General features: G+C 36.9%; 1 long non-coding RNA gene across 4 annotated transcripts; it reads left to right on the top strand.

Annotated features, from left to right (window-relative positions):
* The first annotated feature begins 79,562 nt into the window (after nucleotides 1–79,562).
* Nucleotides 79,563–138,804, top strand: LOC130256373 (uncharacterized). 4 transcript variants are annotated; one of them, XR_008841100.1, is made up of 7 exons: nucleotides 79,608–79,958; nucleotides 109,660–109,772; nucleotides 115,466–115,584; nucleotides 134,518–137,151; nucleotides 137,806–137,874; nucleotides 137,957–138,028; nucleotides 138,113–138,804. It is a non-coding gene; the product is annotated as an uncharacterized LOC130256373 (long non-coding RNA). The 4 variants fall into 4 exon arrangements; XR_008841099.1 differs by having other exon boundaries at nucleotides 134,518–137,874; XR_008841098.1 differs by having other exon boundaries at nucleotides 79,563–79,958; nucleotides 134,518–138,028.
* Nucleotides 138,805–144,179: the final 5,375 nt, after the last annotated feature.

Here is a 144,179-nt window from a genome sequence, read left to right as displayed (position 1 = left end):
AGTGTTGCTGCGAGATCGAGGCTTCAACCACACAGGTTCAACTTCCAGTGTGTCAGAAATGAGGCATTTGGAGTTTCAGTGTAGCTGTGTTTGCCTATTGTGGTTGCTAAGCCAGACACACCAAGCTCCAGTCACTATTTTCAGATTTGCTCTTCCAGAGAAAAAAAATAGACCTCACTCTAGGGTGAAAAACCCCTTGCACCAAAGCAAAATTCTTAAACTGAGCTAGAGAGTAAGGCCAGGAAAACCTGAACAGGAAGGAATAGCTAGGTGGCCTCTAGACATTGGCTTCATTGGCAGTTGTTCCACAGAGAATCTGTGATGCCCATAAACATTTCTGTGAATGCAGGATTTGTTACAAGTGCATCTTATATATAAGACATGTCAAAATGATATCATTATGCATGGATAGAAAGTATAAATTAAATATTTCAAAAAAGGGTCAGAGAGTTCAGTTCAGAAAATGAAGTCAGCTGGAAAATGAGTCCTGCTGTCCTTGGAATTCCTGAACTATTAGGTGAGACAAGCATTTTGAGGCAAATAGATGCTAAGAAGGCAGCCTGTTTATATTTAAAAAACTCTATCTTGACAAGATAAAAATTACGTCAGTTATATATAAGACACTCATGGTTCTTTCTCCAAGTGAAAGCCAATGCCTTAGGAGTGGTTTGGTTGTGTTGTGCTCCTCAAATACAAATAGGAAAACTCTTACTCAGTCAGAATGCATTTTTTTTTAAGATTTAAGACTACAGTGTCTTTGTGTAACAAGACATCTTTTTTTTTTTGTGTAACAAGACAGTCTTTTGCTGTGTATTCCTCCATCTTGAATTAATTTCTACACTTTTCATAGCCAACAAACAAACTCCTAACAAAAACTGCAGCATATGAAGCGCAGAACTATACTATTGTATCTATGTTTTCATAACTAAGGGAACTGTAACAATACTATAACCTAAACCAAATCTAAAATAGCACTTCCCAGATGGTGCAGAAGGGACAGAAATATTCTGTGAAGCTTTCCAAGGCTTACTATGCATGAAGCCATTTTTATTTGGTGGGGTTTTTTATAGCATAGTGTATTCAAGTTCAAATTTTCTCTCAAAGAGCTTTTAGATGTCATAGCTAATACAGAAAGGTGTTATAGAATCTGTGGTCTTTGAAACTCCACTCCACCATTTAGGGGCAAGAAGGCAAGAAAGTAGTTCAACTCATATATTTTTATCTCTATGATATAAACACTTTGTGAAATGTTTCAGCCTTTTATAAATCAGTCCAAGAAAACGTAAGAAGTACCCTCCACGGGGTGCCTGATCATCCTCACCATGTTTGCCATGGAAAATTAGGGTTTTATTTGTTTTATACAAAATCTCTTAGAAATTATCCAATTTAAGTAGGATTTAAAAGCTGTTCCACCTTGATTGCTGAAATGAAAAATCAGGTGTCAGCTCTTGACCAGCATAATCATCTTTTTCTTATTTTTTTTTTTAAATATTGCAGCAGGGCATGCAAAGTTTTTCTAAGGACTGCCAAGTAAAAGTGAAGTAATTGCCTGATGGTGGTGATATTTGCAAGACCTTTACAGAGTTCAGAATTAGCTTCTTTCCAGGGGAAGGCTGTGAGAGGTAAGAAGGATGACTGAGGTATGTGCTGGCCCGTAGGTGGGTGTACGGCACTGGTTGATGCACTTGGAAAAATCCTCTAAATGCTCATGGAAGCCTCCCTCCAGAGGGCATGTAAAGAGACTCATGATTGATGAGAATCCTAATTAAGTTCCATCTGATACTGAATAACTTGTCCTTTTGAGCCTTTCAGATTTAGCAACATCCTAATCTTCTTTCAGATTCAGAATGTATTGCTGTATTTTTAACCTTGATACCTCACATGGGTTTGGGCAATGTGGATAGGAATGTTCAGTGGCTCATGCTGGAGAAAAACATTGGGACAAGCCCCTGGTTAGACTTCTGTTTTGTCACCTGTTTGAACTCATTCAATATGGCAACTTGATTTCTCAAACTTTTGCACCATTCTAAGTTGAAAGCTTTATAAAGCACTATTAGCACTGTTTTTAATACAGTCCTGCAAATAAACTGATCTGACAAAAACTTATTTCTCTCATCCTCTGTTGAGCAATATTATTTACAGTAAGTACCATTGTTTCAACCTGTATTAGAATTTTAAAGGACATTCCATCATTTTTCCCACACCTGAAGTCAGGGGAATAACACTTATAATTACTTGACTTATCCCATTTAACATTTTAAACAATAGGATGTGAGATTTTTTTCACCCAGGCTTCTGAAACTTTCTCCGTTTTCCAAGATTTGTTGAAAATAAATACTAGCAGTCAAAAATACTCTATGAGACACATCTCCTAAAATACTTGGGGGGAAATTTCTGTTCACTGTTGACTTGGGTGATGATTAAAAATTCTCCTGGATAACTTAAAAATTGAAAATATTTCATTGACCTATCCCATTAATATATTATCTCCTCCTTTCCTAGTTACAAAATTGAAATATTTATTGAAAACACCTACTCTTCCCGTTACCTGTTCATCTAGTAATTATATATATAATTGACTTGTTCCTTTAATTTTAATATATTACCGTTGTCTAATGACTATAGACTTTTTCTAGTTTTCCCCTCCCTTCTATTAGCCTTACTTTTTTTCAGTTTCATTTGCTGAATTATCCTTCTGGATTTAAATACTTCCCTCCTACCCCATATGTTTCTTCTTAAATCCGTATAAGGTTTTCTTTCCTAGATTTGAGGTTTTGGGTTTAGGGATAGAAAAGTAAAATCTTGCCAACTACTGCCCAAGTATAATCAATATTTATATTTTCCCCTTATGACTGAACTCATAATCAATTACAGATTTATGAGTATTAGGAGGGATTTTATTATACTCATATATATCTCAACTAATCATTTCATACTCAGGACAACCACCAATATTTAGTTCCAAGATCATTTCCTACATAAGCATTAAGATGAGGATTACTATGGATTTCCCATGGAAGATGTAATGCTTATCAAGTCAGGAAATTGATATTTATAATTTACAAGTTTTGAAAGAAATTCCAATTCTCTGGCACAGAGGTTTGTGTCTGAAGGTCCACGATCATCCAGTCATAAACATTTGACACTATGCTCACAGGCAGGTTTTTCTAGGCATGCTCTTTGTTTGTGTTGGTGTTTGCCACAGGTCCCCAAACCTTCTGCATGCTGCCAGCAAGAGCACTTGGACAACTAATCTATGCTCAGGAATGTATTTTCCAGCTAGTGAGGAATTTGGACCCCTCTGCCAAATAGCAAGCTCTGATTGTACAGATTTAAGTACTAGCAAACAAAGCTGAACATATGCTCACAAATGACAGATTCCAAATTGTATTATTACCCAAACCCATAACAATGAATCGCTTCTCACATCACAGTGCCCTAAACAGTTTTGTTCCCAATATGTTGAACATAAATAAAATAAAATAAAATAAAAAAAAATAAAATAAAACCTCTCACCCCCTAGACAGACTCCCTCCAAAAAGTCTTCTGTTGTATGTAACTGACCTCCTTTTCTCAATCCTACAAAAAAGGTAAACTACTGAAAATTTGTTAGGAAAACTATTAGAATGAGAATTAAAATTATTTCACCAACAGTTACAGCTACTCAAAACATTGATAAATTTGGTCATTAGCTTTGCTGGATTTTGGTTAACCATGTAAAAACCTTTTCCTGTCTTTGCAAAATTTGTTATTTTCTGTGAATTCAAAGTGATGGGTAAGCATAAGTGATCATTACAGAAATTTCCTGTTCAGCTTGGTTGCAGACTTCCGATTAAGCGGATCATTCTTTTCCATCCAGACCAGAATACTTTTTAAAGACAATTGCTTCTGGTTTTAGAAAAAGGAAATTTTATATGGGCTCTCCTTTACAAAGACTTGTCCAAATTAAAGATCTCAACATTTTGAACCTCATTTGTAACTAAAACCTGAATAAAGGGGGATGATTTCTAATGACGAGTCTATGTTGGGTTACTCTTGCTGCTGAATTACATTCATTTTTTTTTGCCATAATCTGTGTATTTTCCAGTGACCCGTATGACATCTAGGTCTGCTGCAAGACACACAGCAATTCCAGATCTTATCAAATATGTAAATCTTCATTTTAACTCTGGAAACTGAGGTTCACATTTGAATGCTTCACAGAAATATGCACTTTCAGCCATGGCTGCAGGCTAGTGTTCCCTTGTGTAAGTCATCCATTTTTAGAACTAACTGTACAATTAGGTGGTTCAAGTCATGCAGAAGATTCATGGAATTTGTGCATATTGCTCATATGAGTGGTTTTTTATGTTTTTTGTTATTGTTAAAGCATTTATTTGTTCAAAAATAGATCTGAAATGCAGATAAATAGCTGTGTTGAAATCATCAAGGATTGCAAAGGAGGCCATGTCAAAGGACATTTTCCTTGGGTGACTGAAAGTCAGCATGGTACATAAAGCTAAATTACAAAAGGCTTGCATTAATCAGTAAACTGCAGTATTTCTTTTGTTACCACAGCATTTGGCAAACATTTCTCACATTAGGCAATTAAAAAGGCAATAGCACTGTTGTCTGGGAACTTTGGAAACCACTTAAGTTCAAAATTACAAATTAAAACAAAGTCTAGAAATAAAATAATTATCTTTTTCTGCTTTTGACTTCTGGTCTCACAATCAGAAATCAGGGATGTGGTGCATCAAGGCTGCCTGGGGGTCACTAAGCAAAGTGATTTCAATTAACAAGTGCATACGAGCAGCTTCTACACCCAAACGAAAAAAGACACCAGAGCATTTTTTTATGAAACTGGAGGATTTAAACTGCTTAATAAATATTACAGTCTCAACAAGTCCTCTTTAATGATATTTGAAGAAACAAAGCTGTGTGTAGCTCTGTGTAGAACACTGACAATACTCAAACCAAATCAAATTTTCAAATGCAATGTACTATTCTGAATATCAGTAAGAGGAGTAATCCTGTGTTAATCCTGTGTTAACCTTTGTTAATTATTGATGCCAAGTATATTCTAAATATAAACAGAGAAATGAGTGCAGGAAAATAACTTTTTTTCTATACAGCCTCTAACCTGAGCAGCTTTTGAAGTTCTGGCATGTCCTGCTTCTCTAAAAGGACCTTTGAAGGTCCTTGGCTTTGACCACTTTGCTTACAGAGCCCTCATCCAGTAAGAGATTAATTCCATTTGGATGATACCTGAGAGTTTCTGAAATGTGTTCGAATTCCTGTAAATTATGGCAGTGTAGTTTCAGATAACTAGGAAAATTATTTAGGATAATTGCCCTCAAGAAACCAGACATTTAACTGAGTCTCCAGAACAGGCTTTCTTTGTTGATTTTATATGGCAACCTAATGCTAGGTTCAAATTTGATAATTCGGATAGTTTAATTTTAAAAGCTACTGATCACTATGAGAGTACCTCATGCTTACTTGTTCTGAAAGTAAGGAAAGTAACTAGAATGGAAATATTTATCTGCCTGCTTTTTAACATCTTGCACTTAAGCCTAGAATTTATGTCATATATCTCCCAAGAATGAGCTGTCTTGCATTTGTACTATTGTCTTATCTTTCCCTCTGGCCTAAAAATAAAACAAGAACAGTAACCACTCTTTGTAAATAGTACTTTTATCTATTTATTGGAAATGGAAAAAAAAAAAAAAAAAAAAAAAAAAAAAGAAAAAGCATTAAGAATGTTGTTTCCATCCTTCCTCTTACCTTGCTCCTATTAGCAAAACCATTCTAGATCAAAGCTTGGGTCAAGAACCCGGGATGAAACAAGGTTGAAACCCGTATCTTTTTTACAAGACAACTCATCAAGGCGACATGCTTTATGGTCCAGGCCACGAGAACTTCCCAAAACACATTATAATTTATGAAACAGTTGGAGAGGGCCTGATGGGGGAGTCAGCCATGTCCCTGAGTCCTGTCTGCCCAACAGTTGAGGCTGTCACATCAAAAATCTCTCCCTTCCTGGAGCACTTGCCCGGTTCAGGGAACACAAGAGGATGGACAGGTTTGGCAGCAAATGGGCACAGCTTTAGGAATGCACATGACTTATCCCACTTTTCTTCACAGCCCCTCTAGCTCTTTCTGCAGCAGCAGCAGCTCTTTAGAGGCTCTTGAAGGATCCTCTTGAAGGATTTAGGTTTTCACTATCATATTTTCCCTGTCCTGCAATACTTTATTTCCTTCCTATTCACACTGAGCACTCAAATTCTCTTACTCCAAATTTTTAACCTTTTTCCAGCAGGAGACTCCTGTAGATGCCTTTTCCCTGCCTAGGTGCCTCCTTCTCTTTTATTGGTTAACTGAAAGTCTGAACCTCAAGGTGAGTTTTTTTCCCTTCCATTTGCTTTTAGCCTGTGTAATCCCAACACAAGTCTAATAGGGAAATGTAAAACCGGATCTGAGCTGTTTTTAATACAGTGTTGAGAGGTGGAGTTGGCTGGAGTTCAATTTTGTGCTGAACAGCTCACTGTAGCTCAATAAAGACTTGTGTCTGTGTTTCTGTTTATATGGCTGGAGCAGAGCACAGAGTATGCTTTTTCATTTATAATCATATGGACATAAGACAAACACCTCTTAGCTAGTAGAAAGACAGGTCATAAAATGAACTCCCAGGAGTCTGGAAACCTACATTATCAGTCTTTTTTCTACTGGAAACAACCCAATCCAATAGAAGTTTTGTTCATGGAAGTTTGATGTCTTAGCAGAGTCTAGGTGACCTGGGGCATACCCAGCATCATGTTTACTCAACACAACTATTTTACACAGGAATCAGCCACAAAACATGAAAAGAAAACAAAAAAGATAAGCCACAAATCGGGAGCTGTACCTTACTCCACAGCAGTGTTTTCTACACATATGAATAGGGAAGAAGGATGATTGGGACTTAAAAATTCAGAACAGCATCTATTTGAAAACCAGATTGTCATGCTTAATGCATAAGGCCCTGCATATTGCTATATTCAACAAACACAAAAATACTTTGAAAGCACATTCCATGCCTGGTTTCAACATACAAGACAGAGGAGTAAGAGTCATATGTAATTGTATTGTAGCCTCGTTTGCTATGGCCCAGTGCGACCTCGTGCTACCCTGCCCCATAAAAATACCTGCCCTACTTCCCCTCTGACTTGTGCCACCAGAGTCACTTAGAGTCACCCCAGCTGCCACAGCCAGACTGCTTAAATTTCGGGCAGAAACACTGAGAAATGGCGGAACACGGGAAAATGTTTTGCTGATTATAGTTTAGGACAGCCTCCCAAAGACATGCTGGTCTGGCAGGAAAAACTGTGCCACACCTACAGAGGATTACCCAGGTCATGCCAGAGAACAAACCCACTCAACACTTCTCAATTTGTCTTTGGAGCAGGTTGTGCAGTGCAGCTCTCTCTGCTCTCATCCATGTTAAACACAGACTCTGCTAAGAATTCCTGACACATGCATATCTGTCCTGAAACTACCCACAATAGGGATTAAAGAGATGTACAATTTAACCTCAATTCATAATCCTGCTTAAATCGGGAGCAAAATAAATCACTAGGAGCAATGACAGCACTGTTCTTAGTGCTCTGTATGTGACCCAGACAGATCCCTTTGGAAGAACAGGAAAGGCCTCTGCATCCACTAAAGGAGCATGCTGAGTGTCCACAGAGTCCATGCAAACCATGCTATGGACAGCTATCAGAGATGCACTGAGTTGACTTTCTCAAAGAAATAAACAACTCAGTAGACCAAGTTGACTGTATCTCAGATATATTCCATATGCTGGATACAGCAGGTGTCCCTGGAGATACCCTCAATGGCATCAGCAACTGTTGCTTACTCACAGAGCCTCTCCCTTTCTGCTTTTTCATTATCAGTGTTAGCAGTTGTTTATTAACAACTGATCCCCTGACTCTGGGTGCCAGCTGTGTCAGGATGCTCTACAATCAGGATGCTCCATTTACTGGGAAAATTTACAAATAGAGTGTGGAAGTCATTTTACAGCTGAGACCACTGAAAAACTGAACTACAGGAATTCCATCCTTCTGGGAACATCTTAACATTTGCAATTTACTGGGCACTTGTGGTCAGTTCATGTCCTTATTCAGGTCAGAGCTGACAAAGCATGGAATTAATTTTTTTTTTTGAACAGTGAATTCCTTCTCCTCTTTTAGTGAGGAGATGGGATTTCTGTAGCATTCATACAGGCCAATACTAAGACACAAAGTTATTCCAGTAAGAGTGTTTATATCTGAACAAAAGGAGGACCATCCTGTTGTGCAAGGCACATCTGTCTACCACTTCCCACCCTGCCAAAATGAGTTCACACTCAGACTCAGGCCTTATAGGTGCCCCCTCTTTGCTTTTATATTAAAGTGCATCGTCTTATTGGGAGAGATAACTGGAATACTATTTCCTGCCAGAAATACATGGCTCTGAAAAAAAAAAAAAAAGATTTTAAGGAAAAGCCTAATCCCATTACAAGGTCTGATGCAGCTGCAGGGGAGATAAACTGGACAGCCATTTAAAAAATTTAGGTTGGTTATAATAGCCCAAGCTAATCTATTTCTTACTTACTGTGTTTTCTAATTCCTTTCCTAACACATTGCCTACAGAATTTCATGGCAAATTATTATTTTTTAAGCAACACTGTATGTTAGCAATAACCAGGATGCTCAGATCTGCACTTTTAGAACATTTGAAGGCACATTCAGAGATGAAGTTTTGCACCAAGTGTGTCAGATAGGGGATGGATACAAAGTTTATATTTATCAGATTTATTAATAAAAATAATTTCTCATAAATTTGATACGTAACCTGATTTCTATAGTTTTTAGAAATTATTGATAAAAAAACAAGGGCAAACTCACAAAATCTCTCTCATTTCCTCTCATCCACACTCAGCTGGTCTAGCCAGTAGAGTGATGTCTATTTTTACACTGGGGGACAGTAAATGGAAAGAAGCATTTGCATCACTTTGTGCTGGCTGGGATCACACAGCTGCCACTGCTTTAGTTTGCAGGGGACCAGAGCAAGACTCCTCCTCCGCCACAGTGAGTGAAAAGCAGAAAGGAGAGGTCTCAGGCAGCTCTGAGGGGTGTTGAGGCCTCTGCTGCATGTGGATCAGGGAAAAAGCCATGGAATAACAAGTTACTTTTTCAATGTCTTATTTAAAAGTGGGGAAAGACTTCTTTTCCTTCTTTATTTCCACAATATGTCATTTTGGATTTATAAAATGTGTAGGAAGAATTTGCCAGAAATTGCAGCTTCTTCTCCTGCCCAATAATGGGAGCATTTAAAAATTTTTTTCTCAGGAAATTTTTGGTTAATTTTGATCTACCCTTTTAATATTCCATTTCCAAACAGAAGCAGAGCAAAAGTCACAATTAAAAGAAAATTCCCATCTAAAAAAAATTAATTACTATTTTTACCAGACAAAACTTCTGGTTTTGATTTAAACTCCAACTTTTGTTGGCACAAGTTTTTCAGGCAAGACATTCCAGACAGCTTGAAATTTGAAGATAATTTGAGAATTATAAACATGACCACCTACCACATCTGTAAAAGCTACTTATTTAAAACTTTCAAAATATGAATATCTATCTATGCAAGTAAATGCCTATGGAGCAGACTTCTTTTTATCGGACATAACATTGACAACAGCTTCTTAACCAAGAAATCTTGGGCTCTCGATGGTCCCACAGGGGATGCAGAGGGAGCACTTTGTGCAGGGAAGCTGGAGTCAGCCTTGCCATGCAAAGGTTTCAGAAGCTCCACAGAGCAGCATGGACATACCTCAAACAGCCTGGAATAACAGAGACTCACTGCCCCTTGGCCCTCTCCTCATTTCCATGCTCAGCTTTTCCTTTTAAGCAGTCTACATATCAAGGGTTAGCAGATCAATTTTCTGTAAATACCACTCCTACCATGCAACTTTCAGTGTTATATTTTAAATCAAAATACATATTTTCATCCAGATACAGAACACAATTTAATGAAAACCTAGAGTCTTCCATTTCAGTAGAAGCATTTTAGTCTTCAAAAATCATAGAAAATAATTGCCAATGTCCACCTCAGTGCAGATATATTTCACTGTAATCCATCCCAATGCATTTAATTTCTTTCCTTTCTTTGTTCTGCCCTAGTGCCATTTAACTGTCTCCCTCTTTACACATATCCACGCTGCTTTTATATATCCTTCATCTTATAAAGTGTGCTTCACCAACAGGCTAAGTAAACATTTACAGTGACATATAACACTTACTGACAACGTCAAGCCAAATAGACTGTGATCCAAGAACAGGCTTGATTTCCCGCAGTCTCCTCTCCTCAGGCAAAAGCTTGAGTGAATACATGAACCCTGTTCTGCACCTTGAAGGTCAAAAGAATAGCTCTGACAAACCAACAGGGAAACAAATTCTGGGGCTGACAGATCTCCTCCAAGAACCGTCCGCCTCCAGCATCCCAATAACTGAACTTAAGGATTGCTAAGAAAATAATCCATTTATTAGGTGCTATCACAGCACAGAATAAGAAAAAATCACTGACTCCCAGATAGTGGCATGCAAACCACAGCCCCATGGCTTCTAACTAGCATTTCAAATTAGGCTACTTGCAGGCTTGGCATTTGAGAGCAGCTTCTTGTTGGTGTAACTGTGTTTTCATGCAATTGTACAGGCTTGGCTGCTCTGTCCATTATGATGTTTTAACCCCTTCAGCAATTCTAAGATATTTAAATATCAATTTGAATTAGCAAGTTGCAAGAAACAATCCCCTGTGTACTATCAAGCTGCTTCCCATTTTACTTTGCCTTAACAATCTCTTTTAACTCTTCTTGGATTCTTCCTTCTCTCAAAAAAGCACCACATTCACTCTCAACAGCTCTCAGCTGACTCTTTGATTGATTTTACAGAACTAATGATATTTCTGCAGTGGACTCCACAGGTTGCACTGGGAGGCTCCCCAGAGGAAGGTGCCCAGCATCCCCCCCATGGGCGGGGGGACTGATCCCATGGAACAGCACTGTGTTGCTCCTGGCACCAGGGGCGCAGGGACACACCCTGGAATTGTCACACATCAGCTGGCAGCAGGGGTAGCTGGGTCACATAGGCATCCCTGGTGCCACAGCTGTGGCCCCCCTCCACCCAGACACTGCAAGTTCAGGCTCCTTCTGCCAGCAGAGATACTGAAGTGAGAGTGTGAGGAAGAAAAGCTGATGTAATGCCTTCCAGGAAACTGATGAAAGAAAGGGGAATAAATGATTGGCTTTTTGTCCTCTTTTTGTCTCAGAGTCACTCATTTATATTATTAATATTGTTATTTTAAACTATTTAAGAGACAGTGCATCTGCACTCACTTCATGGGTTTCAGAAGTAAGGAGTATAGGATTTTTTTTTGGAAAAACTAACTAAGAAATATTTAAAAATCTTTCAGAAAGTCCCCATCTCTCTCCTCATTTGCATGCCACAATCTTAGCGTCTTATGTCAGAGTGGCTTGCTTTTTTTGGGGTATATATTTGTCTGTAGTTTTGTTAATGTGGTAAAATAATATAGTCCTGTACAGAGAATTCATTATTTCAAGGGTTGTCATATTTTCACTTACCTCTTAAAACAATGAGACCTAAATCTGAGTCTTTTCTGCAGTATAAATAAACCTGTATGTATCTTATGCAACTCATACCTACTGTTTTATTTACGTAATTTATTTTATTTCTAAGCCCTCCACTTTCATGATTTTCCCTAAGGTAGTAGTAGATGAGCAATAATTTTATTACAAAAGATGCTACCCATACTTCTATAAATTATTTCCACATTGCCAGCAAGCCAGAATGGAATGAGAGTAGAGTTGTCTGCTGTAAATTTAATGTAGCTGATTATTTTCAAGCAGATGGACAGAACAACAAATGCTGTAGCAAACATCCATCTAACCTGTCTGTTCTGAGTATTGCATTTCTGCAGCTCAATTTCATTTAAATGTTAGGAAATTCTGCTGTTCTCAGTATGTGCCAGAAAGCAAAGCACTGATCATTCCAGAACAGCCATTAATCCAATCTGTGGTCAAGGAAAGAACATTGACTTTCAGCTAATAATCATTCTGGCATTACAGATAACATGTTTATAAAATGAGAGGGAACCATGCCCTTGTATCTTGGTCAATGAATCCTGCAGTTTTATATTTATTATGGCCTTAAAAATCTATATTCAGACCCTTTTGTGAATCATCCTCCAAATTTCTCTTCTTTCTTTGCAATTAAAAAAAAAAAAAAGAAAAAAGCTTTATCTCCTTCAGTGACTTCTGCATTTCTTTTCCAGAAAGTCTATGAGGGAAAAATACCTCTCCAATGCACTTGGGACATCACATAAGTCATGCTATCCAAATAACTGACCCACTTCCTAATGGCTTTGCTTTTAATGATGTCAGCTTTTTTTTTGTTGTTCTTTAAAAGAAGAAAGCAAAACAAAACAAAAAACCCACTAAAAAAAAACCCTCCCCAAAAAACCTCAACCCAGCTTTAGTCATAAAACTTTCAAAGAGTTTTCCATATAGTGTCTGAAACTTTCTGGGTTAATTTGGAAGTTCAACTGTAAATTGCTTTTCAGGTTTTGGATTTTTGATTTTCATAACAGGCATGCTTTGCACAGTCCCCACATATTGAAGGGTTAAGAGCGACTCAGTTTGCACCATGCAAACAACTCTGGGTTGAACAGCATTTCCTTCAGCTTCACCTCTGTAAGATGGATTTACTCCCTTCCAAACCCTGCTGGCAAGAGCAATACAAATTTGCCAGAACAGACTGGTATGGCATATGCAAGAAAACTACAGTGACACTTTGGTCAAGCCTGCACCCTAAAATTCTTAGGAAAGATACGTAGCATTGGCTTTTTCACAGTATTCACTGCATTCTTTACAATATTAATTAAAAAAAAAAAAGTTTTCAGGTCTCTCCATGGCAAAGATAAATGAAAACAATATCTGAGTTCAGCAAAATTGGGGTTTTCAAGTTAATTTTAAAATGCCATGCCTAGAACATAGCCAGTGTTCTGTCCTCGTTTTTATTTAGAAGTAGTATACAATGCAACCTGCAGTTATTGTAAAGCTGACAGTTAAAAACTACCTCCAGTGGTCTGAAAAGGAAAAATTGGGGTGAGCGGGAGGGAGAATTTTGTCTGCCTGCTGGCCGGGCTCACACAGAACTGGAGGAAACCCAGCAGCAGCACGGCTGTCCCACAAAGTGCTGCATGGAACTGTTGGAACATCGCTGCTTCAAACCTAACTGGAGGGGGAACAGAGCGCTCAGTGTCTCTTTCCTTCTCCAGGGCTGTTTTCAGACAGCTTCACACCTAACCCGAGCTGGGGGAGGGCAGCCCATCCCCCTGGAGCGGCCCGGCCAGTCCCTCGGGAAGGATCCGTGTCACCGCGCATCCCGCGGCTTGGAGCGCCTGTTCTGCTGTCCTGCTCCTCCCGGCCTCAACTACCCTGCCCTCCCTCCCTACCCCTGTCCTAGAAACAGCTTCCTCCTCCTCCCTGTCCCTTCCCCATGGACAGATTCCTCTCTGCTGTCCTGCTGACCCCCGCTCTGCAGCCCTGCTGTTTGTGCAAATCTGTTGTTGGTGCAAACCACACCTGACAAATCCAGGGATGGGCCTGGAGCACACTTTGGGTTTTGGCGAGAGTTTTCTTGTACTGTTGCTTGAAGGCGACTGTGACAGCCATGTAACCCTCTACTTCTGCAGATTTGTGGTGGAAAAGAGATCCAGCATCTTCTGGCTTGGCTAAAAATATCCTATGAATATGTACAAAGTTGTTCATGGTGTCAAGTGTTAGGACTTGGAAAAAACCAAAATCATAGACACTGAGATAAAAAAATGTCAGAAGTATATCATAGCACTGATAATTTTTTGGTCTTCAAAGCTGTGTCTCCCCCACTTTATGGAAATTCTCTCTAGTTAATTTATCTTAGTACTGTCCACATATCACCTAGATTTCATTTCTAAACCAGTCAAATTACTGATAAAATACAATTCAGGGACTGAACGCTTTTCAGTCAGCTTTTTGAGTTGAATGCTTTAACTATTTAAAAATGAAGTGCATAAAGAAAAGACTAGTTTTACATTATCATAACCCTGTCACAGGTTAGGAGGTTTTGCAGGTCAGTTTCCCAAGGTAAGATAAGACATATTCAGCTTATTTTCATGCACTCTTTCCTTTTCCTTTTATTTTAGGCCATACAGAAAAGGAGAACCCCATAGTGTATCAAGTAAAAATTGAGCTCTGGTTCACATTCAAAACAATCATCACTCAAAATTTCAGTTTTGGGGATAATTCTACTCATAAACATGTCTGAAAAAAAGATAACATTATTTTAAAATAAGTCAAAACAAGAAGTCAAAATTTGAACCAAGTGGTATAAACACAAGGCATTTGTGCTGAGGATTTGAAAGAGGTACAACTGTGATTTATTTTTATGAAATCTGCAGTGCAATAATGTCATTGTCATAGAACATGGAAACTTCTTTTGTTAGTTCCTATATTTAGACAAGCTGTAGCCTACCAGGGGGTTGCCACAAGTACATTCTAAAATATCATCATAGTTTCATTTTTTAAATTACAGAACTTCTGTCATTTTAAAACTGCTATGAGTAACTGAACACATATTAAAATTTTTCTCAGTTTATTACAAAGAAAATAATGATAGATGGAGGTCATGGTTTCCTAATGTTATATATAATTTTAAATTGTTCAGTAAAGTAAGAATCTGCAAGATCTTCTAACCATCTCCTTAAGTCATTTGTCCTTTTACATTTCTTCTTCTGTTGTATAAAAAATGCATAAAGTTTCTTTCTACTAAGAGCAGCAGTAATTTCAGTGGTCCTTAGAGATCCCTTCCCACAGACACTGGGGCACACCCTGTATGTGTTCACATGCAGGTGAAGGCTGTATTGACAATATTACACTGGATTTGGCACCTCAGGCTCAGGCTGGGGTGCAGCCCCTGGTGCTTGGGGCCAAGAGGAGGAACAGGGTCTCTCCTGTTCCTGTTTCCCATCCTGGAGAGGGGTAAACTGTACCCCCCACCCAGCCCTGCTGCTCTCATCCCAGCAGCAGGGAGACAGCTGCCCTCCACTTCAGCTCCTTTTCCTTCTAAAGATCATGCAAGAGCCAAAGAAATTCTACTCTAGATATATGGCAAATATGAGCCCAAACAAAAGTATGGTTCAGGAAAACAAGAACAGTTAGTTTAAATGGCCACTGAATTAAAGAAGAAAGAGGCTAAGAAGAATATGTCAAAGTAATTGTAATTTACAGCTCCTGAGATTTTAAAATTGCAAAAAAACAGAGATGGTACTTTGACAGAAGAAACCAGAACTACTGTAACATGGGTAAAATTTCTCCATCCATGAGACTATTCACTTGTATTCACTCATTTTGTTGACTATTACTCATTTCACACAAGCTCATAATTTAAACTTATGTCATACCATTGAAAAAACCAACAAAACCCACAATCAAATTAAAAACAAACAAACAAACAAAAAAAAAAAACCAAAACAACCCAACCCCCAAAAAACCCAATACCCAAACAAACCAAATCAGACCAAATCAGAAGAGGAGCTTCACCTTTTTTGACCTGGTAAAGTAGAAACAGTGAGAGTTAACTGAACTTGGAAAGCAAGAGAACTGACTTTATTTCTAATCTGTAGCTTTTCCAGAGCCAAGAAAGGCAGAGGCAAAATACTCAGGGTTACAGATGACAAGTGACTGTGAAAAGGAATCTCTGGCATTTGAAATGATGGAAATAGCTAAGGAAAAAAGAAAGCTGAGGTTGGGGAAGAACTTTGAGTGAGATAGTGCCTTTCCTTCAACACTAAAGTAAATGTTCTTCTGGAAAATAAGAAACAAGTACGTTCATTTGTCCTCTCAATGGCAGAAAATGTCATTTTCTGTAATTCATTGATCTCTGATGGATCCTTATCTGAATTCCATGAGGAGGGCTCTGAATGCTTCACAGAAAATGATCTATTAACCTCCAGAATATTTTAGTGAAATAGGGCAGATAGAGAAGACAGAAATTACTGACAGATGTGACACAAATCATCCCTGGTAAAACACAAACTGAAGCCCACAGCCTAGATTATGTTACTGACTGCTGCAAAGCCACCCTTTCAAAGCCAATTATGCCACCAATTAAATACACCATAATGAGAAATAGATCAGCAGCTGTGGAGGTTACTTGCTTCTCTCTTTGTTTTTTTAATACACCAAACATCTCTTTATCATGCAGGACAGTTTGGGGAGGGGGCTGTGACTGGCAGGAAAAGGTACTCTCTCTGGTGAGCAGCTGAGGTTACAGTGCACATCTTCATACCCAAGGATGTACAGCTTCGGTAACACAATCTCAGGAATAAAACACCAAGTGGAAATAAATTCTTTCCAGCAGGCATAAGCAGACTGTATTCTTTTTCATGAAATTGGGAGTTAAGGTTGTTGCCTAAAATACTTTACAACACAATCTGATCAACAGGTTTAGCCCAACATTGACAACAAACTGAATGGTCTCTCTTATCTCTCTGTAAGGCTCAAGGGCAGCCAGGAAGCTAATTGAAGAACACTTTTGTCAAACCAGTCCTTAAAAATTAAAGGGAAATTTTTTTAAACATGAGTCCTACCTTCCTAAACTCTTAGGCAGAAGGAATGCACTAAATCTATCTGAAAATACAGATTTTAAAAAATTCAACAAAAAAAAAAGAGAATCACTGTCATGAAGGAAGTGTACAATCTAGTTAACATATAAATATACAAAGCAAGTCAAAAAGCTTGAACAGACAACTGTGCATACTGCCAGCAGAAAATCTCAGCATACCATACATACATCTTCAGTATCTTCAGGACTCATATGACAAAGTCACTGTAGCCAAATGAAAAAGAACAAATGTATAATTCATAAGGAATAGCTTTTTAACACACCAGAGCTTTTGGCTGTCTAAAAATAGAGTTGTGAAACATAAAAAGCAGTATTATTGTCCCTAAGAATATAGTCATATTTTGTTTTTGCTAATATTGTCTTCAGTAAAACCTATGGTTTGGAGCTCATTCCTATCTTCTGTAGACCCTTTTTCTCCTCCTGATTTATGTATCTTTACTGAAAGACTTTAGAAAGGAGTATGTTTACTAGTAACATTACTTTGAGCTACAAATTTATTTTTTTTATTATGGCACATATTTGACACACAAGTCGTGTGTCACAAAATGATCACAAATGCAGGAAAACATATCCCCCACAGTCAAATATTTCTCCTATGATACACCCTGTATGTAAGATAAAGCAATGGTTGAAAATTAATACAGCATAAGGACGGTCCAGCCTGACCTTTAGCTGTCCTTTGGATACATTTTTAGATTTCACCTTTTATTTTTTTCTCCACTCAATGTAAACATCGGGTATATAAGTGAATTGCAATGTTACTAAAAGAAATAATAAATTTTTAAAGTTTGTGAAAGAATTAGAGGACACAAGTGCTAAGTGACTGGACAAATCTGAACACCAGGAGCAAATACCAGAAAGGAAATACGTATGCACACTCTGGTAAAATAAAAATGCATACTTGCAAGATAAATTATAGATGATCTCACTTCTTTTTACCATAGTTGGCAGGTAGCTTTGAAAATGAAAATAGATGTCATCTAGCTGACAAGAAAGTACCTCTTATAGAAGATTAGACACAAGGACCCCGTTAAAGTTAAATACTAGAGACTTACATCCTCATGTTAATATACATCCTCCAAACCTGCTGCAGCCCAATGGATACACAGTAGCTCAACCCCAGAACTGTCAGGCTATATTATTTTCAGTACAGTAATTATTTCAGTGACCTACTTTTTCTGTGACTAGCTTCCTACTCTAGGCAAGAATCAAAGCATAAAGCAGGAAAGTTTTATTAATATTATCAAAGATTTCCTCTCTGGTTTAGACTCCAGACTGAGTAAACAGGAAAGAAACTTGATGTGGACATTCTTGGTGAAATTCTATTTCACACCAAAACACAGAGGTTACAGAGTGGTTTCCCCAATAAGAAATGTGCTTTTATGTTGATTCTTCCTCTGTTTTTATCCCGGATCTGGAGCAGCGCACATACTTTTGCCAGCTGAGGACCCACAACCCATACGAGAAATTGGGTGACTTAATCCAGCTCATTACTTTCATTTTAAGATGTACCTTCAGTTGGAGAAGAAGGGCAAATTAAAGTGGTCTCAGCACATTAATGCCCTTCATTTATTAACACAAGTTTACATTTCACTGTTACCCTAGTTTCTTCCTCACTTAAGGGAAAAAAAATCCATTATTGGTGCCATATAAGAGGCAGCTTGTTTCCCAGTTGCACAGAACCTCTTAAACTGCAAGAAAATTTTGGGCAAAAGAAGGAATACGGTTGGGAAAAGCTCTGTCCCTTTGTATCATAGAAGGGGTGAGATTCCATCCTAGCGGATCAGTTTCCTCCCAGCTGCTGCTGAGCACCATAGGAGCAGCTAGAACATCCAAACCTTCATCACTTTTCAGGCTGTGAAAACTAAGGACCAAATTTGTCCCTAAATAAATCTTTTGCATGTATCACCAATAGAAGTCTTAGTTCATTATTTATCTTCCTATGTGGAAAGAAGCCGCCGTCCCAGCTGCCCAGAACCGTTTCACCATCAAAACTGTCACTACTTTTAAACTTGCCAAAGGCTACTTCTCTGAGCTCTATTGTCACTGACTCATCAAATCTGAAATGATGTCTCTGACCTTTGAATCAGTTGTCTTATTTCTCTTTTGACACCAATGACAACTAGAGGAAAAATATAGATGAAACAGTCAGAAAATAACAGTGAAAGCAAGCTGACAATGCCAAATCCATCTAGGAAAGCATCAGTTCTTAAAGATGCTGAATGTTCTGTGTGAAATAAAGATGCTCTCAGCAGTTGCTGCTTCTTTGGAATTCAGTTGTTAAGCTCTAAATATTTTGACTAAAAAATTAAAAAGCAGAGGGATACCTGCAGCCTTCTCCAGTGACTTTCAGTGCACACAGAAATGCCAAAGACCTTGCATAAGAACCAGTTTTACATAAGGCTCAAATCTCTCACACACAGTGAGGTCAAGGAAGGAAATCTTATGGGACACTGGGGAACAGTCAGTCCTTTTCATCTGTCTCCCACTACTGCTGTATTCACTGCACCTAGGTAATTGTAACTCTCAAAATTCAAACTGTGAGGATGCCTCCCCAGGCAAAATAATTTAATCTGTCCGCGTCCAGTATATTTCCCCTTTCAGTTAAAATGCAAAAAAAATATTCAAATTGTATAACATAGAGCAATGTATAATTAACTTCGCACAATGCCCAAGGTTTTAAACTTGAATACTGATAAACACTAAGCTGGTAAATCCCTATTTGGGGTCATCCATCCTGAAATGCTGTGCTGAACTTTAAACAGTCAAAATTCACCCGAGCTATTGATCTGTATGATGGATCTCCTTTAGGAATTATGATCCCCTTTATGAATGCCTTTCAGCTCCCCAAGGCAAATGGAGGACTTGACTTTCACACATTTAATGGCTAATATTAACCAGGAAGGAAGGCAGCTCTTACATTTGCTCACAAATCACTTCTGAATAACTCTTCCTCCAGTGTCTGTCTTTCTGATTTTTGGTTTCATTGCAGTGTTTCTAAGATGAGGACATCAACCCTCCTTTTTTTTTTTTTTTTTTTTATTTATTTTTTTCTGTTTTCACTGGCAGAGATTATTAGAACACAGTAGCAAATATTTCAATAGAAAATAAAACACAAAACTCAAGGGACAGCCCTACCCCAAACTGTCAATTACAATAAAACACAAGTACGTAACAAATCTCAGCAAGGCAAAACCATTCTAACATACTGGTAAAAACAGAGTGCTGGAAAAAAAAGCAATTTGGTATTATGAAATGCATGAAAGGAAAAAAAGGGAGAAATGCCAAAGGAGGAAAGAATTTCTCCTACTTCTGTGACTTCTTGAATAAATGACCTATTTCTAATTTGAAGCTGGATTTTCTCAAAGAACTATGATTTTGTATAAGAAAGTTCAAACTGCAGATTAATCTGATATTACTGGCTATATTAGAGAGAAAATATGCAGACATAGATATTGACACTTTGATAATTACTAAATGTCAAAAATTAATGCCAAGTAGTAAAACAATATATTAAAAACACTGTAACTGCATGATGCTGCCTCAGAATATGTAATTAATGTACAGAAACAGTTTAGTACTGAATGAAAGATTTGTCCTCCGAGCTAAATTTGGTACCAGTGCATTCATACAATGTGGGATAAAATCCTAAAAGATAATTACTTGCTCCAAACATAAATTTTTCTCAATCCCTTTTCTAACCAGTCTCAAATTTGTCCTTTGAAGTTTTCTGTCTGTGCTTGATTTAGGAATTATTTCAATTTCTGTTCTTTGAGTCAGAGTCATTTAAGATTCTCACTCACCTGCTTATAGGCATTAAATTATATTTTACTTGATTTGTTGTGCTGCCCTTTTAGTGAAGTATATCTGCTAGTTGTTTCTAACAGGAGCTTTAGGATAACAATCTAGTTATGACTCACATTTTCAATGCAATAAACTCTATAACAATAATATTTCCACCTCTTACAGAATAAGAAAAGTGAGAGCGAGCATATTTCCCATTCAGTCTAAAACAGTCTATAGCTAAAACAAACAAAAAAAAAGAAAATCACAAACCAAATTCAAATATTTATTGGACTTGATTGAATTTTCTCCATTTCAAAGTTCTCAATACTCAAAACAATTATCCTGCATGTGTGTTTTCTCTAAAGCTAATACTAGTGACTTCAGGAAATGTCCATCAAGCTAACAACCACCATGGAACTGTAACATCTCAAGTTACTGAACAAAACAAAAAGCAACCAGCACATGTTCTGTACTCCGAGGGGATGGCGCAGATATTTGTAACACATTTCTGAATAGAGTTTACTCTTGCATGACTTTGGATTTTAAAACATATTTTTTCAAAATGCTATGGCATATAATATGTGGTTTCTGTAAGCAGCTTGAATTCTTCCTTTGCCCCACTTCTGACTTATTTGACTGTTACGCATTAAGCACTGAGAGATCTCAGTTTGTCTGTTTGAAACCCCTGTCCAAAGGAACAACCACAGATAAGCATCTCAACAAAAAGAAAAGCTAAATGGTTGGAGATTACATTATACTCAATAATGTGTTTCATCCAAGATGAAACTCTATTATTATCTAAGCAAGGTGATATTTTCAAATCTGTTTTAAGGACGTATACACCATAACAAGGCATTCAAAGCTCTTGAACATTAAAAATGTTACTCACTCAAGGAACAATTGGGACAAATATTGGTTGCCGGAGATAGTTAGCATTGCATTAGAATTCTTAAGGCCAGTGGCATTCTGCTTCCCAGGTGTGAAAAGAAAAATTCCTATAGGAACACTGTTTAAAACATCCAGATAATTCCAATTTTAAAAATTCCGTTTAAAGTTACTGAATTATGCAAAAGAAATAGCATCTACTTACCATGTCAGTTTGTTGGGATAGGAATCACACATTTCAGATTCAAATATTTTTGGTAAAAGAGGTTTCCAAATATGTAAATGCATTCAGAGATTCTGTGGAGACAATAGAGAGACAACATCAGTGTTTGTGTAGGGCCTGTTGTTTAGGAGTGCTGTAGAATACAGTTACAGTATTCCAGTGTTATTATATATTAGCCCTATGACAATTTTGAAAACCTCTTTATATAAAAAAATTCAGTATTTGGTATACGTATTTTTTATTTCATAGAGAGTCAGTCTGTCTCTTTTAGGAACACCATGTCCTGAAAAAAAAGCCTTTTTTTTTTTTTTTAAACAAAAGAACAAGAATTTTCTATTCAGCTACAATAATCACTTTCCATCTAGTACATTAATCAAAGAATGAGCAATTCACTAGGGTAACATATGCAGGAGCTTGCTTGTATATATTCATATTGTCTTCTGCCTGAAAAGAGTTAAATAGAGCATATAAATGATGAATACAGAGCGTCTTGGGATACAAAACAACTAAAATGGGTTAATTAGTGAAAAACATGCATCAGACTATAAGGCTCAACTGTAAACGTTACGGTTTTTTAAACCTATTATATCTGCTGATAGTATTTGGGATTATGGATAATATATATAAAAAGATGTTAATTTCCAAAAGGAGTTGATTGGAACATATTAAAGAGTAAAAAAAATATTCATTGTTTGAATAACAGTTCAGATGCATTCGTATTAAACATACATTAGCGAATGCATTTCTTTGACATGCTCATATATAAGCATAATACGTAAGTGACCTAGAAAATACAGACATTGTATAATCAATGACAAAATATAGAGACAGATAAGCGCTGAGATCTTTGATCAAATATATTCTTCGGCAAACAAACAAAACATGTTATCCTGACAAATCCAGTTCTTGGGAGCAGCGGCAGCGTGCCGCCAGCCCCGCCCTCCTGCGCTCCGCAGCCGCCGAGCCGGGCGCGCCCTGAACTGCGGTGCCCTGTGCAGGGCAGGACTCGGGCTGCTGCTGCTGCTGCCGGCTCTGAGCGAGCACTGCCTCTCCCTTTGTGCTTTGTCACGTTACAGAGAGCTGACCCGGCTGCTGGCATTCTCACAAACAAGAAACACACTCTCAGCTTGGTAAAAAGATGAGTTTTATACAGAGAAGAAATGATGCGATCTCTATTCAAGTGCCAGCAAGGTGTTTTAGGATTTTAAGGACCTTTTCTTGCTACCTATGAGTCCTGCACAGTGCTTTCATTGCAAATTTTGCTTTTATCTTTTTTTCAGGCAAATCAGTGAGATTTGCAAGCTGGCTGAAGCGAATACTAACACGCCATTGGTATTTAACTGAAAATGCTCTGAGTTTTCTCCTGTGATTCCCTGCTTGGTTTGCTGTTTGTGTCTGTGGGCTTCTGAAGAAACAGACACCAGAATGAAGGGATAAATCTCCTCCAAGGTCTGTAGTTGAAGATACTCCTGAGAGCCTGAAACTCACTAATTCAATATAATAATAGTCCTTTGGTTAAAACAATCTTCTGGAACTGAGAAAATTTACATTCATAATACTGTTTCATAAAGTCTTTGAAAACCATCATGACATAGATGTGTGGCTCCCTGTGAGCTGTAATAAACCTGTTAAATTTTTCTGTACAATGTACTCATGCAGAACCCTAAACAAGAGAGTGCAATGCTGATAGAAAAACCATGAACTTGTGACAGAGCAGTAAGGTTTGCTCCAATTAAAATAAAAGAATTAGTGAAGAATTTAAGAAATACTTGTGGTTCTTAATATCAGCATTAAAGTGAAACTGTGAAGTCTACTTTTTTAGTAAAGACTTTTAAAAATTATGCATTTTCTAAGTAAAAATGACATAATTCCAAACTTGTAGATGAAGTCTTGTCATATATGGATGTTCTTAATTTGGGTTAGGCAATTGGCATTTTAAATATGGGTTGGAAGAGGATATACCTCAGAGTATTCAGATAGAAATGTTAAAATACATATTTTATTTTGACAAGTAAAAGCTCTGTCAGAAGGTCTTTGATTCACAAAGCTGGAATACATTCATAGTTTTGAAATATGATCCTTTATCATATTCACTTGTTAGACAAGTTAATGTCTTAAATACAAACAAATGCACATCAGACAGAATCTGAGCCTGATTTGCTTGAGGGGCTGAAAGAATAATAATAATAAAACCCTATTATTTAGTAGATTTAGCATGAAAGGGAATGATTTTTTTCAATTTTTTCTTATTTGTCTGAAAAACAAATTCTACCATTATAGTGTGTAATACATGAGATATCTATTAATAACCGCATTCAATCTAACAAGTTTTTCATTCTAAGGTGTTGTCTCAATATTTCCTATTGTCCAAATATAACTGAGCAGTGGCATTCCAAGCAAATAAATTTCAGTAAAATAGAAATAAATTTGTCTGACAAAATAATTATGGTTTGTACTAAAATATTTCCATTGGAGAAACCAGATTTCAGCTGACGCTCAATAAGGGGCTTTATAAAGAAAACCACTAAACCTCTGCATTTTGTGGAAATGCCACCTTTTCAGCACTAACAGTATTTCAAGCCCTTTATGAATGCTGCAATAGCAGGCTAATTTTTTTTTTTTTACTCCTTATTTTCAGCCATCTTTGATATCATCCTGATAGATCCAATATAGCACTTAGGTTGGACGTTAGGAAAAAACTCTTCATGGAAAGGGTGACTGGGCATTGGAAAAGGCTACCAGGGAGGTGGTGGAGTCACTGTCCCTGGAGGTGCTAAAGGAAGGACGTAGGATGTGGCACTGAGTGCCATGGTGTGGCTGACAGGGTGGTGTGGGGTCACAGGTTGGGCTCCATGATCTCAAAGGTCTTTCCCAACCTCGCTGATTCTGTGATTCTGTACTCTATGAGTATAAAATCCATAGAAATTAGGAGTGTAGAAGTAGTCTGACTTTTTTTTCTCCTTCTCTCTAAGTAAATACCTTTCATTTCAAATGATTGAGTATCTGCCACTCCCAGCCAAATATGGCCTGCAGCTCCTTATTACACCCCAGGACACTTCCTTATGCTGAGTAACAATGGTGTTAGCTTTGTACCATCAGCACTAGCTAGGAGCTCTTCAGGCCTTCATATTTATGTTGTTGTATTCTTTCTTGGTGCCTTTGGATGCAGTTTGCCATACTCACTAAGGGATAACAAAATCACATAAAAGGTCCTTAAAAGTTCCTTGTAAAATTGGGCTGATACATTTACAACAGGGCTCAAAGCCACAAATTTGATGACTGCATTGAAGCCAGAGATGAACTGCAAAGCTCCTGTGACTCTATGTCTGAACAAGGTGCAGCAAGTATGGTATTTTGTGATGACAGCGTGTAATAAAAATGGATACAACAGAGCAGAAACCTGCCCGTGGAATTTGCATTCCTCAGGCACAAAGTCACCAGATACCACAGCTGTGGTACTGTCAACATCATCTTACTAAATACCAACATTCTCACTTTCCCATGACAGACAATCTTTGAACACAACACAGATAAACAATAGCCAGAGAATCCACCCATGAAAATTTCCAATACAGTTTTCTGTATGAAACTTTGAAAAATGGAATTGTCTGCCAATAATCTGTTTTGTTCCCAACCTTTAATATGACCTGTCTTGAGGCAGGATGTGTTTTATTACAGTATGAACAAACCCAAACTGCCAACAGATAAACTGGTGAAGGCTATCCTTCCTTCTGTGCTGTGCCCTTGTGTAGTCAGTTGTGGACTGAAATAAAGTACCAAGACTCCCCAAAAACAGAGCAATGAAAAGGCTTTCTCACCTCTCATTTTGTAGGAGAAGGTAAGTTTGATCCGTCTTTTAAGAGAAAATACATTTTAAAATCACAAATGTCATAGAAAGGTTATAGCTCCAACAGCCATATCACCTTCATCTCTGGTTTCTACTGCAATATTGTATACAGACTGGAGCTTCCATGAAGCTTATATAAAGACTCCATTAGTCTGATAAAAATATCAGCAGGTGTAGGAATGAAATCAGACAAAACATGAGGTGGTGTGCAGAAAGGTTCCTGAGGGTTTATCTCCAGTGGCAGAGAAACAGAAGGCATGTGGGCTCAGTTTGGCTCAAGCCCTTGTTGCTGTGCCGAAGTGGCTGGGGCCAGTTGCCAGAGGGGGTGTTTTACGGAGGGCTGATATCCTCAGGGTGGTTGCTTGACTGGAAACATCAATTATCACCTTGATACCACTGCCTTATAGAAGTCAAAATAGGCAGGCAGAGCAGGAGGAGGATTCTGAAGTGTGAACATACAGAAGCTTCCCTGCTGGTAGATTGGATATGACAGTAGGTTATTTCTGCAGCCACTGGAGGAAGGAAAATTCCTGTGTGCTTTCAGGAGAATTTTTGGATTGATGGAGCCCTATCAAGACCTTGTGCCTGCACATACACAGTGATTCTTTGGTGTTATTTGTCAGGCAATTCCCATACCAAATACAGAGTGAATTGAAAAATTTCCAGAGTTATCTATGGTCAATGAGGAGCAGTTGGGTTTGCTGTGCAGTTGCATAGGAGCCAAGATGTTCCCAGGCTGTACATTAGAGCTCCTCCCTGCCCTGCAGCACATCCAAACACAGATAGGAAATACTGGGGATGCATCTCTCAGTAGACAGTCAGGTAAACTCTCAGAAGGAGCTGCTGTGATTTTGAATCAGTGTTTTGGCTGTCTTGCTGTCTAACACTCCACATAGTTATCATCTCTGTCTCTTAGGGTATGTTTCCTCACTTTCTTGGTCCAGTAAACTAGTTTAAGTTATTAACCTTATCCTCATCCAATAGCTCTCCAGTTTAAACTGAAACAGCTCCCTGTCTTCCTCCTTTGGTGACTGAGCCTATGAAGTGGCCACTGAGAAAGCCAAAGAACAGGACAGCCCTCTGCCACTGCTCTTGGTCTTCATATAGGCAAGACAAGAAATTTTCATATTTGCTTGTATCTCAAAGAGGCCCCAGATATCACCAGAAACAAACCCATTCACACAGATAACTGCATCTTAAGGAGACAACTAAGTCTTTCTGGAACAGATTAAAACTTTACTGCAGAATAAAAGACCTAAATGACAATAGCTTTATCTTATTCTTAGCTAGAGACTTCCTTCAAGTATCTCTTCTTACATTTACCATTCTAAATGGAGGAACAAAACATAGCAGTCTACATATATTGTCTACTAGAAACCCTGCAGTTAAAAATACGACCAGGAATAACCCTGCATTAGAAAAGTAACTGTGAAGTTTGCCTTATTGAAATCAAACGTCTTAGCCACAACCACAAAGAAGTAGTCTGCATTTCCAGAGTAAAATTTTCGTTCAATAAGAAAATAGTTTCCATATTAAAAACAATTTATTTGCTGCAATCAAGTGCCACTAAGTTTCTTACAAAAAAAAATGCAAGAATCAATTAAATGCTAAAAAAAATAAAAGAAACAATCAGGAAACCAAGATGAAATGTTAACAGCTACAAACTAGAGTTTGGACTGTCCTTGTAGATAATATGGTCACATTATTTAACTGAAACATCATGCATCCTGCCACATGTCATTCCTTAACCAGTATGAATGTATAAATTATACTTACAGGATGGAAAAACGATTGAGAATCATGGATTTTGTAGTGACATGAAAATTACAAATGCCTTTTTAAGTGAGTAATAAAGTATGGGATTGAGGAATTTGCAATGGTCACTTAAGCTAAAAGGATGGCCATATGATGTGTTTACATTGCACAAGAGTATTATTAAACATATTTAGATAAATTCCCGTGTTCTCACTTTTTGTGCTTTGTCAGATTGCATATAAACTGTGATTCAAATAAAAGATGTAAAACCTTGTAACAACTATATCAAACAGCCTTGTAAGTAGCTGAATAATTCCATCATCTCTCAAATGTAACTTTCCCATTAGTGGTCATGCAACCTGATAAATTAGGGTGGCATGGTAGATAAAACAGTTCAGCTTAGTCTAAATAGAGTGCTAATCAGGGTTAAAAAATAGAATCAAATCCCAGTATTAATTCCAGTAATTATCATGTCTGAAGAAAAAAATCCTGTTGCTTTTTCATTATTTCATAACACCTTCTACTAATTACAGTAGGTTTCCATAATTTATATATCAGCAATATGGACTCTTGTCTGGGTACAGAGTTACCTCAGGAGAAACACGCTACCAACATATATCCAGTATCACAGAATCACAGAACGGGGCCGGCTGGATGGGAGCACAGTGGATTGTCCAGTCCCAGCTCCTGCTCAAGCAGGGTCATCCCAGAGCACATGGCACAGGATTGCAGCCAGACAGGTCTGGAATACCCCCAGGGAGGGAGACTCCACTCTCTCTGAGCAATCTGTTCCTTTACACAGTCACCTGCACAGTAAAGAAATTCTTGGAACTTCACATGCATCAGGGAAGTTGCCCCTTGCCTCCTGTCCCACTGCCCAGCACTGCTGAGCAGAGCCTGAGCACCTCCCTACAGATACTAACAGACGCTGATAAGGTCCCCTCTCAGTCATCTCTTCTCAAGGCTGAACAGTCCAAGCTCCCTCAGCCTCATAACAAAGATGCTTCAGTCCCCTCATCACCCTTGTCACCCTCTGCTGGACCCCTTCAAGAGCTTTTTGTCTCATGCTGAGTCCAGAACTGGGCATAGCAGTCCAGATGTGCCTCACCAAGACTGAGTAGAGGGGTAGGATCACCCCCCTGTGTGATGTCAATGCTCTTCCTAATGCACCCCAGGATCCCATTGGCCTCCTTGGCCACAGGGACACACTGCTCATGGACAGCTTGCTAGGTCTTTCCCATGGAGCTGATTTCAGCAGATTGCAATGCAGTAGTATGATTGAACCTGCATGCTCAGGAAGAGGACTAAATAGGCATCTTCTCTACTCCTCCTCACATGCCATGGGCATGAAACTCTATTTCACAGTGGTGGGATCTGTGCATACACTTCCAAGTAGGACAATGTGTATCTGCCTTTTATATTCCAGTCAATACAACCTGTTTACTAAATGCTGTTGGTTAATGATAAAGCATCTTTCAGAAGCTCTATTATGATCACTCTATTTAGACACTTTTGAATAAATGCAATGATCACATTTTAATTTGACAAGAGAAAAACTTGGTGTTTGCTACTAAATTTCCTACAGAAAACCAGTAGTCTGTTTTCTACCTCTCTTTAGAAATTTTTTTTATTGTCTAGACACACTAAGAATTTCTCTGTCCAGTTTCTCTAAATACAACCTTCTGTAACTTTCTGTGAACAAACTATTCCCACAAGAAATAACCTTTGAAAATATGTTTAACATTTTATCAGTACCTGACCAGCCAGAAAACTCTGTATTGACCTGAAATAGTTCAGTAAAGAAAACGCGAGTGTCAGAGAGAGGACACAAAGAAGAAAAACAGAATTCAGCAGAAAGGAGCATGCTTTGAGTTTATCTAAAAGCAACGAGCCAGAGAATGAAATCTTGTTGAGCTGCAGTTTTATGATGCTTGGAGAGAGGCACTTTTGTCAAGAGAGGGGAGGCTCTAGATTTGCTTGTAACAAACACTGTTCTAACAGGAATCAGGGACAGTTAAACACACTTGGCAAATTTTAAAGGATTTTAGTATGTCCTGAGGGTTTCCAATTTGGCCTAGCAATTTTATAATAAGCTGTAGAGAACCTTTTATCTGGCCTTTGGGTTCAGTGAAGTCACATCAAAAGAAAGAATGGATCATTTACATCCACTTGGAAGTTACCATATGCCTGAAACAAAGGTAGTACAGCACTGCTTTAACACACTCTCCTCAAGCCCCATCATTAGGATGAAACTTGTATATGTACATGTATAAAATCAAGCTCCAAAAATTTCACAGGCTGCCCATACTCCCCTTTTTCATTTCTGTTCACAGTCTGCAGCCTCTAGAAGCCCTCACACCAATTTCCATGGTTTTTACTCCCAAGCATGTGCCCAGCCACTTCAGCACTGGGCTATGGCAGGGTCTTTACATGAAAGCAATGAAATGCAACTGTCAGACTGATACCTTTGATAAAATGACTGATAACCTTTGTACTGTATCTGGACTCACCAAGAGGTCACTAATCTTACAAGGACCTTCTTGAGTCTGCATGCAACTACATAGGAGAAAAGAATGAAAGTTTTGGCAGAAATCTCTCTCAGGAAGAAGTTTAAATTAAGCTAGTTCACAGAAAAGCTTTTGGTAAATCAAAACTGAAACTTCAGATAAGGACCTGAAGCTTCTAATTTCCTTAGCTGTGAAGGTTACATTTTAAGGGACAGATTGGAAGTGATAACTCTGAGCCATTAATTTTGTCCATTCTCCAGAGGGAAGAATTAGCTTCAAATCTACTTGATCAACTGAAATAGTGATACTAAAACTAAATAAACTCGGAGATTATACTGCTCACAAGATCTGCATGAATTTTTATTGTTATTTTTTTTCTGATGTACTGAAAAAGTGTGGAGACGTTACAACATAATTTTCATTTTTCAAGCCAATTCTGGAATAAAATAGAAGAAGTATAATGCTCAGCACTTGAGGACTAATATCAAATAGATCACTCTGGGGACAACAACTACAAAAACAGAACAAAGATGATGTTTGAAATGATTAAACATTTGCTGGTGCGAAGGTGACTACAACACACTCTTCTGAGACATGCACAGGATGTAGGCGTTGAGAGCCACAATGGCCTTCTAGGACTAAGTGGGAAGGGAAACCAAACACTCCTGGTGCATCTCACAACATCAGCTCATAGCAGACACTGAATCACTGACACCAGGACAAAGCAGGATTCCTCTCTATACCTAGAGTCATGAGTCTAGGAGTCAATCTTTCTGTTCAGGTTCCTTGGTGGTTTTCATCTGCGAATTATTAATAAGGCTTGGTCTTTGTCAGCCTGTGTCTGATAGGTTAGATTTAATTACAGTTTCACAGTCTATTTCATATCTCTTCAAGTTATACTTCTTTACAGCCCATAATATGATTTTTATAGGTAAAAGTCTTTCATGAACTACAGCGAGATCTTTCAGAAGGATTGGAGACTTCCAGGGACAGAGAAGATTTCATACATTTGTAAGTAAAATCACCCAAGGCTTCATAATAAAAGTGAGGCAGGGTCAATTTCTGATGTAGGAACGTGTATCAGTATGAAAATAGAAATCTAAAGAATCAAAAGCTACAATTTCTATTCAGATATAAAATAATAATCTGTGTAACTTTAAAGAAGTAAATAGATATTATGCTAAAACTGATTAAAATAAAATAAACCAAAATAAATCTTGCTAACTATTACTATAATCAACTGTGACCTCCCTGAGATTCTCTCTTTGAATACAAAAATATAAATTAAAGGTTTTGAGAATTAAGAATAAACTATGGCCAGAAATGTTTTTTAAATATTCCAGGACATTTCAGAAAATGGTATGACATTTTCCCTAAATGCCAAATAAAACGAAGTAAGACTATGTATATCCATAAAGTAAGGCACGTAGTCTTAAAATCCAACAACTATAATTAAAAAATGAGCTCCTCTAAAATAGCAACAATTTAAACTGTGAGCTTATTTGTCACTAAGCACATGAGAAAAAATAAATCTCCAGCCATGCCAGTACTGTTAAATTTTCACAATTTGGAAATGCAGTCATCAGTTTTGCTGAAAAACAGCCACCAAATCAGGCTGTACAGAATGGCGCCTTTGTTGCACTTGGTATGCACTGACAAAAGATTAATTCTTTGCATTTTTAGAAGGACTGACTGCTTCAGAACAAACCACCACTATTCAAACTTGTCAGAACAAGCTTGCAGAAAACTAGATAAGAGCACTTGAGGGATCTGTACACAGAGACAGTTGAACTGGAAGTGAAGTTACATACACGAATTAACTATTGTGTGGTGCAGCTTTAATTACCTCAACCAATTCCTCAGTCTTGTTTGTAGCAGTGATATTCCATTTTCCAAAGTTCTTGTTTCATGTGTGTTTCAAGGCACACAGGTTGCATGCTTTTGGTCTTCAACAAAAACTATGCTGCTGTCATGTGGTGACAGGTACTTCAGATGGAAATACTAATTTCCAAGCTTGTTCAGATTTAGTTTCATTTTGAATGCAGTAACTTATGACTTTAAATACCTGTACAACACAATAATCCCGTACAACACATTACATTCAGCAAAGGCTACAGATGGAGCTTTCCATACAAAAAAATTGATGATTATGAACTGCACCTGTTTCTACCAACCAGACAATCTTGCACTGTAACTCTTGTGTTGTGCTAATAATTCAGATTAGTATTGAAGTGTTCTTACCCAACAGTTGGCACAAACTGGGGCACACATGTCCCTTGAAATGTGAGCCTGCAGCAGCCCAGGCACATGTGTCACCACAGGCATACTCCAGGCCCACTGGGCTGTCCAGCTCTGCACATAAGAGAGGAAGGGAAGTTCATATGCTCAGGAACCGCCTTTGCATCCCTGAAGCTCTGGCTAAAGGGGCTTTCAGGAAAAGTTTCTTCTCAAAGAATGGGCTAAAGGTGGAGATGGCTATTCAAGTGACACAGAAAGAAGAAAAACAGGAGAATTGCATTAATGTTGATGCTCTGAATCTAGATTAGAAAACAAGATTTAGAAATAAAGCATAATGACATTCACACAGCCAAAAGTACTATGCCAGAGAGGTCCAAGTGAAAATGAACTTAGAAGACGAGATGAACGGAAATGGTCTTTTAGGGGACAATTTGCAATAAAAGAACAAAAAAAATCCAAAATCATATAGATACTACTACTAAATAAATAGGCTTCTTGTGATATTTTCTGAAGTTTAATTACTTAAGTAAAAATAACAGCTATATAATCCTGTACAACATTTTTTTAGTATCAAATCATTACAAGTTTTTACTCTTCACCAAGTACTAGCTTAGTCAATTATGTATCACACATATATATTTAACTCTGATTCATATTTATCTGAGTAATACATACATTTTTCTACTATGTGGGTATTAACACATACAATTGGACCAAATAATAGCTTTCAAAATAATTCAGTGCATCAGCACTTCCACAAAATTGGCACTTCATGCTTATTTTCACACTTGGAAAAAGACTAGAAATGTCACTTAACCATCTGAAATGTTACATCAGTAAACTTCTGTAAATAAATGAATAACGCTGTCTTATGGCCAAAGGGAAGAGTCCTGCCCACAGAAGGGTGACATTAATAAATCTGCTACAAAGTAAATTCTGTGTTGGATTCTTCTATCCCAGCCTTAGGAGACAACATCAGACATTTCCAGAAGTTGTTTGGTTTCTTAAATTCTTGAGGAACCCTGATCTTAGCTATGAAAGGGTAATTTCCTTACATGGTACTTTTTAATATTTGTCTTACATGGAGATTGCTGACAAATACAGGAACAACAACATGATTAGGTAACTGCATTGCTTTTACCATTATAGCTATTTTAACAGCACTGTAAATGAATTATTATATTTTAAGGGTAAATTATACTATTCAAGTGTTCAAAATTCTAGATTCATGGGTGAGATGTGCTTCACAAAGATCTAATTGCAATAATACAAGTTGAAGCAGAGGTAGGTACACCAATTTTTTAAGGTGAATCTGTGTCCGAATTTAATACTAATAGGATTAATTTTTTGTTCCACTCTTATGTTTCATATCAATTTCCTCTTGTGATTGTAATTTGTTTTTATTTTGGGATTATAGTAACTGACAGCTTATTCATGAATTAGGTCCTACATACTGTTTGCGACAGCTGTAGACTTGAATCATCCCCTGTGTGAGCAAAACACAAATTTCATAGACGTGCATCAAACTGTGTTCAACCAAAATGTGAGATGACTGCTAAAACCACAGCCCCCAAGCCTTCAGCAAATGTAAAGCCTGTCATGTGAAATTCAATGTGGATCTTAATATGTGGTGTTCTATTGAGCTACTGTACTTGATTCAGAACTATATTGAGGTGTTAGAGAATAAAATTATAATCACAAGGCCTTAAGGGGGAAGAAAGAAAACAAGAATAAAGCAATTTATTAACATAGTGGTACTGAAGAACCTTTCCATATAATGTCTCTTTTTTGTTGTTGTAGAAGCCTATGACCAAATTTATTTCTTATATTATTTAACTGATCTCGTTTTTGCTACTCCTACAGTCTTAGCTGACACTGCTAGCATCTAAGGCCTTTGGAAAAAAATGGCATCTTGGTTCAAACATTAAATGAATTGGCTTAGACAGGAAAATAAAAAAAAAAAAACGTACATGATTTTAGTCATGGTGGACAAAAAAATCTCAGCAATCAAAAGGTTTACAGTAAAGCAGATTGGAAAAGTGCTCATGCAAAAGAAACCCAAGTCAATTTTCTGAAAAAGCTTGAGGGCTTTCAGATTATCACTTGAGCCTGAGATACAGTATACAAACTTAGGATATGGTATAAACTTCCATTGCTTTATGACTGCATTGAAGCTCACAAAAGTTTACTGGGGCTGAAAAAGTCAACACTTTCATAGCAAAACTTCCTCATTCCTTCCAATAAAGGAGGAGAAGCTAAGTGCTTTAATACCACTCCCTGCAAGCAGACGGACATGTTCTCTAAATCAGCCATTGCTTTTAGGTGCTGCAGAGAACTATTTGCTGCTTAGTTTTCCAATAGTCTCAGCTTTCACAACTCTGATTAATTTACTCAGAGCTTCTATAATTTAATCCCCTCAAAGACTGTGGGGGAAAAGGCAATTGAAAACCTGACAAAAATTTTTGCATATTTCAGTTTGTTTGGTATGTGCATTAAACTTTTAGAGATTAAAACCTATAGTATCATTTACATTACATTCACAGTTACCAAATATATTAATAACTGCAGAATACTTTTCAGCCCAGCAAGGTGAAGAGATGTAGGGATACCCGGCAGCATATCAAAGGGACCAGGGACTAAGAGCAGGGAAAGTGAAAGAAAACAAAAGATAAGGGCAGAAGGAGTTTAATGATGGGGGATGGAAATCCATTGGATTTACAGGGTCTATAAAGTTGCACTCTGGTGTTCATTGAAAAGCTTGCTTGGGTAAGCCACATACTGGATGGCACAGCTTCTGATAAGTCAATCCATTAAAAAATGCACTGAGCCACGCTGGATTGGTGATAGTAATAGCTGTGCTCCAGAGTTATTTCCATCAAAGCTCAATAATCACTAGCTTTAGAGCTGGAAAGCAGTCACAGACTAGCATGCATCACTCAACTCCACTTGTACAAGCCCAGTCCCTCTCAAATCTTAGCATTTGGCCTTTATTTCTAGAGTGGGTGGTGCTGAAATCCAAGGAGAGAGCTTCTCACATTGGGAAAAGTCTGGATTCAGAGCTGACCTTCTGGGGTCCTGGGCTTACATAATTTGTGAGCCAGTATGGAGAGGACATAGCAGTACTGAAGACAAGGATCACAGTACTACTGTTCTTTTTCAGCACCACAGAAAGGGCAATTCTTTAAGATAATGATAAAAACATTCCTTTCTGAATGTAAACCCACTGAGTTATACAGCAATTCATACAGGAAGTGGGAGGATTAAGGCCTGGGAGCTGCCACACTGAAAGGCAGGCCTGAATGGACTAGAGTAACAGAGCAGCTGCTTTATCCAGCAGCTCCATCACCTCTGCCAGACAGCACACAAGGAACGCTTCCTCTGCACCCATGCACAGGATGCTGTACCCCATCAGGCCCAAGGAGCAATACTACCAAGTCTGATTCAAAGCTTTCAGGCTGCCAAATGAAATTCACTCTCTGAGTGTACACACAGAAACTCCCTTCTCTGTCTCTGCTTAGAAAAACACCAGTGTGGGATTTATATAAGGTTGGGATTAAGAGAGATGGATAAAACAGCAACACATCCATCAGAAACTGAAATTAAGCCTCTTTGAACGTCTTAAGCAGAAAGGAAGTGGGTCACTCAATTATCTATGCTTAAAATTAGGCATTTAACTTATTTCAGCTTATATCAAATTCTTTAAATCATTCATGGGAATTGACCAATCATTCAAGTTAAATATCTGAAGTAATGAGAATTGGGCATCTAGAGACAGACACGTATCAAACACACACTGCTTAATAAATAGGTTTTGATTTAACAATCAAAGAGGCATAAAACTCTTTAAAGGTAAATTCAAATTACCAGTATTTTGGTGAGAAAGGCAATAAAATCTAGTAGGCTGCTCTTTTCTCAGGCCTGTGCAGAGAGCCTTGGCTGTGTTGCTCTGCCACAGTCTCATTACAACATGATAAGATAATAACAGAGAAATAGGAATGCAAAGTGTCAGGTATAAAAAGGTGCTCGACTTCAGTATAATGCTACGAAGGTGTTGTCAATAAAGGCCTAGTATATGACCTTATAATCTGTTTTCTTAAAGATCAGAAAGACCAAAGCCAGGCTAATGAGTACTAGTTTCAATGAAGTAAAGTATCAATTAAAACATGCCAATATTAACATATGCATGATTAACAATCACCTTAAAAATTGATTTGGTCAAGCATTATTTATTCCAAAACAGGCCTCTCTCAAAAATAGTCACAAAGCAAACTACTTATTATTTAAATATCTCAAATTTGCAGTTAACATTTATTTTTAGCTTTTTATTACATGAGTATTTTGGGAAGTATTTAATGAGGAGACTGTCCTAATGATACAAGTGTTCTTGAATTCTGTTTTTTCTTTCATTCAACTGTAACAGAAGCCAGCTGCTGATGTTAGATGTGGATTGGCTTTGATGTTCAGCAAAACATAAAAAATCCCCTTCCTACATCTCTTTCTAGTCCCATACTTTATGGCCACAGCGACCAAAATCCAGAGGGCCTCATATGTCTGACTTAACTGCTTGGTGGGGAGGGGTATGAAGCAAGAGGCACCTCTCTGCAGACAGAGAGCATTTTTCTAAAACCACACGGTTTGTTTGTATATCCTGGGAGGGTGGTGACAAAATGGTTCAATAGGACCTTTGTATTAAGCTTGTATTCCCCCTTGCTTCAGCACTCTCACTGATTGCTGCAGGACCAAGCAGCTTTTCTTTTCATCACCTATTCTCCCCCAGCACTTTCCCCAAGGTGACACATTAGCTAACTCCTGGGGTATTTTTCTGAAGAAATGTAGCTGTAGCTAGAAATAGGAACAGAACCCTTTGGCTGATATAAAAATCCCTGAAGTTTGTGTGATGCTTGGCTCAAGCCTTACAGATTGCCAGATTGCAGCCAGGAAGGCATTCCCCCACAGGGCTGCCTGGCAGAAGTGGCTCTATGGGACTCCCCTGCTCACACAGACCCAGCCTCGCATCTGAGGCTCACCTGGAAATTTCACTCAGCAAGTCCCTGCTACTGCCATGTCCTGTGACAACAGTAAAGCTGCTGAGTCTCCTGCCTTCTTCCTGTGGCACACTGTAATTGTGACCACAGATCTTTTATCATGGCTTTAAGCTTGTTACAGGGTATTAGAAGTGCTGTGCAGTCTCTGAGAGGAGGAGCAGACGATGTCCCCCGGGCCTCCCTGGATTAACTGCTTGTTACACAATTGTCAGTCTGACAGCCAAGTTGGTCCTTCTCTTGCTCGAGTTTCTAACTTGCAAATTGTGAACCCACCCTCTTTACAAGAAAAATACATGTTCTCAATTTTTTCATGATTTCATTCTTGTTTTTTCTTTTCTCTTGGCAGTACCTTTTATAGATACATTTTTTCTCCTGCACAGCAATTCTCTTCAAAGATAAGGCAGAAGTAAATAAAGCTTAAAAAACCCTAACCCTCAAACAACTCATTCTATTTAAACAGATAGCTTAAAAACAATTGTTAAAATGCCTATTATCCAATGTGAAACAACCTCGTTAAAAGGAAGAGCTACATTTCCTAACATCACACATATAATTTGCAGAAGCACAGAATTTGAACATGGAATCCCATCACATAAATTATTCATTTGTTGCCAAGGCAATGTAAGTTTTGAATAGTTGAAAAGTTAAAAAGGTTTTAAAGTTTGAAAAGTTTAGAAGCATTTTAAATACTTGCAAATGGATGTAAGGAATCAAGCTTCTCAGCAAGATAAACCATATGGATATTAAAGCATGTTTATGTTTCTGTCTGGAACTGTTTTATTTTGCTAAAATACCATTTTAACTCAGAATAACTAAGACTAATTTTTGTTGCTTTTCTCACAACAATATGAACAAAATATTTATCTGGCACAGCTTTATGCTGACTTCTAAAATGTAGGGGTAGTTTGGACATAGAACCTGAATACAGGTGATGGAAAAAAAACTGACTGTAAGGCAGACTTTCCTACTTGTGATAAGAAAACACAGCATCAAAGGACCTGACATGCAGTTTCCTGTTTGTTTAGTTCATTTCAGAGAATAAAGACAATAAAGACAGATATGACAAACATATCTGTATACATGATAACACAAGCTTAGCCATCCATAATTAAATGTTTTCAAGTCACATGACAATACCGTGGCAAAAAAATCAAGCTTGTACATTTTAATAGTCAGTCAGAAGAAATTATACTGATCTTTCCTTGCTACCCACTTACTTTGTATACAAACCCATAAATTTTGGTCCACCTTTAGAACATGCATTTCTGCAGCGGAAAAGCCACTTGCTAAATAAAATTCAAACATTTGTCCAGTGAATAATAAAACAATATGTTCATACAATGGTCAATACAGTGGTCAAAGAAATTCAATTTGGGTAGCACTACTACAAAACATTAATTGTGAATTTCTGTGTATGAAGAATGTTTCTCTAAGGTTTCTTAATGTAGATGTAGAGACTCTGCTGAAAGAACTCATTCCTCTGGTTAAGCGGTAACAGTCTAAGACCAAAACACAAATCACTTTTATTTGGCAAATGCCACTTAGGGGTATTATCTCAATCAAATTAATCACTGTCTACTACTGGTAAACAATGTACACCTTATGTACTATTCTTTCAGCAGAGGCCATGCTGCACTGCAGTACAGACTGCCTAATAATTTCCATTTTAGATGCAGAAAAGCTTCAGAAAATAATCTTTTTGAGGCCAATCTAGGCTAGACTTTTCTAGCTTGATCTACACAGGTAAGACTCAACCCCCTGAAATGATACCCAGTAAAACTTGGAGAACTAAGAAAGAGAAGAGCTGGCACTGCTGCACATTTCTCCCACTATACATTTCACATTCTGGTGAAGGTATGGCTGCATGGTCACCCCTCTGCCTCACTGTGTATTTGATCAATGCTCAGCAACAAAGCTCAGCCCCTCAGGCAGCACAGCAGGTGAGCACCTAAGTGTCTGCCTATAACCAGGTATTGAAACTTCTCCTCCACTCAATTTGTGCAGGCTGATACCAGGGGCTTATTCATTTTCTTTTCCAACTCTTTCCATTTAGACTATCAGCACAGAGACTCTATGTTCAATATTAATTATACAGCAGAATTTAATGGTCTTTCCAGACTTGTTATGTGCCTATTATAATAAAAGAGAATTTTATGTTTGCAGTCTTGTGAAGACTAAAGAAAGCTGTAGGTTAGATCAAATAGGAGGTTCGTTTAGATAACCTCTGTCATTACTTCCTAACACCAGTGAGCATGCTCAAATGCATCCAATAAATTCCCTAGAATCCTCACGAGGGTAAAGAGGAGTTTCCATGCAAATGTAACAGTTCAAATACATGAAAGATGTTTGATTCCTTTAGAAAAAAACAGCAAGTCTCTTTTCTGGATTTTTCTTTACAGACTATTTATAGTTCAAATGTACTTTCCGTATTCGCTTATTTAAAAGTAGAGTTTCTAGCAAAAGAAAACAACACATTGGGGAGAGGCACTGTGCTACATAATGAGTTTTCAGCTGAGACTTCATTTACCATACTGAACTAGTTTCACACAGTAAGCCAACCTTATGACCAAAGAAGACAAAAGAAAATCCCTTGTGGGTATGTAGCACTGATCAAGGGAGCTTCTTTTGCCAGGAAAGACAGTTTCAGCGTGGCAGATAGGGGGTTTCTAACTAGAAAGAAAATTGTGTTGGACAAACAATTCTGCTAGAAGTGCATATACCACATTGTTATGACACGGAATTAATATATTTTGTTCCATACTCTAGTGCAGCCCTACAGAACAAAAGAATATATTATGGGATAGACTTATATTTTATTACTGAAAGGAAATAACATCTTTACACTAAATGTTTTCAAGTTATATTATTTTATTCCACTTTGATAAACTAATGCTATAAATCATCCTTTTATTTAAAAAAAAAAAAATCTTTCAGTCCTTTGTCTTAAAATGCTAGATTTAAGTTGATCCAGACACAAAGACCCACAAAAACCTAAGTGATCCCAAGCTTTGTGACAGAATCCTCCTTTACAGCATTCCCATGGTAGAAGACAGACACATGTTCAGGATTTATCATTTCAAGCTGCTTCAATCTTTGCTGCAAAATCTAGTAAATTTTCAGTTAAGTTACTAAAGGTTTTTTGGGGGATGGGACATACATACACACACTTAGCATGGCCAACAGGGGAAACCTCTCTAATCTTAATAGAAGCACCGTCTGTACCACAAAATAAACCTGTAAAAGAGAACATAGGCTTTTTCTTGTAGGTCCCATATTGTTTCTGTAGCTATATCACAACAATTCTCTCTGTATTTCTCTCATCATATTATCATGCTGATCCTAGCTCTTGGAAAAAGGGAAATGCAGAACACATATGTGAAATAAAAAAAAATACATTATGTTTTAGATTAAGCCAATCTCAAGATGTTAAATCCCAGGCCTGCTCCACAGAATAGTAAAATGGGTATTAGCACCATATGAGAACTTTCAGTTCAGGACTAGACTTTAAATTGTAATGTGTTTTTCCTAATAATGTGTCTTCATTTGGTTCCATCTCACTTTTGAGACTGTCTCACCAACATTTGTTCAGAGCTGCAGTCACTGCACCAGTAGGAATTGCAGCTATTTTTCTGGCAGCTGCTGCTCCCTCATTTTATCCAATGCCGAGAGAGACCATGGCTCTCGTTTGTTGGGAGCCAAGCAGTCAGCTACTTAGTCTCTTGACCTCAAAAATTTATTGGGCTACAGAAGAAGTTGTTTCTGTCGACACCTTTGGTTTGGGCATTCAGTTAGAATGTGGATGCTTTAAACATTTGGCTCTTCCCTAGAAAAAAATTTGTTATAAATTTACTTTGCAGTATCTATCTGCCCCTTCTCTATTTTACTACAGCTGAAGAATGAAACATATGAGGTTTTCACAACTATTATTACCCCATGTCTATCTACCCACAGAAAATAAAAATATTTATGTTTTGATTGAAATTCTCCTGACAGTTTTTTATATTTTTAGTACAGACTTTAAAACTGGGTAGATCACCATATATTCCTTATAAGCACTTTGTACAACCACCTCCTTAGCCCAGTTTTGAGTGGAATATAAATAATAATTTTCATGAAATATTTGTGAAACCATACATACATATGTATCTCTTGAGAATATATGCTGAAGTAACTAATTGACATTCCTAATTAGAATGACGTAAAAGAATGTTATTTTGAAAAAAATATAATGAAGCAATTCTGTAGTATAGTCAGGAGAGAAAAGAAAATAATAGCACTACATAAAGTCAAATGTCCAGTTGAGTATGGCTAGCAAGAAACCAGGAATTGCCAGCATTTTTTTTGATGTTCCATAATTTGTAGCTGCTACACATCTAAAGCAAACGGACCTTTCACTATCAATCAAAAATAAAGGAAGGTTAAGAGAAGCAGGTCACTCATTTTCTGGATCAAAATTCAGACCTTCACTTGTGTTACCACATGTCAGGTATTTAACCCAACTGCCTTGGTCTCCTGGCCTCCTTTATTTCTCATCTCCTTAATTCCAGCATAACTCGCCAAAGAAAAGAGCTTCACCACCAGAAATTCAGTGTTCAAATAACCAAGAGTAGTGGTCATGGTACTGTTTAGTTAAAATACATCTCATATAGAATAGTTTAATTTGGAAAATAGTTCTGAAGATCATCTGGTCCAACTTCCTGCTCAAAACTGCATTTTGCTATGCTTGGTTTAAATATAGATACCAATGGCATTTTTACAGACTTTTCCCATCCTGTGTTTGATAGTTTGCTCACCTCCTCATCACTGTAATGATCAGAAATGACAGTTACAGAATGGGTCAGGTTCAAAAGGGACCACTGGGGTTCCTCTAGTCCAAACTACCTGCTTAAGCAGGAGTACTCTAGTGACTAAGAGTAAATAATTTCAAGCCAGCACCTGTATAATTGTGATTTTTATATCAAATACAGGATTTTCTTTATTCCCTAAAACATGGCAGCTGAAAGGGAACTGTCCATAGGTCTTAGACATACAAAAGCAGACCCATTAGCTAACACTTTACTAAGATCATGTCTAGGTTATGTGGTTTCCACAAAAATCAAACTCTTTTTGTGCCAATCACAAAAGTCAATAAAACTGTAAAGACATTATTTTTTCCAGTAACACTTTATCACAAGTTTCCTCTCCAAGTTTATTAGAATTATTAGTGTAAGCCAGCACTTTTCAGTCACTCAACAACTCTCCAACTGCTTCATTGGGGGATTAGGAACAGCTTGTACTGTGTTCAGAGGGGTCTGTATAAAGAGGAAATATTAGTGAAATTGGCTTCAGCCCTGTGTTCTTATCTTCTAAGTTAGAGCTGGCCCAATGCTTTATTACAATTATACAACTTTATTATTCCACAATATTCGTATAGCATTAAAATATATTAAATTTTTCCAAATTTCACCATTTGTATTGGAAAAAGTCAGAATTTTAGCTATGCATTTTCAAATAGCTTAAAGTGTCAACAGGGGACAACCACAAAACAAATTTAACTGCACAGAGTTTATGAGCAGTTTGCAAACAACACAAGAAAACTCTTTATCCTACCTGTTCAGTGAAACTAAGGAATAATTAATACATGTGCAAAAACAAGAGTACTTTCCAAAGAAGGCCCGTTAAAGCTTTTATGTTTAGTATTGGGGGGTTTTCTGTTTTGTTTTGGTTTTAACAAGTAATTAACCAGTCCTTTATAGTATCTATGAGATTTTAACTAATGTGTGTCAGCAGTTCAAAATGAAGAGTCTGTCTCACAGCCCAGCTACTCAGGCTTTGAGATTTAAATATGATCCACATAGAATTAAAAAAAAATAAAAGAGCTTCAACTACTAAAGTGTTGTCATTGTTGTTTTAAATGACAATTTAGTGGGATGGAATTCAAGACACTTAATTATCACATTAGTTAGCCAGATGGTTTATTTGAAATCCCAGCAGAAAAGTATCTGATTTTGCTTTAAGTTAGGCTCAACGAGTTAGCAAAGGCAAAGGACAGCAAGAATATGCAAGTCTCTTTTGCTTGCTTTAACAACTAAAATTTTGTCTGCCTACCCTTGTCTACATTGAACAATGTTTCAAAGGGAATTTATAGAAAAAGTGGCAGCCAAAGGAATATGAGTGTTCCCCAACCCTTCAGATACCTGTGGTCACTTAATCTTATTACTCCCCTGACACTAAATTTTCACCAGTTTTTCAAAGAAAGGGATTTGAAAGCAAACTTCCATAAAAAACACAGACTTGTCTCTAAACCAGAAAAAAAGTGGTTTAAATAGTATGCACCATCTCTTTTCTCTCCCCTAAATGTTTTGGCAACCAATAAGATTCCTCGTTGGATGACTTTATGGGTGGTGGGGAAGAGAGGAGCCATGCATCAACAGCCCCAGAGTAAGAGCTGGTGGTAGGACTTGGCTGGGCTGTGCTGTTTCAGCTCTTGAGCGGCTCCTTCAAATGGTCTCAGCATTTTCATAGGAGTTTCCATTAGTGTGTGCTCCAGACGTGAGAAGAATCCATCAATTTCATTTTCAAAATGTCATAGCATGTAATAACTGCCTTTGCTCAAACAGCTTCTCTTAATACAGAATGCTGAATTCTGTCTGGTAACTGCATCCTGAATAAGTTTGTCTTGGGGAACAAGTCATTATTCTTGGAAGATTTTCAGAAGTTTTTTGGCTTTCACAGGCTGCCTGAGCTATGGACAGATACCATCTGCTCATATAAGAATATACATCTCTAGTGTGTCATCGTACTTGTGTATGAAGAATACAGACACAGAAGAGCATCACTTCCCATCCCACCCCCACTGTGGAAGGGACAAAGATCTTGGTACTCATTTTCTTTTGGAGGTTGAATTAGAAGCGTTAAAATGATAATGACACAAAATTTCATTGCCTTTAAAATATTTCTCAGAAGACTCTCCGAAAACAGAATTAGTACCTGATGTACCCACCAAAGTGCAGACTTTGGCAGGACTCTTCTCCAAAGTTACAATACTGGTTCAGAATGCAGGAACAGATTGTTTGGAAAACAAGGCAACCAAAGATATTTCACATACAAGCATAAATACAGTGGCCTCCAAAAGGTTGTATTTCCAAGTAGAGAACTACCAAAATTTTTTTTCCTTACTGGAGATGTGAAGAAATATTAAATGGCTTGTTCAAAATTACATTGGTATCTTAGGCAGAGAAGAGAGTCATGTCTTGCTTCCAATATTTCAGACCACATACATTTTGGATATTTGCCCAAAGAAGTTAAATCCCTTGTTTTATGTATTTGCTCTGATGTAGCAATTGCTGAAACTTGAAACAAAACATAACAACCAACCTCAAAAATTCAAATCCCAATGATTTTCAATAAGACTAAAATTTTTTAGCAATGAAACACAAGTACTTTGAGGTGTTGCCCAAGAGGATCAGCACATGGAAATATTAACACAAGCTTAACATTAACTAGGATTTCCAGTAAAGACAGCATAGTCAATTTGGTTCTTGGTATCAAATAGCAATATCTGCACTATGGTAGGTATATACTAGCTCCATTACTTTTCTCCTTCACATAAAAAACAGATTGTCAGTATGAGAGAGAGTGTTTCTGGGTCACAACATTAAAGTCAAGCTAATGCATACCAAATGCATCATCATCTATGTATTTTTATAGTTCTGGGGTTGTCTGCACGGTAGAAAAGTTGCTTTTTCTAAGATTATTTTTGCAGAGGCTAAATATCATAAAGAACTGCCGACTATTCAGAGTTCTACCTTATCCTGTATCCTTTTCTTCAGCTGACATACGTGTGCTTAGACTTGTCTAGTCATGACAAAGCTTTTTGGATCACTACTGCCATTCAGGAGCCTTTTTCCAAACAACTGTACCGTGGTCTCCCCCTCCCAAAGAATGATGCCAAAACAGTATCATCCAAAACCCACATGTGCCTCATTTCCTATGACTGTAGGTAGGAATGACCAAAGTAATCTACAGTAGAAGTACAAAATATTTTACAAACAAAATTACCTGCAGGTTCCTGTCTATTACTGCCTTGAAATCCTGAATACCAAAGACGATCAAAATAATCCTGTCTGGCATCATTAGGTTTCCCTTTCTCAGTTAGGTCTACCAACTTCTCACCGTAGCACAGTTTGCCAGTTTGTACCTCTCAAGATGTGTGAACTATCACATCTCTACCTTCTTCTTCATCCTTTAGCATATGAAATTATGCAGATTGCTCTTAGATAAAATGTATACCTCTTAAATTAGAACTGTTTATCAATGCAGGATGTCACAACCAGCTCAAACCTAATTATTATAAATTAAGTTATGGAAATACATAGTGAAACATGAGGTTTGAACTACAGAGGAAGAATGAAAAAAATGCTTGAATATTTAAGTCTGCTATAGGCTTAGAGGGTAATTAGTTTTTGGAGAATATTTTGGGACATGTTTTTGCTTCAGAATGTGCCTGAAAACACTCCACTCGAAGTGCAGCTTGGTTTTTCTGTCACTGAGGAGGAGAAGCTTCTGTGTGCTTGAGAGACCCTGGTTTGGGTGCTTCTGAGGACAACAGAACATGGTTTCTTCTTGGGGTTTGGGTGGGGTAAGGCTGCTTTCTATGGACACTCTAAGATGTTGCAAAAAGCCCCCTAAATTCTGCAAAATTATGATGAAAGATAATGACTGCTAGACTTGACACCACACATGAACACACATTCACTACACAAGAAAGAATTTCTAAATGTTGCTTCAAAATATTTAAAAAAAAAATAGTGACCACCCTTGCCTTGGAAAGCAAGAAATGAAATATCCTGCCTATGGTGATGTAACAGGTCAGTAATAGAAGTAGGACTATAAAATGTGCCATCAGTTAAGTGAATCATGTACTAGTCCTATAAACTATAATATTGCTTCCCTTAAATCGCACTTGAAAGAAAAATATTGGCTTAAAGCATATGCTGGTCTGCTTTGTCTCCAAATACATACTTCAAAGAAAAGATGCAAATATTTATTCCAAGGGTGCTAGCGGGCAATCCTTTAGAAGCAGAATAGCTACCAACAAGATGTCATGGGAAATAAGTGATGAAGTTATTTGATGGCAGTACACTGGACATTTTTATGGGAAAAACAGTCTGTCTAGTTTTTGAGACAGTCTAAAGAAAGTGGGGGAAGAAAGAGGAACACCAAGCTGTCAGCTCACAGCTCCTGCAGATAACTGAATTGCTCCAAGTCACAGGGAAATTTTGCCCAGCCCTTAACATAAAATAGCTGAAAAAATAAATTGGATGATGGGGGGGTGGGGGAGGGGCAGTTAATTACACTCAGAAATGGTTTTAAATGTAATTTTTCAGAAGTTTCACTAGCTGCTTTTTATTGGCAAGCAGGTTTGTAATAAATTATGGAGCCATACTCTCTTTCAAAAATCAAAGATACACTATTTTCTTTCATAGTTTGTGTTTTTCATCACAGAGTTTGACGGCCATCCTATATAAATTTGATTACACATTTGCAATTTATTGTTTCCCTACTGTTAAATCCATCTTTTCTGTGAAACTGCTGAGCCTTTGAGAGGGAGCTGTTAAAAGACTGCAGCTAATCAGTCCTTTTTCTGGAAGAACCCTCTCAGCTAGAAATGAGGTATAAGATCTGTGGCTTTCAAGTTCTACTGTCTAAATTGTTCTTCCGCAACAGCTGGAGAAAATGCTTTCAAGAGTTTTGTGCTCCTTCCTGTGTGGTGATGCAGCTTTCCTCTAACGACTATTTCCCATCAATACCCACAGACACCTACCTTCTTAACCACTGCTTTAACGGTCTCTCACCACTTCCACCTTTCCGGAAAAAAAAAAAAAAAAAAAAAATACTCACTGGGGAGAAGGTTTACAAATATCTGCACACCGGGTTGCTGAAGGAGATTATATCTCAAAGAACTTAAAATTAGGTGTACAATTCTTGTCTAGAGAAAAATAAAAAAATAAAACGGTCCTGAGTTTGTGGAGGCAGCAGATGTGACCAAAAGTTGAGCATATAGCCTTTCCCATGCTAAGATTACAGTGGTCTTTACTGAAAACTTCACTGCAAGGAAAAAATAAGTGCCCTTTTTCCATGCAGTATAAGATGAATAGCTAATACAGTAATATACAGTCCATTTTTCTGAATAATCCCATGTTCTTTGAATTACAAGAAAGTTTAAAAATTATTTCTCAAAACCTGCAAAACACATGAAAGCTCTGTTTTTTCCAAGAGCCACTATCTACTGACTTTTCTGGGAAATTTCATGTTCGTTTTCTTTTCCAGAGGACTCTGGTGATCCACTGAATTGACAACTTAAACTACCTAATCTCACACTGAATTAACAACAACACATTTTAACCCTATTAGGGTAATTATTCACTTACAGAGTTATTCAAAAATGCACTAAAATATTTAGCTAATTTGTGTTTCTTTAGATAGTAACTGAGAGTATCAGAGCAGCCGATAAAATCAGTGTGTACTAATAGTGACATATACTCTAAATTATTATAAATATTGCACACTCTCTCATCTGGTTTAGTTATTTGTTAAAAGGAAAAGAACAAGGACAGCTGCAGCAGAAAAACCGTACATGACACAGTCTGGTCATATACACCACTATTTCATGGAATATTCCCAAACTTCATTTGGGGTAAAAGATGACTACATGATTTAAAAATTCCAAACTGCCACCTGTTTTTAGACCTGTCTCTAAAGAAAATACAAACCAGTGTCCACACAGAATGCTAAAGTTTCAGGGCCACCCCTGCCCCTGAAAAAAGAGAAGTGCTTTTATTTAAATCAAATCATGAAGACAGTGATGACAAAATGTCACAGAAATGCATTTATAAAATGAGTTAATCAATAGCTAATTCTGAAAAAGAATATAATGTAAAGTCATTGCTGATATCCTCTGACCTCACAAAGCACAGGTTAACATCACTGAGAGAATGTTAAGTAGATAGCCTGCAGGGACTAAAGTTGAAAAGTGCTTCAGAAGTATTTTCTGAGTGTAAGGACACTGTCTGCAATCAGAAGGAAAACAAACATTAAAACCTATTTTCCCCCCCCAGCTGAAAATAGAAGGCTGTTCACTACCACAGGATTCCACTCAGTCAAATTAATCATGGAGTGGAGTGGATTAAATTTAGATTAAAAAGAAAATCATTTTTACCAGAAGGGTTAGCTCTGAGATATTAATGAACAAAACAGCAAAATGAATGTTGAGGGTTTACAGAGAATCATCCAGGAACCTCCATTCAAGCAGCCCAGTGCTCTGGCGCCAAACCCATGCCCAGCCAAGGGCCTCAGCTATGGTTTGTGTGGCAGCCAGGAGCGACCTCAAGGTTGGTCTCTGTGACTCTGACAGACTCAGAGAAAAGGGCACTATAATCAATTCGTGTTTATTAGCAACCCTTGATTATGGAATAGTTGTGCCACTGCACAAATAGAACAGTCTGCATCTCCTCTCCCTCCAACAAAACCTTTACAAATACATTAATAATAAGATTGATAACACTGCTGTTATGTTGCTAATATTACTAAGTGTGCTAATTCACATGGGGGCTTTTATGTAAAATATATCCAAACTTTTGAAGCAATATGTCTTAACCTGAGAATAAGATGCTGCAAATTCAGTTTGTGCAGCTAGAGAATGGATTCAAAATGCATTAATTCCATTTTTGTTAGAGGTCCCCTATTGCAGGATTACAGGAAAAAGAAAAAATTGAATTTGTAAAGAAATAGGACAGTATCAAAAGTTAGATGAACAGTTAAAATATAATCGGAAATTCACAGCTAATTCCAATATTGGAAAACTTTTCATGGTGTAAGAATAAGAACCATTTGGGCTTACTTGACTGCTACAGCAGTTCAGAAGGGTGTTTTGGATGCTGATTTGGGAGAGTTAGTAAGAGACAAAAGACTGAAGAATTTAGTGTAGGAGGGAAAAAGGAACAGTATCCAGAACCACTAAAAAAAATGCAACAAAGATAATACGTAAGGAGGTGACTATTTTTATTTTCTCTACTTATTTAGGAGAGTATCTCAACGACAATTCTGAAATCCCAGGTTTCTATTTTTTCATTAGATTTTTTTATCAGGTAAAAATCAGAATAAAATTATCAGCAATGTTTTTATAGAACTTAGTGAAAATAACTTTACTTCTAATTATAGATTTTTTATAGATTTTTTAGTTTGATGTCAAGGCTGTTCAGCTACTTAATGTTTGTGTTTAAACATCAAACAAGTTCATCCTATGGTTTATATTTTCTTTTCACTTTTTTAACTCATAAAGCATCTCTTCTTTTTAATGCATAAGATGCAAATTAGATAAACATTCAAATGTATAACATGTACAAAATTCTTCTATTGCAACAAGCTGATCTTCTGTGTTTCCTATTCTCAAAAAAGAAGTTAATTTTTGCCAGTTTTATATTTTTACATCAACTAAAGCTATGGATATGATCTAAATTCAATTCGAAATTTTAATTTAGACACTAAGAACCTATTTGAACATGTTGGTTTAATTGGAAATTTTATTTCATTTATCTTTTTTATTTGAGTACATTCACTAATTATAAAAGACTTTAAAGACTATTTTTTCTTGTAAAAAATTTAAAAATGACCACAACTTAATTAAACTCTGCATGCAAAAATCCTTCTAAAGGAACAGCAGTCTTATACAATTTAGTTCCATTTAAAAAAAAATGACCATGGAAACCACTAAAATTAGAATAAAATTAGAAATAGCTCATTGTTGATAACAAAACAAGAATCAGATTCCAACATGTCTGTTCCAAATCAGAAGTGAATATGTATGATATGCCCTTATCAGACTGTAAGCATTTGATTGTTTGTTTTTTTGCATCCCTAAGAGCTTGTTTGGAAATTTCACATCCATATATATGAATTTGTCAGTGTGAACACCAAGCTGCAGCTTGTCAGCTATCACACTTTGCTGCTCTCCCTTCATGAGAAAATGCACACTGGAAGGAGCATCCCTGTCCTGTCCCCAGCTCACCAGGGACACGCCACAATGCGCTGTGTGGCACAGCTTTCATCCTGCCCTTCCAGACTTTGTGCAAACCCATCTGCTACATCAAGACAGAGTTTAGATTTTGTAACTAGTATTAATATAAAAGCATTAAGATTGTAAGCCAAACTTTTCTCATTTCTGTGCAGCAAGTGTAGTAAAATGAGGAGCTTTCACTTACTGATGCCCCTTTCAGGCCTTCTCCCAGGCACTGCAGTATTCAAAATTTATCACTGCTTTCATGGGTAACAATAGCATCAGCTGATAATATGCCAAACCAATGGAGTTCTTATTTCATTCACTTCAGGGTAATTTAACGTCTTAACTTGTGGGTTTTTTGGTCTTGGGCTGGGAAAGCAGGATGAAGACAATTTTACTATTCACACACTTTCTTTTGTATAGGTGATGGAGCATTAGCACATACAGAGATACATGTGTTTTTTGAATTAAAAAAATTAACATACATAATCCAAGGAGACAACACATTAACTTGAATAGGATCCATTCACATACAACTGAGTAAAAATAATCTGTCCATATTGCAGCTATTCTACACCACCATCTGTATCTGATCTTTATATAGATGGATGATACATTGACTCCTGCAGCACCATCCAAAGTCTCACAGCAGAAAGAATACTTTAATTTGTCTTTCAGCTGTCTCACCAAAACAGCCTTCAGCCCGCCCCACACCTCCAACACCACTAAAAGATGCCAGACAACATCACTGCAATTTTAGGGTGTTTTATCCAAATGGTACCAAAAGAAACATCCATAAACAAGGCATGCAACTGCCCAAGGTACAGATGCTACTGCATCTAACAAGCCTAGGATGTAAATGTGACAAATTCCAAAATAACTTGCTCTTAATCTTCCTTTGAATGCATAATTTAAAATTATTTCAAATAACCCTTGGTCATTCACATGGGCAGCTGCCACTTTCAGCCCTCACTGTGTGAATCAAGTCAGGGCTGAAGCGTTTTTTGTTTCTGCCTGCCACCACAAGAACCGAAATCCAGAGGCAAGAAATTCCAAGCAAAGAGGGTCACAAGAGTTTTTGCTATTCTACTGTATATTTAATGTTAAATTTTCTACTTCACTTAATTTATTCATCTTTGATGAGAAAAGGGGCCACTGGTAACATTTCACTAATTCGCACTGGTTGCCAGGTTGGCATACACAGCTGAAAAAATACAGAGCTGCTTTTTTACCTTCATTTTTTCTTTCCTTTCCACCACTTTTAAACATCAACTGAAAAATATTACCTTTGTAATACACAAGCAATCCTTTTCCTGCACAGTCTAGAGTTGTAGGCCTTCCATCAGTCTTTTTCACCACACTTTTAAAGCCACTTCAGCATTAAGGAGCTCCATAACTGCACAGCAACTGGCTGGCTGCCAACCAGCTGCAAAACAAATGCCCCTTATATTGACATTAGAGGTTCCTTGATCATATTCAATAAAGAACCTTTGATGTTAGCACTATTGGCTAATATCATCTTACAGGGTCTTGAGGGAGAGTTTATCAAATCTGTAAGACGGATCCTGATGCTGAAAAAGAGCCCTCTGGTTCTAGAATACAACAAAGTTTGTGTTTTGTGAGGTAAAAAATAGTATTTATAGGTGGGAAAATGTCAAATACACACATCATTTATGATTCACCATTTTTTTTGTTTTGGTTTGGTTTGGTTTTTTTTTTTTTTTTTTTCTTTTTTTTTTTTTTTGGTTTTTTTTGTGTAACATTTGGTGAACCACAGATCTCACCTTGTCTGGCAAAACCCAAGTTGAGCTCTCATGTTATCCAGCCTCAACAGTGAAGTCCTCCATGGGACACTAAACAAACCAGCCGTGCTTGGGTTCTGTCACTCCATATCCTCCCAGCTGCCATCCCATATCCTCCTGACCCTCCTTTGCCACAGACAGGCAGCTGCCTCCTCCTTTGCCTTCCTAGCAGACTTTCTGCTTTCAGAAACGTCTGTCACCCTGCCCACAATGTGGCACTTCAACACTTGGCAGGTTCAAAGAAAAGCTTCTAGTGCTCTAGTACTATGAGCTGTTTGGTTTAGTGAGACCTCTTTAAGCACATGAAACAGTAAAAGCAGAGACTGACAGGCTGCCCAAAAGGTTCTGAAACAAAAGGGACACTGGCCCAGGAAAAAAAAAAAAAAAAAAAGGTGGTGCAATACACAATTTGCCTTGTTACAGAGTGCTCCAAGAGGAGTAACCCCTGGAAGGGAAGAAATCTTTCCACATCCTTTACTGGAATAAGGGAGGTGTACTAGGTTTTGGTGGTGGTGGTTTTGACTGTTTTTCCTCTCTTGCTTCATCTTTTTCTTTCATATTTAGTTTTCTGTTCCACTATGGGAAATACCATAGGAGACCCAGCTTCTTGTCCTCTGTTTCAGCTATAGCAAAATTTCAACCTTCCCAGCCCTCTAGACACGGAACTGTGTCTGGCTAAATGTTCTGATCTGGAAGATTCCTTCCAGTGTTAAGCTGGAGACTTCCCTAGCATCCCAGCCATCTCCTGTTAGTCTGGGCAGGCCAGGTCTGTTCATAGGCAGGTGAAGTGACCCTGCTGGAGGGCTGGTGTCAGTGTGTTGTGGTCTCAGACTTGCCACCACTGGTTATCAACAGATCCTAGTGAAGTGTGTAAATACCAAACAGACACACTTTTCTGTTATACTCTTCTATCTTGCAACAGCCAGAGGTTTATTAGCTCACAGATGTCTAAAATTTTCTCTCCCCTGATTTTTAATTATAGAGGGAAAAGGCAGAAAACGGCTATCACATATCACTTACATGAGAAAATAAGATATTCTGTTTCATTTTTGTGAAAACACACAGGCACAGATGGAGATGATGATTATCATCATCATCTTTTGAATGCTGGATTATGCTGTCATATTGTCCTGGCTTACTCAGCAAGGCACAGCCATTTTATTTTGTTAGACATAGCACATATGGAATAGTTGACATTATTTTATTTCTTGGGCCAGCTCCTCCCTCTTCCTCCTGTTTTGTCTGCCCAGCTCAAGGACTGCTGCCTCTTCACTCCCACTACCAGTCCACATTAAGGGATTTTTTCATTTTAGGCTCAGCACTTCATGCACTCTCAGCTCTGCTGCACCTCCTGCTCTGGGAACACAGACAGGGGAACACTCCCCACTTGTCAACACCAGCTGGAAAAACCCTCAGGCCTCCAGGCCCTGAAAAATGACTCACTCTGTCTTGTGTAAAGGACAGAAGCACTAGAAATGGGCTTTCAATAATTAAAAAAAAATTCTTATTGATCTGCATGCTGGCTGGACACCTGTATGTTTATTTACCAGTTTGCTGTGTGAGATGTTCAGGCTAATTGATTTCATGCCCTGAGGCAGATATTTTAAACTAATTAACAGATATCTGAATTTCTTTTAGATATGAACTGTTCAGGTTATCACATTGCATTGAACCAATATCCAAACACCAGTTCACAATATAATCCTAGCAGGGAGGAACTACCCAGTGCCACAGTCTCCAAAAAAACTAACATTTCTCCTCCCTGCATTTTTGTATCATTGAGCTCCTTTTCCTGCTACTTTCTTCAGGAGAGCATGTTTTTGCAAACTATTTTACATTCACTGCAATGAGCTTTTCTGAAAATGTTATTGTTTCTTTGAAACAGAAAACTGAATAATAGAACAAACTATGACCATACTTTGGGAAAAAAAAAATGTGTAAAATTTCTAATTTGTAAATGAATGGATTAGTTATTCAACTCCCCAAAGTTAAAAGTGTAAGATCATCCAAATGTTTTATACCGTGGCTATGGCTCAGTTGCCTTTTAAGAGTGTGTTTTCATTAAATCATTAAAAGCTTATTTAAATTAATTTGTGTGTATACAGATATAAAAACAAAAAAGGGCCTGACTAGTTTCTTTTGGAAAGGAAGAAAAGTGACTTTAGGAGTAGCCAGAAAATTACATAGATTAAAAGAATTCAGACAGACAAGATATTGCTGTCCAACAGCTGTAATGCTCCCCAAATAAAGATTGTATTTTGGTAAGCAATTTTCTGAGCATTACAAAACATTTTCAGTATGAAGCATAACCTAGAGAAGAAAGGAGAGCAGGTAGCAGTTCAGTAGAAAAAAAGATAAGGAACATGAATCCCTGAAAGTGTCATTTTCAATGTATTTAAGAAGGGTTGTAGAGGCATAGAAAGGGAAAAATTTAATACAACAGGATCAAATTGCCTGGAACTGCTATAATCATTAATGATTTTAACTGTAAAATAAATTCACATGTACAAAATGATGTCTCAAACAGTTGGTCTCTGTTCTAAATGAAATCAAGGTGATTGTACTGTGTTGCTTAAAGAACATGAATTAAATTCTAATTGTGAAAGAGCTGATTAATTTTGAGATCCAAAGAGCTGAAATGTCTAAAGAAGCCAAAGAATAGTCCTTGCAAAGGTAGACAGTTTCCAGAACAGAGAGGGTTTTTAAAGAGCTGAAGTCCTGAGACTTCTAAACAACTTAGTAGATTTGGGCTGTGATAAAATAAAGCAGTGTGTTTTCAACAGTGGATTAATAAAATTAGATCTTTTAAAATACTTTAAAGGTTTCCTGTATTTTTACTCTTTTCTGATTTTTATTGTATATTAATATTTTCAGAATTCTGTCTTTACATATTCACTGCTGCTAAGACAGAATGAAAAAAAAAAAAAAAAGACCCTAGTCATGTTAGATATTACTTGGATAAAGCATTAGGAACAGAAAATTCAAAAAAAGGTTAACAAAATGAGATAACCACATTTTAAGCATTACTATTTCAGGCAATCCAGAAGTGTCTCTAATTTTTATGAGACTTGCCTTCCTTACAGGTATTTCATATTGAGGATAAGATGCCTACTTTCATTTTTCAATTCAAATCTGTACACCTTTTCTTTTTCATTTTCTTTCAATAACCCTATAAAATCAAAAGGTCACTAGTGATTTGCACATTTCTTATATCTGGCAAACATTAATATTCAAAAAACCCAGAATTTTTTAGAAAACTAGATGCATACGAGAAAGTTTAAAAACTGGAAATCTTTGAAGTATGGACATTTAGTTCTTCCCACTCCTGTGAACCTGTGAATTTCCTTTTTATAGTTGAAAGTCAATATGACAGTCAAATTTATGTCCACAAGCTATGCTTAAGTATTAAACACTAGATAGTGTTATTAATGGAATTTTAAAAGATAGCACAGTTCTGTTCATTAACACAACAACATTAAAGACAAGTATTTTTGTTTCTTCAGTGTGAGATTACTTTTTTGATTTCACATAATAAAAAACTGAAGCCAAACAACCTTGGTTTTCTTTCCAGACCTACCCTATGTTTTTCTAAAATAACAAATTTAACCTTCAGAGATGTGTATGGCATAAAAGAGGCAGTCAAGTAGTAGTTTACTTTGCTTTTTATAGCCACATTACTCTGTATTTTCACTGAAAAAGGCCACACATGCTATTTTAAAGTCTGATGACTCCAGCCTTTTTCATGCAAAGCCTCAGCCCCTCCCTGCCTCCTCCTCAAATGCTCAGACTGTCCGGTGACTTGAACAAGTATTGCTTTTTCTGCACAAGCATCTCCCTCCTAAATCAATATACCAGGGTGAAGGCAGCTTGTCATTTCCTGTCACAGGATACCCTTCTAAATTACCCTTTTCTTTTTAGGAGTTCAGCAAATCATGTTTCAAGAAATGACCATTTTTATTTCCTTTCTGATTTAACATGTTAAAAATAAACACCAGCCATACTGCCCATGAAGTCCAGAACCAGATGAGAGAATTGTAGATCTAAAATAAACATTACATTATTTCTCCTCCCATCTAAAACAAGTTATACTATAAGTCAAAAAAGAAAGCAATCTTTTGGTGGGATATTTTTAAAGATATTTACAAAAGTAGAAAAGGGATCTGAAGAAATTACAGAAAATTCTTTCCCCTACTTTAAGATTTTATGTTGGAGCATGCATTCTCAATTGATAGAAAACAAATGTCCCCAAAAATGCTTAATATATCTCAGATTTAAACAGTAATAATCTGAAAGGTGTTGAAATTTAAACCAGTTAAAGTTACAAGCTTTCACACCATGTTTTACCTTGGAGTTCATGTTTGAGATGAGGAATTACCACACATGCTGTACTATTAGCACAGCTCTCAAAGCAAGAGTTACAACCACAAATTCCATGCAATGGTACTAAGAATAAAACTCTGAAAAATGGGGCCGCTTGAGTGGCCTAACCAAAATCTTTTAATAAATAATAGACTTAGATCAAATGATAATAGAATAATTTATTTGATCTGCAAACTAACTTTTATTAAAACTTCATTATGAAGAGTTTCAAGCTATAAATGTCTGGTTTTAAGCCTGAAAAAGGGGCTGGCCCATGCCACGGGGTCGTGGTGGAAACACTGATTTAGGACACAGAATCACAGAATGTTTTGGGTTAGAAGGGACCTTAAACACCATCTAATTTCAACCCCCTTGACATGGGCAGGGACACCTTCCACTAGCCCAGACTGCAGACAGAAAAGACATTTCATACAATCCTAAAAACCCTGGCACAGCAAATTGAGGGCTCCAGTGCAACTTCCCTATCTCTGTAACTCCACTCATTCCAACACGTTTAGCTGCTTATATGTGAGCAATTTTGTTTCACTCATTTCCATGCACCGTTAATTTTATGTCTGTTGAGATAATTTTAGAAGTATCTAAGGTTTAAATCAAAGAAAGTCATTAGTAATCATCCACCCAAAATTACAGCTTTTAAATATTTGTTCTGAGGTTAAAATAAAAACACAGGGTGTTCAAAGTTCTCCCATTTCTTAAATCTAACCAATGCCGAAAAAAAGAAAATAAAAGTCCTTTTTTGGTCCACTAGAATTCCTTAATTTAACTTCATTATTTTACATCTGTTTTTTAGCAATCTTTCACTACACTTGAAATTCAAATGTGGCAGTACTAAACCAATGGTCATTCCTCTACTTTAAATCATACAGCAAGGTATTGACTCTTCATATCTTCTTCTGTACTCTTTATTCTCATTTTGGAAAAGATGGACAATAAAGGTTAAAAATCCCTCTACAACCTACTTCAGTAGAACAGCATCAATGAGAAAAGAAAAATGAAACACACCAATAAAAAAACAGCATACATTTAAACCAGGGATGTTCTGCACAGTCCCTAATGTACCTCATTAACTCAACCAGCTTTTACTGCTGCTTTAGTGTTTTAGTCAGTTTCTGAGGTCTCTAACCAGATCTCCCATTACAAGAATGGATTTTTTTTTTTTTCTTACATATGTTGAACATTAATCTGAGCATAGAAGATTCCCTGTTTTAGAGAAGCACACAGTTTTCAAAAAGTAAGCAAAAGCCTGGCTTTGCCACATGTTGATAAAGGTTAAGGAAACCTGCATATGTCCTAAAATTAGACCATGACTACCTCTGTATTCTCCAGCTTTACTGGGTTTGTCTAGGTTTCACATGTGACAGATCTTCATTACACAGGCTATTCCTTCATTATTAATGAATGCTCTGATTTTATCCCCTTTCATGTATAAAGAGCCTCGTGAAGTTGCAGAGTCTGCTTTTCTTCTCTGAGGTACCCAAGGTCATTATTAGCACACTGGAGGGAGTAAATGCAGTGCCCTGTGTGCTTACTGCTCTGGCTTACGTTTGGTAGTGTTGAGATTTCAGTAAAAGCATTACTGCTGCAACAGTGAACCCAGCATAGGGAAACTTGATCATTGGTGTTTCTTTTACTTACAAAGTAAAAGAAAAGCTTTAGGGTAAAATATGGCTTTTCCGTTAAGTTCCTTTCTCACCAATACAAAATGCTGTAAAGGCGGCGGCGCTTTAACTTATTTGGTGGTTGTTAATTTACAATCAGATCAAAAGGTATGATTAGGTGTTTGAACTTTCTCTTTCCCTACTGCTGTATTTTAACTAATTACACCAAAAAAGTCCATCTTACTTTCTTTAAATAAAACTAATAGCTCGTTAATAAAAAACCAAAATGAGTTATACAGTTTTCTATTTGTATCCCAAGTACAATGAGGGCAGTAAAAATACTCTAATTAAGTTTAGACAGGCTCTGGCTCAGACATTTGTATGGTAACAACTGGACAATCAAGAAATATGGATGTCTTTCACGAGGCTTGGAGCATTTTACATCAGATTCTGCCATTTATCATGTTAACATATCAATGGATATCAATGGCTTGGAATACAAACAAGAGGCATTACAGTATTTCATTGAAGGGTCTAATAGATATTGAAGTTCTTAATTGATTTGATGAAGGGCCAGCACTTTAAAAAGTCAGGAAACCTAAAAAGATGAAAATCCCATTATAATGCATATGGATGAATACAGGCCTTAATTCAGAATAATCACAAGCAGAAACATTCAGAGGCACTTTGTCTTTCACCTCTGTCTTTACCTGTTGAAATCTCAAATGTTTTGTTGGTTTTTTCTGCCCTTCTCTGTCCTTCTCCTTCCATGTTCTTAGCTTTTCCTCTACAGTAGTCAAACATTAATTCCAATAGGGGTTAATAAGTGGAAAGTCCTAACTTTGGGGGTTTTTTTGAAAATTAATATCAATGAAATTTAATTTGAATTTTAGTCTCTTTTTAAATATTAGAATATTTTAGATTTGATTCTGAACCTGTATTAACTTTATTTTTTTATTTCTTCAATGCATAATTTTGTAAGAGTGTTTTTTAGCCAAGTAAAAAACTTCACATGGCCCCTTAAATACTGAAAAATGCTTTTGACTATAATGAAATTCCACATGCAGTTAAAACAATTAATGTGTATTGCACATCCTAGACAGATCATGACAAAGTTTCATCCTAGTACTGTGTCCACAGTAAGCCACTTCCCCACATTGGCATGTCAGGTTACTGTTGCTTATTTTTCTTTGCTCACATATGCAAGTACATAATCAGCATTTTTGAATCAGCACAATCCTTTGTCATAAACATCTAACATTTATTTTAAAGGCAAATAAGGTGTCAGCAAATTATCAGTGGATTCCTTCTAATGTGTCTGTAATAATTTCTGAAATTATGGCTTGTGCATCAATAGGTATCTGTGGCATAAGCCAGCTGCAGGTATAGTGAACAGGGGCTTGGACTGCAACACCCAGATGCATTTGCCATGGACTGATTCACCTGCTGCAAGCCACACATCAACAAGAATCACTAACACAGCAGCCAGACTTCCAAATCCATAGTGGTCCTGTGTAATCCCGTCTTGCACTGCCAGCAGCATGCAAAATAAATGATTTATTAAGCTTAGCCTGCTTAATGCTAGTCAGATGAAAAAATTATGCAAAGGCTTGGTAGGCCAGAATCAAATGGGTTTAGACTTTGGGATGTTACCTACAATTTGCAAAGTGAACTTTTTATTTCAATTGTGTTTTTAAATTATTGTTAAGGAAAAGAACAATCTGACAGTGCATTCCTCTTTGAAAAGGTCCCATCTACCACAGAAACATTTGCTCACTGTTGTCCACATTCCCCTTTCCTGTCATGTTTATTATGTAGCTCTCCTCCATTTTTCAGACCTCCCACTTTTCCTCTTTTATTGCTCAAAACACTCAATGTCCTGACATTTTCTTCCTAGTCATCACCCTATTCTACTGAGAGGTTTCTCATTACCTCTGAGGCTCACTGTGCACAGACAGCTTCCACTCTGCCCTCCCCACCCCAGTGCCAGTCAACTGTGCTAAATCCAGACATTCCAGATGCCACAGATACTTGTCCATTACATTATCTCCCTTCAGCCCATCTGCTAAAATCAAATTTGCTGGATCGGGGACTAAACAAATGCTTCCCCTTCCCTGGCCTCTGGTAGCGCTAAGCCAGCTTAGGGTCAGCAATAACAACAAAACTTTGAACTCAGGACTTTTGGTTTTGCATGAAGACACCCAACTCGACAAATTAAATTTAAATGAACAATTGAGCTCTCCTGTCATATTATACACTGTTACAGTATTGAAAAATATTTAGAGAAAGTAATCTTTTCACTATTTTAGGACCTGAAAGACCTAATATTCGAGCCCTTGAAAAGAATCGGAACTTGTTAACAAATAAATAGTAGCAGTATTTATCAATGCAGTTATCTTTGTAGTCCTCAATAACCACACTGCTATTTTGTATACACATGTACTGCATACCATCTGCTGATGTTTATTTTAATTCACCAGGAAAGGCCTGTGTTTAAGTTGGAATTTAAGTGACAGAATCAGAACAAAAGAAAAAGGGCAGTAGAATAAACTGAATAAATTCCAAGTCTGACTTGTAAAGGCAGACAATATAAAAGCTATAATCTTGGTTTAATCCCCACACTTTTTAAACATAGTAATTACTAGACATCTGCTGGTAACACAGCCTTGCTATTGGATAACCTTAATTACCCTGTAATATTTCCTGACACTCCCCAAAATATGCCCTATGGATAATAATTCATTCACGGTTCAGCCCCATTATTAGCTACTAATTCAAACAATCAAGACAAAGACAACGAACAGATGACCTTGAACAATTACCCACTCACTGAACAGAATTTATTTCATGCTTTTCAAAGACTTTACTGCTTTCCCGGCTTCATGAGCAGCACTCAAAAATTAACAAAACTCAAGCAAGAAAAGGGCTGCAGAATAAAAAGATATTTGCTGGGGTACCCCAGCTCCCTTAAATATAATTTGCTTGCTTTAACAACATAATGGCTTCTGCAACAGAGTTCATTTTCTGAGATTAAACAGGGACCCAGACTGACTGGGTGCAAAACCTGAAACAATTGCTTTAATGAACAGGACTTGTATGATGTTCAATTATCTGTAAGAAACGTATTGGGAAACCTGAAATGAAACACAATAAATACATATAGGTATAATGAATGGAATTCATGCAATTGTTGCAGAAGCAGAGGAAGTATCAGTGACTTCAGTGCTGGAATAGATGGCTGTGAACATCTGAAGCTTCTCTTTGGGCTGCTTGAAATATTTCAAGTCACAAATTACACTTTGTCCTCTTTTGAACTGCCATAACCTGGCACCCTTATTTCTGATTGTACAGTTAAAAGCAAGTGCAAAAGATGGATCATTATTACCAAATAAACCTAATCTGTATTACTTTGCATGATTTGTTATGTTCATTTAGAGAAATGGGACTAGAATTCCAGAACTGCTAAGAAAATATACTTGAAGGAAAAGATAGGAAAAAAAAAGACTGTTTATGAAAATTCAAAGTCAAAATTAAATCTATCTTTTCTGAGAAAGACATTATCACTGCAGGAATATAGCTAAATTCCTTAAATTCCTGTAGAAGTGAATGGCAGAAATAAGATATTGTGAACAAGAATTTCCCCTGCCAAAATCAGAATTGTGATAAAAAATAACTCCTAAACACAATCTATTTGTAAGCCCTAATCAAAATGACTTCAAAGATAAGATTTTTTTTTAATGTAAAGTGCATAAGAATGAACAATTTTGAAAAGTTTAGAGCAGGATTCTTAGCTCTAAGTCCAGACAGATAATTGGAAAGCCAGAGATAAAAGGACAACTTTAGTTTTCCTTGACCTTAAAAGGTATGCAGTCTGCAAATATAAAGCACTTCATGAAAGGGGGAGGGGGGAAAAGAGCTTTTTCCTCCAATGGAAAGCATGAAATTGCAATATCTTAAAAAAAAAAAAAAAAATTGTGTCAACACAGCTTTACAGACTACTTGAGGTTTCTTGCTGAAGCTATGCCCTCTGTACGTGCTTTGCTTATCAATAATATGTAATAAAACTTCTGAGACTTTAAAGTCCACATTCCAGAAATGAGGTACATAGGATGAAATTTCTTGTTCTGAGCAATGTTTTCTACTTTTGCACTACCATCAGAATTTCCTCTTCGAGGATGGCACTGAAGTGCACATGTCCCTATAATAGTGCACTTTTTCACTGCAGTCACTGTAAGAGGGAGTTCAGAAGGGAATCCTCACTTTGAGGAATTTATCCAAGTAGTTCTGGAAGCACTTTCAAAAGGAATATATGGACTAACTTTGGTATAGTCTCTTCTGGTTTCAAAAACCTATTAATTACATCAACATTCCTCCTTTTCTTGTTTTTCTTTGATCATTACATAACCCACAACACAACATTCAGGATCTGTCTAGAACTTTTGTGGAAGTGAATTGAACATTGGATATCTCATTTCCAAGATAAGGAGTAGCCTCTCACATCATAATCAAACCACTATGAAACAAATTTGTGATCAAGGCTTTGTAAGAACTGTGTGCTCTCTTCCTGTTTAAAAAATCACTTGTGTAATGGATTGTCAACATAAAATATTTTCTTGGGGATAAACAAACAAAATAATCTCTTGGCCAAGGGTCAGTAATGGCCTTTTCTTATCCATAAATATTCAAATTAATATTTTTGAAGGGGAAGTTTGAAGTACACTTGTTATTAATTTCTATACATACCAAATTAATGCAACTTGCCTGAAGCTCATGTCCCTGTTTATTCAGGACATGAAATGTCATCTGCAGCAAGATAGTCTTTTCTTCTAATTAATGTGGTCGTGAAACAAATGAAACACAATATGCAAATAAGAGCTATGATGACTAAATAAAATGCTGTCCCTCCAGGAACAAAACACTCAAAATAAACTAGTTTCATATGGTTGGTTTTGAAAGGCCCATCTGTTGAAACTGAAAGTATTTTGCTTCAATTACATCTGGTTACTAATAGGTGCTGTGTTTCACTTATTTCAGGGAAATTTAAAAGACAGAAGTTGTTGCTAGAGTTTAGGTCCAGAATGAACTATGTAACTGGGTTATCATGTGTTAATCTTAGATGCTGGGCCAAGCTCAAAATTAAATTCACATTTCTGTTCCCATCTGAAAACTTCCAATGTGAATCAATGAATGTTATACAGCCAAAAGACATATTAAAGATTACAGATTTAACCTCTTAATCCTCTGATTGCTACAAAATACCATAAAGCCAACACAAGGAAATCAAACTTATTTACAGAGTGAAGGTGTCTTACAAAAATATGATTCTAAGAAAAACTACTCTTTTAATTCAGTTGTTCCATTTTCATGTAGCATGTTTAACCTAATCTCCTGGATTGGAACACAACATTATCTGGCAAGATTAGTTTAGAAAATACTCACTTATTAAATAAATGTAAGAAACTGAAGGAAAATGAGAGGATTCACTAAGAGAAATTCTGTTTCAAGCATTTCCTTGGCTGACTCAATAGGGGATGGTGGCCAGAGCAAGGTGACCTGGTTAGTAACACCTTCATAGCAGAAATTGAGCCTTCCTGCCAAAACTCCAGTGGGAATTTTGACAATGGATTTGCAACCAGTTTCACCTCCTGGACCCTTCTGGGAAGTTTTTATGCTTTTTTAAAAACTACTGTGTTCCAGCTATCCTGGACAAGGTGAAGACAAGATGAGGAAAAGGTGACTATTTTCTCTAGAAAATCCAGAGACCAGTCCACTTGTCATAAAGGAAATCAATATTTCCTGGAATGAAGCAAGTTCAAGACCTGGCATGCAACTTTCTCCATCATAAGCAATTATTCTGACCACCAAATTGTGTCCTTAATTATTTTTGTTCATCTGAACACAAATCTTTTCCGATAAAGTAAGTCTCTATCAAAACTCTTAAACTCCTGTGAGAAGTCTTAATGTCAAGCTCTTGCTATTTTTCATTAACACAAAATCTGCTTAATTTGATTTTTCAAATGAGAATTTAAAGCCCCTAGAAAAGTTACAGGTACAGAAGGCAGTGTTACTGAAGCAATAAAGAAATCACCATCTGTATAGGCAAATGTAACATTCTGACAGAGTAGCCCTTGGAGCTACAGTAGAGCTGGCCAGAACCAGAAAGGACTTAAGAGAAGCAGATTTTTTTATTTTTTTTTCCTCAGTAACACTGCTCAGGAATCAAGGCTTCAGAGCTTTTAAGGCCTAATCCACACAGTCAATGGAAGAGCTGAACTGCTTTTAAGTTCTTGGTTTTTTTTTTTTTTTTTTTTTTTTTTTTTTTGTGTTGTTGTTGTTGTTGTTGTTGTTGTTTTTTCCCCCAGCTCTCCTATACATGAAAGCTTATTTTTCTTTCTTAGACTGAATACTTTTTCTTGCTTATTTTTTCCCCTCTCCTTCCTGAAGTCATGACTGCTTTTATCTTCAATGTAGTCAATTCCAAGTCTAAACCAAAGTACTCTGTGTACAATGTACTTTTAAAAATTGATATAAACAAACCTACCAGCTTTTTTCACTTCTCCCTGCTTCTGATACCTTCCTGCTGCTGCCTAATTCCTACTTTCTCTTTTCTTAGCTTAACCTCTACTTTTACACTCTGCAAAATGCATACCGTTATTCCTTACTCTTTCTCTTCCTACTTTTATTTTCATGCACTGTCTTCAAAATCCAAATTTGTTTTCAACTGCAAAGATTTAAGGATTTTTTTCCCTCCCAAAGTAATACTTTCATTCCTTAGCTTTAGTATGAAACAAAATATGTTTGGTTGTTTGAAATAGCAAGGATCATCCCACCTCCTACATGGTGAATACCAACTTGAGTCATAGGATCATCTCTCTCTGAAGATCGGTGCTAAATCCCTGAAGCATTTTTAGAACTCCCATCTTTAGTTTTGCCACAGATGTATTACATCAGTCTGTTTTGTAGTTTCCTACTTGATGGGAAATTTTCTGCATACTGTACATTTTGTAATTGTAGCTTACTGCAGTCTGACTTGAAACAGGTATCCTGGACGATTTTTACATCTGCTCACTGCAGAATAACCTGTATCTCTGCAAGGGACAGAAATCATTGTTTCCACATTTTTAGTTCATAGATTTTCCACGTGAAGTGAAACTATAACTATGTAAGATGACGTTGTTATAAGGAGGCGGTTTTAGCAAAGCTGGTGGTTTTTCCATTGCTATGTTGCCCACAGAAGCTCAAACATTGTCTGGCAACTATTCTCAAGGGCAATTGTCTGGCCAACTTAGCAGTGGGCCCCCTGCCATCCTAACAGATGGGCACCAAGTGTAAGTAGCCATAAGACCATATAAGTGCATTTAGTGTGAAACTTGGGGCATAATTCCCAGCCTTGATCACCATATGGCTTTTCCATACAGAGTTTGTGATAAATGGGATGCACAGTGCTAATCTAACTTTGAACATGAACAGCATTAAGGAAAATAATAACATGAATAGTTCCCACCAGGTGAGAAGGAGCAGATAAATCTGGAATTAGCAGGAGCAGTAGAAGAGTAGGATTATTATGCACTAGCATCTTCCTCACACTTATATTTCAGTTGATCCATTAAGATTTCCATGACTCAACTTCTGAAAAACAAGGAAATGGGCTCCTTCACTCCCCTCCCACTCCTCTACAGGGAAAGAGAATGCAAAATTGTGCAAGCCTGTGCCTTCAAGAAAAAACCTTGGACTGATTCACAAGTGAACTGAGCCTACATTTCACAGTCACTTCAATACTGAATTCTGCAGGATTGCTTTAGGATTTCATAGACTTATTAACCGTGCACATATTAACACTTCTATTCTGTATTCTAATTGGATATGGAAAGTGTTTCACCTCCCCTAAGCACACAGTGTTTCAGACATATCTGATTTTCTCAAGGAAAAAGGGAAGCCAGTAGAACTTATGATTATATCTGTGGCCACCATCTTTATTGTAAGTAATTCTAAGTAGCGCATGCCTTGCTGCCCATGGATTTTAGTTATTGCAGCAAACTGTGTTTGTGTATGCTAACAGAGGGGATTGTAAACAAACAGTAAGTACTGAAATATGGACTTAGCTCCAAGAAAGTGGATCTTAAAAGTTCATACATTGGTCTAGAGTATTTTTAGATAGTACTTAAAAGTTATAGTTATTGTCAGCAAAAGATGCTGATTGTGACCTTTGAAGAGTGAGAAGTCCTGAAACTATAAGAACTCTGAAGAAATATTTAATCTAATTTTAAGATGTCAAGTGGTAGGAAATCATATGAAATAGAATTTACCTGGTTATGTTTTTTCCTTTTCTGTCATACTCTAAGGTGGAGTTCATGGCTGATTTACACCACCCTAAAAGGATACCAGCTAAAGGAAGGAAAAAGTCACACCTCTCCCATCTGCAGTTACATATTTCTACTGGAAAGGGCAGTGCCGCTGTTCAGTGAGGCAAGGATTCAAGGTATTTACAGAACCATTGTCTTAGATTTAAAAAAAAGGGAATTTTAATGCTATATAAACCAATACAGATTTTGCTGGAAACAGTTCCAGCTGTGCAGCTGAAAGTCCAACACAATGTAGCTCTGTAGTTTTGGCTACTAAATCTGAGAGAGAAACACCTTTTATGAACAGATATTTGAATTTGCTCGCTTTCCAACTGTATTTAAATAATCAACTCTGCTGGCATGAACACTTACAGAAAGCAAATGTCAAAGTTGCTCCTGTGAACTTTTCTTGAAACACAGTTTAAATCTGTCCCTCCAAAAATTTCAGTTGAAACATTTAACTAATTAGGAAGAAAGATAACTGACAGGTAATATTTAATCAGAGTCCTGAAGTAAGCATAACAGAGAATCAAACACAGTCATGGTTTTGGTTGAAACATATGATCCCTTTCTGAATAAACTTCCTACTTACCTGAAATTAAAAGAGTTAAATGACTGCCTATTTATACATTCATTATTTAGGCTACCAATAGCTTGTCTCATATACAGTTAGATATGATCTGAGACCATTATGTTTATTTCCTCTTAAGAAGATTGGATCTTTTAATTTTATTTCTAACTATTAACATAGAAAGTTTGAAGCTGAACCAGTTTCAAAAATCAGGTAATTAACTGGTCAATATAGTATATTTTAGCAAACCTGTGCTGAATAGACTCCAGTCTATTCACTAGTTGAACAGGTGAGTGACACAAACCAAACATACAAAAAGAACATGTCCTAGTCAGTATCAGAATATAATTAAAAATTTAAAAATCCCCTTGAAGATACAGAATCTACCACATGTATTAGGACATCAAATTCACAGGTCTTTGTGTTTCAATTGTGCCTCTGTTAAGAAGAGTCTAAACGTTGCACAGCTTCCTGTTTATGATCTTTCAGAAACTTCCAGGTCCAATTCATTCAATCTATCTGAAAATGTTTTCTCTATTGTCAGCCCTGTGAAACTGACCTTAAGCACAAGTCAAAGTATGGGCTCCTTGTGATGCCTTAAGTTTCAGCTTTTATATTTTTGAGATCAGTACTGCTTTAGTGTATAACTCCAAAACTCTATAGCCTGTCAGCTATTGTTCTCCCACTTTATTCAGACAAAACAATTTTTCTCTAGGCCTGAAACTCAAGGACACCTTACTGTCTCAGGCCCCAAAAAATGTAAACAGAAAGTGAATTGGGGGGAGCAAACTGGGGAAATGTGATTGCATTACCTGAAAGCGTAATTGGACAATTAATCTCTGATATGCAAATAGACCAAACTTATATCTAAAAAAATCGTGACTGTTGTCTAGCTTGGATGTAGTCTCTGCAAAACTGCTTCACTGCCCAAGGTGAACCCTTTGAAAGCCTTTCAATAAATACCTGCCTATATCCTTTAACTCTGTCTAGCCTCTATTCTAGGTAGCCTCTCCAGGCATCACTTGTGATGAGTGCAACTACAAACACACCACTGAAAATGGCAGGTGGAATCATCATAACTCCCTCATCATTCACTCCATAACTTCTCCATCATGAAGTCTTAAATACACCAAATCCATAATATGGAAAGAACAAAAGGGACTTGAATAAGATGAAACTAGACATGGGTGAAGTAAGCACAACCAGCAAAAGTTGACTAACAGGCATTTATCACCCTATAAAAGCAGAAATACTAGTTTTGATAAAGGAAGTGACAAAAGTACTCTCTTTAGTTTACAAAGAAAAGAGATACATTTTCGCAACAAAATTAATCTGCAGAACTCACTACCTGCAAGTGATTAGACAAATCAAGAGTTTCATTTGTTTAGTGACCCAGATATCTGTCTGGATATGGAAATTAGAGAGGGTCTTTATGAGAAAAGAGCTTATCCAGCCCATTGCTTCCTGCTGTAGATCACAAGCGTGCATGAGGGCAGGGCTGTGCATAAATTCCCCCAGTGGACAGCTGACTCGCAGAAGTTTCTGATGCTGCCAATTCTAAGATGAGTGAGTGCCAAACAATTACTGGCTAAATGTACAAAGTTTCAGCTTCCTTGCCGTCTCCACTTGATTGAGGTGTGCACCTCACTGCTGCACAGGCTGTGATGCAGAACAGCCCAGCAGGGACACAGCCCCCCCTCTGTGCCCTTTGGTCTCCTGCAAACTGGCACAGAGCACAGGACACCCCAACACCCTCAGGGACTCCACTCAGAACAAAAGTTTAAAACCTGTTACAGAAGTAAATTATGAAGTATTGGTGCATCTTGAAAGGAAGTCAGTTCTATTTTGCAGCAGGTGCATTCACAATATTAGCCATATTTTCGAAATTGAGGAGCAACCAACTTCTAAAGAAAAGCTTTCTCTTTCAGAAAAAGTTCTGGCTTTGTTCACTTGTTCTACAGTACTCATCTAGATTGTGGCTTTATGTAGACTACTGAATAACCTGGTGTCCATAGTAATTCATAATAGGAATTAAACTATCTAAAGCCCTTTTGAAAAATTAATTAATAAAATTCTTTTTTGTCTACCTTATAATAAACTGGCAATATTTTAAAATGTGTTAAGATTTTCTCTAAAACTCTTGCTTTAAATCTTTAAGGATTCAAAATTGAGAAATGAATACAATAGAAATAATTTTTCTATATAAAAATTATCTATAAAAATCTGTTTTTCTAAGTCTTCTTCTTCCCAAAATATTTTACTTTGTAAGGTATCAATAATACAATCAAAATTGCAAACTGGACAGTGTAGTGATCCTTTCAGATTCCACTTTCATAATCCACAGAATCTTTGCATTTAATCTTTTGTTCGAAGACCCCGATGTTCTATGATGCATGCACATTATTTTCTAGTGATTGCCACAACATGAAAAGGGTGTTAATCCTCTGCTAATTAACAACTTGTTGAGGTCAAAGGGGGTCAGTACTTTACATTTTTGGATTTGGTGAATTTTTTGTTCATTGGAACTTCTTGTTTTCATCAGTTCAGGTATTCTGTAATTTTGTTCCATGTCAGTGATAGCATCTTCTGGCCTTCTTAGCCCAGCAAAGAACATACTAAAAGGAGGTTTGACATGAGATTCAGTTTGCATGTATTTTCCTACTCTAAGTAGTAGAAGTCCTAAGTCTAAGTCCTTTTATTACACACACTGTTGCTTCATGAAGTTTAGGAGGTTTATCTAGACAGGACATGGAGTTCCACTCCTTTTGATAGTCATACTTCATGTTAATAAAAATAATACAGTAGTTCTAAAAATAGTTAAAATATTATAAAAGGTATTAAACCGAATCCTTATTGATGGGGGGAAAGATTGAAGATGGTCTTGCCCCTTTTATTTATTCCATATTTTTATATATACACCTATACACATACTTATTTATATAAGTAGTTCTTCATTGCCTTCTGAATTGGAAAAGTAGCTTCAGTAACTCCAGAAAATTTTAACTTCTCTCACTGAAATACAACTATGCTGCCTGATCTGTGTATGCTTTAAAAAGGTTCTGCAACTTGAAGAAAAGCAGCATCAATACAGAAGATGTTTTGTTTTGCTTTTAGTTCCCACAAACTGGAAAAGGTGCATGAGAAAAGACATCATAGAAACAGATGAACAAAACTTGATGGGATTGGCAGAGACTATGACAAAAAAAATACAAGGGCACCAAACCAATCGATATTCATACAGCAATTAAGACACGTCTAATCTTAGAAATTGTAGCAGTGAGTTCTACAATTTTATGACATATTGTATGAAAAGGCACTTCCTCTCATAACTAATGAATCTGCTCTATCTTTTCTAATCTCTCCAGATCAAGCTGAATCATCCCTTGTGAGAAGTAAGAAATGCAGACATTCCCAAACTCTCTTCTACAAGCTTCAGTACTTAAAATTTCTTTAAAAATCTATCATAATCTTTGCAGTTTCTTTCACCCAAATAAATGCCCTGCATTTACTGACAGTTTTCATAACCGTTTGAACAACTGATATTTTTAAAATACCCTAAAAAGGATGAGTGAATTCTCTTTGGTAACAGTTTCTTAGTCTAGTTTAAAATTAAATGAAACTGCTTAGAAAGAAAAAGAAAACCTCCACAACAGTATAATTTTCATTATAATTCCATCAAAAATTCTTTATAAAAAGCACAAAGCCATCTAAACTGAAGTGCAGACTTAGCCACACCTGTGTAGACCTTGTCACTTATTCCCCTTTACATAAACAGTATCTCAAAAACAGCACTGTATAGATGAGAGATCATTAGCACAGCTGACAAAGGGAAGCAAGTGATCTTACCCTTTTTAATATTGATTGAGGGAAAAAAATGATTGGAGGGTTGCTTGGTCTAAAATGATTTTGTTATCTGGACTCAGTAGAACCTCAGCACAGCAGAGGTGACCAGGATGTGCCTGGGGTTTTTGACAAACGAAATCCCTCCAGGGTGCTGAAGTTGTGCAGCTCTGCCTGAGCCATGTGAGGCTGAGGATTTCCCTGAGGTACCCTAACCAAGCACATACCTTTGGCTCCTGTTACAAAAAGGCACTGCTTATCTCCACAATCATTTCTGAATGCTTTTGAGTGATGAAATTTAGCAACTTCTGACATTTCATTTATGCATACATTATGTTAGACTATGTGAAGAAAGAACACTTGCTTTCATTTCATGAGTCTCTTTTCAGAACCTGATTAAAGAATTTTCCCTTTTTATTAAATTATTAAGACCATGTTTTATTTGTTCTGATATTAATTTGTAGCAATAGATTTCTGCAGATAAACTGGTAATTCACTTGAAATTCTCTCCTTTCCTTAACATGTTAACCAAATAAGGAATGTGAGTGTAAATACTGGCATTAAAACAGTGCTAATTTCAGCATTTGAAGCAGTTTCATTACTTGAGGAATTGGCGTATTTAGATAAAGTTAAATTAGGCCACGAGAAAATATATTTTTTAAAAAGATGATGACCTAAATGGTGAATTGTGACAGCAGCCAAGTAAATAACTTAACAAGAAAAAGCTTTGCAGAATATTGATTTAATGCATCACTTAAGCAACAGAATATCTCAAACCCGCATTATCCATGCTCTATTTCCCTGTACCTTGGACAGTTTATCTATTCACCTCTCTCAAAGGAACAAGCACATATTTCTACATGGATTGTTTGCTATGATGTACAGTTTTTAACACTATGATAAAATTAATCTTTAGAATAATTCTACTTTTGTGAAAGATATTAGTTGGTAGAAATTTTAGAAATTTACTGGAATTAAAGCTACAGAAATGCAACCAAGATAATTAATGTATCATCTTTACTCTGGAAAATCCATCACTGAAAAAAAAATATATTTTCACTGTTTTAAAGGACTGCAAACTGCATTTTAACTTCATTGGAGATTTTCTAAAAGAGCATTAAAAACACCAAAAAAATCTCATACAAAATTACACTGATTTTAAATTATTCCTTGAGATGTTACATTTAGAAAAAAGACTATAAAGGTAGTGCTTTCTCTGAGAAGAAGGGAGAAAAGGCAAGAAAAAATAGTGGGGTTTTGGTTTTTGTTTTGCTGCTTTTTTTTTTTCCTTTCTTTTTGAAGAAATGATTGAAAGAATCCTATTTTTTTTTTTTTTAATAACATTCTGGTTTATTACCCATTGTAAAATCTGGTATTGTAAAGACTATTTCAGCTAAAAGTAGACTTTATCAGTGTTATGCCATTTAATATGCATGAATGACATCTTGATGGATAGAGAGGCATTGGATCTGAATTCTCTGATTTCCTCTCTGAGGCTGCAGAGCTGGAGCTGCTGCCTGACTCCATGTGCCCCAGCTGCCACGGCAGGTTCTGCACGTAGACTGCCTTGTTCCTGCAGCATGCACTCAAACAGTTCTACCCGGGTCCTACAAGAATTATGAATATTATGAATGAGGCACTTCCCTAGATGCCTGTCCTCAGGAAACACTCAAACCATTTTTTCCCTCCAATACTCTCGATTTTTCCTTGTTAAGAACTCAATTTTATGGGAAATGTGCCACTTACCAGGGTAACAGAAACCCAAACAAAATTATGATTTTCATGGCATTTGAATATGGACAGTATTATGAATATGGTCAGGAATATGGACAGTAAAAATACTTTCCCCAGCACAGGGTTTCAATCACTTTTTATTCATATCTTCATTATTTCCATCACTGTCACTTAGTCTAGAAGGTATCTCACCACAACCCAGTAAAAGTTATGGAGGTAAATTCAATACTAGGGAAATGAATCAGAGCTAAACTCCATTTTAGCAACACCTATTTCACCAGACAAAAATAATTGGTTGTAATTTTCAGATCTCTTCTCGGTCTTGGAGGGGCTGGCCACAAGCTCTCACTGACTTCCCTGCCTCCCTCCATGCTGTGTTAAAAAGGTCCCACGCTATTTGCAGTCTACACTTTGTAATATCTGGAAAGCAGATTTAAGGAATTACAGAGGTTACCTCCCAGCCAGTTTTATTTATCTTTTACAGCTAAAGGAGGTTATAAGAGCATTGTTGGGGCTTATTTGACCACCCTTTTTAATCTCTCCAGCTGAGCAAGGCAGGGAATAAGACTCATCTGTTCACCTCATGTTGATTTGTCATTTGACATCTGTGTCATTGCAACACCCTGTGAGAACAGACACTTTGATGCCACTGCAGCTTTATCTCTGTCAGGACTAGGGCTGGGTGCACTATTTACTGGGAATAATTTATTCAGCAGATTTCACCCTTTCTTCAGTTTAAGAGTTCCCTATACATGTTCTAATTAGAAGAGATAATTGGCTTAATACTCAAGCACTTCATTCTTACTTGTTCCCTTTGTCCAGAGGTGTCCTGAATAAAGTCAGGGTGAAATCCTGGTGCCACTTAAGACACTGAAACCCACTCTTCTCATTGATTTCTCTAAGGTCAGGATCTCAGTCAAGGTCCCTCAAGCAAGAAACCTCCAATTTAGGTTGTGATAATGCCATAAATGAGGTCCATAATTAAACAATGGGAAGGAACAAACAATACAGAGCAAGGGATGGAGTAATAGGATATTTAGATATCATCATGATGGCTCTATTAAAAAAAAAATAAAAAAAAAAAATGGAAAGGTAAAAAACACAATAGAGATTATTTTAAGTAGGATGACATGCAGGAGGGCTCAGGGTAGAATTTTACTCCCCTACAAGGATCAGACAAATATGCAAACATACTTTTGGAACTGGAAATATTTGAACAAGTGCAGTTTGCATTGACTTGCTCCCTCTGCCCTGTCACTTTTGTCCCCTCTGTCTACACCTTGTTCGTTAACCGGAATCAAAAACCTCCTGATAAATTAATTCTTTGCTCTGTAGTGAAAAAGAAATTCATTAATCAATACCAAATACATAATTAAAGATAAAATGCCATTCCTGGAGTAGCAGTTATGTTCAACTATAGAATAATCTATTTCTGAAAGCATCTGTACCCTGCATGCACCTAGCAAGGATCAGTGCCTGAAGGCAGTATTGAACTATATTCTCTGAAATGCCTCATGTTTTGCAAGCAATTTCAAACTCCTCTGTTCTTCAACACTCAGTCACTAAACTATGCTGCTTAAATTATTAAATCCTTTTAATTTAAATTTTCATAAGCTACCAGAGGAAAAATGTACTTCCTTAAAGTAACAGGTCTGGCTTCTTGTAAAGAAAACTATGGTAATGTTATTGCTTTTATGCAGTATTAGCATCCTTTAAGGAAACAACAAAATAAGTTATTTCATTAAGGAGTAAAATGTGGAAGGCAGATGGTTTAAAAAAACAAATCCTTTTGAAACTGTCCTGCTTTAGGACCACCCAAAACTCGAACAGAAATGGGGTTATCTACTACCTTAATCCCTGAAAGACTGAGATATTAGACAAGAACTATGAATTAAAAATGGGAAATCTCATCACATCAAAATTATTGACAAAGAAGAAAAAGCATCTCTAAGATTTATTATATTGGTCCACAAATAATATATTACTTAGAATAATTTGGAATATATCTCTTACTTTAATATATTTTTACTGAAAAAGATGTTGCAACTACTATAGGCTTGTGTCCTTGTGATACTTTAGTCTCACCTGAAATACTGCAGTTCTGTGCAGACAGTGCTGTAGGGATGGGACAGTGAATACAGGGAATACATTATTTAATTTAGTGAATTCATATAATTTGAAATACTTAAACAGTCATCTATTTTCTCTGTGAAGAGAGAGATAATTTATCCCAGGGAATGATAGATTTAATAAAAAATATTCAAAATTAGACCATGTAGGATTTTTTCAAGGAAAAGACTTCTACATTTGAAACATGAACTGCTAAATACTATTATTCTTCACCAGATACTGGACTGCACATAGTTTGATAAGATTTTCTAGATTTTGAAACCAGTCTTTACAAGGAAATTAAAATAAAAAGTGTCAGTTACAGACATCTATAAGGAAATGTCAGTTTGATTAATAATTTATAAAATGCATATGTTTATATATTACTATGGGTTAATTGGGGATTAAAAAACTTGCATCTGAAACCAGAAAAAGCTTAGTAACCTTGTAAAAGTAGTGTGAGGGAAAAATTCCTGTTATGGTCACCAAGTCTGACTGTCCCTATAAAGCCTTCATTTTTTAGGATGAAAACTGACCCAGCTGAGTGTCATGCAAGTATCTTTTAGGGGAAATAAACTGTTTATTCTGAAAGAAATTAAGAGAAAAAATTATTAAAGAAAAGGGGAAAAAGTGGAAAAATTTTTAAAATTAAGGAAATTACTGAGGAAAGAAAAAAACCCATTATTAAAGAATACACAGATATGATATAGAAACTGTACCTAACTTTCATTTTTAGGTTTGTCTGATCAAAAGCATGGTTGGCTCTAACTTTATTGATCAAGCCTTTCTGTGATCTCATTTGTAGCCAAGCTTTAAAAGTTTCATGTCATGAAATTTGATCTGAGGTATACTGCCATTACCCCAATGTTTAAATAACATTTCATCTAGAATTTTTCTGTTACAAATACAATTCTAAACACATTATTTTAATTTTCACTTGAATAAATTTGTAAAAATTTTAGGATTAATTAGCTAATAATCCTGGATTTTTCCCTACTGTATTAAGTTCACCTGAATGAGGTCTGAATTCCTCACTTCCTGTTATAAACCAAAATCAGGTTTATAAATATACAACTCTGAGCTCAACAAATGTATGAATTCCAGTATGAAGATCAAGATATCAAGGTCACTTTTTAAATAGTGGTTAAATTACAGCTGTATTATTTCAGCTACCCACCAAAAGCTGTCCCTAAGCAGACAGCCCTGCAGAGGAAAGAGGAGTAAGTCATCCTGACTTTCACTAGTGAGGGGATAGCAGCCTCCTCTCTGACTTTTGAAAATCCTTCTGGTATTTCATGTGGTTTCATTCACTTCTACAGAAATAGAAGATTCTAAGGAATAAGACTCAGTTGGAAAAACCCAAAAGCAAAACATACACCACCTCCCCACCCCACCCCCCCCCCCCCCCCCAAAGCTTCACAAAATCTATTATGATATTGACAGCTAAACTCATTATTTTTCTTAGTGGCAGTGGTAGATATTGCAGCCTGCCCAACTGGGTCACATTCAGCAGAGATGATTTGCTCAGACAACATTTCAGCTATTTTCACCCCTCCTGGTGAGGGGATGAGAGCAAACCTTTACCCACAACCCTCTTGTACCAGACACATTTGAAAAACTCCTCGTGCTAGCTTTGGGCTGTTCTTAACTGGGGTATAGAACCATTTCCAGAATATGTGCACACACTGCGTGTGCATATTTCCAAGCTCTGGTAATTCCTCCTCCTGAAAGGGCTTTTGGGTACCCTTCATCCACTTGCTCTCCCTCAATGATTTTCAATGACTTTTTCTTTTTCTCTGCCTTTTTCTGGCTTCTTCAGTATCTCCTGGGATTTTTTTTTTTTTGTCTGATTTCTTCTTTGCTGATGCACTACCAGTCTTAAGGGATTTTACTAGCAGTGACTAATATAAACTTGAAACTTTAGCAAATACCACCTACTGCTGAATTATAAAAAGCAAAGGTGTGTAGAACAGCAAAAATTCTCTGGCAAAGTTGTAAGCAAATACACAGTCTATGAAGTTCAATTACTTTCCAGTGAAATAAAAATGGAAACGCTTAAAAATGCTGGACAACATGAAATCTGCACCATACACATGATAGGATTGCATTTGATTGTCTAAAGGAACAGCTAAAATACATATTTTCAGAAGTATCCATGCAACATATCAACATGCAAACTGCATTATTACCTTTGTTTCTGAAAGAAATTTATCTCAACTTTTGATTTTTGTCTTTCTATATGTTGTATGCCTTACTAAGAAGCCAAGGGGCAAATCTGCTCCTTCTCCCTAATAGACATTAGCTTATATTTTCACATGAAAAAAATCAATGGCTGTTTTTAAAAGTTCTTTGTGAATGCACCCTGTACAAGATGTTCAAGGCCATCCTACTTTTCCTCACCCTCACACCAACCATCTGCTCTCTAATGCTTCCAAATATTGAAAATGTTCCTTTAGTAACTATAATTTCTAACTTCGGTCATATATTTTCTTTCCTAGTGTTCCTGGCCAGGGAAGCTCAAAAATTCTCAGGAACAGGATCTCTATTAGACAGGAATTAAGCATCCCTACCAATCTTTGCTAGATCAGGGGAAAAAGCTACAACACCAAAAAACCCAAACCCAAACCCAGAAATGGAGATTGTGGTGTTAAAGGATGAAGTCACAGAGGACCATAGAGCAATAGGATCTCCAGACTCTGACAGCCCAGTTCATCCAGCATCTTATCTCATGTGTTAAACTTCATCACAATGGCAGAATTTTAAAAGTAATGTTATTTTTCACACTGTAGTAATTTCATGGTGCTCTTATTCTTTGACTCTTACAATTATGAATTCATCTTTAGTAACAATAGTTGCGAAAGAAGCAGCTTATTATTCAAAGAGAGTGAATATGATGTAGCCTAAATCTTAATTTTGTTTTCTTTTCAATGGACATGACAGGGAGAATAAAATGTCCATTTAGATGCACACATACATATAAAGATGCACTTCTCTCACTGGAGGCAACAGCAAAGTATTAATGTGGTCTCCAAAATACTGTGAGTCACAAAAACGTCTGCTTGTATTATCTATGCCTTTGATTCATGGATCAAGAAATGCAGTAAAATAATCATTGCTCCAGAGTCCCTAGATTTTCCTGAAATCCACTCCTGAGTTGTTTGAGGAAAGAGCTAAACAATAATAAATGAACCCAGATGTTTATTCCCTCTCTGTAAAGAGCTTTTCAGCATTTTAAAAATCAGAAACTGACATTCATGAAAAAGATGTATTTAAGACAAGACCATGTATTAGTCTTAAAACCAAAGAGTTTACTGCTCTCTAGAGTAGGGTTTCTTTTATTAGTATTTCTTCCCTCTTTAATTGAATTAAACAACAAAAAAAACTCAACCAAAATTATGAAGACCACCAGCACAGTGAAAGAAAGAAAATGTCTCCCAGGGTTTTCAGTTCTCTTCCCTCAATGTTCTGGAGTCCAGATGTTGAAAACCTAGTGGAACTGAAAACATTTTTGGAGGGTGGAGAGAAAGTTTTGACGCTACATCTGTAGCCTTATTTTATCCAAACCAGACAATTATCTTTCTTCATGAAGATTAAATGCCAAACAACAACACCCATGAAACCACACCTTTTATATATTATTGCTAAACAGTATTTATAAGTGAGCCTGCTGAAAAAACCCCCACTCTGCATCTTCTTAGCACTTAGAATCAAAGGTCTTTACAAGGCCTTCTTAACTCAGACTAGAATATTTACTGTTTTCATCTTCCTTAAAATCCTGTTTGTCAGGTGTGTCAGTTTATTTTTAAGAAACGTACTTTTTCCTGCTCACATATCAAGCAAACACATATTGATTTGCTGCAGCCATACCAGGTCACAGGATATGGAGGAACGTTCCCGTATCTTACGCAACTACACCTGGAATATGGTGTTCAGCTAAGTGATGACAAGGGTGGTCAGTGAGGTGATGATAAAAGTCTATAAATAGTTTAAGAGAGTGAAACTCTGAGGAGGGAGAAGCATTGGTTTAAGGTGGACTGAACAAGCTTCACTGGAAGAAACAAAACAATGCCCTGGCAGCCAGGGCCAGGCATAGGCTGCTGAAAGGTCTTGTACACACTACAATTGCCAGCAGAGCAGTCTGGGCTTGGCCTTGCGTACACCACAGACATAGAATGAATTTACTATCCCAGATTAATTATTCTGGGAAATTTCCAAGCATATTTAAGCACTTCAACTGCTAAATTTGGCCCCAAGTTCAACAGTCCACCAACAGGAGTCACACGGTGGGTGTATTTAGAACTACACTCGACACAGCACTGGAAATGCGTAAGAAGAAATAAATCTGCCCAGAGAGGAAGATGGACACAAATCCTGCAAATCTGTCATACCTCTGTTTTCTGTAGTTCTAGGAAAACATGCATGTGGGATTTGGGAAAGGTCTTTTTAATAAGGGTTAATTGGAGAAGTATGTCACACATGACTGAGTACCGTTTCAAATTACTGCTCACGCTGGCATAACTAAATCAGACAAATGACAGAATACCAAAATAGGGAATAGTCAATATTCTTCCCTCCTACTTAGTATTTATATCTTAATTATTTTCAAATATCAGCAATTACAGATTTTCTGGAATTTATTGCTTCTTTCAGAATATTACTAAGACTATATCATAAAATGTCCCAGAGATCCAATAGTTCTGTAAAATCTTTCTTCTGTTGTCACATTATTAGTCTAGGCTTTCAAATTGCTGGATTCATTTACCTGGTTTATCTGATGCAGGATAAATTATACTGATATAGCCCTTTCTAAGCTTAAAAAAAAAAAAAAAAAAAAAATGAAAAGGAAAAATAACCAGTAAACTAAATTTGTTATTCCCATGAAAATCACTGTACTGTCTGTAACATTGTGTTACTCTAAAAGTTAGGTCCCTAACCCCGAACCTGAAAGAGTCACTTCAGTTTCTCTGTGTTGCACAAGTTAACTGCAAGCATTTCCTGATGCTGAGAATGCAGGCAGAAAAAGGAAAAACGTCGACTTGAGAAAAGCACAGCTTCCAATCCCCACCCACCAGCTTCAGTCAAAGGGATGACTTCAGTCCCTTTCTTAACTAATCCTGTCACTGTAAAATCCTACAGTCATTCTTCCAGCATAAAGGGAAAACGGACTCACTAGGAGGACCTAGACTCTTTCAGCTTGAACTGTTAACCAATGGTGGAAATGCAAGAATGCTGAAGTTGTGCCTTCAGAGCCAATAGAGTGGATTTGTGTGTCCCACATGACTGTGTTTCCCCTGTCTTTCACATGGGCAGTATTTAGTTCAATTCAGAACTGCAGATAGTATAGCGTGCAGAGCAGCAATGGGATGTCTGAGCACAAGTAGCTGACTTCCAGGCGACTTCAGGAAGCACATTTGTACATTTCTCCTGAATTATCTGGGATTCTGCACCTTTGACATTCTCCAATCCTCCTTGTCGCTGCAAAAGGAGACAGCGACCTGCACAACACAACAAAACTGTGAGTACGGGCTCTATTTATTTTTATTTTCACCCGGTAAAGCAAATATCTTAAAAATGTCAAAATGCTAAATCAGTGATTACTTTTGTTATAAGATGAACAAGTATCTAAAGTGTTATTCAAATTCAGAAATATTTCTTGCATGCTTCAATAAAAGAAAGAGGGGAAAAAAAAAAAGCAAAAGCGAGTTATCCTCCAGGGCAGTGCCTCCATGCACGCTGCGTGACACACTGCTTCCTGACTTAGACAGTGTGCTGCTTTGTTCATAAAGAAAAACAAAGACAAAAAGCCCTACACACGTATGTTGTTCACTTTTATTTGTACTCTGTGTCTAATCAGGCCTGATCTGTCCCCAAGGGGAAAACATAAAGGCAAACTTTAACTCCGCCAGCAAGGGCAGCCCAGACTTTGCAGACATCTGACAGTTATTATAATTAGCTATGAAAGACAGCGAAGACACTTTGGGGCAAATAGCTCTTACATTTGGAACAATGAAGTCGAGCAAGGTTCCCATCCCACCCCTTCCACGGGGGGAGGGGGAGAGGCGAGGCAACGGGGGGAGTGTTAGGAAAGGGTTATGGCTGGACTGAAAACACACAACTAGTGTAATATCTGGACTCACTCAGCATGAGGAGAGGCTTTTTGATAAGCAACTTTACCTCTAGATTGCAGTTTGCATTCACTCAGATTCCTGCTGGGGTGGGAAAGGGTGTGGGTCTCTTCACGGTATAACGTCAGAAGGTCGGGGTGGAGGGGGCAGCGGGGACGAAAGGGGCAGAAAGAAGAGAATATCCATAGCAGGAGACATTGAAATTGTTTCCCAAAGCTTTACTGGCCAGATCTCCTTAAGCCCAAGTTGCTTTCTGGGCAAGATTTATGAGAGTTCTCAAACAGAAGCAACAGACAAAGCAGCGCTTTTTTTCTCCTTCTTCTTCTTCCTCGGAAAAGAAATTGAACCCAAACAAATAATCGTATAATAAACAGCACAGATTTGTATTTTTGCTCTTCCCCCGCCGCCCCCCCCCCCCCCCCACATGCTTGTAAGACCTTTGATAAGGTATTTCCCCCCTGCCTGCACGATCCTTCCCACCCCCCTTCCCTACCAAAAGTTAGATTCTGAAAACTACGATCAGAAGGGAAAAAGCAAAGACAATAGAAATCTGACTCGGTCCTGGCTGGGCTGGATGTCTAATAATGCATGAAGTGAAAACAGTTTCTAAGTGAAAGATCAGCAGACTTCTTTAAAAAAAAATAAAAAATTAAGTGCAATAAGGAGAAATTGTTGAAAGACTCCAGACGCTACTAATTATGGCTTAAATAAATCTTCCTGGACAGATGTTTGCTTGCTCCCACTGCAGGGAAAGGAACGTTAAAAGAAGCATTTTTTAAAAGAGGATCTAAAGAGGATCTAACATGAAGCTCCTACATATGATTTTCTTTCTTCTTTTTTTTTTTTTTTTGTAAATACACAGTTTTATTCTTTGTCTGCCCTCCTGTTATCTCCCCCTCCCCCAATCGCCGCCCACTGTGAGCTGAGACACCTGAAGGCTAGACACAATGATCAACAGAGCACTGCGCTCGCCTGTCTGGATTCCAGCCAGATTTTTTTTTTTTTTTCCCTTCCACAATCAAGGAGCCTGCACGCAACGCATGGCAAGCCCCTTGCTCTGCTATGTGCAGATCAGACAGAAGTCTGAAACGTGCTGCAGAAAAGATTAAAGACAAACACAAGCCTTTCCTCCTTATGTCGGCCAGGCTCAGTTTCAACTTTGTTATGATTTGCAAAAAAAATACAAAATAAGAAACTCTGTAAACATATATACACATTAATGTACTAAACATATGCACACAGTTTCCAACACAGTGTATCTAGGGACATACAGTGCTTCCCGTTTTACTGTGATTTCTACTCTAGGTTTGCAGTCAATGCAGTATTTTATGTTAAGTTCACGCATCACTTACATAATTGCTCTGTAGCTCTCAAATATATGCAAAGGTTTAGTATGTGCATATATTACATAAAGACAAGTAGCTACTGTACAGATACCCATTCCTGAGTGCCCATCAAGCTGAAATTTTACCAAATATTTGTGTTTAGAGAGATTAGCAAGAGCCCCTGGACAGTTTTATGATAGTTTTCAGGAGGCAGTAGCGAAATGCTTTGTGAATAGGCTGTGTTCCAGCGGAGGATGGGGAGCATGGCAGGGCACTGAGCTGGCCCTGTGAGCCCTGGCCTTCCTGCTGCCACAGCCCCGAGAAAAGCCGAGTGGCCCCGTGTCATCGTGCCACAAAGTTGGGCTTGGGAATGCAGTACTCCCCAAAATAGTTGCTCTCCATTTGGTGTGGCTATGGGTGGGGTTAGCAGACATACAGGGGAAAGGCAGATTCAAAGCCTGGATTCTATTTAATTTTTAAACGCATGCTGTGCAGACCGACCTATTTTCTAAACTCTTCAGAATTTCATTACCTTGCGGTACAAATTACGGTGTGATAGACATGGTGACTAATATTTGCTTTTCAATGTGAACTTTGTATGAAAAAGACCTAACAGAAAATACATTTTAAAACACACAACCACATGCACACATGTGCAGTGCTTTTTATTTACTCCCCGAAAAGGCTTAAACTATATTTTAATCACTGTAACAGGCATCCTAAGGAAAAGATAATAAATTTTTTAGCTTTTTTTGCTAATATTGCTTATAAACTCTCTGAGAAAAGGAATCAAGCATAAGTATCCCATAAATTTAATCTTAAAAAAAAACTTCCTTTCCAAATAGAGAGGACATGCAAACAAAAGATTGCATGTAGTAGCAGCAATATCCACAGCAAAGTAAAATTTCCTGAATAGAGATTTCAGAAAAAATAAGTGAATGAATCAAGAGCTGCCATCAAATTTGTATTCCGGCATTTTATTTTTTAGTAAACAAGGGGTTTAATGCTTTTCTAAATGAACAATTTACACACCTTATATGAAATATACAAGCAAACTCTACACAATGGTCATACATGAGGAGTATATATTTTTTAATTATATGTATGTACACATGTTCAATAGTATTAAGGTGATAATTTCCTTTCTACTTTTCCTGGCATATTATGTTTTAAAACAAAATTTGTCGCTTGTTTCAGAAAATGTGTTTCAAAATAATGCCTGCAGTTAAATTATGAAGTGCTCACTTTCATTTTCTTAATGTAATGACAAGGCAATAATATTTTTATCCTTTCCTAAAGGCTGAAATCCTATGCAAATCAATCCCTCTAAACTTCAGAAGTGGTTTACACACTATCTTGTCTTAGAAGGTTATTTCAACTAGCAATTTATGCAATGTTAGTCAGTGTAAAAGTAATGTCTAATCACATAAGAGATAAGCATTAAGCCGGAGAACGTGAATACAGGGTCCTTGCCTCCATGTTTAGTTCAACACTCTTCCCTTCTCCCAGTAAGGTCTCTTGGGTTTTGTGAGTGCTGGGTACAACTGCTCTGACTAGAGTAGGGAGACATACCTGACCAGTGTTGCTTTAAAAATGGCATTATCCTCTCCTGCTGTTGTTGTCCATGCACCTGAGATTTGGAGCTGTGTATTTTAGATTTTTACAACAGAAATTTATTTACCTTTTGTGAAAATTGCTGACCTCTGTTTTTTACTGACTTCTTTAACTTTTTAATAGTTGATGCTGAAATAATGCAATAATGGAAGCTCATGCATATTTTTTACTCCATTCCTTGAAAATTTGGCATTTATTGCAGCTTGTCTCAGCCTGTGGCTTACATTTGGTTTTGCACATTCCATGTGCTACTCACAGAAACTTCAAATTCTAATTTCCTTTTTAAAATTCTCCTCTCCCCTCTTCCCCCCATGCTTCCTGTTGCATTGGCTTGTTGGAGCCTTTCCTAGTTCAAGCAGAAGTGTGACTTTTAGTCCTAGACATAAAGCGCTCAGAATTACCTCCAAAACTTGCAAAAGATTGGTAGTTTCACTGATACCTCTTCAGAGCTGAAGCAACTTGAGAACCTACCAGAAACATAGTCTCAATAAGGTAATGGGGTCAAATGAGCTCATGCATTACAGATAGGAAGAGAACAGCAAATTGCATTTTTACAGATAAAAAGTGCAAAGTTTTAATGTAAACATATTTCTGTTTGATATTTTAGCAAACTGTTGCAAAGCTCAAACTACAGAAAAGTCAAAACTACTTTCAGCATGGTACAGTTAGGCCAGATGGCCACGTGTTCTTTTCTTATTTAGATGAGACTTTTCCTTTCAATAACATCTTTCTTCCTGACCTGCTTAAAAATTCCAGCGAATGAAATCAGCACAGGATTTTCAATTCTAATTGACCATGTGCAGAGGAAAGGCCAGTAGAGAAATCAGTAGGACCATTGTAAGGCACACTGCATCAATCTCTCCTTTGTCCTGAATCTTTTCTTGTATGAGCTAAAATAATTAAGAATATTTAATTTATATTATTTGTACAGCAGCAAAACTAGCAGCATTCAGGCAAAACTCATAGTGAGTTCCTCTTTTAGAAATGTATGTAACAAGGAAAATGTATGTCTGACACCAGACAAGCAGGTACTTGTCATCATTTAATGGCTAAATATTAAAAAAACAAAACAAAAAACCCTCATAAAACTGGAAACAAACCTCCCAAAACAAACTGACCAAAAAGATTGAGAGGTGTGGCTGAATTAAAGCATGAACAGCTTTACCTTTTCTAATGAGGGTAGAAGATTTGAAGGATATGGTACTTAAAGAAATTTTTGAAAAGCACATTTTCAGAGTCTAAAAAAATGTATTTTTCCACTGTCCAAAATATTGAGCCTTAAAACATCTGTAATCTTCAAAAGCCTCAAATTTTCCTATATAGGTTTTACCTGCACACATCCAACCCACACTGCATTGGTTGTGATAAGCCTCAATTGTGTCTGTGTGATCTACATGAGAGGTACAGACTACAAAAACTGTGTGTATCAAACACAAACATTACCTACAGAAATACACACCCAGAGGACATCATTGCAGCCTTACCTACTATTTTACTTGCATTTAGTGAGATGTGTGTGAAGCAATGTAACAATATCTGAGATTTAACGAGTATGCAAAGGATGCACAAAGTCCTACCTATGTTTTTATGTAGCCCATGGATAAGGTAAGTGGGTGAAAGGAATCTTTCAGAAGAAAAGGGGGTGGGGAAAAAGACTGAGAGCAATATAGAACAAGATTGGTTGGTTAAAAAAGTAGAAAAAACTTATGCTGAATTCACTCTACTCCTCACAGTTTAGTTTAGCATGATGCTTGAATGGTTTGGTGGTTTTGTATTATCACTATAAGCTTACATCAAGAAACAACACCTGTAGAATATAAATTTTGAAAAATAGTTATGAAAATGGTTTCATTGGTGGTTTCGTATTATCACTATAAGCTTACATCAAGAAACAACACCTGTAGAATATAAATTTTGAAAAATAGTTTTGAAAATGGTTTCATTAAGATAACCTGAAGAAAATAAGGGTTTCATTAAACCTAATAATTTTTAAACTTAAGTTGAAAAACAAATCCAGGAGAAAATTCAGTGGGCAGCATGGCCTTTGCTATATGTCAAGCATGCAGTCCAAATAACATTTGCATGAAGAAACATGCCTGAGAACATAAAACAAAGCACAGACCTTGGGTCTGGCCAGGCAGACATGGTAAAAGGTCTGATTTCAGCTCTTCAGCAAGATGTTTCATAGCCTTGGGCAAGTCATTTAACTGCCTTGCTTCACATCTACGTCACATTAGCAGAATTTAAGTTTTGAATATGTGATTATAATTATGAGGTCAGCAAAGAGATACCACAGAAGAAGATTCAGGAGAGACCTCAGATGCTTGAAAACAACATTAAATACTAGACAGAACAATGGTCTTTTGTTTCTGTTATTGAGATCATTTTTGGTGTGGTATTTCTACAACAAGAAAGATACAAAAAGACAAGATATAAAGCCTCTTTCTCAAGAGATCAATGTCATTCAGTTCTAGCTTAATTTTCTACAGCTCTTCATGTACTTGAACATTCATTTCTTATTTTTCACTAATTTGCAACAAAATATCAGAATACAGGATAAATGGAAGATACTGCTCCATCTGTAAGGATGCTCAAGATTCAACACTCATGCAAGACCTGCCACTAGAACACTGACCCCAGTAATGGCTTATTGAACAGGCTGTGCCAGGGTACCAGTGGGACAGAGCAGGTTAAATGCTGCACTGCACGACCAGAGCTCAGTCCTGCACCCTGGACACGCACTGCCTCTGGTGTTCTGCACCAAGGAGCTCATCCTGGAATGGCGTCGAGTGCATTATTGCTTATAAAGCCTAAAGCCAACCCCTCCCACCCTCAAAGTTCAGCATGTGCCCAAAGCATCGTGCTGAAACAGGGCTTTAATTTCTACAGAGCACATTCTTCTGAAAAGTAAATACCTCTGCTGGGTTCTGCCCCCAGAATTGTGCTCCCAGGTTCGCCTTTCTGTTTCTATCTACGCTTCTTTGATTCCTGCCACTAAACAGACCAAGTTAGAAGCCCCTTAGCAGTGACACTAAAAATCACTTTGCAGGAACAGAAATCAGTGAGCCTGCACTGTCCAAGAGACTTGACAGGACACCTTTTGAGGTCACCATTGTGTGTCTGAGTAATGGCCATAGAACTGGAAACTGTTTTCTCTCACTGAGGAAATATAAGGCACCTCCGTGCAAAACAAACAAACAAAAAAAAAATCTGAAACATTATCTTATTAATGTTGTCACTAATCAATATTCATGCACAGTATGAAAGAAATACTCAGAATTTCAGCTACCTTGCATCAGCGTGGCTCACAAGATGTAAAAACTAATGAAAAAGGCAAAGTGACAGAGCTGCTGAACATCCCAGCAGGTTTACAGAAAGGGTAGGGCAGTGAAAAGTGGGTGAGAGGAAAATATCCTGTGTGGAAGTACAGCCTTGTGCAGTGCTCAGAACAAGGAGAGGAAGTGAGCAAAATGTGCACAGTTACATGCAACTGATGGGCTGTATTTCACCAGCCTATTTTTACTGTCAAGGCTCCAGACTATATTAGAAGTCTATCCAGTCTCAAACCATGGGATGTGGATAATGGGATCAGATAAAATGATTAAAATCAGTTTGGTCTCATGCTTTCATCTACCAAGTGTAATAGATGCAAAACTGAAAGACTTAATTGTATAACAAAAGTATAAGCAACTCTTTGTTTTATCTCTGCATTTTTCAGTTTAGAGAAATCGATGAGGTTTTCCTCTGTTTGTTTGATTGAAAAAAACAACAATGGCAAACAAGATGATTCTTTTCTTGCAGCATCCCAGCTGAAACTAGTTTCATCTATCCAAACAAATAAACTCAGAAGTTTTGCAGAAAAAAATTTTATACCACATCCCAGGAGATATTTTACATAGAGTGTCTGGTTAATAAGCTTCAGAAACAAAGACTGCTTTTAAGTAGTTTACAGAGTTTAATAACTGCCTTTTTTTAGAAGTAAAAATCTGATAATTTCCCAGAATGTCTTATCCATACACTGAGTTTGTACTACTGTTTTCATGTATTTTTTTTTTTTTTTTTGCATATTTGAAACCATTTTTCGCAGAGAAAAATTTGCAAATGAAAGGATTTAAAAAGATAAGTCTAGCAAATGACGACAGTGAAGAAAAGCAGTTCTCAAGGTTGATTAAAAGACTTGGAAAGGGTTAAAAATTCAGATCTTTATGTAAGAATTATAAATGAAAGGAGAGTTAAAAAGGGGGAGAAGCGGGGGAAGAGCTAAGCTGCTGGTGACTTGAGTGTATTTATGGATTACTATGTCCTGAAAAGAAGAAAACCAGAGTTGTAAGATGACACTGCAGGGGTTGTCTGGACTTTTCACCGAGTGTAAAGTCTGTTTAGTCAGTGTCTTAATGCCTAATGCTGACCTTTGCCCTCTTCACTCCTCCCTGCTCCAGGTGCAACATTTTTGCAAGTGCTTTAACATTATTGGAAAGTTTTTGCAGGTTTCACACACTGCAAAGTGCACAGAGCATTTTATAGATCCATTATGCCCACTCAATATCAAGGGTTAGCACATTTTTTTATCCTAAGTACACACACTGATTTGTTTTACACCTTTTCCCTTATTACTATTACTGATTAAATTAATAAAAACAAAAGCTTATTTGTAATGGTATTTAATTTACATAATTCTATACAAAATTAAGTATAAATTCATCTCATGCACCCCAGCCCTGTGATTTATACCAGGAGTATGCAACATATGCTGGCAATGCTATTGATCTCTTTTAAATTAATTCTCTTTGCTATGGAAATGGAAGACAAAAAACAAAACCCATTGCTACAAAATAGTCAAGGAAATATAGCTTATTTTCCTCAGGAAAAAAAAAATTGATTTCTTGTACAGTTATTAATTAGATTTGAACTGATATAAATTTTAAAGAAAAGCAGCAGTTTTAGAAACTAATAGTAAGAAGAGCCAAACTAAGGTCTGTACAATTTCAATTTTGATTTACCAAAATAAAGAGTGTTTTAAATCTCTAAATTCTACAGTTTTCAGTAATGAAGGTAATATAAAAGTACCTACAATTATTTCTCTGTCCTTTATGTTTAGGAGATGATTGCTATGGTTTTTGGGGCCTACAATTTAACTTTTCTGAAGAGAAAGTATAATCTGGGTACCATCATCTTCAAGAGCACTAGAGATGATGTGTTGTTTCTGGAAAGGGTACTGTGAGCATTTCTTGCCACTGTGGGCAAGGAATTCATTTTCCCCATGCACCCAATGCTGCTGGACTTCCAGCTCCTTTGGATTTCACCTGGCGTTGCCGAATGATCTTCACTGTGTAATATCAGATATTAAAACTCATCCTTCTGCAGTGGCATAAAGCTTACTGCAAATCCAAGACTGCCCAGTCATGCTTCCTGCACTTTGTGATCTGTACTAGGTAATTATGCCCCCACAAAAATTAAAAACTATGATTTCGAAATTGAAAGTTTTTAAATAACTGACTGATTTCTCCACATTCCTTCCTCACTGAGCTATGCTGAGAAATGTTCATTACATTGAAGGAAAAGAAAGGAGGAAAAGGATTGGTTTAAAAGAGGTGAATAGCAGCAGGTAGGCTTTATGGAAAACCCTACTAGTGTAGCCATAATAACCCAGGATAACACTTCTTCTATGCACAGCATTACTTCAAGGTGAGACTTACATAAAAAAAGAGTTCAGATGAGGGTTTATATTTAGGGAATTGCTATGACAGAGATATGTTTGCATCTGGACTAAAACATTTATTTTACCTGGATTACCTTTTAGATATGCTAAACAGCTATACTTCTTACAGGACACTGTACCTCTCTAAAAGAATGCTTTGGTGTTTTCCTATAGCATTTCTAAATAAAAATTAGCTTAGGCCATCTTTATTACCTAGAAAGTTTTAAAGGGTCTGATTTTGGGGGAGATTTTTCTTTAAAACAAAATATAGATCTTAATATAGTAGTTTATTCCAGGAATAGGCACAGGTCAAGGGGTCAAAATACTCTGGGAAGTAGGTTCTGAAACAGTTTTCTTATATTTTCAATTTAATTTGTAACACTGCAACTACAAGAGAATAATGGGAAAAAAAGTCTGTTTATTGCATGACAGAGTATTTCTAGAGCACAAAGAGCGCTCCTGTTCACAGTGCAGCTGCTAACAACTCATCAACACTCCTTGTTTAAGAGGAGTACAATTAGAAGTCAAAACTTTAAAAACCTGAAAAGTTATTACTGCAGTAAGCCATGCAACTGGATTTGATTTCTAGCCAGAGTGTATCCCTTTGCTCCTGACACTGTTTACAAGACATATTTAGTGCAGGTGGTACTCTCCTTAATTTCACTGAAGGTCAAGTGTACTTGTCATAATTGTATTTTTTGCACAGCTGAGAATTCAACTACTTGTGCAGACTGAAAATAGACATTGTTTCTGTAAAAGAAACACAGAGCACTGAAGAGTTGGACTTGAAATAAACAGAATGAAGTAAATTCTCACAGTTTTCACCTACTATCTCATCAAGATCATCACTTTTGAGTCTGCTGTGTATCAGTGGAAGCAGACATTTGGGTCCTTCACTCCCAGAACTTCAGAATCCTCTGTCTGGAAAAGTGATTTCATTTATCTTGCTTTACATGGCTATTTTAGGTTTTTTTCAGGACTACAAACTAAGGTGGAGGTTTTGCAATATTTGCAAATGAGTGACATTACAACGATTTACAAGAATAAAAATGAATAAAACTGAAATTAATCAAGATGCAAGAATTAATCTAATGCAAGAAAAACTAATTACCAAAAATATAAATTCATTTTTTGCTATTTTGGAGCATCAAAATCATGGCTTTCAGGAGAGACTCCGTTTTATTCTCTGTAAAGTCTAAACTGATTTGTTACAATCGTCAGATAGCAAACTAAATCTGCTTCATGGCAGAAATAGGATACTATTCTTGTGCTTTGATTCATTTACTCTTATGAATTTTCAGTCTCTCCTACGTGCAATACGTGCACCTAAAATACAAAAAGTTGTCCACAGAACCTTCATTTTTCTGTGAATATATTTCCCTCATCCTCTAGCTTACAATCATTCCTTTTGTCTTCACTATGCATTATACCTGAAGAAAGGAAATTAAAGCAAAACATCTCCAAATTGTGTTTCATTATATTTTTTTTCATGTCAGTTGAAAAAAGCCATAACAAAGAAGCCCCAAACAACCAGGTGTCTCCTTCTGTAATTCTTATGTAATAGATCAGTCTTGCATAACACTTAAAAAATCCTCCAGTTTTCTTCAAGGAAATGATTTCCTAATATATCAGACACAAGGAAGAGAAATTATCCTTCTTTCCAGATTCTCTTCATGTCAGGACCAGAGCTCAGGTTTGCTTCAGAGCATCAGTTCACAAAATTCTAAAACTAGAGACAGATTCCTCTTGTGAAATCCATTTTCTGATTAGCAGCTTCTTACCCACCTCTTCTACCCCCATCCAATCTGCTTGTCTAAACAACTCTGCCCTGAATTGCTGTATTCCTCTGCAAACAGCAAAGTGTAAAGATGTAAAAATCGGAACTAGTTACATAAATACACAGCTTACTCTATATCATGAGAGTTATAAAAATGTTATTTAAAAGCAAAAATGCAAGCAGAATAGTTCCTCTTCATGGAGGAGGTCGAAGATACAGAAATACTTTCATTAAATTGACACAAGTTCAAAACTTCAAATCTACATTTTCATTATTGTGGAAACCTCAAAAAAACCCCAGATTGCAATCTGATTAGTTTCTGTTATTTCCTCACAACAAAAAATAGTACAGTACAGCAAGCAGCAGAGTCTCATGAAATTTTGCTAAGTCAACTTACAGAGCATTGGTATTTCAATCTGTGGGATTCATCTGACATTTTGTTTGTAAATCCAAGCTTCCTCTTTCTTCACCGCACTGGCAAACTTATTTTTTAGTTGTATTTATTTGTAATTATATAGTTTAACTGCTTTATTTTATGGTCAAATCCACAAAACACATTCATTTTGTGGGTTTTTTTAGTTGTTTGTATTTAGTTTGTTTTTTTGGGTTTTTTTTTTAAAGAGGAGAAAATCACTATGCTATGCCACTTCTGTACTTATATTCAGGGAATAAATTTTACATAACTTCATTTAGAGAATTATTAAATCAGGAGTATTCTTTCAGTATCAGTTTTCCAGCTGAGTTTTTCAGATTCAATATTTAATTTGGGGTAACTGACGATTTTTTCCGTGGAAAAAAAAATTAAAAATCTATTGTCCTGCTAATGAAGGAAGTGAAACCTAAGTTACTTAAAAAGCTGATGAAGTTCCTGTCCTTTTCAAGGAGGAATCAAGACGGTTGTCGTTGAAACATTGGTTTAAATTTATACCACCAAAAAAATCCTGAAATGTAAGAAACAGTTCAAAGAGAAGAGGGAGTAACGCTGAATGTGTATCAAATTCACAAATCTACTTCTCAGATGCACAAATGCATCATTTCTTTGAGGAGATGGCAACACACTTGTACCTTTGTAGCAACCAGCGCAGGGAATCCCATTGAGCCTCATCCCAGCAGGCTCCAGTGGGGTCAGCCTCCATCGTGTTTGCAACACACTCTTGGAGAAAGGAGAATGCTGCCTTACATGCATGGGTTGTGAGAACATCAAGCCCATTGAAATGACCAGTGGGACTGGGCTGAATTCCCAACTTTTTATTGTATTAAGAAAAGGTCTCTACTCTGTCCTCCTGCAATTCTTCTCTGATGACTAACTCACTATGTGGTGCCTATATCCTGTCTTTTTCTTTCCTTCTTTGGGATTTACACAGAACAGACAGCAATGATTTCCTGCTGGATGCCCTCAGGATTCACTGCATGTTTTGGATGTTGCAAAGGAAGAGGAGACAGTCAAGAAAATTTGAGACTTTTATGGGAGAGGGGTTTGTGGCCTTTGGCTACAAGATCTTAATGAGCTTCCTGCTCCTTTTTTCCTTAGCTCTCTACAACAGGAGGAGGCAAGCATAACGAAGACTAGAATTGTGCACCCCTCCTTTCCAAAGATTTGTCATCCAGTAGCTTTAAATTTAGAAACTTAAATTGACTGTCATTTTTTTTTACTACACAAATATAAAATAAGTTATGTTAAGATAGCATTAAAGAGAAATGTGGGCGAGACTGCTTCTCAATTGTTCTGTTTGAAAACTTGTACTTTATTTCATGACAAGCAGCGAGATTCACTGGAAAAGACATTCTGCACTGAAAGATACTGGGCATACTTCATTACACAAGAATATTTCCAAATGAAGACCTTCTGCATTGTTTTCCATTTCCTTAAAGAAGGCCTCAGACTGTACCACCTGTCTAAACATATTTACAGTCTCTCCACACGGCTGCAAGCGCAATGTAGTGGAATTTTTCTAAGGGTCAAAGGTAGCACAACCGAAGAGGTTTTGTTTTGGTTCGTTTCTTAAGACACAAGAAGATGTCCATAAATTTTCTGCAAATCTATGTGCAGATATAACTAGCTTATAATAGAAACGTTCATTAATCTAATCTAGAGATAAAACTCTCTGAGTGGCTGATAAACAGTCAATAAACTTTTTGAAAACTGAGTAGTGCATTCTGCAGTTCACTTTTGACTTTTCTCTTTTGTTCTCTGCTGCCCTGTTTCCACTTTTTTTGTTTGTAAGATGTTAAGCCACAAAAGCAAACCGTGAATCTCCCAGCACACTTGCCAAGTTAATTTTACTTTTACTTCCTCATTTAAGGGGAAAAGGGGAGCTAGGGGCAAACATTTTGGATCAGCTGATACACACATATCTGAGGACAGGAGCAAAGATGAGAGATCAAACTTACCTAAAATTAGATAAGCAATTTCTGAATCACAAATATAACATATTTATCATTTGAATAATTTGTTCAAAATTTGACAGTTGCTATCTTTTCTGAAATTTCTATGTGGAGGATCCCTCCCCCATTCTCTAGGAGAGACATCTGGCTACCACTGAATGGAGTTTAATGTTTGAACATCCCATCTGGTTTCATCATGTTAACACATGATTCCAAGTCATTCAAGAACTATGAACAATGGATATTGTATTCCATATAGTGCCATGTGGATTTAATCTTTAAAAGATGGTGGCACTGTAGAACTCAATCTTTTAACTAAAAGTCAAAACATTTCATGTACTGAAAACTCATTTCCCACAGCCCCAGAAGTCCCACATTTTATCCTGCTCTGAGAACGACAAGGAGACAATGTCTCCCTAATATAGTGCTATTCTTATTGTTACCTACCACAACACCTATCTTGATAAATCAAGAACACATTTCCTAAACATGACAATTAAAAGCAGCATTAAAACAGATTTTTCATGAGGATACTCATCATTTTCATGTTCAAAATACTGCCAGATCGATTAAAAACAAAAGCAGAAGTTTAATGAGGCAAATGGAATTTGGGCACTTGTGCCTTCCGAGAGCTGGTAACTCTACCTTTCACTCACATTAGCATCTAAAAAAATCTACAAAAATCTAAATCTAAAATCTAAAAAAGTCTCTCCAAAACAAACTGTAAGGGCTTTCCTCAACACTTTATCAGCGCTACTTTATCTCAATGATATTGAAAGAACATCTAATCTCTATATACTCTTGAATTAAAATTTAATTTTCAGCTAATAACATTTTGTATTCAAACGGTTCTTTCACTTTATTTCTTCATAAGGATAATTGACTAGTGCTCCTGTAATGCTGATCCTATTTTTTTTTATTTCTTAAAGGATGCCTAGTAGTAAGAAATGTTCAATAAGTGGCTTATTATGAAAACTTGATAAAAACTTATTTCAGACTAGAAGAGGCTTATATAAACTTCAAGTGTAAGCGGGTATTTACATATTTCTTAGTTGTCCTTTGAGCCACCTAATAAAAGGATATTGCTTCATTAGAACACTTGGGAAAATTACTGGCTTTACCTGCAAGGCTGAGAAGATGAGGAAAATATAGATATTTTGGAGGGAAATACCTTTTTGGTGGAATGAAGCAGGACAACATGCTTTCCATCTTTAGAATTGGATCATGAAGAGTGACTAGTTTATCCTCAAAACTGTGAGGCCAGAGTCAGAATTTTTATTTAGTAGAGTCAATGTTTTATTTAGTATCACGATTTTACCAGCCAGCCAGCTCAAAGGTTGAACTTAGTTAGAAGTGTGGATCCGTAACATCAGGATTTTCACAGAAACACCAAAATCAAAAGTATTTAAGAGGCTACTTTTGATGCTTAAATGATCACTTTGTGTTGTCTGGAAAATTTCTTTACCTGTTTTACCTGCTGTATTTCAGTTGACAAAACCTGTCTAGAGGATAGGGGCTACTATATTGAATAAACAGGGCAAAGAAAGAAAAGATGTGCTCAAATTTATGGAAATGTATGAATTCCTCTGTGACAAACTGGAACTCCCAGCAAAGCAGGGTTGAAGGCTAGCTCCATCACTTGGAAATTATTTAAAATCTGTGGAGATCATAAAGACTGTTAAAACAGTGGATTATATTAATTGAACAGAGTTACTTCTAGCTGATTGCATCAGGGAAGATACTGAACTCCCTAAATTCAGGAGGAGAACTATAAAATGCAAGATTGGAATACAGATGGCAAACCTTGCTGATTTTAACTGTGTCCCACTGTTCCTATCACCTCTAATAATTAAATCATTAATACGGTAGTGACTATGTTCATTGATGACCACCTTAGTTTTACAGAACTAAGAAAATTGTTTGTTTCATTTGGCACTACTTCTGTCGACTCTTTTCAAGTAATTCTGGTATTCATTCAGCACACATTTATGCAAGCTATAGCAGACAGCCTGTGTCAGAAAGTCTTCAGAGTCTGTTTGTCTAATTCAAGTACTCTGCCTAGAAAGGCATTGCTTCTGAGTACTCAAAACCTATTCATTCAGTTCCTTATGCTGGCAGGCACAAAACACACAATAGTTCTCCGTTTGTAATCCATCTGCAACACCTGAATTGCAACAAGCACTTGTCATACACTGAAGAGAAAAAGGGATGCTGACAAAAGGAATCTAAGAAAACTGAAGTCCTAAACTGAATCTTCCTGAAAGCATTTTAAAAATTTATTTTATTTCTATGCCCTTAAGCCATGAATGTCTTAAAACATACAAGATCCATGCACAAAAAGAGCTAAAATCCTGTCTTCTAGAATTTAGGTAGCTAGTTAAAACTTGATGGTTTTATGTAAGTATTTTGTACTAGTGGAAAGTTTGACTTCTCAGACAGGATCCAGGATTACAGTTGGTTCTATTCAAGATCAATTTCACTTAAGATGTAGCAAGAGAAATTTGAAGACATAGCAAGACTTTCCCAGGGAGATAGAATTGATTTTAATGCTTTACTTCAAGGTAGACTGTGCTGGCCCAGCTAGACCATATGAAATTGGTGCCAAGTGATCCTCAATCAGATTAGCAATACATCCATTTAAAAGGGCAGTGATACAGTGCCTGATAGAGCTCTTGCTGTTACATCACTTCTCTAATTTACAAAAATATGTGGCATATCAATGCTAATTTTTTAGTTAGGGAGCGCATTTATTTCCTAGAACATTGTATTTAGTCACCTTGCTCCTACCTATGATGTTTAAATTCCCAAAAGGAAAGCAGAATGCCTTCAAAATCCCATCCTTCATTAGGGGAGAAGAGGATCTTAGCAGTTTGGCTGACATAAATTTCAGTATTAAGAGAAAACTTGAGTGGGTTTATTGAATCTATCCACTCCTTCTGGAGATCTACATAGATTCCACATTAAATGAAAGTAACTGGTGGCCCTCAAGTGAAATCTCACAGTGGCAGTCTGAGTTCTAACTTGGACTTTGGTTGTTTGTAACTCATGTTTAGCCTGATAGAAGATCTAAGTGCATTATGATCCAAATAAACAAGTCCAAACTTAAATCTTTTCTCCTTTAAGCAATATAACTCAGATATTTGTGCACTGCAGATATTTAATATCTCACTCTCTCCCTCTCGCTAACACAATCTTGTTTTCCACATATAAATGGCAAGCTGCCAATTAGGGAAGTACACATGCTGCAATGCAAAGGAAAATAAGTAGATATGTCTGTATGTATTAACTACAAGTCAGAGTATTGTCTAGTGCAGCTGGAGTGAAAAACACTCCAAAAAAGCTAATTACAACTCCAGTCTTTATTATTACAAGCAAAAGCTTTTGTGAGCTAGGGTTACAGTCTCCACTGCAGTATATTTCTTGTTTTTAAGTCTTTGTTATTCTTTTTCCACTGATTCAAACTCTTGAATATAAAATTGTCTCAAAGTTATTAAAACAACAACAAAAATGTTTAAACAAGACAATTTATCAAACTATAGTGCAAAGAATAAAATTCTCTTCATTCATTCCATCACCTCAATGGCCTTATAGCTGCTTTTATCTGTATGTAGAACACAATTCCAACACCAACACCAGAATGACAATTAAACAAAACCTGTTAGCGTAGATTGAAACATTTTTATAAGCTTCCTTAAGGAAAAACCAAGCTACTGGTGAAGCTAGCAGGACTCCTAGGCTCATCTGGGCTCCTGTTCCAATTCAGAATGATGTAATATGAGAAACTCCTCTTTGTTTATTCCCTGAGTTCCAAGCTCTGAGAAGCTGTGTTAGGACTATTCCCTTTATTCATCCTACTGTAAACCAAAGCAGACAATCTTTTGGACACTGCAATAGAGTAACAGAGAAATCTAGGCAGTTCTGTATGGTATATGACACACAGAGTACTATATCACCCTCAAACCCTAGCAGGAGTAATTTAGATCAGCATACTGAAGTTAACAAACCTAAAACTGCCCATATTATCTCTTTCCTCTCTGTACTTACAGTACAATTTCTGTAGGTATATTGATCTTCTATAAGCCTGCTAAAACACATAACTAATTATATTTCATTCATTCGCCTCTCTATTTAAGAAAAAGAGACTTAGCATAACTAAATTTTGTGGGCTCTGTAATCTCCACGTGACTGCGCTGCATTCTCTCCTCATGAAATGCCTGGCATCTTCTTGTGCCACACTTCTCAGCATAAGCTGCTTTTCTGTAATTCATAGGCCACTTCTGTACAGGGCCATTGCCATTTTTAATTTCTAAAAGCAACTATATGTGATAGAGCTCTCAGAAATGGAAAAAATGTGTCCTACTTTTAACTAAATAGAAAATGGCATTTCATCTTATAGCCCTGCTAGTGCACTTGCTCGTAATGTGATGTGTCACGTAGGTTGAAGAGAATTTCTTTGCCTCAAGGATCAAGTGCCACTTCTCACCAAAAACGTAAGAAGATTTCACTTCATGTTTGACTCCTAATTCACAAGTGCAGTCTTTGAATATCGGCTTTTCTGTCAAGCTGGAGGATGGTGATTCATAAAGTTAAACTTCATGTGGAGTGGTACCATTTTTAAAGAAAACTCCTTCAGAAAACATTTCCAGGGATTAAAAGGGAATTTATAGTCAAAAAACAGACACACTGACTCCAAAATAGCTGTTTCTCATTTAGAAGTAAATCGAGTATTTCAGACAGATCTCTTCATTCTTCTTAAATTTCACTGAAATTCAAAGTAGAACAGGACTAGTTTTGAACTCAAAGTTTTGTGGGCTGGAAAAAGTGAGTTTTCTGCTTACCTGTGGTCATGAAATATTTATCAGTTTGCCAGTTAAAAAATAGAGCAATGAATGGTATACAGTGATTCATTTCTTTATGTGAAGGACTTCGTATAAATTAGCAATCTAGCATTCAGTGGTCACATGGATTCAACATATTGAGTAATGCTACTTTATCTCACCCTCATACAAGTACAACAACGTGGCCTCCCACTAAGTTATTTAGTGCTTAATGTAGTGGGCCAGAAGCACCTCAAAGCTGTTTGGCATAACTAACAACTCAAGACAGAACTAAATAAAAAATCTGTGGGGAAATTTGCAAGCAATCCTACCTTCAACAGTACCAACCTAAATAATTTCCAGCAAAAAGTTGTCAGTCCATTTTGGAGACAAATGCAACAACTTACCCAACTTTTCCAATAAAATATCCAATAAAGCTATTTAATAAAACATAACAATACCCTAAGACCAGTCCTCCAGATAAAGTATATTTACCACAATCCCAGATCCAAATCTACTTTTCAGGTATTTTAATAGAGAATTGCAATTGCTATAGGTTATGCAAATTTATTCAGGAGAGGGGAAGGATGACTTTTGGACTTTGATTAGTACAGTTTGGTGGGGGGAAGAGGAAAATAAGTGAGATTCAGCTCTGTTTTAAAAATAATTCTGCTGCCAGAAGATTCCCCTGTCACAAAACAGGTGATATCTGTAACAAGCCAGAGAAGATAAAGATTTTTCAGCCTCTGCTTATGACCAAAGCTAAGCAAACGTGCAGCTGACACAGGTACCTGAGACCCTTTTGCAGGGCCTTTGAAACCTTCATCATGGTATTGTAGATAAGAATGTTAAAGACATGCTTCCCTTCCGGAGAGACATCTTCAGCCTTTACCAAAGTTATTGCAGGCTGCCATTTTCCAAGCCATACTAGTGTGGTACTTGGTACTGATTGCAGGGGACTTCTCCTGGAGAAAACTCCATGTTCCACAGGAATTTGCAGAAGAGCCTTTAACCACAGCCTTCATCTTCCATTTTAAAGCTATGAAGAGGGCACTTAAAAAAAATTTTAAAAGGAGGGGGGAATGTTTCAGAGGATCTTCAAATTTTTGTCTTAGTGTGGAAATAATAAAAAATACAAGTTCAAAACCTTTAAGCATTTTGAGCTATCATCAAATTTAGGGCAAATCTCTTAAGAGAAATTTCTCACTGTGAATCATGTGCTGGGCTTGCTTTTGTTTTAAATACCAGGAAGTTGCCTCCCAAGTTAAAATGCTGGTTTGTTTATTGCAGTATCATTTAAAAAAATACTATCCAACAAAAGATGTAGTTATTTCTTTACAAACACAATACCATTCAGTTAGAAAGGTTTACATGATTTAAAGAGAGATACACAAATATTTAGCAAATATGTATCTTCCTGTATCAAGTGGAAGCCAAGTAGCCAAGTACATGGCAGCATGCTTGGGAATAGAAGGTGGAGGATGACCAAAATTTCTTTCAATGGATTCTCTTCAAGGTTAGAGATCTCCAGATTAAAAACAATAACCCCAACAAAAGCCTCTCCAAAAGACAAATACAAATGCCAGTAAAACCTTAATGCACATTATTTTATATACTTCAAATCATTCTGGTACTTTAGACTGTTGATTTTTTTCTTTACATGAATTTTTACAGGAGGTTCTCTACACATTTTAAGGCAGAAGGATCAGGGTAACACTTTTAGAGAAATGAATATACATTTCTACATCTTTTAGTGATTAAGAGGGAAAACGGTTTTAACAGTCAATCAAAAAGAGTAACAAAAGGAACACAAAGAAGTTCAGTTCACTAAGTACTGCTTGTCTTTGCAGAGAGAAATTTTGTCTGGAGGCATTCAAAATGCAGAGTCGAAGCACTCTTCTGCAATGTCAGAACTCAGTGTCATGAGGCAAAAATGTTTTTGCTGGATAGAGAGGGATTTAAAAGCTTTCCTCCTAGTTGAAAAGAATTGACATGTATCATTGAAGCCATCTCAACTAACCAACACCACTGGCCAGGCCATGCACTGCTCTGCTGCCTGTACTGGTGCAACTCCTGGTGGAGGAACAAACAAAAGGCCAAGTAGTTTCAGCCAGCCAGTAGTACCCCCAGAGTGTCCCAGCCATGGCCTTACTGCAGCTGAGAAGCAGATTGAAACTCTGAAAATGAAACAAGATGAAGAAGAAACTTTGACAAGTATGACCTGCCCTAACTTGAAGGCAAGAAGCATTTAAATGTTAATGTCTATATATGCTAATTTAATTAGCAAAATGAAGTATTGTATGCCATACTTAAAAAAAGACTAACTGCATACACCAAAATATTAATATATATTATATATAATAATACTATATATAATATTTATTTCATAAGTATTATATATTTCCCATACCATAACTGAAGGCTTCTACTACACCTGTGTCAATAGTACAGTCTAGTAAAAAATGAGAGCTTTAAAAAAGTAAAATAGAAAGAGCACAGGATACTTAAAAATGAGAATAGTACTTCTTTATGGGAATCGAAAATTATCTCCTTTTGGGGGAAAACGAGTGGAAGAGGAAAGCATCACTGTCTTTTTGTTCTACATCCCTATATGCTTTATTATTAAAAAAAAAAAAAAAAAAATCCATTTATTTAACTGATCACTTTATATTTAGGCCACCTGGGAGAAATAATGCTTCTGGAAAGGTGCAGTCCAAGGTAGCTACAAAACCCTTTATGAGAACATTTAAGTAAAGAAATAAAAATCCTGTTTCACCCTCTTGTATTCCTATCTCCTGGCTTTTCAAAAAATACAGGTAGCTGTGTTTAAAGGAGTGAGAGCGTGAGGCACACTGAGTTAGTGAGTCTGAACTTAAACTAGGACATCAAGAAATAACAGCAGCAGGGATTCCTTTACTCCTCTGCTGCCAAAAAAAGATGCAACTCTACTATTTCTTCCTCTGATTAATGTGGTGCTTTTGAGTTTCTAATGGCTGAAGAGGGCATTACAGGAAATTTTACTCTTTTTTTTCTTCCTAATTACTGTTCTGTGTAAAGCAGAAGTTTTAACTTCCAGAATCGGCATGTGAAGTATTGAAATTTCTTTCCATTTTTGACTCCCAATGACTGTCACAATAGTGACAGAACAGTGAGGGCATTGCCCCTCCTTCTGAACCCCTTGTAGGATGAAGGACAGAAAGACTTGGGAGAGGCAGGAGGCCTCTCCGCTCTACAGCATCACTGAAATAAATGCAGCAGTAAGTGTCTGCGCCTTTCAAAGGTCTTTTCTAGGTTAGCAGCTATCTTCTGTTCCCTATTTTACAAAGAAGAAACTGAAAGTCTAAGCCTCTTTTTTTAATTGAATCTCCAAAGTGAACACCTTTTAAAATTAAATGCCTGAACTCACATATCCTATTGGCTATCCTTAGATTTTATTACCCGATGGCAATTCAGAATACTTTTTATATTTCTCTTCTGTTCTGCTCCCTGACAGCCTGGAGAGCTTTTGCATACACTACACCAAACTTTCCAGAGGCAGTCAGTAGCAGTCATGTTAAAAGGAACTTTGGGGTAAATTCTTTGAGTCTTAATGCATCTGCTTGCTTCTACTTTAACACTTTCACAGCAATTTACAGTATTTTCACCCATACAATCATTATTTAATTTAAAAGGAGGATGAATAGGAATATTTTCTTTAAACTGTATGCCAAAGTAAGTTTATTGCTTTAAAGCAATAAACAGAGCTTCTCAACTTCTGTGAATTTAAAGGATTTTCAAAGACTTCCTACAGTAAATGTGAAGCACCAAAAAATAGATTATTAACATATTTAAATAATGGTCTGGAATGTAATTAGAAACTTTAATATTTGAACTTGAATGAAAATTAATTTTCCTTTATTTTCTTCTAGTTAGGTTTCTTATAAGGAGCCTTCTGTTGAATCAGAAATAAATCTTTACCTTTAAAGTAGACAATATTTAAAAATTATGGAGAAGGGATGAACCAGGTCCAATCACAAGCACACACAGCAAGAAAAAAAGCAATTAAAATGCCAAAGTAATGCTAAAAGTAATTTTGCCAAAGTAATGCTAAAAATAATTTAAAATCCTATAGGACAAAAAGAAATATTGCATTAGAAGTTGAGGTATAATCAGGGTACCTACAGTTACTTTGAACCTTGTGCCTTTAATGGAGTAGGGTTTAGATAATACCTTATTTAAAAAGTCTTCATTCTTTTGGAAAAGGGCACAAGATGATCCTTACAATACCACATAAAATAAACAGGAAATCTAGATAATATCCTGGAAACTGCTAGTCATAAAGAGTTCCACTTGGAAACTATGCACTATATATATGATTAAAGATAACAAAATGTTGCCACCAATACCTACCTAGTCCTGTTAGAACTGTAGCTTTTCATATCAGCACCTTTGAGATTAAACTGAGGTAATATCAGGAATCTTACTCTACATTAGTCTAGTATTTACTGTAGCCATTAATCTCTCTGAAATATGCATTTAAACAACCTACATGTACCAGTGCACACAGCTCTGGTAATATATAATCTGACAATTCAAAGAATTCAAACTGTTCACTGATGGATCACCTTTCTCTCTAAAAGAAGCACCCTGAACATGGGAATTTCCTCCTTTCTTTAATGCAAAACCACATTAAAAACTGTATACAAAGATCAGACTCAATATAAGAATATTTTCTGTGACATGACATTGAAGATACCTGAGTTTGGTATTAAAGAGACTTGCATATTGTTTCCTTTTTGATTAGAATAAACTCTAACTCTATATGCTGCACATAATAGATCTAGACAAATGACTTTCAAAGGTCCAAAATAAATGAAAAAATAATGCAATTTTATTCATAGCTTTGCTGTGCAGGGTAACTTTTTTGTGGTAAAGCAAATGCCCTGTTTCCACAATAAACTTCATTGGAAACTCAAGAGTTTTTACAGCTCTGAGCTAGGGAAAAACTTGATAAAATACCTTATAGGTACCCTGAAAGTGCACCTTCAACAGTTGTCTCTGACTTTTCCCTGTTACAAAAGACATTTGAAGTGACGTCTGAACTACTTATTTTCAGTAAGAAGCCAAGCACTTGTGTCAAGTAGTACCACATTCCGCAGGTTGTCTCATTTAAAAGCTGTAAGTCTAGCTAGATATTGGCATGCATGATTCAAGGGGACAGAATTCAGTACTTAGCAGGGGAGGGAAAGGCTTTTAGAAGATAACAGAAGTCCAATTATGAACTGTGAAAAATACAGAAACTCACTGAGGAAAATGGGAGAAGCCTATGCTTAAGGTTAGATGCATGTGCTCAAAAATCTCACTTAATCAGTCAACAATAAAAGAATAACTGCCAGGAAACATTTTAACCTGACAAGGTATTGTAAACAGCATGGTCCTCTTTTGGGATATAGTCTGTTGCTTTCATAGTATACAAGCTACAGTCAGCAGAGAAAGTTATGGAATACAGTGTTGGGGTGTCTTTGAATTTACTGAATTCCTTCCAAAATGCCTTATGGTGGACTATTTAGTATTCATCACCATGCTTCTGTGGAGCAACGGCTGTTAATCTTCTAAAATATACAGAAAAGGAAAAAACATCAGCTCTATAAACAAGCTTATTTTGTCCTATCTTGTCATTTTTAGCAGAAAGCCCAACAGCTCACCTACGGGGGGAAATTAAATAGCTAAAGCAGGAATTTACTGTCCAGCGTGTCTAAGAATCAGTGAAATAAATTCACTTTTCTTCTCTTTTCAAGGTCAGCACCAAGATGACAAACAGTCTGTATTACACAGTTGTATCATATAGTCAGCATGCCAGACAATGAACCCATAATTCAACAAGCCCAGACTTAAGGTCCAGCACAAACACAGAGTAAAATGAGCTTCCCAGTACTTCTGAATATTGTATTCAGTCATTGCTGCTCCCTAGGAAAACAACCAATCCCCCAGTCACACAGACAGAAACCACCTCCTTTTCCTGCACCTCCAACCTCCCCCTACAGTGTAACCCAAAAACCAAAGAAATCAGAAGTATGGCAGGCAAGGGCAAGGCGCAATGTGGGGTTACTAGAATGAACTTAACAGCTCAGTGAGATAAATAGCACTGCTCTGGTTTTACACTGCTACAGAAGAGATGAGGGTCTAACTCCCCTTTTGTTTAACTGATTTTAACGAGAGGAATTGGGAGGGGGAGAGAAGGGTTTCCAACTACTTTCTGAAAAGGTATCTTTGAAGGGAAAATACAATCTTCAAAAAGGAAGAAAATTGAAAGCTTTTCCTCAAGTTTCCTTTCATTTCTTATCTTCCTAAAATATATATACAGTTTGTTCCAGGAAATGTCTGAAATGCCTTCTGGTAGCTTTTAAATAAACATGAAAATCTCCTTTTGAGTTCAAAGAATTTCAAATAATGACAGGGGAAGAGTTCTTGGACTGTAACACAGATGTAAACAAAGGTCAAGAATCACTCTCAATAATTAAAATGCATTATCATTACTTTTTGACTTTTAATCTGCTATATAGTAACTGAATTAGACATAAGCAAAGCTCTAATGTGCCTCCACAGTGATCTTTTCCTGTACACTAAAACCAAGAGACCTCAGCTACATTTCTCAGCCAGGAGCTAATGTTTCTGGGTACATGTTACTGTTTCTGTTTCATTTGTCAGTAAAGCCTTATTTACTTGCTTCCTGTTATTAATTATGGGAAACAGGATCTCTTCAAACTGTAGGAGAGGCTCTTTTAACTCCTGTCTAGACTTTTCAAGACAAAATATTGATGAGCCCTTTAATGTTTGTGCAGTGACACAATCTGAGCAAAAAAACCCCCATCGTTACCTCAAACAGCTTAAGGCTCCTTATCACACGTTCACAAAAAAAAAAAATCCTTTAAATCACTCGGGCTCACATCCTTATTGTTAGTCACTGAAGTAAGGTTTCCTTTCATAGTTGGATACTTTTTTCATCTGTCACACTGATTAATTAACAGCTCACAGTATGAGCCCTGAGATTAAATAGCCTACTGAAATGAGGAGGAGAGATCAACTTTAATATTCCATAAAAAGCTGAAGAGGAAAAATGCCTTCCTTAGTATGAAGGGATCTGTCTTCAAATAATAATAATAAAAAAAAAAAAAAAAAAAAAAAAAAAAAAAAATTAACTAATTTCTGTTTGGTTACATTACATGAGGAGATGAAAGCACCCAGCTTGCAAAGGAAGATTGCAGGAAAGGATTAGGAAAAAAGTTAGAGAAGACAAGCATTTTAAATTAAACTATTGGCTGGAAACAAGAAGTCTTGAACACCAGTGAAGTTTTGTTCATCATCATTAATAAAAGCCCGTTAATCAACACACAATGAAGAAATCCATAAAAACACAGTACCATTGCCTGTAAAGATCTATGGGGAGAAGGCATGCAGTTACATGAAATGGAGAGTTGCTAAAACCTTAAAGCTAAAGCTGGTTTTAGCCAAAGCATTTGCTTTCTCACACACACCTCTTTCCCAAACTGTTACAGTCCAGCAATTGTTTCAAGAGTTTGACTTTCAACAACTGCAAGTTCTCCCCCTTTTTTAAGCCCCTCCAGTACTGCTGAGTGGGCAAAAATTACAGATGCAAGAAAAGCTGACAAATGAGTGCAAGGCCCCTCCTCTCCAGTGCCTCAACAGTCAGAGCCCCTGCCAAAACATGCCTGAAAGCTAGTGAGGAGACAAAGACACAAAGATTCCATTTTTTTTCAGGGAAAATAGATTTAATGTAGAAACTACTAGGGACAAGAATAGCACACTGGCACATGTGTAATCTCAAAAGCAGAGCAGGAATAAATGTTTCAAGAAAAAGTGAAATTATATTTGCTTATTGAGTAAGCTCAACAAATGCTATTTAACACACGACTCTTTAAACTGCAAAGTGCTACAGGGGGTAGGAGGGAGAAAGCTCCCATAAACTCAGAAAAACATTTTCAGTCATGGAGAACCTTCAGTTTAACATGATCCAAGCTAAGAGTTCATGGCTGTTGCCCTAAATCATCTCCTGATAATGCTGTAGTACGCAACCAAAACAAAGTAAATCCAGCTTTTTAGCCCAAATCTGTTCAGCTGTGTTTACTGCTAAAAGATGCTTCCTCCAGGGTATCATTAGTAAAGTTGCAATGAGTTTAAGAGCCTGGCACCTAGGCACATCCAAGTTTACACGCTTTTCATACCAAGTTTACTACTTTCCTGACTGGCACTCCTCACTGAGCTGGAACAGGTCTGCCTCTGAGCAAGGAGAGCAGCAGCGAGGTGAATGCAGGCGAACAGAGCAGGAGAAAGAGCAACAACAGGATTTCTCTTTGAAACTAGCCAAAGTTGGGGGAAAGACCAATTTACGGTGGGAAGATTTGGGACAGCTCAAGATTGTCACTAATTTAAAAATAAAAAGTATATTCACAACAGCATATAAGATTAGAAACTATTGTTTTAAGTGTGATTCCAGTGCTTTAGGACTCAGTGGCAAAAGAAGCTACTGTTAAAAATAATAGACAGGCAGTTTAGGAAGTAGAGGTGTAAAATGGAGTTTTAGTTATCAGAAAGATCTTCAAAGTGCTCCCAGCTCTGATAATTAGTGCTTATCAACATGCAGCATTCTTACAAACTCTCTGTTTGTAATACACCTTTCCTTTGTTTTATGGGAGGCGGCTTCTACAGAGGCACTCAAATTCAGCCAAAGTCTTCCAGTATTTCAGCAGAACACAAACACAGTATAAACAGAACATAGAAAATGTTATATAATGAACATTCTAAAAAATGTGATTAATACCCTGAATACGGGTTATTGACTGAGGATAAACAACTGCTGAGAGCACTCTAAAAAGACCCCTGAGGGCCCTCTACCTAGCAGGAAGAGCCGAGGGCAGAAAGCTCAGCTTTCTGCTGGGCTCACCTGCTCCTCACCCTCATGTTTCTCTTCCTTCATCATGAGGATGTGGCACATTTCTGACTCTGAACCCAGATGCTGCCTCTCTTCCCTTCTGTCTGCTCCTGAACACTACTCTGCCAAAAGACTGAAGAAAGAAAGCACTGGTAATCCTTTGACTAACTAATAAATCCCCTTCAGGATATCAACACTGATTGATTGTTACATAGGGATTTGGGATAGTCCAGAACTATTTATAAAAAAAGCCCCAAACCAAAACCCAACCCTATTCTCCACATTATACCTGAGGTGAAGTATCAGGAACATTAGAAAACTTGAACACTGACCACTTAGTTACAAATACACATTTAATTTTCACAAAATTTCCTCACATTCCTTAAGCTGATAGCACTATCCTCCCACTTGCTAAGTCTAGCATATTCTATCACTTCATAGCCAGCCAGTATCTATACTGTTTTGAGGTTTTTTATGCATTTTACCATACAACCATGATTCAGGCCCTCCTAAATGCATAGCTGTGTCCATTTGGACTCCATTCTCAACCAGACCAAACCATTTTCATTTTGTCAGTATAAAGAGACCCTAGATGTTATGTACTGCAGAGATGAAAAAAAGCCTACATCTCCCAGTCTGATACACCTACTGACACATTCCACTCACTTCAAATTCTCAAATGGAATCCCAAACTCTTCCTCTACCCCATCCACCCTGAAAGTAGAACAGCTGTACTTGTACACATAGATAAAGAGTACTATGACTGCCTGATTTCCAGGAATATTCCAAGATAAAAGAAGATTTAGTTCTGAGGTCAAAATCTATAAATGCTAACAGCAGAGCTATATGAAGAAAAAAAGAAAGGGCTGCCGTTAATGACTTAGGTAAGAGAAACAGCAGAGAATGAAATAAGATTTATGAGCAGTTACAAACATTCTTTATCTTATACAGCTGGAAAACTCATTCTTCAGAGCATCATTACAAAGTAATCTTTACAGAGAAAACTCAAATTATATCAGATTATAGAAAGAACACAGCAATGAAAAATATTATCGCTTGATTTCACACATGTTCCATCACTCACCTAACACTACCCCTATGTAAATGCTTGTAAAGATTACTTGAAAATCAAATGTTAGCATTATTTCAACCTATAGAAGCTGTTGAATGTCAACATGAAATTTTGTATGTGTCTAATGTCTGTTGCTGCAATTGAGCTCATTGTAATTGCCGCATGTCCAGGCAGCGTGTGGCACAGGGCTTGAAAAGGAAGGAGACTTATGTTTGACTTGGCACTGGTACAGCACAGGTCTTCAGCATGAAATTTATTAGCATTAATGGGCATTGTGTAATTAAAGCACTGTGCTTTAATGCCCTGAGGGGTGATGGGGCTTTTTTTATGTCCTATAAAATAGACAAATAAAAAATGTGAGACTTTTTAAAGCTATTCAAAGAATTCAAACGTGCATATTCCTCCATTAAGCATAGCAGAGAAGGCGTAGCTGAACAAGATGGATCCGAAATTCTCAAAATGTCTTCCATGAAACCACAAGATAGTTAATACTAGACACCAGGTTTTCTGAGAACATGCTATGTAATTACAATATTTTGCAAGGCCACAAGTTCTCCAAAAAGTAACCATTAGATCACTGAAAAGTATAGATTTGAAAAATATATTTTTAGATCTAATATACCATACTTACTTGGTACTAACCTTGTTTAAAGGAGTCCAATTTAATAAAGTGGCTTTAAGAAGCAACACAAATATTTGTTACTTGAGCTCTGGCATTTTCTTTTCTGAATGACAATTTAGAAAGCTTTGAGAATCCCATCACCTAACCCACAGGATTTCAGGGACAGGGGGAGGCATTTATGTAGTTTGTCCTGTGCTTTTGAATATCACAGGCTGAAACTGGAATAATATTCAGAGCTACTAAAAAAAGTGCAGGAGTGTTGCAGGTTTCATTAAGATTGGTTCACGTCAACAGTAAAGATCAGACTGTTACTTAGAGCTATGTTTCAGTAGTTAAGCAGGATTTATTTTCTGTAAGAGAAAATTAATTCAGAAGTACACTATGAAAAAAATCCAACACATACGGGTCTAGTATTTGATTTTTCAGAAACTGATCTTGACAACTGATCTGTAGCACTGCAAAATAATACTGGGGCTCATTTTCTGGCAGTTTTTTATTTTCTTTATGTCTAAATGATCCCACATGAACAGCAAGTCAGAAAAGCATGTTAAAAAATACCACCGATGTACCTATTTATGAAGTTTAAACTATTGAAAATATAAGTCTTATTGACAGTATTGTGCCACATCTTAATATTCTGAATAATCTAATTTCACTTTAAGCTAGCTTGAAGAGAAACTTATTTTATCTGAAAATCTGAAGAAAAAGTTAGTACAGATTGTACAAAACCACTAAGACCTTTACATTGACACTAGTGAGTTTTCCTCGGGCAACGTCAAGATCAATTATTGGCTGATCTATTGGACATATCCTAAAGTATCAAACAAAATTCTTTATTTCTTTGTCTTCTAGACAAACCACCACAGAGCTGCAGACCAGCAATGAAGAGAGGTGAGGGCAATTTTACCAACATCATCTATGTCAGTTCCCCAGAAGTCGATGAAACACGTAATCAAGTCTCCAAGGTACATCCCAGAGATTAGTTGCTGTGCCATTCAATTAGTAAATGATTAAAACAAGATGTTTTCTTTGATGACATTAAGGTACTGGCAGCAGGGAGGGCTATTGCTTTCCATCTAAGAGTCTACCTCCCCAAATTATATTGTTTATTAACACATCATTAACAGTGTACCACCTCAGCCAAATGATCAGTGGTCTCAGGTACAAAGTAAAGATCACTAAAGAGCTCCACCACCTGCCTCATTTGAGTAAATCAAGTAAGCACATCTGAATCACAACTGAACAAAAATATTCAAGAGCTAGTTTTCATCTTCAGCTTTGTACCTTTTTTGCTGAGCCCATGAGCCTTCTTCTGAGGAATCAACAAAACCACATAAAGATAGTGTTAAATAGAGAAGTTCTTGAAACTGAAACGTTTTTCTTTTCAAAAGAACAGGACCACAGGTAAATTATGCCTTTTATTACAGCACATGAAAATTTCAATTATGGAAATCATTATTCTAGGCACTATGTGCCATTTTATATTCCCAGCAGGATGTTTTTCATCTCATCAAGAGTTTCCAAGGCTGTTTAGAGCTTCTGTATATGCAAAACACATTTAAGGGCCCCCAAGAAGATCTGTTAATTAAAAAGCCTAGTCAAGTGGTCAGACAGACTGGAACTTGAGGATTATAGGTAAGAGGGATGAAATGAAGGCTTGGAAATTATAATTTCTCTGTCTGTGGTAGCAGCCAAAGCAGCTGTTATAAACTGGGCAAATTAAAATGTGGCTGACTAAGCCAGCAGTCTGGAAACAAGACATTGCAAAAACATAACAGCAAGTCCTCTGCACCCCACCTTTAAAAAGCCAAAAGTGCTGACCGTTTCTTTTTTATTCTCTCTCTTCCTGTTATTCTGATCTGTCACAAATATCCTCCAGCTGGTACCCTTCCAGCCCTTGTTCACGAGTTCTAGCTTCCCACCCCCATCTTAGGGAGTTAGTAGTAATTCCCAGGACTGTGGACAAGTGCTCCATAGTGGGAGTAGTCAGCAAACAAGAAATGACACGTTTAAAAGAAGAGCAGGTGAAATAACAGAGTTGAAATTCTTTTTTTTTTTTTATGACAGTTTTTCATGTAAAAACAGTCTTCTTATACTGAACAATAGTTATCATTCCTTGAGAGCTGTTTCATCTGCCCAGTACAGCCAGCATCTAGGTACAGAAAAGACTCCAAATATAAAAGCCAGATTGGCACCACACTTTCCAGATATATTTATTGTCTTGTAATAGACTATTTCCAGGGAAAAAATCCAAACAATCCAACCCTTTTCCTTTCTACATGTTCTAGTCTGTTTTCACAAATATTTTTAAAAGAGTTAAAAATAGTTTTGCCATGAGCTCCTGAGGTTATACTTATTTTTTCCATATCAGAAAATGATGAAGGATCTATTAATTCTGCATAAATTAGTCACTTAGAGACCCCAAAAACCATCCCAGAACAACCCTTTGTCTTTTCTCAACAGCAGATACAGACCTCCTTTTAGAATCAGAATAAACATTAGTTGCATTGTTTAGACAGCTTTTGGTCAGCATTGCCAAGCTAGAATTTGTCTCAATTTATATTAATGTAAACCTGTGGACTATTTTTTTATCTCATTTTATATACCATGAGTGAATACCTCCCAATCTATTTTGTCTATGTTTATTTGTATTCAAGACAAACTTATAATTTCAGCTTTGTGGTAGGTGAATTTCTAAGTGTTACCATTTCAATACTACACTAACAATGCTGTTAATAATATTGCTGCATTGAAACGTTGCATCTGATTTGAGGCACACTTCAATTCCTTTGCAAACAATTATTCATTAAATACATTTGAAAACTGTTTATGAGATTCATACCATAAAACTTTAACAGACACAAAATTGATATAGGCAAGCTGAGTACTCCATTTTTTATCAGAAATTAGTTTTAGGTGGCATAGGGCCTTTGTCTGATGCTTTTACCTGAAACAAATCAATTGCCATTTTGCATTTTCATGTAAGTCTAAGAGCATGAGAGAAGAGAAAAAGAATTCTAAAGGTTAAACCCCATATTCAGTAGTCTCTCCCCCGCCCCTCTGTTATAGTGGGTATTTGAGGAGGTTCTTTACATCTCCTCCCACACAGTTCCTCTGCTTCATAAGCAGAAAGCAGCTGCTGGTTCTTTCAAGTCTAGCGGTTAGTTGACATTTACCAGTAGTTTATGGTTTTCATTCTACCTTCACAATGAAAAGAGCTAGAATATCAGTTTTAAAGAGTCTAAATCTTTATATTTCTAATTCCCCCCACCCAAAACTTGAAGGGCCTGCAGCCAAGGTTTTTGGTGCAACGTAAGGGATTAAAACAATGCTGTGAACCAGCACAGAGAATAGGACCAATGGGTCCTGGCTTTACTGTTAAAATTCTTTCCCCTGGAAAACACCTCAGTGCAACTCTTGACCAGTAGTGCTGATTTAATTATTTCTTTTTCAATCCCACTTTCTAAAAAACTGCTGTGTACAATGTTGGTTACATATTTGACTTGACAAACTTGTCAGCATTATTTAAAAACTGCTGTAAAAAAAAAAAAATCTTGCATATATACCTATGATACGATGCTTTGATGGTAGAGATGGGAGGAAAGAGAAAGGTGTAGAATACATCACATGAAACACTATTTTCCAGAGCAGGAAGAAAAACCCCAGCTGAAACATAGAAGAAAAGATGTTATGTCCTGCAAACACTGCCTAGCACAGTCATGTGAAAGGTTACCCCCCACAGTTTAATTCCCCTCTCCAGGCACAAGCAGACACAGGTTATGACACACTCCTGACGGCTGACTTCGCTCGCAGATAAATGCACTGACACGATGCTGTTTAAAGTTTGCCTTTCTGAAATTTATCTCGAAAATAATGAAAATTATGATTTGTTAAATACATGGAATTATTATATCAAAATACAAATGAAAAACAGTAGTTTCCTGGCCACTATTTCAACAGTGGAATACACTTGCTAAAATTATTTCAGATTTGCAGGTATTTTGAAATCTCGATTAACAAAACGTAGTCAGAGATGGCTCTCTTTTAGGGCAAGTTTATACCCAAGAGAATCAGGAAAACAGAGGTGATCTGATAAGCAAAATTCCCTCCAAATCAAGAGGTAAAAAATGCCATACTTGTAGTTGTTAACAGCCTGCTAAAACCCCCAGTAAACCTAAACTCCGAAGTCAGTTAGCTGTCTAGTCCGTGTTTATGTCACAGACTTTTTCAGAGGAGAAATACAGGGTACAAAAGCCTTTTATCTGACGATATTTACTAACAAAGGGTTTTAAAAATGTAGCATTAATAGGATTGCTGTAGATGCAAAAAGGACCTTGGAACATACAGTTACTGGATGGCTCCAAACTTCATATAATGTGTTTAAAGACACAAAAGTAAACCATCCCAGAGGCTCAGCACAAGAAAATGCCATACTGTTTTTTCCAGGTGTAGGTCAGGACATTTGAAGACATCTATGACTGAACTTTCTTCTTCCTAAATCAAGGCTTCCATGACTGAACATCACAGAGGCAGTTATAAAAATCATACTGGCTTACAACATCTGCAGTTTGCTGCACACGTGTTAAACAGGCAGCACTAAAACCTATAAAAACACGTCAAAGCAAAATGAAAAAGGACTTGAAGATTTTCACATCGATAGCAGGAAGAAAACATGGAGAAAACCTTTTCTGCAGGTCAGCAAGCTAAAAGCAGCAAAAGAAAAAGCAGTTTGCAGCAATCCACACATGATAGGTCTTGAGCATTTCTTCCTTTTATCATGTGTTGCACTTATGGGCACTAGATTTTTCTAAACAGCAACCAAAGCATCCTTTCAAGTCCATCCAACAAACATCTGAATGACACAGCAGACTGAAATATTTCAAAGACATCAAACATACACACCAATGGCTACCTCTTGTTCCCATGAATTAAAAGTGAACAGCTTATTTGGAAAGCAGAATCTAATTTAAAAATCTATTTTCTAAAGAATAAAAGAGAAAAACACCAGTCTTTAAACAAGGTGGAAACTCAGCTGGAGATGGACTGCAGTGTCTATTTCTTTTTGCAAAGCAGTGATTCAGAAGCACATTCAAAACCACATTTAAGTGATAAACATTAAAACATGAATTACTAAAAGTGAGGATCATGGGAGCATGATCCAAGGACCACATTTTTTCCCTCACTGATGGAAGCTGTAGAGAAAATCAGATATACCTGTATGCAAGTACATTAAAAAAAAAGAACTGTAGGATCTTAGCACACATGGTCTTAGAGACATTTGACTGATTTCAATTAGCATTTGTACTTCAAAAGAGATGATGTAATAGTCAGAGCAGCTAACATTTTTTTCATGTTTTTGCATGAATGGAAAAGAGATCCAGACATATCAGACTGATTATTTTATATTCTTCAACAGAGAATCACTGTGGCTTTATGAAGAGGATTTTTTTCCCCTCAAACTTGTTTACTTCTCTTAGGATTTGAATTTTTTAAAGCACTCACATTTTCAATGTTAGCTCTAGTTTTTCACTATGTAGAAATAAAGGAAAATAAGTACACATACAAGTGCACAGACAGCAAGGTGTTTCTTTGCAATACTCAGTAGAATAAACACAAGAATTTTCCACAGCTCCAGAGTTCTTCAGCCACAGCATCCTCCTTATATATGCATACAGTTGCTACAATTCCACTAGTAAGAGTGAACTAGACAACATTTCATTACTAAACAACATGAACAATGGATCTATGCCTTACTGTTAAGGCTGATCAGAAAATAATATTCCTTTCTCAGAGAGATAAAAAGATTTTAGAAATTTTATTATTAGACTAAAGAGAGGTATGCCTGAGTTCTTTCAATTTTCTTTTGGGAAAAGGCGCTTATCATAAAAGAAAGTGGAGAAGAAAAAGTAAGCAATACGGTCCCTTTCCAGATAGATAGTCTGATCATTAAGACTTTCACATAAAATATCAGAAATCCAGGTGTCCAGGCCCTTCTCCAATGATAACAGAGCTCTGACATTCCAGAGGCACAACAAAACACCAGGCCATCAACCCTTCCAGGGCAGCAGTGGGGCTTTTTTCCTGTCCTCACAGAAAATGCCTTCCCAGAAGAACTTCCATGTATTTCTTCAAAAGCACCCGCATTTTCCCCACAGAGGGGAAAAAAAAAGTTAAGTTTTCAACCAGATCTAGTCACAGTTTTGCATAGAATTTCAGTCACATGGAAAAACTAACAGAATGAGGAGGAAAAAACCCACCTTCTATAAAGTTCTAGTAATACCTTTAATCATATTACAAGCTTAATGCATTACATTAATTTTTTTTAATTAACAGAGTTGGACTTTTAGATCAAACACAGAAGAGAAAAAAGATTGTGATCCAACAAAAGCATGTTATAAAACACTGCTGTTCAAAACAGGTCAAGTATTTTCTTGTGCTTGAAGACTAACAAAGAGGTTTTTCCTTACAGCAATCATTGGGTGTTTTGTCTTTATTTTTGGTTTTTTGTTTGGTTTTTTTTTTTAATGCTAAGATATAACTTCTACTCCTCTATTAAATACACTCTAATCTGTATTGCTGGGAATAGTAATTTTCTTAAGACACTTCTGTTGCTATTAGTTGTGATAGGATTGCTTTCTCTCATGTTTGCATTTTGCAGACGACAAGCTTCAGAAGATCACTGTGGAAGAAAGACCCTGGGCCAACCCATCCTGTTGATATGACTCAAAGTACAGCCCAGTTTGGTATTCTTTCCACTCTGAAGGAGTCTCACATCAGGTAATAAAAGCTCTTATTTCTTTGCTGTTGAATGACTACCAACTGACTGGGTCTTTTTCACCAGCCTTCCCTGTTAGGTAAAATTCACATTTTAATAATCTGGAGAAGATTTAAATTGTTGGTGTCCAAGGTCCACAATAAGATGTGGCCATTCCACCCAGTCTGAGGAAAGAAGGGGGCTGGTTCTGGAGACCCCCACACTTGCCTTTTCTCACAGAGCCAAGCGAAGTCATTAGAACTGACAGGCTAATTGAATTTTAAAGCTGTGTAGCTGCAGCCTCATTTAGGAGATGCCACCAGGCTTGCTCAAGAGTTTAGTAATAAACCTAGACCACAAAGCAAACTGAATGTTCAACTCTACGTGCCCAGAAGGTAGAGAAGATCCTTTTCTTCACACTCCTAAGCCCATGTTGTTAGCCACTCCAATCTTTCTTCCACAAAGTAGGATTCCAGGAATCATCTCCATTTTTCTCATTCTGAAGACAGAACTGCATCCTGTTAACAGCTTTGATAATCTTGATTACAAATTTCTATTACAATAAAACATCAATATCATCACATGAAATCAAGAATCTGTCTTGCTACATCTTGTTAAAAAGTCATTTTCAGCTTAAGCCAATTAGGAAAATAGAAATGGTCATAGAGGGTTTCAGAACAGAAGAAAGATTTACATTTTATCTTTTCTGCCACAAGTGGCAGATATAGTTGCTATGTGAGAAGATTTCTGCCCTAACTGATCACTAAGGCATTTAAATTACCTGTAAAGATGATTTAAAATGGGATAACTGACAACCACAATATCCACAGTATTTAATGGTGCTATTAAGTGTGGAAGAAACTTGGTATCAACCCCCCAACTCAGTAATGAACACATTCAAGAAATTTGAACAGATGCACATTTGACCATAGTAGGACATATTCTGAAATAACACGAAACATATGGAAACAACCACAACTAAAGTTGTTCTCATATGCTTTGTTTTTACTGAGTCCAAGCTTATTAAGCTTTACTAAGCTTTTAGTGTCCTATAAGAACAGCTCAATGAATCAACGGGAAAAACACTGAAGCTGAACATCTAGAGACTCTTTCACAGATAGGTTTAAACACAAACAACAGTCATGACTAGAGCAAGAAGCTGCATGATTGAAGTGGAGGGTCTAGAGCCCAAGCCCATCCAGGAGGGACAGAGGGAACTGAGATTATGAAGTCTGGAGGTCAGGGGAGAATTTATCACTTTCTATAACTATCTCACAGGAGGCTGCAGTAGAGCATGTCTGAGTGTCAAGCATACTTTTTTTTCCCAAGTAATGAGTGATAGGATAAGAGAAAATGGCCTCAAGTTGCACCAAGGGCCACTTAAATTTGGTATTAGGAAAAAATTCTCCACCAAAAAGCCTGTGAAGCATTGGAAAAGGGTTCCCAAAGAAGTGATGAAGTCACCATCCCTGGAGGTACTTAAAAGACATGTACACATGGTGCTGTGGGAGAAGATTTAAGTAGTAAACCTGGAAGTGTTGGGTTTGCGGTTGGACGCAATGATCTCATGCGCCTTTTGCAACCTGAACTATTAAATGAACGACAGGTTCAAATCACTGGCTGTATTACCATGTATGCTGCTTTTAATAATGGCCAATTCCTTCCTTACATGATACTTAAAAATGTCATAATTATATTCTCAAATCCAAGTGGTTCTTGCATTCACCTGGGCCATATGAATGCATTTAAAGACTGAAATCCATAACATAGTTTCCTTCCCAATGTATATACGCGTTCCTACAGCCACAGTGAAAGTATTTCTACAGATACAGCATTATCAGAGAGCCAAATTGTATCCTTGCCGTCCAACAATTACAGCACGTCTCCACACAGCAAAACAGGAACATCTGGAATTGTGCTCTTGTGAGGGCAGCTGGGACTGCATTGCTCCACCAGGAAATTAACTGTGCTCAGGTTATAAAATATACTTGGGACTGTTCACAGAAAACTAACAACCATCTTTGTATTGAAGAAATAACTTGAGTACAAGGCACTTATTAGGAGAAGTTTGTCAAAGTGCATACTATGTTTTTCTGACATGGGGATATTGTGCAGATTCACTCTATATTAAAATCCCATTGAGCGTAAACAGCTCCCTCTCATTTCAGAAATTATTTCCTAAGTAGAAAAATAGTGTGATAACCAAGACTGATTTTACCAAACCTGCCACTAAGGTGAGTTTTTTCACAAACTCATATTCTGATCTAACTAGAAACAAGGTAAATTTGGGTAAATGCTAGCTATTCCTTCTCTCAAGTTCTGCTTTGGTTTCATGTTACTCCTCAGAGTTTGTGGCAACAAGTGCAAGACAAATTATTCACTTCTCTTCAGCCAAAACTGGAAAGTACTGATTGCAGTAGCCAGGAATTGTGGCCTAGGTAAAATCTTTCTTTACTAATATTAATGAGTGTGCTGGTTTGAAGTGGCTTGGGTTTTGGTTAAGGGAAAAACCAGGCAGGCCAGGCCAGTGCTCAGCCCACTACATTGGGAAAGAAATTATAAAAGGCAATTGCTTGCTGTTGGCCAGTTGTACCATTTTGTATTTTATTGACTGCTCTGCTCAAGATTCCTTCCAAGATCAAAACATTCAGGCGATTTCTTTTTTTGCACATACTGGCATCAATATTTTGGAAGAACCTGAATTGTTCTGTGCATGCACAGGTTTAGTAGAAAGACATTTTGATGATCACAGATTTGAAAGACCCTGCTTCTATACACTTAAGACTATACATTAGATAGAGAAAATGCTCAATAAATTACTTCTGCTAAGATCCAAAGTTTTAAAATAAATATAAAATTAATAAGAATAAATTAATTATTTTTATTCAATTCTATTTGCCTTCAGCATCAGGTAGTTCCATGTCTACTCCATTTGAATTGAAGGTATTATTTCTTTTTAAGTGAGAAAAGAAAGGCATACCTAAATACCCATATTTACCACACTTTGAATGTTAGACTTGTACTATAAAAAGAAACAACTTTCCTGAGACTCCATACCTATCCCTTTAGCAACTTTTAATATTTCATTATAGTTCATGGAGTATAAATTGGCTTAATTTTTGTTAACACTGCATGAATATTTTGACAAGGGTTCATCCACTTAGCCAAAATTGGAAACAGCTAAATATTAACATGGTATAGGACCAGACATACACACAGTGAGCTAGTTTAAAGTGGGGGGGGAAAAGCCCAAGTGAGATTTGCGAAGGCATTCGATCAGGATAAAGAAACAATGCAACTATTGTAACAGCCTCCTGCTAGAAGTGGTGAAACACTTTAAACAAGTTTTACTTACACAGCATTTCTTCTCCTCCTTTGAAATATGTTCTAAAAAAAGCTTCACAATTAACATATTGTATACATTTTGCAAGCTTTTCAAAGATCAGGAGCTGTTTCTGGAAAGACTCACTCTGCTTTGGTAAATAATTAGAGCATGCATTACACCAAGGTGCATTAAATGTTTGACATCTGTGAGGGTACAGAAACATACACTTACAGCTTCAAAAAGCAAAATTAAATCAGATATCATTTTAAAGGGGACAAGAAAGAAAAAGGAAAAAAGAGAGCAAGGGAAAGGACAGAAGTCTAAACGGCAGAAGACATTACAACAGCCAAGTGGAAACAAATGAGATATTATAGCTGGGGTGCAGTCACAGGACTCTGTGTAACTCTGTTACAGCTGAACACCAAGAGCTTTGGGTGAAACTAGTTCTGTGTGTGACATTAGGAAAAGTATAAAGAAGCATATTCAAAAGACAACGAGCACAAAGAAAACACAGTCATGACTATTGACAATAGCGAATTCTGTACGGGATGTGTGAACGGGACATGAGTGAGGCAAAATAGAATCAGCTCCCCTTTGCCTGGGATTTTTGTAGTGATACAAGCCAAGCAATCTAAATAGAAAATATCTGTCTGTGCTAGGAGAGAGACATAAAACACAGCAAAAACAAACTGCTTTCCTCATGGAAGAATGGTAACTTTGGACAACATTTGGCACCACAAGTTCAAAGGGCTATTTCATCTGCATTTTAAGTACAGACCCAGAGATTTTACAGTATTCCTGTCTCCATGCTATTGTTTTCTGTGCCATTAATGACATTCAAATTATAGACCTGCTGCAGCCATGTAGTCAAAACACCACATCACCCGATGAGACACTGTATTATAATGTCAGTGTGTCTGTGTTTTAGCTGTGCTTTCATATACTCTACTTCTCTTCAATCACCCTTTTTCTCTGCCAAAGAATAGATACAAGAGACAAGTCTATCTTTAGCTCTACAAAAATTTCTTACTCAGGCAGCTGCAACACTTCATTCATCACATATCCAAGTCTCCTGTTTACAGCAATGAAATTTTTAGACTTACAAATAGAACAGAGGCGAACAGGGAGATTTTAAAATGAAAATATAGGACATGGCTAGGGAGTCAGAAATAATATGCTTCAAAGCAAACCAATTTCTAAACTACATCAGGTGGGATTTCTTGTTTCTTTTGGGTTATTTTGAGCATTAGGTATTTTTTGTATTTACTTTCAGTAAAGTATTTTATATTTACTGAAATACTGTTTCCCAGAAGCATAATACTGTATGTATTGACCTTTACATACAGTTATTCACAATGACAAATATTGATTAAACAACAAATAATTATTTGACAGCATCTTAAAAGACAATATACTGATATTTCTGAACAATTTGTAACTAAATCTGAAACATTTCTTTTTCTAAATTATGCTACTAAAAAGCTAAAGTGATCATAACACATCACTAAAGAGCTGTGTACAAAATTCAGAATTTTAGCCAGCATTTAAAACTTTTTTCAATCTCAAAAGTCTCAAGCAAGCTATTTCAAGGTCACAAAACTCCTGGGGTGTGTGGAGGATATTGCCTGACAAACACTTCATTCTTACTCAGATTCAGCTGGTTGTAACCTGTGTTTCAGGTGTAGAATGACAGACATTACTTGGGAAAAATTAGAATACCTTTTACTCTACTCCATGCTCCAAACTCGGATACCAGGTCCATTTTTAAACTTACTGATATGCTCTATTGATGAGGTGACAGAATATGAAGGGTACTTGTGCATTTGAACACAAACCGAAATAAGAATGATCAGTACCCTCTGACTTGCCTCTTACAAATCACAAGTCTCATGTTAGACTATATATTTCCAAGATTTTAAGGGATATTACAAATTTTTCAGCCATTTCCTTGGTTTATCCAGGGAAAACCAGATAAACTCCTTCACCTATATCTCCCAATTTCAACTTGCATGTAATGATAGCATGACTCTCTGGAATACTTAATTTCTACAGACAAAATCCAGCTGCACATATTTAAATCATTTCCTTGCACAGTCAAGAAGCAACCACCTGTATTCAGGGATATGTGATGAGACTGAAGGGGACACAAGGAGGTAGAAGCTTCCTCCTGTTCACACTTTTTACTGTTCACCATTAGTCAAATGCATAAGGCTGTAGAGAACTTGCAGCAGGCCTACCATATCTATGATTTTTAAATACTGCTTTAGATTTAATGATATGAAAATCAAATAAATTTGAGTACAATTTAAGTTACCATACTAGAAAGAGTTTGCATATCCATTCAATAATTAATTACTTTTTATGTCAGATGATTAGGTACCCTCTGGAGTGGAACATAAATTCACATAATCTGGGAACTGTTTTGCTGGACTCATCCAGATCCAGACACTTCTTTTTAAGGTGCAGGTTTCAACAAACATTTTTAATCACATACCTGGCAGATGAAACATTATCAGTTTTCATTATTATTAAGTGCCTATATTTGAGTTGAAGAAATATGGAGAGAATACTGGACAGAGCAAAGAAACCAAAACCAACTCCAAAAGAAAAGAGACTTTCCAAACCCACAGAAACATCAATGCCTGTATTCTGGTCCTGAAAAAATGCCTCTTTCATGTAAAATAGCAAAGCATTCTGATCATAGTTTTCCCAAGCATACGAAAAGCAGTAAACTATGTAAATACAGTATGATGAAAATGCTGAACCTAAACAGAATCACAAGTGAACATCCATGAAAATTGACAATAAATTATATAAATAGTGCACTGAATTATCTTCAATTTATAATTACCAACTAGTCATAACCCACAGACACATAACCCCTTGCAATGCAATTGCCCAGCTGTCACAGTTCACAACAGAAAGAGAGCTCCAAAGGCTATTATTTCCCTTTTTCCAGTGCATTTTTGCAACATATTTTTTAGTTTTATCTTTAGAGTCCAGCTGGAAGCATGCTTCTGTTGCCAGTTGGTTTTCCCCTATAAACTCCCTCCCTGGTGAAGGGAAAATGCAGAACAGTGGTGCAGTGGTGGGAGAAGCAGGAAAGTAAACGGGAAAAATACAAACAGAAGCAACAGAAGCAGTAGTGCTACCAGAGCTGTGTATTAGGCAGCATCTTTTTAGTCATAATAACTCTTCAAATGCACCTCATCATAAGCTATTACACACCACACCTCTCACAAGAATAGGCATGTTTGCAATGTTTCTAGGCTCTCATTTTACACAAGAAACCTTTGTTCTCCTTGTCTCAAAGTAACGAATGAAAAATCAAATGAAAGTCAGCAAGATTCTTACTATAGCATATTTGTACAAGTAGTTTTTCCAAGTATGCCCAAAAGGCATCTAGAGAGGAGTAACTAAATTAATTTAAATTACCTGATCTTCTGAACAATACACAAAAATCAGCATAAAGTTTCAGCAATAAAACAGTCAAACATGGGTAAGGAAGCTCAAAACCCAGTTCACTTTTCTCAAAGTCAATTTAAAAGGAAAATATTTCAGGAAATCCCCACCTGAAAAGGAAAGCACTCCTTTATTGCACCAACTAAAGTTGACAGACAAAGAAAATTGCATAGCACTTCTTAAAGTTCAGCTTTGCAGATAGGAAAGGCTAAAACTCTTACACTGAGGGTAAATAATATAATCCAAAACAAGGGTTATCAAAGAAGAAAAACTGCCTTAAGGATTATAGGTATACATATATAGGTATATATGCTCCCACTAGTAATTCTCCATATTAATAATCTTTAAAAAAGAAATTTCTCTCAGAGACTTTTTCAACATTTAGCTCCAAAAAAGGGCTTGTAAGATACAACAAGTCTTCTGTTTTTGTCTGTCTTGAAAGAGTAATAAACTCTACAGTTTGCTACATATAAATATTATTTTCTTTTATATTCTCAGATTTACTTTTCAGTGTAAGATCTATCAAAAAGAATCTGCATTCTAAAAATTCTTTTCAGACCCTCAAATTCATATGATAATGTTTTCAGCTATCAAAATCATATGCATAAATACTTGGTTCATACATTCATATTTCTAGAATTAGCAGTTGAAGCTAAGATTTTCATAATGGAAACAGACTTTGGGTCTCTGGTTTACCTGCTGAAGCTCTTCCTGGGAAACTATGGAGCTGGAGAAAACACATCCTGCATGCAGATTTCTTGGCTGTGCAGTATCACACATCATCCAGGAGCTGTCACTTCAGCAGAAGGAGCAATATCAACTCGGGCCTATGAGGAAAGAACACCCAACAAAGAATACATTAGCTCCTTAGTTAAGGACAAGAAGAGTCAATCATAACCCATAATCATTGCAGCCACTTCCTAATTAGAAGGCAAAGGAGAAGTGTACCGAAAATAGGTTAGAGCAACCAAAGGTCTGAATTTACAGTTTAGCTAAATGCTGCAGTTGTCTTCCAAGAATTGATAAACAAAATATCCATAGAGCTTTATATCCAGAAAATACATAGGAACTAGGCAATTTATATCTAGGCAATGCATAAGGAACTGTACACACAAAAATACTTTCAGAAATCTGCAAGTTGAAGATAGTCCTCCTAAACTATATGGGAGGATAATGAGAGCCACAGGCCTAGAACTGCAGCCTTTAGACTTCTGCTGGCCTTACAACAATATGGCCAGAAACTCTCTCCTGGAATTTGGCCTTGAAAACACTCCTCTGCCAACTGACAAAGGAACAGGCACTTGTTCTGCCTCTCTCTGAAGGAACTGCATACCCACCCAGGGCACAAACCTTGGATTTCAAACTTAAACCCACCCCCAGCCACAAGATGTTGTGATTGAGGGATCCTCCCAAATGTTTCCTCAAGAAGAACAGAACAATTTAAACATTGATTTGGCAACAGAGAATACATCTGGTAATCGAGATGCCATCTTCCCTGATGTTTAGGATTTGCTGTGGTGCCTGCTCAGAGGAGCAGAAAGCAGAGGGAAAGGGATCTGCACACACTGTCCTGTGCAAGACACGCTGAAGTGAGGCCAGTGGGGCATTTCTGCAGAGAGGGCTCAGCTCCAGCCTGGCCCTAGCAACACATAAGTTATCTGGCAGATATTTTGTGGACAGTGGCTTTGGCCTCCTCTATGGTGCGACAAGCACTGAATGGGCCATTTTGAGAATTCAGATATTGTGATACAGTGTGATAATTAAGCACCTTAACCCAGCTCTGGAACACATTTAACAGAAATACAGAAGCTTGATCAGTCTTAAACTAGGCTAATTTTGTTATGATTGTTTTAAATGCCTACTAAAAATTATCTGCATATTTTAAGTGTGATTGAAAAATTAATTCTATTTCTTCTTATACAAACAAATGGCTCTTAGCATTTTCAGAAAGGTCCCTGGATTCTATAAAAACTGGAAATGCCAGGAAGATACAATTGCAATTATGAACGAATTTGTTTGCACATTTACTATCAGCATTACTTTTTCTGAGTTTAATTTTAATATTACACCATTTCAACTCCCAGCATGGCAACTGTGCACAAATATCATCTGGGTGGTGAATGCTGGGGGCAGCTGAACTACTTTATAGGAGATCTGCTGGATGGTGTTCTGTGCACGTGCAAGGCAGTATGATATCAGTGCTTAGACCTGACTGCAAGCAAACCGGTTCCTTAAAACAGAGGAATTTCTAAATTAACAGAGCTAAAGGTCTGGCAGGTGAAGAACTACATGACAAATACTACATCAACTGAGCATAAAAGCATTCCATGTAATAGAAGATACCCACACTTTGAGACCAGGGACCAGTTTAACTCCTTAACCATGCAGGATGGCAAAATATTTGTTACATAACAGCAACTTCACATGGCATCTTTACATCCTGCCATCTTTTCACTGAAGAACAGAACATTAGACTTCTACCGACTCTGAGAGACGGGGAACGGAGCCAGCAGCAATATTTAGCACAGAGTGACTGATTTCTGGCACCATCTACCTTCTCTGCAACAGGAATCTGGCAGCCTGGAAAGTGCTTTTCAAAGATACTGATTGAATAAGTGCTATACAAAGGCTCAAGACAGCACAAGAAAGAATAAGAAATAAAGTAGTTTTGGGGCTTAAGACCCTTTTTTTTTTTTTTTTTTTTTTTTCTTTTTTTCTCCCAATAAAGATTGTGAGGTAAAAATCCTGGGCAGAATACCAAAGTCAAGAGAATGAAGACTCTGTTCATCATTCAGATTCTGACTATGCAACTCTGCCAAATATCTGTAATATATGGAAGTATTAGACACAAAGAATCCATAATGCAACCAAGACTATTAATTGTTCATTTTCATGAGACATGGCATAATCTGAAAAGAACAGATTTGTTTTGACCAGTGGGACTATTCCTAATTCCACTCAGGAACTGCAAAATTCCAATGATTATTTGTAACTACAGTGGATTTATACTCATTCATTGCACTTAAGGAGTTTTGGACACTAGAAACTTCAAGCCACCGTCACCAGCTCTGTGTGGAGAACTACTGACTATTTGAGAAAAGCAGCCATGTTTTGTGCTGATCATCTAAATTCATTAACTTTGAATTGAATGCTTGTGCTCTGCAAAATTTTGCAGAAACATATTTACTTGGCAGCCTGAGGACGTTTACAGACACACACATTGGTAAACCAGAAAGGAAGATAAATAAGGTTGGTTTATATCCTCAGTAGAGGAGGAAATAGCAGAGAAAAAGGAGGGGAAAAAAAAGTCTTTCTGGACTATACCAGACAAGCAAGCATAGTGCCTCCAGTTCCCACAATATAACTTTCTTTCCATTTGCCTGAAATCACCTGTAATGTGCTTCAAGGAGCTAATCCCTACACATTTGGTTTACCTGGCACAGGCCCAATAATAGCAAGGATTCTCAAATACATTAGGAGCCCAACCCACTTTCTCACTTCGTCTTTTCAACTGCATGTGACCACAGCTACTGAAAATAGAAAATTAGCTATGTTAACGCACAAGTCTCCTAGATGGAAAAAATGGAACATAGTTACATGCTTTTTCCTATAATCCACTTAAGGGAATATTTCTCTCCCTCAGGGTCATAACATATTCAGTTAAGGCAGTTTCTCAGTAAAGAGGTCGAGGGCTATTCTGCAGTTCATTCATTCATGATCAGCTCTGGTTTTGTGATATCATCCAATAACTAAAGTGTAAATGCAAGGGAGGCATCGCTGCTTACGAGTTTTAATGTATTCTAAAGGTATTTTATTTAAAGAAGAGTCTTATGTTCTCTTATCCCTAGATAAGCAGGTTTTTTAGACTCCATATTTTCCACTCCTTTTGGTTGTGCTAAGAAGGACCATATATTTTCCATGACACAGGGACGTATGATGAGTGAAGATTAGTAAGTCAGTATTTGATGTGGCATGAATAAGAGTATCCATGTGGGAAGGAATTTCAAGATTTAGATCTAAGAACTAAAATGCACCTGATCTGAACCACAGGCAAAAGTCTTAACCAAAATTTGAAACTATCCTCAAAGTCAGTACCCGTTATTTGAAGACACTTTATACTCTCTGAACAGTTACAGATCAAAATGAAAGAGCAAGCAAAGCAAAATGAGGTAATGAGAGCAAAGCAGAGAACATGTTCATAGAAGGGAAAGGGAAATTGAGACATCTGTCATTAACATCTGACTCGGATGTCTCTTAATGGGTTTATATTCAGTTCTTTGTTATTCAGCTGTAATTGCTACAAAGAATGAGTTTTTACATCTCAGAATATTCTAGGTTGGAAGGCACCCACAGGGATCATCAAGTCCCACTTGAGTGAACAACCCATAGGGAAGTGAACCCACAGCCTTGGTGTTGGCACCACACTCTCACCATGTCCAGAGCTAAAGTATCTTGGCCTATTGCACAGTGTTCACCTGAAGAGAAACTCCAAGGAATTCATCACCAAGATTCTGGTGGTATTCTTACACTCAGATTTCAATCTTCAGTGATGCACAGAAGAAACGCACTGGGATGCAGCAATTCCCCTGAGTGTCAAGGATAGAGAATTTTTTAATCCCTTGGTTCTTTTGAAATTCTCTGATGCAATTTCAAGGTAATATATTGTTTTTAAAAGCCTGATATGAAATTCTCTAGAAAGCAAGAAGTTAGATCTCCTGATATGCACACATCCAAACCTCTGTCTCCTGCATTCTCATCTATCAAAATGTTGCAAATTTAAAAAAAAAAAAAAAAATTCAAACTCATAAACATCAGAATGTACTTCATTTATGTAAGTATTTGCAGAAAACACATTATGCAGGTAATCCAAGATAATCATAAAGAGCTGAATGACATTCTAATCCAGACATTCAGGAACCCAAAATAGGTGCTTAAGGATTGGAAAGAAGGCAAAGAACAGAGGAGACAGTAAAAGTGCTAAAAGCATTATAGGAACCTTTATATTTTATATTCAGGTGAAGTTTGTCATGAGCAACCCACTCCCTTTTTGCACTGAATAATTTTACATTTTCATATCACATCTCAGATACACATATCAAAGACAACTTTCTAATCTTGCAAGTGTGCTTAGAGAAAAGGAAAAGGAGAGCAGAAAAAACCAATAAACTCTCCCCTCCCCCTTGGCCTCACCTTACTGGCCAACACTTCTCATTTTTATCTAATACCTGAGGAATTCTCCTCCTAGACAGAGGAGAAGACTGAAAGGAGGTAACTGATTTGTATGTGCATTCTATTGTCGTTTTATTTTATAAATTAAAATTTATATATATATTTCTTCCATAACAGGCAAAATTGCAGTTCTAGACAAAAAAGTATCTAGGATCTGATACTTTCATTGGCTTGTTAAATGAATTTTATATTCATTCTAGAATCTAGATCTCAGAAATCATTTGTCTTCAAGTTCCTCCCAGATTTTATCTCAGAAGTATGGTGAATCACTAAGTATTTCAGCTGTTTGCTCTCCTTCCTTACCTCACTGTGTTTGACATTAGATTAGCAGTGCTGTACATACCATGTGACAATAATACTGAGCTCAAGACAGGACCCTCATGTGCCAAGAATAAAAATAAATCTATATTTCACAAGAAAATTAAGTTCCAGAAACATGAGACTGCCTATATCCCTTCTTTGGACATATTCTATCCTTCCTTCCATCCTATTCACAAATTTATTTCTTCCTCAATCTTGTACTTCATCTCCCAGGCCTTTCGTGACAGCTTTTGGAACCTTAAACCAGTCTCAATCGATAGGTTGAGGTCAGCTGTCAGATCCATGGGATCAGAAAGATCAAAACACATTTATCCAAAGTTTAAGTGCAGTGCCCTATTCAGACAGCTATGCTGCCTGCTAGTTATCAGGTGGAATTGAAAACAAAAGTTATATTAAAAGGCAGCAGGATCATTATTTCTCCTTTCTGCCCCACCTCCTCAAGTGCCTGAGGTCATTTTCCACAACAAAAATGAAAGCCCTTCTTGAAAGTGTTTTTGTGCTAAGCAGCAGTGGTTAATTTCTTGCAACTAATTAGTTATTCAAGTGAAAGTATAATGATCCTCCAACTTGATTGAAAGTGCTTCAACTGAGTTTCCTGCTAACAGCATATGCCTAGAAAAGATGCAATAAATCAGCAGGGTTATGGAAATCTTTAAACAAAAGCAAGTCTATGACAGGAACCCATTAAAGATATAGCCATGTAATATTTATGCACCTAGCTGACTTGGGCTTTTAACCCAGCACTTTCAGCTATAGCTTTTTAGCACCTGGGTCATATTCAGTAACAATGAAATTCACCCTATCTTCTAAGAGCCAGCACAATGTCTCTGCTTTAGGTGTTCAGAGTATAGAGTTACCAAAGGGCTTAAAGGATGAAACTTCCCTTCAAATGGAATTTCATCCAGATATTTCTAAATAAATACACAAATATAACACCTTTGAACAGCACAGAAAATGTAATCTGTGAGCCTTAAGCTCCCTAATAACCTTTAGCAAGAAAAGAGGCAGGTATTGACACAAGATTGGTTTATAAATCCAGGGAGATACCAATGCAGAAACAAAACTCCTCAGAATAGCCAATATCACCTATGATTGTTCAGATTATTATTTGTGATTAGGAGTGGTTACTGGATGGTGATAGGGGATCTCTTGAGACATTTTCAGAGAGTCCTGACTGTGCAAAATGCAATCCACTTACTCCTAAACATACTAATTCATTACAGGGTTTGCATTTAAATGTGTTGGGTACTGCAGAAAAGCAAGATCCTGTGGTGGAAAAATGCATTTTGGTAATGTTTGAAGCTTCTGGGTGCTACAGATGTACTAATCTGTTTAAATCTCCAAAACAAAGAGATATTTCACTTTCTTTTTTCACATTAAATTGTCTGCATATGTGCTTGCATGTATTTTTAAGCTACACATAAGAGCACATGAAGCAAAGAGAATGGTTTAATTTATTAACTTATTTGGCTGTACATGCTTTCCCTCATCCCATTCACTCATTTACTTCATTGCCATCTCAGTCTTCCCACAGTTTTAAAAGACAGAATTTGGTTTCACAAACCAACTTGAGTTGAGGAGTCAAATACAATTTCCTGGCCTACCTTTCCTTGCTGCAGCAAACGGCAGCAAAAAGGGAAAACCTTCCTGTGAGGTTGGAAAAGGTAGACTTCAGGGAAAGGTGTAGGAACTGCAGTTTACTTGGGACTCTGGGAGATGGGGATTGAAGGAGAGAGAAAAAGAAACCAGACATCACTCCCCCTTTCCACTAAATTTAACTTTATCTTCATGATAGGTTTTTGGACCAATGACCACTTTCAACTCACACCTTCTGTTGGAAAAATAAATTAAAAGTCCAGCTTTATTTTATCAATAGAAAGTTTAAAGTGGTCACTGGAGCACAAAGCTCTTCAAAGGGTAGCTGAGCTCAACAAGGACAAGGAGGAGGATGTTGCAAAAGCCACAAAAACACAGACAGATTACATACCATTAAAGGCCATGCCGTTTTTCAGTTTAAAAAAAAAAAAAAAAAGGCCTTTAGAGCAGTTGTGGTAATTTCTATTTATTGTGGGCTATTTTTCTTTGGAAAAATATATATTACTTAAAAAAAACTCCACCAGAGGAGGAAAAGGTGTTTTGTGTTTGTGTGTGTCGGTCTTGATAAAAAAGAGTCACCAGACAATAGTAAATTAACTAGGCATTTGCTCCCTGACTACACGGGATTATGTTTCACATTTGTGCTGCAAATCATTGGATGCTGTACAAGTAATTGTACTGCAATGGGTTTTGCTATGCTAAATATTTTAACTGTGTGCCCAGTCCTTCAAAGTCTGAGCTTATTCTGTGTTCAGAGCTCTCTAGAGTTGAGTCAATAGCATATTTGTTTTGAATGGCTGCTCCTAGATAACAGTAACAAAAATCCAAAACTTGTTTACATCATTTATCATGCCTAAGAGCCTAACTTGAGACATTAAAAAAGCCATACAACAACCAAGCAGAAAAACGCAAACCATTAGAATAGTTTCTATTGGGGAAAAGAAGTTACACCAAAAAGCAAAAAGAATGGTTTGCCAACTCTGGACCAAGAACTACTTTGTTTTTAAACTGGAGCAACGACTGACATAAAAAGACTTCAAGGAACTTCCTCCTCTCCCTGAAGATACTCATGAGCCTTTCTAGTGCCCCAGACCTGATCATGTAGTGATTGCAAGGATAGGCACATCTTGTGGGTCCTAAGCAGAAGCCCTTGTTCATCAGAGTGTGCAAAATGTCACAAATGTCAAAGACTCAAAACAAACCAAATGAGGCAATTCCATCAATCCTAGGAAAACTGTTCCCATCTGAGCAGTACCTTCAGCTCTAACAGGCAGTTACATCAGCTGTGTAGCAAATGCCCCTAGGCCTATTTTCTTAACTTTTATTGCTACCTTAAGAACAAGACTTTGCCAACATTGATGCACAGACACTCATGGAGTGTTCAACACATTCTCAAATTGCATTTGTGGTCTAACTTCTGTAAAGTGTGGTGATATTCTTGGGAACAAAGATGAAGCATAATTTCTCATCTGTTTCAAATTGCACATGAAAAATACCAAGGATGTTAATAACAAATAGATTTACATACAGAAATTTCACAAAGCAAAAGAAATGCAGAAATGCCAAAATACAATTATAGCAAAGGAAATAATGCAACCAGGCAATGATTTGCCATCCTCACATTTCTAGAATCACAGTTCTAATTGTTAGAATCCAGGGCAGGGTAGTAGACACAGTATTTAAAAAAATACTGTCTTTCATATCTCTATGCTACCTTGAGAGCTCCTGATACCTAATCTGGAAGCAGGCAGAACTCAAAAAGCTGCCTCTTTTCCAGTGAAGATGTGACTTCCCCTCTAAGGGCCTGGGGCACTGTGCCTCAAAAGCTAATAGCTTGAGCTGTGTGCAATAGCCCTATATTGTTTATATAGCACTTCACATGTTCAAAGCACTATGAGATATCAGCCATCACTACACTTTTATGAGGCTTTAAGTATTACCCACTAAACATCAGGGTTCAAATTACTTGCTCTTGATCAAAAGAAACTTTGTGCAGCAGGACCATAATTATTTGAATTTGGTAAGTCTCTCAGACCATTCCTATGGCAACACAGAATGAAGAGGGGGATGGGATATTCAAGCCAATTGCTATTGCACTCTACTCCGGCAGCGAGATGGACACTTGGAGGATCTCTTAAGCAAACCTACACACACAGCATCTTTTATAGAATATTCTAGAAAATTATTTAAAAATCAGAAGCAAAAATTAAACAAAAGGTTTTGAAAATCCACAAGCATGTTTTTCTAAATGTGTCTATTTCACACATTCACTCTGAAGAACATATAAGAAAACATGCAAACAGTACTTAAGTACTTCAGAAATTCTAAAAGGAGGTTCTGAATTCATTCTGAAGCAGTTTGGGAATTTTTATACCAAGAAGATTGGTAGGCAGCTTAAAAGCAAGTCCATTTTCTGCAGAAAAAGAACTATAGTCTTGTGTCTTATGGCTGACTACAGTAGAACTCAACTTTTTAAAATATAGACTGTTTTTGCTCTCCATTTTTATACATATATTCTTCCCACGAAAATTTAGCTACACTGACATTTATATCACTAGTCTCCAAGTATCAATTCTCTGTTCCCGAAAAAGGATACAAACACAAAAGGAGATGTTGAAAAACAACCAATGTATCCACAGTACATATGACAACCAAATAAAGGCAACATAAATGCTAAACAGGATAGATGCTGAAGGTTCTTCTCTTTACAAGTGAAACACTTTATCCAAAATTCTTAGCACTGAGAATGAAGACAGAATATGAAAACTCTTATCCTCTGCCTTTCCATCCTGTGCCAATCCTATCCTACAATGTTGTCTTTCCCACCTCTTACATTTTGCCTCGTACACAGCTCTGGTTTCCATATACACAATATGTTTTCAGAGCACAGCTTCACAGTTATTGCCTTAGAACCTTGCCTGCAGAATCACGTGAGAAATAGATCATATTAATAAGACAAAAACGTAGACCACTACACACAGTCCAGATTCACCAAAGAAAAGGATGTCTGTTTAAAGCTTTCATAGGAAGGGGGAGGGAAAGAAATTCTCTTCAAATACAGGAATGAGTGCAGACAGAATTACTAACATAACCTTTTGTTTTAGACAGGTTGATCCTGTTGCTATGAATATTTACCCTCTATCTTACAACTTCTGCTTGGCTTTTTTCAGGTACAGGCCACACAGAACTAACTCTATGCCAGACTATGCTTGCAATTTCTACTGTTTTGACTAACATTGCCTGAAAAGTTAAATTACAGAAATATTTGCTAAAATAGTAAAGTTTAAGTATAACATCAATAGGGGAGCATTACTTCATGGACATTAATGTAAGAACCAGTTACCATATTCCATCCATTGATCTAAAGAACAGATGTTTATATATGATTTATGGACACTGAAATATGTGCATATCTTCCATAAATAGTAATGTGCTCCAGTAAGAAAGAGTGGAGAATTGTGATCCAAAAGAGGGAAATTGCAGGCAGTATTAGAATTTATGTACCAATTTTTTGGCTTTAAATAAAATGCAAATCTCATAGAGCCAGGGCCTGAATCCTGTATGCTGGAAAAGTGCTTACAATTTCAAACAGGACTAACAACATGAAGTAATAAATTGCAGTTGGGCTCAAAAGTGCAGATATAAAAGTCTGTTTTAGAACAGGAGTGCAACTATGGTTTGTTAAAGAAGAGTAACAATTTATATTGATTGAGACGCGATAAATCTAAACAGTGAGCAAAAAGCCAATATTGCTGTGTGTACTTTCACATTAAATTTGGGCTTGGAAACTTCTTTAGTATCAAGATTTAATAAAATACTAATCAGGTAAAATTCTAATGGGCAAAGCATAGTTTTGAGCTCTGCAATTAAATTATTTTTAGAAGCGCAATCAAATATTTGATTGAACTAATATCACTGCTGCTCCTCACATTTGTTCTATTCCTAAATTAGCTTGGCTAATCAGTATCCCACCTCATAGCCTGTGTTGTAAACAGGTAGTATTAGCTGATGGGTTTCATTTCAAGAGCACAGGCAATTTTTTGACAGCAAACTTACTCAAAAACTTGGTCAAAGCCTACAAACAAATGAAGCAGAATGTTTGGAGATGTCACAGTTCCTGGGCCATCAGAACTCTGATAAGACTGAATGAACTTTAGATCATTCTGTGATGGCTATGCATGTCAAACAAGTTTTGATTTAGCTTAAAAACCACTTTTGTGGACAATATTTCAACTCAAAGTGTCTTCTGTTTTTCCACCCTCTTATTCTATGAGGAATGTACATAAAAGCAGCCTTGTAGAATGCAGAATTTAAAGAAGACAATCACAATTTTTTGCTCCTGTCTCAGGCTGGCATGCATTAGTGCTTCAAGATGTTATGCAGCTGCTACTTTTCCCCAGAGATGGCTGTACTCCAGTAAATGATGAAATACTCCCTCAAGCATCTCTTTTTTTCCCACCCCCTGCCCCCCCAGAAGCGGGTAACAGAGATGTTTCCATAGGTCCAAGGCAACATGAAAACATGGTGAATGTGTGGTTGGATTTCTTGAAGAATATTAGCCTTAGATTTACTGCATGAGTAATTAGGAGCTGCTGCTAGACTCCAATACACTGCAGAAACAGCTGCAGCTAGTGTCTGTAGAATACAGTGAGTCTTAGATTAGTGATTGTTATTTGATTCTGTTCTTGCAGCTTTTAAGATCACAGAAGAAACAAATACTTTTCATTTTGTTGTCTTGATAGCTGCACCGATTTTTTACTTTCAGCATATAACTCGAAATCATCTAAGAACAAATTGAATTTCTAATAACTACAGTCAACTGGATTTAATTCTTTTCAGTGGGAGCACAGCCGTGTCTATACTTACTGAGATTTAGTACTACTATTGATTTATTGAAAGTAAAATGTCAATACAACATGAAAATCTGTCGTTTTAGAAAGGTTTAATAAAAAAGATGAACACAACACAAAAAATTGAAAATATAAGAACCAATAACGTATCATTCTAATTCACTTTTTTCCAGATGAGCATCCAGTGTCAGCTGGTTCAACGCAGATGCCACTGATATCAATGGAGCTGTGTCAGTTTACTCTAGCTAAGAATCTGATCCCAAGTGTGCTGCTGCCAATTTTAGACCCTGCCACTAGAATTCACTTTTGCAAGGCAATTAAAAAAAACACTTCCACATATTGCACTTCTTCCTGTACCAAAGTGTAGAACTGGAAGTCTGTTGACAGACTGTGGGAGAGGGCAAGTGGAAGGTGGAAGTAGCCAACAACTGCATCCATGAGATAACTTTGCAGTATCAATATGAACAGTGTTCTGTTGTCTTCCTTTTATACAAACAAATATTTGGCTTCAAAAAGCTTTAACTCCACCTTCCACTAACAAACAATTCCATGTCAGCAAAAGAAAAATGATGCTGTAATCTACGTTGAGTATCTACCTTACAAATTTGTTAACACGGTATTTTAACCAGTATGCAATCCAGATAGACTGTTTCAATGCACCATTAGAAAAAGTACTTAAAGCTACAAGAGCCCCAAGGCTGAGTTCTGTCTCTTCACCTAAGTATTTGCACCAAAGCAATCTCCCTGCTGTAGCAGCAGTAAGACTGGTAACAGTTCTAAGGCAGCTATTTGAAGTAGCCTGCAAGCCAGACTTCTGGCTGGCATCCTTCATATCTCATCTATCAATTGTGTAGGCAAGAGAGGAGGAAGAAAGGAAAAGGTGGGGAAATAAGCAGGGCAGAGTAGTACTTGACAGTTCCACCAATTCTAAGCAGGAAGAGGGAGCTTTTGCCTCATTTTTACAAAAGGTAGTTGTTAACATGAGTGTATTGTATAACAACTGCCCAGTATTAACCAGTACAATGAAGTTGGAATGTTGGTCTTTTGATTCAACATAGCAAGGTCAAAATGGAAAAGGCAATTAATTAGAACCAAAGACGCAGTTCACATAGTATTGAAATAATTGTCTATTTGTGCAGCGCAACAACCATATCTTCAATTTAGGTCAGGCCATCAAGAGGAAAAGGACGGAAGACTGAAGATGAGATGCTCTACTTCACACAGTTGCCCTCTGGAAGGACTTGCAAAGGCAGTCACTTAAATTAAGTACAGGTCATCAGAGAAGATATCTAATCTATTCCTAAGACAGGCAGCTCTAGCAGCCCAAATCCCTATGGCCTTTGCAGCTACACAATGAACTACTTCCTCATGTTCCTCTGTCAATTCATGTTAGGTTCCAGTTTTTTTAAAGCGATATTTCATGTACATCATGACCCTATTGCTCAAAGCAAGGAAAGTGCTTTGGTTTATTTATGACCTACTAACCTTAAATAAAAAAAAAAAAAATACATCCAATCTGAATGTTCACATGAGCCTTCAGATCTGAAATAAAATTTAAAATAAAGCTGGCATTTGTAACAGCTAGCTAAGCCTGGTAAGGGATTTAAAAAAAAAAAATGAAAACCAGATGAAAGAAGATGAAAGCATATTTACCCTGCATAACCTTCACACGTCAGGAACCAGGGCTGGAACCCAGAAATACCTTTGTACTTAAAAGTTTCAGCTTGTTTCAGAGGTGACCAAGGAAATACTGAGGTTTTCCATGATGGGGGGATGGGGAGGCAATAAAAGCAACCTGTGAAAGTAATTCCTTCTGAGATGCAATCTACCCAGCCACTAGCTCTACACAGCTCCTTCTCCTTCACCCCATCACAATTGTCAGATATCAGCCAGGCAAGCCCCCATACTGACACATGAAGTGACAGATGGAAGCAGGCAAAAAGGGCATAGGCATGAGTACTGAAAGAAATTACATACAGAAAACAAGCTAATAATGGGGCAGATCTTAAACATGAGCAACCCTAAACCATAAAGTTAATTCATTTTGCTAGAACAATGTTGAACAGATGCACATGCACATCAGACTGAGTTGGAGAGCCTTATTGTCTCATCACTCATGCCAATGTGTAGAGGTCTTCTCCTAACATCCATGGAATTAAACCTTTGAAATTTCAGTACAAATAAAGGGTGAAATAAAAATAATCTAAGCTAAAGTACTGGCAGCAAACATCCTGTGCTGCTGTATTGGGAAAGAAAGGTGGACTGCCAGATTTAATTAAAATCTATTTGATTTAGCTATATTCATAATCACAGTGGCCTTCATAAATAAAACACATCTAATCTACCATAAAGAAGAAAATTAATTGATTCTATTTTTGTCTAGTTCTCCAGTAGGCTATATTAATGACTTTTAGTTAAATTAGATGAAAAATACAGTTGAGTTAAACAATGTAATAAATACCTCTATAGGCAGAGCAATTAGTTAAAAGAAAGTTAGGACAAACTTGTCTTAGTATTTGTTTACAAAATAGGCTAGGGTAGCACACTGATGTACTCAGGGTTCCCTTAACACAAGTATAGACAAAACCCCAAACATTTATTAAGTCTTATAAATAACAACAGATGGATGAGGGAGAGGGCATCTTTAAGCAAAGGATAAGGTAAACAAACAAACAGCAATTCATAAAAGTCAATGAATCAGTCACATAGTTTCATCACAGTTAAGAGCCAACCTAACAGAAAAGAATTCTGACAAGCTGAGCTTCAAGAACACCTGCATAAGAACGCTGCTCACAAATGAAAATAAGGTAAAATTTCTGGATTACCATGTTTTGCCTTCTTATCCAGCCTCTAAAACCCTTCTACAACACAAAAAACTACAACTCTAGTTTAAGAAAATATTACTTATTTTTATTATAATTAGAATGGTTGAGTTGGAAAGCTCAGAAAATTAGGAAAATTGTTGCATTACTGTGGAAATTTTTAAGAATAAGGACTTTACTGTGTGATGATCAGCTAGGTGTGCAAAGCATGCTGACATTTTAAAAAATGAAAATAAATATAGGTCAAGCTTTGATATGTACTCACCTTTTTTCCTCCTGAAAACCATCAGAACAGGTTCTGCATGTGTGAAAATTTGTAAGAATAAAAAGGTCTGTCTCTGAGATGTTTTTGAAAAATTAAGCTTCTTTAAAGGAAATCTATTTTTCATCAATCCTGAACAAGTTTAATCAAATTGAACCATGTCAATAGAAGAAATTTTGCTAAATTGAGCAATCTCTAATTGGCAACACTAATTTGTAAAAATCTTAGCCAGCTCTGTTCATTTATGGGATCTCATGTTTTGTTTTACTGTGAAGTTCAGTCTTGTGAAATAACAGACAACATTAATCTACTCATGCCTGGATCGCTAACCTTTATTTTTAAACCCTCAATAACTGAAATATATTTTCTTTTCTTAGAAAGAAGTCTGGGAAACTGCCAGCTCCTTGCAGAAAAGACTGAAAGATGATGGGCAGAGAAGGGTGTTGGTAAGACAAAAATGATTGAAGTTGCATCATCTGTATGATTAAATTCACTTTGTGAATTTTGATTTTCCCCCCCTACTTTCAGACATTTGAGGATGCAGTCAAGTCAATGGAGTTCTGTTGTAGTGGTTGCTTCAGTGAACATTCAACGCTGTCGGTGAGTTTGGAATTAAAGTGAAAACCATCGACCGTTGATTGTACCCTCCAGCTAACCATCCTCCTCCTTACTTCATGCTTTCAGGCCTTAACACCGAAGATAGCAACCTAACCATCACACGATGTTTCTCCCTCACCCTGCCAAGCTTTACAAAAAGGTCACAATCAACATTCATTGCTGTCGGTGGGTTTAACTATGTGGACAAGCTCACTGAACAATGAATGCAACTGTGGCCCCACATTTTACAGTTGCTGTTGAGAGGAGCAGCAGCTCTGAAGGCAATAGTGAGAAGCAAACACTTTTTATAAGCTATAGGTTTTTGGTCAGAAAAATAGTTGGGGGTATCCCACTTTTTGCTTGCTTGGTTTTGAGTGTGTTTAACTTAGCTGACTGGAAGAGAAAGCCCACTGCCTTTTTCTGGGGTGTTAGCTTCACAGGGTTCAATACCACTGAAAATGTGTAAATTTTTATTTAGTATGTATGCAGAAAAACAACAGGACAGGATGCTCTGTATATCCGCTCCTAAGGACTCTGACATAAGAGGAAAGAATATTTAATTGACATTTAACTAGGCATTGTTGAAGAGTTCAAAAGTTTATTCCATACTTGTCATGACAAATACAGCTGAGAAGAAATGGGATTTAAGAGTTACAAATAAAAATGTTACATAAAAATATTAATTAATTTTACATGAAGCTGATTTTAAGAACACAAATACTACTGCATTTGCTCTTTTTAGGGATCTGAAAGATGACAGAGAAATTTATATCCAGAAATAATAAAAAAATCCAAAAATAACGGAAAAGTCGTTTAATTGTAAAGTTACTGTAAACTGAGTACCTATGTCACACTCTGATTTTTGCGATAAGAAAATAAAGTGCAAATAAGCCCACAATTGTGTCCTTATTCCTTTATAACCCTTTATTAACCTGGTCAGACACACAGAAGGATAAGCATACATTTCTCACCTCATCATTTCTCAATCATCCAAGGTAAGTTCAGCCTTGAGATTCAGTGCAATTCAAATACTCTGCAGCAGGAATTGTTTGCAAAATCAGGAGAACTCACAGCATATCATCGTATCACTCACATCATTCTTCTCATTATGGGAGCATTTAGAAATAGTACATTATTCTGATTATTTACAAAGTTTCTTCAGCACATCAGTCACACAAGTTATCTTGTGTGCTGAGCTTGCTTGTTTTATCCACATTTCACTGTGAAGGAACTGAACAGCATAAAAGTGTAAAGGCTGTCATGGGACAATACATCTCTAGTCACTTCTTGAACTGTTATTAGTCTAATAAACGGTAGAAATGTATTTTAATCATGAAAGAGATCAGTCCTCTGTCACATGTGAAGCTAATATTTATAGACTCCTCCCCTACCATTCCTCCCTGCCACCATTTCCTCAAAATACATAGCCACACTAGCAAAATAAATCCTGAAATTATTTGGACATTATTTTAAATTGGTGTTTGGGAAGATTATCTTTTCTCAATCCAATACTGACTGGAGAAGAACCCACATGGTCTGTTGCTCACTGAATACTATCATGGTCAGAGAGGTGAGTAAAAGTATTAAAAGGAAGAGTTGCTATGGATAAATGATTTCTCAGCAATGCTGTTCAGACATAAGCTTGTATCTTTGGGTTTACCCATTTCTACAAAATGGGAATTTTAATTACTACAGACTTACATATTGCACATAGATGATGATCATATTAAAAGCAAGTCTCAGAGGTATATGTTCTGTCTAGAAGGAGAAAAATTTCAAATTAAGCTGTGGCTAATATATTTTTGCTACGAAACAAAGTTCTTTACTGAAACTTGAAAAACCAGATCTTTATTTTGTAAAACACTTATTAATGCTAGTTATAGATGTGCTTTTAACAGACGTGTAAATACTCATCAAAACAGAAGAATCTGGAATTTCTCAACACTGGAAGAACTAATGTCCTGGAACATGAGTGATCTCTCTATATACATTTTCTCTGCTAACTGATAATGCCTGAATGATTAGCATTGAGGAGGGACAGACTCCACTGCAAGAAAAAAAATAAATTTACATCCTTTTTTAAGATACTACTTTTTCTCAAAATACGCATCTCTCCTGATTTCAACCACCACTTTGTTCTACACACTTACTAATGGAAGAACAGCTATTCATACCCTACGTGGCTGGGGTGCAGAAACCTCAGCTGGTATTGACGTAGGCACACATAGTCCACTCTCATTACAAATATAAAACAAGTATTTCTACTTGGACTGTAAGTTTTTACTGATTTCTGAAGAAGATAATCTGCAGCAGTTGTCTTTTTAATGGTGCCTAGCATGGGAATTTATCAGTGATTTTAGTTACACCACGTTTTCATATAAAAATAGAAAAATGTCTCCCTAGTGCACAGATATATAGTGCTTCATACAACTTGAAATCAACCTCTACAGACTAGTTATTTCATATTATTCATTGGAAAACAACACAATTATTCCACACCCCACAAGAAATGTTGGCTTGCACATGTGTTTCTTCATGCTGTAAAGCAACAGAACAACCCCAATTTGGCAAAGATAACTGTGATATATTATGGAAAGTTTTCATGGTAATTTTCATGGTAATTTTCATGTTTTTTGTTAATATCATACATATGTACTCAGTACAATGCCCACAGGCCGTAGAAACATTCTAGAAAATTGCTCCTCATAGTTACTGTAAATAATTCACTCACAGCAATATTTTTAGGTCAAGCATATCAAAGTTGCAGTAAATGCGATGGACCTTGACATAATAGGAGCACTGCTTTTACAGCAGTGGAGGAAGAGGAGAGGGAATGCATTCCCTCCATGAGAGATCAGCTTCTGTTCTCCAGCATGCACATCAGTACTAAGGGTGTGTTATGAGGTTTTCAGTTGTTGGGTTTTTTAATTACCTCCAAGTTCTGTTTTTTTTCTCCCTGGCTTCTGTGTAAGATGATTTAAAACATCCAACCCAACAGCTTCTGTATCAATTCTGTAACTTCTGCTAAGCAAGTACAGAAACACACTCAGTTTTACTTCTAAAACTACAAGTCAAAGAATTCCTGTGGTAGAAATAGTCTGTGATATTCAGGACCATGGCAGGATGAATATGATAGACTTGCTTTTTGGCACAGCTGACACCACCACACTAACATCTCTTGCTTTACAGATGGTGAAGTGACACAGTATGTTAAAGAGTTAAACATAGAAGTCATTTATAGTTGTAATGGAAGCAGTATCTAGACAATTTTAGACTTCAACCATGTCTTTCTGGGAAAAAGAAAAAAAAAAAATTACAATCCTGACTTTTACCTCATGTAACTGGTTATCTTGTCAATCACCTTTTTTTTTTCCTATTAATGTATGTCTTTGTTACTTGCCAGATTTGTAATCGTTACCAATTATATTTTCAAGCAGTAGCATGGTGACACCCACTACAGGAGAATTTTTACATCTTGCCTTCTCTTTTATTTAGGTTTGTATAATTTTGTTTGAACTTTACTTTTTTTCTTTCCATACATCCTCCTTTAAGTGCAAGTGCCAGAAACTTAGACCACATTCCAAAGAGCCCAGCCAGGACTAGCTGAAATAATCTGATGTCTTTTTATTTTACAAGTAATCACTGATTCTTTTCAGCCAAAAAAAGCATTTGTAATGGCACCACACAGTTAACACATTTAAATTTGTCTGACATTATTCCATAGATACAGTGTCCACAAGTTCTTTTCCAGTTTAAAATAGATTATTTCATCCCCTTGAAATGCAACACATGCAATTTTTTGAACTTAAGAGATTTTTGTTCAAAACATAGCTCCTCCTTCACATCCTCCCCCCCAAAAAAAAAATCATTAATGTTTTGAAAATTAGTGTCAGAAATTACATGGTAACACATAGTAGTGAGAATGAACTTTGAATACAAGCAAAAGCCTATCATTATTTAATTTTAAGGAACTAGATTTTCCATTGTACAGCATTTCCCCCACATTATTTTAGGAATAAAAACTGCAAAAGAGGCAGCAGAAGCTCGATGTTTAACTCTTCCTGCTCTCTGCACTTAAAGGGTATTTACAAGCTCAGTACTTCCATGGCTGTGGTAGAGCCTTCACTTCATAACGACCAGTAATCACACACTAAATACAAAGATATCTGAGAAATACATGTAAAGGAAGGTTTATGTTTGAGTTTAACAATTATTGATCTGAGGAGGAAACAGGGCAAGTCTTCAAACTGCACAGCTTTCAAATATACTTCTTATGAACACTGACAGAAATTCCCAGATTCTATATCTTCTTATGAGATTGACTTCACATTGTCACTAGAAATGAAAATACCCTCCTCCTCCTAGGTTTGGATATGAGCTAACACCAAAAATTTAGGGAAAGCTTCAGCTACAGAAACTAATCTACACAAGCTATGAGTTAGAACAGAAGCTGCCTACATTTTACAGTAAATCAGAAATAAGGCCCCAAGTTCTGCAGACAGAATACAGGTTCATGGTATATATTCTGATCTTTCCTGATTTTACTTCATTAAAAACAGCTGCTTCCAAGATAGGTCTAAAATGTTTGATGTTTTAACAAATCATCTTTAATCCAACAAGTTCACAAAAAGATTATAATGAGACCTGATGATATAAATTTCTGGGTTGTGTTTTGTCTGATAGGGTTTTTTGTGGTTATTTTTTTTTCCATCATTATTTTCTTCACTAAGAATGTCACCCTACACTTTTATGATGGAAAACAAGTTAAAAACGGAACAGATACCACAAATCTATAACACCATTGTTCATAAGGTTTAAATACCAGGTCAGGTAAACAGGAGAGAGAGCAGGAAAGCAACTGTGCCTGGCTTTCAAGACAGTTGAAGTTTCACCTTGCGCTCAAGAGAAATTACAATACACTAACTGTATCTCAGCTGTGTCACTTCTGGATACCAGCAACTTGTCCCAATAATCATACTGTTCAGCTAATTGATTGCATGGGTCTATTATTTAGTGATTAAACAGTTAAAGTATTTTACCACAGGCATTTTGAAACACTGAAACAAAAATAAATACAAAAATATTTGTTTTAGCTAGTGAGAGTTGAGTCCAGGTGGTTGCCCTCAAAACTCAACATCACCATCTGACGTGTAAAACATTCCTAATTATTATAGAGTACACCCCGTGCTAATTACTGTGCTTGCCTCAAAATAATGAGCCATGATAAGCCTAGGGTTCATGGCAGTAGATTTACATTTAAATGCCATCCAGTTCACTCTGTATCAATATGCTGCTGGTTACCAGACTGACAGACATGATGAAATTAGGCTCTCCCATAGACAGGGACAGTGAACATGCTTCAGGGAGGCCACAAAGTGCTAGAGGGGTAACAAAACTAAAGGAAATTTGAAAGACATTCAGGATATAACTGTAGGAGACAACAGGAGAGGACGGGGGGAAAAAAAAAAAAAAAAATAGAAGACATCTCTATAGACAGCAGCCAGCTGTGGCCTACAGCAAATCTTAAAAGAAATCTTAGACTCCCCAGGAATATCTCTATATATCTCCACAACAACTGCAGTAGATTGCTCCAGAAGTTCCTGTGGATCATGGTCTGCTACTAATGAATTCAGATTCTCTGCTGGTTTTGGTACTTTTTTTGGTACTTCTATCAGTTTCAGTGAATTATGCCAGTTTGTACAAGCTGAGGATTTGGTAAGCCAACACAAGAGAACTGTAAAAGAAGTATGGTCCCACACATCCCACACTACAGGAAAATTGCAGAGGTAGATGTCACTCTTGGGGGAGGGGGAAGTGGAGAAACAAAAGAATATGCACTTGAAAAAACACGTTTCCACCTACAGAGAGAGCATTTCTGCCCACAGACAAACTGTGGGTGTCCCACACAAACAGCACTTGGACACATCACACTCCATTGGTGCAGATTACTGCTTTGCAGGTACAAATAAGGAGCTTCAGAACACAACAGGCAGGAGAGTATTTTTGGGCAGAAACATCTCACCCACATTATGATAATCTGGCCTTTGCCACCACATGACAGTCTCCTTCGCTTCATGAAGCTAGAGCTATGTGGGTGGGAAAGAGCTCACAGCTTATTTTTGGCTGACGATGGCTCCCACAGCACAAGTGTATA

The sequence above is a fragment of the Oenanthe melanoleuca genome, chromosome 8, assembly GCF_029582105.1.
Source record: "Oenanthe melanoleuca isolate GR-GAL-2019-014 chromosome 8, OMel1.0, whole genome shotgun sequence".
Classification (NCBI taxonomy): domain Eukaryota; kingdom Metazoa; phylum Chordata; class Aves; order Passeriformes; family Muscicapidae; genus Oenanthe; species Oenanthe melanoleuca.
This window is presented reverse-complemented; position numbering and strand designations above follow the sequence as displayed.